This window comes from Bufo gargarizans, chromosome 1 (assembly GCF_014858855.1).
Source record: "Bufo gargarizans isolate SCDJY-AF-19 chromosome 1, ASM1485885v1, whole genome shotgun sequence".
Taxonomy (NCBI): domain Eukaryota; kingdom Metazoa; phylum Chordata; class Amphibia; order Anura; family Bufonidae; genus Bufo; species Bufo gargarizans.
This window is the reverse complement of record NC_058080.1, coordinates 317388717-317531490: the sequence shown is the minus strand read 5'-3', so window position 1 is coordinate 317531490 and position 142774 is coordinate 317388717. Positions and strand designations below refer to the sequence as shown.

At 44.0% G+C, this 142774-nt stretch overlaps 2 protein-coding genes across 6 annotated transcripts; one reads left to right on the top strand and one right to left on the bottom strand.

Moving 5' to 3' along the window:
* The first annotated feature begins 24766 nt into the window (after window positions 1-24766).
* Window positions 24767-55444, top strand: LOC122928289 (mpv17-like protein 2). Of its 4 annotated transcripts, XM_044280994.1 has the most exons (7): window positions 24767-25520; window positions 26484-26540; window positions 28913-29154; window positions 31656-31817; window positions 48737-48813; window positions 48898-49026; window positions 55049-55444. In XM_044280994.1, exons 3-7 carry the CDS (start codon window positions 28968-28970, stop codon window positions 55082-55084), a joined length of 591 nt encoding a protein of 196 aa, XP_044136929.1. In that variant the 5' UTR covers window positions 24767-25520; window positions 26484-26540; window positions 28913-28967; the 3' UTR covers window positions 55085-55444. The 4 variants fall into 4 exon arrangements, with proteins under 4 accessions (XP_044136929.1, XP_044136937.1, XP_044136957.1 ...); XM_044281002.1 differs by lacking the exon at window positions 26484-26540 and having other exon boundaries at window positions 24767-25524; window positions 28909-29154; XM_044281022.1 differs by lacking the exons at window positions 24767-25520; window positions 26484-26540 and adding an exon at window positions 26346-26403.
* Window positions 55445-59155: 3711 nt separating this feature from the next.
* Window positions 59156-118223, bottom strand: RAB3A (RAB3A, member RAS oncogene family). 2 transcript variants are annotated; one of them, XM_044280941.1, is made up of 5 exons: window positions 118103-118223; window positions 109356-109583; window positions 65120-65238; window positions 61970-62094; window positions 59156-61096 (listed from the first exon to the last, which is right to left on the bottom strand). In XM_044280941.1, exons 2-5 carry the CDS (start codon window positions 109581-109583, stop codon window positions 60906-60908), a joined length of 663 nt encoding a protein of 220 aa, XP_044136876.1. In that variant the 5' UTR covers window positions 118103-118223; the 3' UTR covers window positions 59156-60905. The 2 variants fall into 2 exon arrangements, with proteins under 2 accessions (XP_044136876.1, XP_044136867.1); XM_044280932.1 differs by lacking the exon at window positions 118103-118223 and having other exon boundaries at window positions 109356-109589.
* Between the last annotated feature and the right edge of the window lie 24551 nt (window positions 118224-142774).

Genomic DNA, 142774 nt, shown 5'->3' with positions numbered 1-142774 from the left:
TGTCTCCAAAAAACACCCCTGTGGGATTATACTCAAGCGAAGCTTGACTGCCATGTCCGGGATAATCCTGCTGACACCTAGAAAGAGGATGAAAGATGATGACCCAACTGGTAACTAGAAGTCTGGGTAACTAAAACTGACAAGCCTTTATCCAGAAGGTGGAAGATAGCACCGTGCTCCAAGACTCATATCAGGACTCTGCAAGATATTCTGGTGGGAATAGAATTTTTTTAGCTGCTGGAGCTCATAAATCTTTGTCAAGCCTAAAACCCAGGGGAGACCTACGTAAGTAGACTCATGTCGATACACAGATTGTACTCAAACCGATACTGAGGAAAGGAAAAAGGGGAGTAGGCAGGTGCCCAAAAGGCACCCTGGAAATGATCAAGTATACTGCCCATCAAAGGAATATACTCTGTCAACCCCTGAGTAGCACATAGGAGAACGAGATAAACATCTGCAGTGGAGTGCAGGCAGGTGACCCATATCAGGTGAGAACCTAGCTCAAACCTGTGTGGCTTTCCTAATTAGACCAGGAGAACACTGTACCCTGAAAACCACAGACATGTCAGATCCCGAGAATGGCATGGGATAGCTGACATGCCATATAGTAGGCTAAAACGGTGGTCTGAGCTACCATACCATTACCTCACCTATGGAAGGGAAAAGGTGGCTGAGAGGTGCATGCAATAAAGATGTTGTAAGCCAAATTGTGCTAGACTCTGTCAGTATAATGGAGTAATGCGGCTGCCTGTAATAGAGATGTGGGTATCATTCTTGATCAACTAAGATTGCCCCCATGTCCTCCAGCTCTCAGCTAACACCTTATTTACTCAAGTTCCAAGAGGACCCTCCTCCCTGATGTGTCATATATGAGGTATGCTGTACTGCTATTAGTGTGAAGCCATTACAATATGGCGCTGGCACCTAGATGTTTACATAGTTTTTATACCAAAGTTAGTAAAACAATGCACAATGCGCAGATGCCAAGTGTTCTCTCTTTTTTTATTTTTGTATTCTAGCCAATGGAACAATGCCATGAGCCTCAAGGGGGATGCCCCTCTGATGTACTTATAATCTGCTCAACTTCCTTAAATAAATGAGAACTGCTTTGACCCTTGCCTGGTGTCAGTGGTGTTTCTTCCATGCATGTAAAATCCTAGGATTAAAATAATTTGGAGCAGTAGAGCAAACGTATTTGGCTCTGATTGAGAGCATCTTTAACACCTGAACCATGACAGACAGTGCCTAGTGCTAGACGTATTGCCCCATGTATGTAGAGAAGAATGTGTGCAGACATATCCAATTAGCTAATAATGAGTCATACAACTGTCTTGTGGCGAAACCAACCTCGCCACGGTGTTTTGGAGGGGGCTGTTTGCCAGCCTCCTGCCCTGGGATTATGGTCCCTTAAGTTATTGGGTCTTAAGGCACTTGGGACGGAGCCCTCTGTCCCTGGATTGCATCCTCTGCCTTACTTGCTTGGATGAAGCACATGGTGAGAACAATAGATAGCGGCCATTTTAGCTCACAGACACTGTTCTGACTTTTCCACACGGTGCTATCTTGCCTGTATTTGGTGCACAGAGACATCATTCAGTAGTTTGAAACTACCAAACAGGGGACACATTTATTAGTGACTATTTTCTGTATAACTTGTATATTTTCAGTGTAACTGTATCTTCCAAACTACTGAACGGATGTGGGTGAATTTTGGACATGTGGTTCACCCAGATCCCCCGGTTCCGAGGATATATTGGTTATGGGGTTATTGCATGTTTTGGGGTTCCTGTGATATGTTTTATAAAACTGTATTTCTCTGCCTTTGATAATTATATTCGTCATTGTGTTCAATGGTCATCATCGGCAGAGGGGAGGATTTTGTGTGGGTGTGTTTCTATTGCCCCATTGTGTGTTTAAATGGTGATGTCTGTCTTGTTGTCTCCACATGTGTATTGGCGATCTCCCTTTTGTCCTGAGAGATAATTGGATTGTCTTCGGTCGTCTCCGGGACAGAGGGGAGGAAACCATGATGCATTGTGGGGATGTGTTGTATCTGCAACAAACTGTAATAAAAACCAGGCTGGGTGTGCCAGCACTTGAGACCACTGTTTGACCCTCAAGACGGAGCCTTGTCTCGTTATTGGGGGGATTCCCTGTATGCTGTTGGAGACTGATTGCCAGGAGTGTAAGCTGATGTATGCTTTTCCTGCTCGTCTGCTGACAGCTATTCGCGAGGTTCCAGTTTGGAGTGCTATTTTGTATCCAGTTCGGGAGGTTGGTGTTCTGCAGTAGCTGTGCCTGTCTCTCAGAAAGGGGCATATCGCCTAAACGGATTTTAACCCCTTGTCTGCTGAAACGGTCCGTTACATGTCTAGTGCACCTCAGATCGAGGATAGAATGTCCGTGGCATCTAGAGGGCACATTGAGAAAAGAAAGAAAACAGCGTTTGCCCAACAGATACAGCATCCATGAAATTTTATACAGTGCATGTTAGAGCTGCGTAGGCTCATCACTGACCAGTTACTGAAGGAGGTAATACAGTTATCGGGTACATGTAAAGACTCCATAGGTCTTTCAGAACTAGGATACAGAGATAGTACAAGAATTCTGCCTAAAGAAGGAAATTAAACTGATAAGTACACTGCAGGACTGTGAAGGTTTGTTAGGAAAATCATTTAACAAAGGCCAAGTGAAGGGAGAAATGCATGTGCCTAGTCTAAGGCCTGTATTACACCAACAGATTATCTGACAAGATTTTCTGACCAATTACACACACAGATCTTTTGTTATATAGACCAACTATTGGTCACAACCAGACATCTGAGAAGCTCTGACAGATGCCTTTCAGAACCTCCTCCTTGAGCTTTCTTTGTTTTGGTTTTCAGTTCCTCATCTCGTTAGCCTCTCTCAGCTGTCTTGTAATTGGACTGATTGCATCCCTTTAAATTCCTCCCCATAATGCATTAGTGTACGGTTTATACAACTTCCTGGAGTGTGTGTGCATGCTGATCCTATTTCCCAGTCTTCTACAAGATAAGTGTTGTACATTCATTTGTGATTTTATGTTTGCTGGATCCCAGGTGACCCTGACTCCCTCCGTGTCTAGAGTAGGGAGCCGGTGGTCGTGTCCCCTCACTATTGTAGGGTGTTCAGGTGTTATATAGTCGAGGTACGAGGATATGCGATCATCCACCATTGGGGTGTTCGCATAGGCTGAGCAGTCAGGGAGAGTGCCAGGTCTTATGCAGGGGTCTCCCTTTTGTTCCTTAGTTTTGTATCCAGTGAGTCATATATTCATTTTGCATTGTCTTGTTTCCTGTACACCTTCCGTGACACTATTGTTCTGATTGGAAAGAAATCAGATAATCTGTGTAATACTAGCCTGACACGGTGTAAGGAGATAATGCCAAGACTCAACTGTGAAAGTGGGTATTGAGACCACCTGGTGCATGACAGGAACTGTACTGTGTAGGGTTGTCAGAAACAGAATCTGGCAACAGCGCCATGACTCCACTAACTGAAGGTAGCAATACATAGGCCTGTCAGAAAAAGAATCTGCCTCTAGGGCGAATACTTCACTTTTGAAGGGGATAATGGTGTGCCTGGTGCACTACTGAAGCAACACCTATACCTGTAAAATTCAGCATTCAGTAAGTGTAATGTCCATCTTGTGAGAGGAATAAGGCAGCTGCCTGGTGTGTATCAGAACTGTGTAGGCTAACCAGTACCGCAGCAGGTGATAGCCCATTTACTCAATCTCTTGAAGAGAGTAATGAATAGGCTTGCCAAATCCAGCAGCAAGTGAAAGCAGAAGTACTCCGCCTGTTGAGAAGAGAGGATGGCTGACTGATGGACCAGTACTCCACCTGTTGAGAAGGGGAGATGACTGACTGATACGCAAGTACTCCGCCTGTTGAGAAGAGGGGATGGCTCACTGATGCACCAGTACTCCGCCTGTTGAAACGGAGTGATGGCTGACTGATGCACAAGTACTCTGCCTGTTAAGAAGGGGAGATGGCTGACTATGCACAAGTACTCCGCCAGTTGAGAAGGGAAGATGGCTGACTGATGTACCAGTACTCCGCCTGTTGAGAAGGGAAGATGGCTGACTGATGCACTAGTACTCTGCCTGTTGAAAAGGAGTGATGGCTGACTGATGCACAAGTACTTTGCCTGTTGAGAAGGGGTTAGGCTGACTCATGCACAAGTACTCCACCTGTTGAGGAAGGGGAGATGACTGACTGATGCACAAGTACTCCACCTGTTGAGAAGAGGGATGACTGACTGATGCACCAGTACTCTGCCTGTTTAGAAGAGAAGATGGCTGACTGATACACAAGTACTCTGCCAGTTGAGAAGGAGAGATGGATGACTGATGCACAAGTACTCCGCCTATTGAGAAGGGGAGATGGCTGACTGATGCACAAGTACTCCACCTGTTGAGAAGAGGGGATGGCTGACTGATGCACCAGTACTCTGTCTATTGGGAAGGGGAGATGGCTGACTGATGCACAAGTACTCTGCCTGTTGAGAAGGGGGGTGGCTGACTCATGCACAAGTACTCCACCTGTTGCGAAGAGGGGATGGTTGACTCATGTGCAAGTAATCCACCTGTTGAGAAGAGGGGATGGCTGACTGATGCATCAGTACTCCGTGTGTTGAGAATGGAAGATGGCTGACTGATACACAAGTACTCTACCTGTTAAGAAGAGGGGGTGGCTGACTGATGCACCAGTACTCCACGTGTTGAGAAGGGAAGATGGCTGACTCATACACAAGTACTCTGCCTATTGAGAAGGAGAGATGGCTGACTATGCACAAGTACTACGCCTGTTGAGAAGGGGAGATGGCTGATTCATGCACAAGTGCTCCGCCTATTGGGAAGGGGAGATGGCTGACTGACGCACAAGTACTTTGCCTGTTGAGAAGGGGGGTGGCTGACTCATGCACAAGTACTCCACCTGTTGCAAAGAGGGGATGGTTGACTCATGCACAAGTATTCCACCTGTTGAGAAGAGGGGATGGGTGACTGATGCACCAGTACTCCGCCTGTTGAGAAGGGAAGATGGCTCACTGATACACAAGTACTCTGCCTGTTGAGAAGGAGAGATGGCTGACTCATGCACAAGTACTCTGCCTGTTGAGAAAGGGGAGATGACTGACTGATGCACAAGTATTCCTCCTGTTGAGAAGAGGGGATGGCTGACTGATGCAGAAGTACTCTACCTGTTAAGAAGAGGGGGTGGCTGACTGATGCACCAGTACTCCGCCTGTTGAGAAGAGGGGATGGCTGACTGATACAGAAGTACTCTGCCTGTTGAGAAGGAGAGATGGCTGACTGATGCTCAAGTACTACATCTATTGAGAAGGGGAGATGGCTGACTCATGCACAAGTACGCCACCTGTTGAAAAGGAGTGATGGCTGACTGATGCACAAGTACTTTGCCTGTTGAGAAGGGGTTAGGCTGACTCATGCACAAGTACTCCACCTGTTGAGGAAGGGGAGATGACTGACTGATGCACAAGTACTCCACCTGTTGAGAAGAGGGATGACTGACTGATGCACCAGTACTCCGCCTGTTGAGAAGGGAAGATGGCTCACTGATACACAAGTACTCTGCCTGTTGAGAAGGAGAGATGGCTGACTCATGCACAAGTACTCTGCCTGTTGAGAAAGGGGAGATGACTGACTGATGCACAAGTATTCCTCCTGTTGAGAAGAGGGGATGGATGACTGATGCAGAAGTACTCTACCTGTTAAGAAGAGGGGGTGGCTGACTGATGCACCAGTACTCCGCCTGTTGAGAAGAGGGGATGGCTGACTGATACACAAGTACTCTGCCTGTTGAGAAGGAGAGATGGCTGACTGATGCTCAAGTACTACATCTATTGAGAAGGGGAGATGGCTGACTCATGCACAAGTACTCCACCTGTTGAGAAGAGGGGATGGCTGACTGATGCACAGGTACGCCGCCTGTTGAGAAGAGGGGATGGCTGGCTGATGGATAAGTACGGTTCAACTGGATCGACACAGCCTGTAATCAACAGGAATGTACCACCTATATATGTATCAACTAAAGAGAAATCGGTATGGCGTGCGCTCCTCGACGCGCGTTTCGCTTTATTGCTTCATCAGGAGGGGCTGATAAAGCAATAAAGCGAAACGCGCGTCGAGGAGCGCACGCCATACCGAGCCAGCCCACACTATACAGCGCTGAACATAGGGTAAGAAATAGAGATTTTGATCGGCTTGATCTGATACACCGCAGCACTAGATGATATAACTTAGAAGCTATATGGTGTCGGTCGCCACATCAGAAATACCATCTGGTCAACAATTAAGCCTAATATATTGCAAGTTGGGTTAGCTGTAAGCATAGCCAGAGCCAGCTAATTGATATTGTATGCTGACCTGGGCGCCTCTGCACAGCTCCCCAACAGCAATATAGCTGTATATATAGCAAAACCAATTGCAAACAAGTGATATTAATGTGGACTGTCTTGCATGGCACTCTGTATGATCTCTGCATTCATATGTTTTTTTGTATATGTCTTTTATGTCATTTAATAATAATAAAAAAACTATTTTAAGGGATATTACATGGTACCGATTTCTCTTTAGTTGATACACATGGATAAGTACTCCACCTGTTGAGAAGGAGATGGTGTCACAGCCAGTTCTGTGAGAAGGTCTGACAGATGTTTTTCTCTACCTCTTGTATGACGTTCTTTGTTTTGGTTTCACTTTGTCATCTCCTTTCCTTCTGCCAGGTGTCACTTATTTAGACTAATCGTCTTCCTTTATATTCCCTCCCATACTGCCTCACTTTGCGGTTTATACTACTTCCTGGATGAAGTGTTCACTGCTGGAGGCTACTGCTGCTGTTCGCTCAGATAAGTCTTTTCCTTTATTGTGTTTCCTTGCTGGCTTTATTCTAGGTGACCCTGACTCCTCCCGTATTAAGTGCAGGGAGCCGGTGGTCGTGTCCCCTCACTATTATAGGGTTTTCAAGTGTAACACAGTCTTAGGTACGTGGGCATGCAATTGTCTACCATTGAGACCCTTGCATGTGCATAGCAGTCAAGGAGAGCTCTTAGGGCTGTTTCACATGATCGGATGCCGTGCATGGCATCCGCTCCGTGAAAGAGTGCCAATACCCAATGCAGACTGCAGAGGCACGGAGCATTAACATGACTGATAATTCTCCGTGCCTCTCTGTGATCTCTTTACTGCGAAATCACAGTTGTCACTGTGATTTCATAGTAAAGAGATCACAGAGAGGCACGGAGCATTATCTGTGATTTCGTAGTAAAGAGATCACAGAGAGGCACGGAGCATTATCAGTCATGTTAATGCTCCGTGCCTCTGCAGTCTGCATCGGGTCTTGGCACTCTTTCACGGAGCGGATGCCACACACGGCATCCGCTCGTGTGAAACAGCCCTTAGGGTTTTAAAGGGCTCACCCATATGCTCCTTAGGCCTCATGCACACAACAGTTTATTTTCACGGTCCGCAAAAACGGGGTCCGTAGGTCCGTGATCCGTGACTGTTTTTTCGTCCGTGGGTCTTCCTTGATTTTTGGAGGATCCACGGACATGAAAAAAAGTCGTTTTGGTGTCCGCCTGGCCGTGCGGAGCCAAACGGATCCGTCCTGAATTACAATGCAAGTCAATGGGGACAGATCCATCTGACGTTGACACAATATGGTGCCATTTCAAACGGATCCGTCCCCATTGACTTTCAATGTAAAGTCTGGAGTTCTTTTATACCATCGGATTGGAGTTTTCTCCAATCCGATGGTATATTTTAACTTGAAGCGTCCCCATCACCATGGGAACGCCTCTATGTTAGAATATACTGTCGGATATGAGCTACATCGTGAAACTCAGATCCGACAGTATATTCTAACACAGAGGCGTTCCCATGGTGATGGGGACGCTTCAGGTTAGAATACACTACAAACTGTGTACATGACTGCCCCCTGCTGCCTGGCAGCACCCGATCTCTTACAGGGGGCCGTGATCAGCACAATTAACTCCTCAGGTGCCGCACCTGAAGGGGTTAATTGTACTATCATATCCCCCTGTAAGAGATCAGGGCTGCCAGGCAGCAGGGGGCAGACCCCCCCCCTCCCCAGTTTGAATATCATTGGTGGCCAGTGCGGCCCCCCCCCTCCCTCCCTCTATTGTAATAAATTGTTGGTGGCACAGTGTGCGCCCCCCCCTCCCTCCCTCTATTGTAATAAATCGTTGGTGGCACAGTGTGCGCCCCCATCGCCCCCCCTTCCCTTGTAATAAATTGTTGGTGGCACAGTGTGCGCCCCCCATCGGCCCCCCCTCCCTCTATAGCAGTAACAACATTGGTGGCAGTGTGCGGCCTCCCATCCCCCCCCCCCCGATCATTGGTGGCAGCGTAGTTCCGATCGGAGTCCCAGTTTAATCGCTGGGGCTCCGATCGGTAACCATGGCAACCAGGAAGCTACTGCAGCCCTGGTTGCCATGGTTACTTAGCAATAGTACAATAGTAGAAGATTCATACTTACCTGCTTGCTGCTGCGATGTCTGTGACCGGCCGGGAGCTCCTCCTACTGGTAAGTGACAGTTCTTTAGCAATGCGCTGCACAGACCTGTCACTTACCAGTAGGTGGAGCTTCCGGCCACCAACGATTTATTACAATAGAGGGAGGAAGGGGGGGCCCGATGGGGGGCGCACACTGTGCCACCAACGATTTATTACAATAGAGGGAGGAAGGGGGGGGGCCCGATGGGGGGCGCACACTGGCCACCAAGCTATTATTACAATAGAGGGAGGGGGGGGGGGCGTACTGGCCACCAATGATATTCAAACTGGGGAGGGGGGGGGGGTCTGCCCCTTGCTGCCTGGCAGCCCTGATCTCTTACAGGGGGATATGATAGTACAATTAACCCCTTCAGGTGCGGCACCTGAGGAGTTAATTGTGCTGATCACGGCCCCCTGTAAGAGATCGGGTGCTGCCAGGCAGCAGGGGGCAGTCTTGTACACAGTTTGTAGTGTATTCTAACTAGAAGCGTCCCCATCACCATGGGAACGCCTCTGTGTTAGAATATACTGTCGGATATGAGTTTTCACGAAGTGAAAACTTAGATCTGAAAAAGCTTTTATGCAGACGGGTCTTCGGATCCGTCTGTATGAAAGCAACCTACGGCCACGGATCACGGACACGGATGCCAATCTTGTGTGCATCCGTGTTCTTTCACGGACCCATTGACTTGAATGGGTCCGTGAACCGTTGTCCGTCAAAAAAATAGGACAGGTCATATTTTTTTGACGGACAGGATACACGGATCACGGCCTCGACTGCAAAACGGTGCATTTTCAGATTTTTCCACGGACCCATTGAAAGTCAATGGGTCCGCGAAAAAAAACGGAAAACGGCACAACGGCCACGGATGCACACAACGGTCGTGTGCATGAGGCCTTAGTTTGGGATCAAGCCAGTCGTTCGTTTATTTATATGTTCCAGCTATCTGCAACTTCACCCGTAACATTATAAACTTCCTAAACCGTCTTAAGCATGGATGCGGTTTCAGCCTTGATTGACCGCATGCAAGGGATTTCATTAGAGGTAGCAGATCTCTGTAAAACTGTGTCTCAGTTTCAGGTGACCAGTTCTGCTGGCGTTCATGGAGTTTGTTCCGAGCCTAAGTTCTCACTTCCAGATACATTCTCCAGGGGTAGTGAGAATTTTGTTCGCTTTAGAGAGGCCTGCAAACTCCATTTTCGCCTACTTCCCCATTCCTCTGGTGATGAGGAGCAGAGGGTGGGGATCATCATCTCGCTCAGTCTTGGGCCTTTTCGCTGCCGGTGGGGGCACGGCCCCTCCGATCGGTCGATGAATTTTTTGTGGCCCTGGGGCAGATATATGATGACCCGGATCGTATTGCTCTGGCTGAATCTAAACTGCGTCTTTTATGCCAAGGTAAACAACGGTCTTTCGGAAAAGATTGAAAGATGCATTTGCTTTTCATGAGAGATCAGCGTCGTTAGAGTCTGCCATGTCTCTAGGTTTTCGTATTGACAGGCGTCTTAGACAGAGAGAGGAGACTACTCTTTCCTGTCATATTCCGCCCAAGGACAGTGTGGCTGTCTTATTCAGTGCGCAGGGGTCTCAGCCTGTCTCAATCCCCTCTGAGGAGGAGGCCATGCAGCTGGGTTTGCTTACCTCTGATAGGAGAGGATTCAGCTCTCAGAAGAGGGTTTGTTTCTGTTGTGGGGGTATAAATCATTTGGTTAATGTTTGCCTCTGTAGGAGATTCATGGAGTTTTCTGAGGTTAATAAAAAAAAAAATAATAATAATAAAGAAACCCTCTAAAAACTTTCCATTTGCTACTATTGGTAAGGTTGATGTGGAAATTGAAGGTTTGGCGTTTGCTTGTAGTTCCCATTTTCTCCTACCTGTCAGGGTGGCGCTAGACAGCAAGAACATTGTTTGTGAGATTTTTGTAGATAGTGGAGCAGCTGTCAATCTAATTGATAATCAATTTGCAACAACGCATGGTTTCCAGGTGTACACTTTGGAAAAGGATATATCTGTTTTTGCTATCGATTCCGCTCCACTTTCTCAAAGATCGTTAAAGGGCATAGTTTACAATATCCATTTGACTCTGGGTGACGCTCATGTTGAGGATATGTCATGTTTCGTCTTAAGCGGATTATCTACTCCTGTAGTGTTGGGGCTACCCATGCTCACTAAACATAACCCCACCATTGATTGGCAAGCAAGGCAAATAAATTGTTGGAGTGAGTTTTGCAGAGAGAATTGCCTCACAGCGTCTCTTTCAGAGGTTTCTACCAAGACTGTGCCATCTTTTCTCTCTGAATTTTTTGATGTGTTTTCCGAGAGTGGTGTCCAGGAGTTGCCCCCTCACCGGGAGTATGACTGCCCTATTAATCTCATCCCAGGCGCCAAGCTGCCAAAATCACGATTATACAATCTCTCCCAACCTGAAAGAGTCGCTATGCGTACCTATATCTCTGAGATCCTGAGAAAGGGACACATCCGACCCTCGAAGTCACCTGTTGCCGCTGTTTTTTTTTTTGTTAAGAAAAAAGATGCTTCTTCAAGACCTTGTCTGGATTTCAGGGAGCTTAACCGTATCACGATTCGTGACCCATATCCGCTTCCTCTGATCCCGGACCTATTTAACCAGATTGTTGGGGCTAAAGTTTTTTCTAACTTGGATTTAAGAGGGGCATACAACCTAGTCAGGGTCAGGGAAGGGGACGAATGGAGACGGCCTTCAATACCCCTGAGGGTCATTTCGAGAAATTGGTAATGCCCTTTGGTTTGATGAATGCTCCGGCCATCTTCCAACATTTTGTGAACAGCATTTTTTATCATTTAATGGGGAAATTTGTACTGGTGTATCTAGATGACATTTTGATTTTTTCTCCCGATTTCAAGGTGGTCAGGTTTTGCTGATTCTGCGGGAGAATAAATTGTACGCTAAACTGGAAGAATGTGTGTTTGCGTTTCCAGAGATTCAATTTCTTGGTTTCCTTCTCTCTGCTTCTGGTTTTTGGATGGACCCTGAGAAGGTCCGCTCTGTGCTTGATTGGGAGCTTCCTGAGAATCAGAAGGCGCTGATGCGGTTTTTGGGTTTTGCCAATTATTACAGAAAGTTCATTTTGAATTGTTCCTCTGTTGTTAAGCCACTCACTGATATGACTAAAAAGGGGGTGGATTTTTCCTCGTAGTCGGTAGATGCGCTTAAAGCCTTTTCTAGTATTAAAGAGTGTTTTGCTTCCGCTGCCATTTTGGTACAACCTGATGTCTCTCTACCTTTTATTGTAGAGGTGGATGCTTCTGAGGTGGGTGTGGGTGCGGTCTTATCTCAGGGTCCCTCTCCTGCCAAATGGCAACCGTGTGCCTTTTTCTCAAGAAAACTCTCCTCTGCAGAGAGAAATTGTGATGTGGGAGATAGGGAGTTGTTGGCCATGAAATTAGCTTTTGAGGAATGGCGCCATTGATTAGAGGGAGCCAGACACCCTATTACCGTGTTTACGGCCAAGCGTCTGAACCCGAGACAGGCCAGATGGCCTTTGTTCTTATCTAGGTTTAATTTTGTTGTTACGTTCCGCCCTGGGGTTAAAAATGTGAAGGAGGATGCCCTGTCACGTTGTTCTCCGGGAGGGGGGAACTTTAAAGACCCGGGTCCCATTTTGGCTGATGGGGTGGTCGTCTCTGCTCTTTATCCTGATTTGGAGGCAGAGGTTCAGGCAGCCCAGGCAGAGGCTCCTGATCTTTGTCTTGCCCGGAGGTTGTTTGTGCCTTACAACACAAGGTTTTTAAGGAGCACCACGATACTGTCCTTGCTGGGCACTCGGGGAGTAGAGCCACAGTGGATCTCATTGCTCGGAGATTCTGGTGGCCGGCTCTTCATCTTCATAAGACGGTTGAGGGTTTTGTGGCAGCCTGCGTAACCTGCGCTCGTGCCAAGGTCCCTCATTCACGGCCATCGGGTTCTCTCCTCTCGTTACCCATTCCTTCCCATCCTTGGACGCATCTGTCCATGGACTTCATTACTGACCTGCCTCGTTCCTCGGGGAAGACTGTGATTCTGGTGGTAGTGGACCGTTTTAGCAAAATGCCGCATTTCCTTCCCTTTCCTGGGTTACCCAATGCTAAGACGCTGGCGCAAGCGTTTGTTGATCACATTGTTAAATTGCATGGCATTCCTTCAGACATAGTTTCTGATAGGGGCACGCAATTTGTTTCCAGATTCTGGAAAGCCTTCTGTTCTCACTTGGGGGTTCGGTTGTTGTTCTCTTCTGCTTTTCACCCGCAGTCAAATGCTCAGACCGAACGCGGCAATCAGAATCTGGAGACATATCTGTGCTGTTTTGTGGCGGAGAATCAGGAGGATTGGTATTCTTTTTTGTCCCTTGCCGAGTTTGCTTTAAATAACAGTCGCCAGGAGTCCTCTGATAAGTCACCATTTTTTGGTGCATATGGGTTTCATCCACAGTTTGGGACATTCTCTGGAGAGGGGTCTTCTGGTTTACCTGATGAGGAGATATTTTCCTCGTCTTTGTCATTTATTTGGCAAAAGATTCAGGGTAATCTGAAGAGGATGAGTGAGAGATACAAGCGTGTGGCGGATAAGAGACAAGTGCCTGGTCCGGACCTGAATGTGGGGGATCTGGTGTGGTTGTCTACAAAGAATATCAAACTGAAGGTTCCCTCCTGGAAGTTGGGTCCTAAGTTTATTGGGCCTTGCAAGATCTTGTCCGTCATCAATCCCGTTGCCTTCCGTCTTGATCTTCCTCAGACTTGGAAGATCCATAAGGTTTTAATAGGGACCTATGAAAAACATTATGTCCAACCCACGGTACCCTCCTCTTTGCCTCCTCCTCCGATTTTTGTGGATGGTAATCGTGAATTTCAGGTCTCTAGGATTGTAGATTCTCGCATTATCCGCGGTTCTCTTCAGTATCTCGTTCATTGGGAGGGTGTTAGGATCTGGACTTGAACCTGGGACCTCTGCTGTGTCTGGCGGTGCCTCTACTTGCTGAGCCACCTGAAGTGCTGGACAGTTCCTTAGACTATTCCCTGAATGATCTTGTCTTGAATCTTGTTTGCCTTGAACTTTGAACCCCTTGCTCCTCCCATGAACTTCCTGATTTAAGCCATGTCTCTGCACTTCCTGGTTGCCAGATTATTGTGCCTTTACCAGCCAATATCTTGCTCTTGTCTATACTGCTGCCGACCGTATCTCTGCTACCATCCGTTACTGACATTTGGCTTGTTCCTCGACTACGCTCCTGCTTAATCCCAACCTGCACTATTTGTTACCGACTTTGGCTTGTTATTCAACCACGCTTCTGCTTGATCCCTGTGTGCTATATCTGCTACTGGACCTCGGCTTGCTCACCTCCTGCTGGGGCTATCCTGAGGACCGCGACCTGGTACTAACACGCAGCAAAGTCCATCTCCACCATCAGGAGCTCTGGCGAATACCGGTTAGTACTTAGACCCCGCACCTCAGGTGAACCCGTGTCATCAGCCAGGGTGACCAGTGTGAATATCTGCTCCGCTGCTATAGCTACTGGCCTCCGAGCCTGACTCCAGACCGTGACAGAGGGTTATGGTCCTGAGCAGAGTATGTGGGTCCCAGTGGTGGACATTAAGGCCACTCGTCTCATCAGGGCTTTCCATAGGTCTCATCCTGAGAAGGTGGGCTCTGAGTGTCCAGAGTCCACCCGTAGAGGGAGTGGTACTGTCACCGCCAGTTCTGTGAGAAGGTCTGACAGACGTTTTTCTCTACCTCTTGTATGACGTTCTTTGTTTTGCTTTCAATTTGTCATCTCCTTTTCTTCTGCCAGGTGTCACATATTTAGACTAATCGTCTTCCTTTATATTCCCTCCCATACTGCCTCACTTTGCGGTTTATACTACTTCTGGATGAAGTGTTCACTGCTGGAGGCTGCTGCTGCTGTTTGCTCAGATAAGTCTTTTCGTTCATTGTGTTTGCTTGCTGGCTTGATTCTAGGTGACCCTGACTCCGTTCGTATTAAGTGCAGGGAGCCGGTGGTCGTGTCCCCTCACAGTCTTAGGTACGTGGGCATGCAATCGTCTACCATTGAGACCCTTGCATGTGCATAGCAGTCAGGGAGAGCTCTTAGGGTTTTAAAGGGCTCACCCATATGCTACTTAGTTTGGGATCAAGCAAGTCGGTTGTTTATTTATGTTTCAGCTATCTGCAACTTCACCTGTGACAGATCGCTGACTGATGCACAAGTATTCCGCCTGTTAAGAAGAGGGGGTGGCTGACTGATGCACAAGTACTTTGCCTGTTGAAAAGGAGGGATGGCTGACTGATGCACAAGTACTCTGTCTGTTGAGAATAGGGGATGGCTGGCTGATGCACAAGTATGCTGGCTGATGCACAAGTACACTGCCTGTTGAGAACAAGGGGTGGCTGACTGATGCACAAGTACTCAGCCTGTTGAGAAAGGAAGATGGCTGACTGATACACAAGTACTCTGCCTGTTGAGAAGGAGAGATGGCTGACTGATGCAAAAGTACTCAGCCTGTTAAGAAGAGGGGGTGGCTGACTGATTCACCAGTACTCTGCCTGTTGAGAAGAGGGGATGGCTGACTGATGCATTAGTACTCCGCCTGTTGAGAAGGGAAGATGGCTGACTCATGCACAAGTACTCTGCCTGTTGAGGAGAGATGGCTGACTGATGCACAAGTACTCTGCCTGTTGAGGAAGGGGAGATGACTGACTGATGCACAAGTACTCCGTCTGTTGAGAAGGGAAGATGGCTGACTCATGCACAAGTACTCTGCCTGTTGAGGAGAGATGGCTGACTGATACACAAGTACTCCACCTGTTGAGAAGGGGAGATGGTTGACTGACGCACATGTACTTTGCCTGGTGAGAAAGGGGGGTGGCTGACTCATGCACAAGTAATCCACCTGTTGCGAAGAGGGGATGGCTGACTCATGCACAAGTACTCCACCTGTTGAGGAAGGGGAGATGACTGACTGATGCACAAGTACTCGGTCTGTTGTGAAGAGGGGATGGCTGACTGATGCACAAGTACTCCGCCTGTTGAGAAGAGGGGATGGCTGACTGATACACAAGTACTCTGCCTGTTGAGAAGGATAGATGACTGACTGATGCTCAAGTACTCCGCCTATTAAGAAGGGGAGATGGTTGACTGATACACAAGTACTCCACCTGTTGAGAAGGGGAGATGGTTGACTGACGCACATGTACTTCGCTTGTTGAGAAAGGGGGGTGGCTGACTCATGCACAAGTAATCCACCTGTTGCGAAGAGGGGATGGCTGACTCATGCACAAGTACTGCACCTGTTGAGGAAGGGGAGATGACTGACTGATGCACAAGTACTCCACCTGTTGAGAAAAGGGGATAGCTAACTGATGCGCAAGTACGCCACTATTGAGAAGAGGGGATGGCTTGCTGATGCATAAGTACTCCACCTGTTGAGAATGAGAGATGGCTGACTGATGCACAAGTATTCCGCCTGTTGAGAAGGGGAGATGGCTGACTATGCACAAGTACTCCGCCTGTTGAGAAGGGGAGATGGTTGACTGATACACAAGTACTCCACCTGTTGAGAAGGGGAGATGGTTGACTGACGCACATGTACTTCGCTTGTTGAGAAAGGGGGGTGGCTGACTCATGCACAAGTACTCCACTTATTGGGAAGGGGAGATGGTTGACTGATGCACAAGTACTTTGCCTGTTGAGAAGGGGGGTGGCTGACTCATGCACAAGTACTCCACCTGTTGCGAATAGGGGATAGCTGACTGATGCACCAGTACTCCGCCTGTTGAGAAGGGAAGATGGCTGACTGATACACAAGTACTCCACCTGTTGAGAAGGAGATGGCTGACTGAGGCACACGTATTCAGCCTGTTAAGAAGAGGGGGTGGCTGACTGATACACAAGTACTCAGCCTGTTGAGAAGGGAAGATGGCTGACTGATGCATAAGTACTTCGCCTGTTGAAAAGGGGGAATGGCTGACTTACACACAAGTACTCTGCCTATTGAGAAGGAGAGATGGCTGATTGATGCACAAGTACTCTGCCTGTTGAGAAGGAGAGATGGCTGACTGATGCACAAGTACTTTGCCTGTTGAGAAGGGGGGTGGCTGACTCATGCACAAGTACTCCATCTGTTGTGAAGATGGGATGGTTGACTCATGCACAAGTATTCCACCTGTTGAGAAGAGGGGATGGCTGACTAATGCACCAGTACTCTGCCTGTTGAGGAAGGGGAGTGTTGTGCATTTTCATACGTATGCAATATTATCTAATGACATTATAATCAAAATGAATGCTCGTCTCATTGCCTTTAAGAATAAAATCAGCCTGAACAAAAGTTCTATTATGTGGCTGAGGAAGCCAAGATGAGTTCATGGCAAGTTCAGTTTATATAAAAATAATTATGAACATAAACGGACATTGTATTTACAAGTTATTGCTAAAAATATGGGACCATCTGTAAGGAGTAAACCAACTTCCTAAGACATGTCTGTCTGGGGAGAACAAGGTTATTTCGTAGATAGGCAATGACTTGATAAGGATTCTTATCCTTGAGGCACACCTGCTGTATGAGGTTCAATTTATATATTCATAATTATATTATATGTATCTCTGTATGCTATATTTAGTTTACAACATATATTAATCAATAATTCATATAATGTGTTATCTATGTGTAACAATGTATCGATTTATATATGTTATACCATGTATTTATCATTTAGAAGGTATTGTAGAAGGTACAGAAATATTGAAGTAAGTTTATGTTAATTTGTTTTCTGAGAAGAGAAAATGTTATTTCAAAACAATAGTTATTCATGGATGTAGATAAGTGAAATGTACAAGTTCCGATGCCAAGCATCAAAGCAGTTATATAAAATTTTCATCAAGTCAACCTATATTTCAAAAAGATAGAAGACAGACAACAAGTCCAGGATATAGGTAATTAAAAGTGTCAGGAAAAGACCTTCCTCAATGATTTATATTTAAATAGGTCAAGCAGGTCATGTGAACATATTATTAGATATTTAATTTTAATGCTTAAAAGTTGTGCTGTTTATCTGCAGTGCCATCTGGAGGCAGATGGACAATATTATATTATTCCATTATTTGTTCTATACCATATTAGGAGTTGATATGACATCATGGTGCTATTAGCATGCGAATACACCCACCTTACCTGATTGGGAATCCCTAATCTAAAGGGGATGATTCTCAGATAAGGGGGGGGGGGGGTAATTACTCGTGTGCGGAGTAGCAAGGAACAGCCAGAGAGCCATATAGAGAGCCATATATCCATAGATTCATCCATCCATTCATTCAATCAAAAAGAATAACTTTACCAGAAGAAACTGGGATTTTTTTTTTTGATTACTAGGAAAGTTCTTCAGAACTGGTCCCATCTGAACTCTGTCTACCTTTGACCCGGTAACGTATATTTTGTTTACTACTCATAATATTAATAAGATATTTCTCTCGGTATATAGCCCAGAGTTCCCATACAGTGGGAATATATAGTGTTAGGTGCCTCCATAATGCTGATTATTCTCTTAGCAAAGATGCATATTGTTAATGGAAGATCCGACATTATGTGAAAAGAGGACTAAACCCTTGGAAAGTTATTTTCCTTAGTCTGATTGCCGAGCTGAATATTTTATCATATTAATATCAAATATTTTTGATTGGTCATAGGAAAACAGAGTCAAGGGATAACAGTTATTTTCCTGTATATTTGTGTTTTATTGTTCATTTTAGGCATTATTTTGCAACTTCATCATTTGTTTTGCAATTGTATTGTTTTTATATTCTTTGTTTTTATAATAAACGATTATATACTTTTGCATATACAATTGTCTCTTGGTTTCACTGCTTGCACAAATCAAAATAAGATACTTGATAAAAAGAACTTAGAGGCGTGTTTATGTCCGCGTGAAGGATAATATAATTTTTATATTTTTTTTATTATCCTCTCTTTTATATGAAGATTCTTTCATATAGAAGATATGACAGGAGATGACTGACTGATGCACAAGTACTCCGCTTGTTGAGAAGAGGGGATGGCTGACTGATGCACCAGTACTCTGCCTGTTGAGAAGGAGAGATGGCTGACTGATACACAAGTACTCCACCTGTTGAGAAAGGGAGATGGCTGACTGACGCACATGTACTTTGCCTGTTGACAAAGGGGGGTGGCTGACTCATGCACAAGTTCTCCACCTGTTGCGAAGAGGGGATGCACAAGTACTTTACCTGTTGAGGAAGGGGAGATGACTGACTGATGCACAAGTACTCCACTTGTTGAGAAGAGGGGATGGCTGACTGATGCACAAGTACGCCGTCTGTTGAGAAGAGGGGATAGCTGGCTGATGCATAAGTACTCCACCTGTTGAGAAGGAAAGATGGCTGACTGATGCACTATTACTCCACCTGTTGAGAAGGAGATGGCTGACTGATGCACAAGTATTCCGCCTGTTAAGAAGAGGGGGTGGCTGACTGATGCACAAGTACTCCGCCTGTTGAGAAGGGGAGATGGCTGATTGATGCACAAGTACTCCACCTATTGGGAAGGGGAGATGGTTGACTGACACACAAGTACTTTGCCTGTTGAGAAGGAGGGTGGCTGACTCATGCACAAGTTCTCCACCTGTTGCGAAGAGGGGATGGCTGACTCATGCACAAGTACTTTACCTGTTGAGGAAGGGGAGATGACTGACTGATGCACAAGTACTCCACTTGTTGAGAAGAGGGGATGGCTGACCGATGCACAAGTACTCCACTTGTTGAGAAGAGGGGATGGCTGACTGATGCACAAGTACTTTACCTGTTGAGGAAGGGGAGATGACTGACTGATGCACAAGTACTCCACTTGTTGAGAAGAGGGGATGGCTGACTGATGCACAAGTACTCCACTTGTTGAGAAGAGGGCATGGCTGACTGATGCACAAGTACTTTACCTGTTGAGGAAGGGGAGATGGCTGACTGATGCACAAGTACGCCGTCTGTTGAGAAGAGGGGATAGCTGGCTGATGCATAAGTACTCCACCTGTTGAGAAAGAAAGATGGCTGACTGATGTACAATTACTCCACCTGTTGAGAAGGATATGGCTGACTGATGCACAAGTATTCCGCCTGTTAAGAAGAGGGGATGGCTGACTGATGCACAAGTACTCAGCCCGTTGAGAAGGGGAGATGGCTGACTATGCACAAGTACTCCGCCTGTTGAGAAGGGGAGATGGCTGATTGATGCACAAGTACTCCACCTATTGGGAAGGGGAGATGGTTGACTGACACACAAGTACTTTGCCTGTTGAGAAGGTGGGTGGCTGACTCATGCACAAGTACTCCACCTGTTGTGAGGAAGGGATGGTTGACTCATGCACAAGTATTTCACTTGTTGAGAAGAGGGGATGGCGGACTGATGCACCAGTACTCCGCCTGTTGAGACGGAGAGATGGCTGACTGATGCACAAGTATTCCGCCTGTTGAGGAAGGGGAGATGACTGACTGATGCAAAAATACTCAGCCTGCTGAAAAGGGGAGATGGCTGACTGATGCATAAGTACTTCGCCTGTTGAGAAGAGGGGATGGCTGGCTGATGCACAAGTACTCCACCTGTTGAGAAAGGGAGATGGCTGACTGATGCACGTGTACTTTGCCTGTTGAGAAAGGGGGGTGGCTGACTCATGCACAAGTTCTCCACCTGTTGCGAAGAGGGGATGGCTGACTCATGCACAAGTACTTTACCTGTTGAGGAAGGGGAGATGACTGACTGATGCACAAGTACTCCACTTGTTGAGAAGAGGGGATGGCTGACTGATGCACAAGTACTCCACTTGTTGAGAAGAGGGCATGGCTGACTAATGCACAAGTACTTTACCTGTTGAGGAAGGGGAGATGGCTGACTGATGCACAAGTACGCCGTCTGTTGAGAAGAGGGGATAGCTGGCTGATGCATAAGTACTCCACCTGTTGAGAAGGAAAGATGGCTGACTGATGCACAATTACTGCACCTGTTGAGAAGGAGATGGCTGACTGATGCACAAGTATTCCGCCTGTTAAGAAGAGGGGATGGCTGACTGATGCACAAGTACTCAGCCCGTTGAGAAGGGGAGATGGCTGATTGATGCACAAGTACTCCACCTATTGGGAAGGGGAGATGGTTGACTGACACAAAAGTACTTTGCCTGTTGAGAAGGTGGGTGGCTGACTCATGCACAAGTACTCCACCTGTTGTGAGGAAGGGATGGTTGACTCATGCACAAGTATTCCACCTGTTGAGAAGAGGGGATGGCTGACTCATGCACCAGTACTCCACTTGTTGAGAAGAGGGGATGGCTGACTGATGCACAAGTACACCGTCTGTTGAGAAGAGGGGATGGCTGGCTGATGCATAAGTACTCCACCTGTTGAGAAGGAAAGATGGCTGACTGATGCACAATTACTGCACCTGTTGAGAAGGAGATGGCTGACTGATGCACAAGTATTCCGCCTGTTAAGAAGAGGGGGTTGCTGACTGATGCACAAGTACTCAGCCTGTTGAGAAGGGGAGATGGCTGACTATGCACAAGTACTCCGCCTGTTGAGAAGGGGAGATGGCTGATTGATGCACAAGTACTCCACCTATTGGGAAGGGGAGATGGTTGACTGACACACAAGTACTTTGCCTGTTGAGAAGGGGGGTGGCTGACTCATGCACGAGTACTCCACCTTTTGTGAGGAAGGGATGGTTGACTCATGCACAAGTATTCCACTTGTTGAGAAGAGGGGATGGCTGACCGATGCACAAGTACTCCACTTGTTGAGAAGAGGGGATGGCTGACTGATGCACAAGTACTTTACCTGTTGAGGAAGAGGAGATGACTGACTGATGCAAAAGTACTCAGCCTGTTGAAAAGGGGAGATGGCTGATGCACAAGTACTCTACCTGTTGAGAAGAGGGGATGGCTGACTGATGCACAAGTACTCTGCCTGGGACAGCGTAGTGCCCGTCAGAACATAGCAGGCAAGCTATTTAGAACATTTTTCAACAGTACAGTTACTCCTCCGAGGAAGAGAGCAATGTGGTTGCTAACAGACATCAGAACTAAATTAGACCTAACAAACAATAGCGCTGTTAAACGGACTACTGAGGTGGGTAATGCGGCTGTCTGATGCATGTCAGAGATGCATAGGTTAGTCATATACAGCGTCTAGCCACAGCAGAAACACTCCACTATTGAAGGGGTTCATGCTGAAGTTGAATGCATGTCTATAGCAAGCAGCATTGTTTGGTTTGACACCAAGTGAGAGCGCAATTACTCCACCTTATTGAAGGGGCAGTGCAGTTGACTGGCACACCTCATACTTATGCTTGGCAGTCTAATGACGGTACAATTACTCCACCTATTGAAGGGGCAGTGCAGGTGACTGGCACACCTCATACCTATGCTTGGCAGTCTAATGACGGTACAATGACTCCACCTATTGAAGGGGCAGTGCAGGTGACTGGCACACCTCATACCTATGCTTGGCAGTCTAATGACGGTACAATGACTCCACCTATTGAAGGGGCAGTGCAGGTGACTGGCACACCTCATACCTATGCTTGGCAGTCTAATGACGGTACAATGACTCCACCTATTGAAGGGGCAGTGCAGGTGACTGGCACACCTCATACCTATGCTTGGCAGTCTAATGACGGTACAATGACTCCACCTATTGAAGGGGCAGTGCAGGTGACTGGCACACCTCATACCTATGCTTGGCAGTCTAATGACGGTACAATGACTCCACCTATTGAAGGGGCAGTGCAGGTGACTGGCACGCCTCATACCTATGCTTGGCAGTCTAATGACGGTACAATTACTCCACCTTTGAAGGCTGATGCCTGGTGCAGTACTGGGGAGGATTGTATGTAGTGTAAATGACGAGGCTGAAGTTGGTTTCTTATTCGTCCAGTTTCTTATTCACTGAAGTTGGTTTCTTATTCGGCAGTTTCTTATACATTACTATGACAAATAAACCTTTTTTTCTCTTATTCCTCTGCAGTAAATCTGTTTTTTTCTACATAAATGTTAAATATTATTTGTGAACAATCCGATTAATAAAAAAAATCTATATTATTTGTGTTTTTACAAAAAAAAAAACGATAGTGAAAAATGGATGAAAAAATATGCATTTTGAATAAGTAACTGAGGAATTTAAGGGGTTAAATGCTGTTGGGCCACTGATCTAAGGGTGGAAATAGAAAGAGTAAGGACCCCTCCATAACACCCAACTGTACCCAGCCTGGCCCAAACTGTGAATTGGCAAGAAAACAGGTGCCAACCTTGCCAACTATATACATTTTCAGCATTTTGAATAAGTAACTGAGGAATTTAAGGGGTTAAACGCCGTTGGGCCACTGATCTAAGGGTAGAAATATAAAGAGTAAGGACCCCTCCATAACACCCAACTGTACCCAGCCTGGCCCAAACTGTGGATTGGCAAGAAAACAGTTGCCAACCTTGCCAACTATATACATTTTCAGCATTTTGAATAAGTAACTGAGGAATTTAAGGGGTTAAATGCCGTTGGGCCACTGATCTAAGGGCGGAAATTTAAAGAGTAAGGACCCCTCCATAATACCCAACTGTACCCAGCCTGGCCCAAACTGTGGATTGGCAAGAAAACAGGTGCCAACCTTGCCAACTATATACATTTTCAGCATTTTGAATAAGTAACTGAGGAATTTAAGGGGTTAAACGCCGTTGGGCCACTGATCTAAGGGTGGAAATATAAAGAGTAAGGACCCCTCTATAATACCCAACTGTATCCAGCCTGGCCCAAACTGTGGATTGGCATTAAAATAGGTGCCAACCTTGCCAACTATATACATTTTCAGCATTTTGAATAAGTAACTGGTAATTTTAAGGGGTTAAACGCTGTTGGGCCACTGATCTAAGGGTGGAAATACAAAGAGTAAGGACCCCTCCATAATACCCAACTGTATCCAGCCTGGCCCAAACTGTGGATTGGCAAGAAAACAGTTGCCAACTATATACATTTTCAACATTTTGAATAAGTAACTGAGGAATATAAGGGGTTAAACGCTGTTGGGCCACTAACAAGACCTATATTATTCTTCTAATTTGTTTCCTAACGTGAGTTACCAAATGGGCTTTAACCCCTTAAAATCACCAAAATGCTGAAAATGTATATAGTTGTCAAGGTTGGCACCTGTTTTCCTGCCAATCCACAGTTTGGGCCAGGCTGGGTACAGTTGGGTATTATGGAGGGGTCCTTACTCTTTATATTTCCACCCTTAGATTAGTGGCCCAACGGCGTTTAACCCCTTAAATTCCTCAGTTACTTATTCAAAATGCTGAAAATGTATATAGTTGGCAAGGTTGGCACCTGTTTTCCTGCCAATCCACAGTTTGGGCCAGGCTGGGTACAGTTGGGTGTTATGGAGGGGTCCTTACTCTGTATATTTCCACCCTTAGATTAGTGGCCCAACAGCGTTTAACCCCTTAAAATCACCAGTTACTTATTCAAAATGCTGAAAATGTATATAGTTGGCAAGGTTGGCACCTGTTTTCCTGCCAATCCACAGTTTGGGCCAGGCTGGGTACAGTTGGGTGTTATGGAGGGGTCCTTACTCTGTATATTTCCACCCTTAGATTAGTGGCCCAACAGCGTTTAACCCCTTAAAATCACCAGTTACTTATTCAAAATGCTGAAAATGTATATAGTTGGCAAGGTTGGCACCTGTTTTCCTGCCAATCCACAGTTTGGGCCAGGCTGGGTACAGTTGGGTGTTATGGAGGGGTCCTTACTCTGTATATTTCCACCCTTAGATTAGTGGCCCAACAGCGTTTAACCCCTTAAAATCACCAGTTACTTATTCAAAATGCTGAAAATGTATATAGTTGGCAAGGTTGGCACCTGTTTTCCTGCCAATCCACAGTTTGGGCCAGGCTGGATACAGTTGGGTGTTATGGAGGGGCCCTTACTCTTTATATTTTAACCCTTTGATTAGTGGCCCAACGGCGTTTAACCCCTAATATTCCTCAGTTACTTATTCAAAAAGCATATTTTTTCATCCATTTTTCACTATCGTTTTTTTCAGTAAAAACACCAATAATGTAGATTTTTTTTTATTAATCTGATTGTTCACAAATAATATTTAACATTTATGTAGAAAAAAACAGATTTACTGCAGAGGAATAAGAGGAAAAAATGTTTATTTGTCGTAGTAATGTATAAGAAACTGCCGAATAAGAAACCAACTTCAGTGAATAAGAAACTGGACGAATAAGAAACCAACTTCAGCCTCGTGTGTAAATGGTGGTGTTAGGGTACAACTAGACGTCTCACGACATTTCATGTAATGATTGTCCATGGAGTCACATAGTGATACGCTGTTCCTGTACTGCGACATGCTGGATTTTATAGCAGGTCACATCATGAGTGACTTCTCATCCATTGACTTTGTTGTTCTCACAGCCAAAACGCAGTTCTAAAATAGATCTGTGGCAGACAAGTCACACACATTCTTTTGTCACACCACTTTTCTGCAGTGAGGTTCATGGTCACATGACTCGGTGACGTCACAAAGTCCTTTCCGATTTAGACACTATCTTTATAAAACGGCTTCTATAACACTAGTGTCCTTTACGGTAGTGACCAGCAAGGGGCAGAAACATGGGAAACAATACAACCTTTTCCATTAAACCGAAGACCGTGTCATCAGACACTGAAGAGGTTAAAACCACCCCAGTTCTCCACACAATGTTCCTGGTGACGTCACTTCAGACAGAAAAACTGGCAATGCCTGACTGTGTGGGTACGGGACCGAAGTAAAAATGGCCGCCGGCAGCTTCCTAGCCTTTCAAGCGTCATTTCCGGAGAAGGCGGAGCTTTGGGGAACATCCGTATGGCTGTAGCATAACCAAGTGCCTTCCAGTAACCGTCCATTTCGCTGCGCCCTCGGAGCCGGTGTTCCGGAATTTTCTGCTACCCGGAAAATTTTGCTACCCACGTCACTTCCGGTAGTGACGTGGGAGGTGTGTCACCTACCTCGGCTCCTCATTGGCTCTGCCGGGGGTTGGTGGCGCAGGCGCAGAGGATTCCCAAGTAGCGTGAACGCGCCGAGCGCATGCGCAGTGGGCCGGAATTTTCTGCTACCTTCGGCTCCTACTGCGCCTGCGCCGAACCATCTTGTTTAGCAAGCGGAAGGTAGCAGAAGATTCCGGTCTACTGCGCATGCACGAAGCCGGAATTTTCTGCTACCTTCGGCCCCTACTGCGCCTGCGCCCAGGACCAATAAGATTTGAGCTACTTTAGGCGTGCATGCGCCGTGGCCTGTCATTTTAACCTCAGTACAGAAAGCGAGCCTGTTATACTCGCGCTTGCGCATGGACATGTACAAATTTGCAAACCATTTAAATGACTCGGCGCTACTGCGCCTGCGCCAAAAAGACGACTTGGCGCAGGCGCAGTAGCGCCGAGTCAATTAAATGGTTTGCAAATTTGTACATGTCCATGCGCAAGTATAACAGGCTCGCTTTCTGTACTGAGGTTAAAATGACAGGCCACGGCGCATGCACGCCTAAAGTAGCTCAAATCTTATTGGTCCTGGGCGCAGGCGCAGTAGGGGCCGAAGGTAGCAGAAAATTCCGGCTTCGTGCATGCGCAGTAGACCGGAATCTTCTGCTACCTTCCGCTTGCTAAACAAGATGGTTCGGCGCAGGCGCAGTAGGAGCCGAAGGTAGCAGAAAATTCCGGCCCACTGCGCATGCGCTCGGCGCGTTCACGCTACTTGGGAATCCTCTGCGCCTGCGCCACCAACCCCCGGCAGAGCCAATGAGGAGCCGAGGTAGGTGACACACCTCCCACGTCACTACCGGAAGTGACGTGGGTAGCAAAATTTTCCGGGTAGCAGAAAATTCCGGAACACCGGACTGGTGCGGGATTCTGCCACGTGACTGCTTTCCATAGTCTGTAGTATACGAGGTGTCAGCCCTCATCATTCACTATTGCCTAGTGTTTGCACAGTCTACAGTAGAAATTCGATTTCAGCCATTGAAGCTCCTAATGCTTTTTAGCCTGGAATATGCATGGTCATCAATTCATGCTTTTTCAGAGCTTATTAAAAGGCTTTACCAAGATTCAGGATAGGTCAATCAGTATCTGACGAGTGGGGGTCCAACACCCGGGACCCCCGCCGATCAGCAGTTTGAGAAGGCACTGTCCTGTGTGCGCCACTGCCTTCTCACAGTGCGGTACATTGTATAGCGGCTGTGCTGAGGCCATGGAACCGATGAACATGTCATCACTGGCCTAGGAAAAGCTGTGAGAGCAGCTGAAAGGCGGGGGTCCCAATTATCAGAACCCCACCGATCAGATACTGATGACCTATCCAGTGGACAGGTCATCAGTAGTGTCGAGCTTCATCCGAAGTCGCTTTGTTCAAAGCTTCGGAATAATACTGTACGAAGGTTCGTCTCCATACAGCATTAGAATGTATGGGCTCCAATGAGCCGAAGTAGGTTAGTCACTAAGTCGCGTGTGACTCGTTGAATAACTTCAGTAGTTGATTTTTAAAGTGGAAAACCGCTTTAAAACTTGAAACCAAACTCGGCTTTGGTTCTGAGATACTCGGTAAATAACTAACCAGCTTATTGGAGCCCATACATTCTAATACTGTATGGAGACTAATCTTTGCACAGTATAATTCCGAAGTTTTGAACGAATCGACTTCGGATGAAGCATCTGCAGCTCACTACGCTCAACACTAGTTAGTCATCAGTATTAAAATCCTTGAAAACTAACCTAAAATACCTCATACTCATGCCTTGCTGGAGATTATGTATATTCTGGCCAGCATTTGGGGATGAAATCCACTTGTGAACAAGGCCTTAAAGGGGTTATCCGAGACTAAAGTGTCCCCCATATGCCCGAGCCCCTGACACTGAATCTACTTACCTGGTTCCCCATGCCGCTCCTGGTCCCAGCACCGCCTCTGCAGCTTCTCCCTGTGCGCGGATGAAAACATCCGTTGTCTGGTGGAGCAACCAATGGCAGACAGGGACGAGCCTCCCTGGTGTCACCAGTGACACTAGGGAAGGCTTGTCCCCGTCACCGCCTGCCATTGGCTGCTCCCCTGACACTGGATGTTTTCATCCGCGCACAGGGAGAAGCTGGAGCGGCATGGGGAACCAGGTAAGTAGATTCAGTGTGAGGGGCTCGGGCATATGGGAGACATTTTTTAGTCTCGGATAACCCCTTTAAAAAGTTGTTCAGCTTTGATTAATTTGCATTGTGGTTAGGTGTACTTCCATATTCGCATGCACTTTTTGGGCTTCCAGGATTTCTGGTCCCCTGTTGGCTAGCGACTGGCTCCTGCAGGGCTGGGTGTACTAGTGTAATTCACCACCCAATACAATAAGGCTAATTTCAGGTGAACATGCTCAGTGTGACTTCCTGTTACGGATTCTACTCCTTTCACAGGACCATACGGCATTATAAAGATTTATAATGCAGTGTAACTCTGCCTGACCTGTATCTACTGAATTATAGGGATAGGACTATGTCAGTACAGTTCAGTAGATGCAAGATCTGGCAGAGACACACAGCATTATAAATCTTTATAATGCCATATGGTGCTGTGAAAAGAGCAGAAGGAAGTCACACTGTCGCACGAATATTTTTTTCCACAGTAAACACGCTTGTCTGAAATGAGCCTAAAGAGCCAGTTTTACTGTCATTTGTGTCCCAATATTAGACTGCCCGTTGCAACCGGCAGGTATATTCTCTTCCTAATCTGAAATTGGGGGTAGAGACCCGCTCCTGCATCATGATGGTACAGTTGCTGAGGCAACCATATAACAGACTATTGTACGGTTGACCCTTCTGGCGACTTGACTGCCAGCCATGCAGTAGAAAAAGTCTCTATGCCTCAGATGTCAGATTTGGGAGCTTTGCTCTTGAGATCTGAAAGACGTCCGACCTCTGGTCTATCTGTAACTAGAGAGGTTGTCCTGTAGAATTAATTTTTATTTATTGCTCAGAGGAGGTTAAAAGTTAAAAATGAAGCCACACTCCTCCTCACCGATACACTAGAAATGTAAGATCAGCCAATCGCTGGCTGTAGCTGTGACCTGTCCTAGCCAGTGATTGGCTGACATTTCCTGTGTCGAGACAGGACCAGAAGTGGAGAGCAGTAGGGATAGGAGCAGTGTCGGAGTGACAGTGGACCAGGGAGTGCGAGTTTTTTTTAACCCATTGTGAGCCATATATAAAAAATGTCACTGGACAGCCCCTTTAAGTTGGGTGGTGGTAGAGTTCGCTGTGTACTGACATTACGTTTCTCTCTCTTCCTCCAGATATATAGATATATTGTGTGGCCTCCCTTCTGTCGGCTGCAGCCTGGTGAAAGCCATGTCTCGCCAGGGTCGGCTTATACTGAACAGATTTGCAGGCTGCTGGCGAAAGATGTTCAAGGGGCAGAATTTGCTGGTTACTAACACAGTGAGCGCTGGGGTACTTCTTAGCCTCGGAGACATAATTCAACAGACTCGAGAGGTCAGGAAAGACCCAGATAGAAGACGAGACTGGCTGCGGACAGGTAGACACGTTCTCTTTACGTAGGAATCAACATGGGGTGAACGCAGTGTAAGGCCCCGTGCACATGACCGTATCTGTTTTGCGGTCCGCTAATCACAGATATGCAAAATACGGATGCTGTCCATTTTGCATCCGTATGGGGCCTAACAATGATAGAAGTGTGGCACAGACAAAAGTACAGGCAGGAAAAGGAGTAAGTGCTTGTCGAAAGAGGTACATGAATAGAGGGGAGGCACAAGAGAAGGCTTGTATCCAAGACTGTTAAGGGGTCATTCGAGAGGGGGTTGTATCTGAAACTCAATAAATGTGGAAACAGATAGGTCTCTGTAGATTAGGGTGAAGATGTTGGATTCAGTGGGCAGCGTATGTTTGTACAGTGTACGTAAAAAACTTGCAGAAGTACATGTCGGGAAATACTCCAACTGAGGCAGAAAGCAAGATGCAAACAGTTCGTGACCGGGCCATTTTCTTTCAATTACGTAAATCATTTTTGTGCCCTTTTTTCGGTGATTTCAGTCATTTTTATACTTGTGAGAATTTTAAAAAATTGTAAATGTTTTTCTTTTTTTTTTTTTTTTTACTAGCTCAAAACACAACTAAAATCCTCCTCCTAGCCCCAGAGGCTTAACAATGTTGTACTGACCTAGCAGCTTGTGCAAATTATAGTCAATGGGGACGGAGCGGCGACACGGCGAAATAGCCGCAGGACGGATCCGACATGGTGAACAGCCTGTCGGACCGTCCTGCCGCAAGTGTGAAAGTAGCCTTAGTTAGGACACAATAAAACTGGTGACAGGTTCCCTTTAAAGGGCTTCTGTCACCCCATTAAACCGTTTTTTTTTCTTCCTTTACTAATAATCCCTACACTGCGATCTCATCATACATAAGCTAATTAATGATTTTCGTTCAGTAGAATTTGTTAAAAATCGATTTTTGAAATATGTAAATTACCTTGCTACCAGCAAGTAGGGCGGCTACTTGCTGGTAGCAGCCGCATCCTCCGATGGTAATGACGCCCCCTCTGCTTGTTGATTGACAGGGCCAGTGGACGGGATCTTTCTCTGCTGGCCCTGCCTGTTTTGATTCAATATCTGGCGCCTGCGCCGCAGCCGTACCTCTCTTCAATCTGCGCAGGCGCACTGAGAGGCGGCCACTCACTCGGCCGCTCGCTCCTCAATGCGCCTGCGCCGGGTGTAGATGTGACGTCATCGGCGCAGGCGCATTGAGGATGGAGCGGCCGAGCGAGTGGCCGCCTCTCAGTGCGCCTGCGCAGATTGAAGAGAGGTACGGCTTAATGGGGTGACAGAAGCCCTTTAAACTCCTCCACTGTATTTGCAGCTACCACTTCTGCAGGAAGGCTATTCCATGCATCCACTACTCTCTCAGTAAAGTAATACTTCCTGATATTATTTTTAAACCTTTGCCCCTCTAATTTAAAACTATGTCCTCTTGTAGCAGTTTTTCTTCTTTTAAATATTCTCTCCTCTTGCCTTGTTGATTCCCTTTATGTATTTAAAAGTTTCTATCATATCCCCTCTGTCTCTTCTTTCTTCCAAGCTATACATGTTAAGGTCCTTTAACCTTTCCTGGTAAGTTTTATCCTGCAATCCATGTACCAGTTTAGTAGCTCTTCTCTGAACTCTCTCCAAAGTATCAATATCCTTCTGGAGATATGGTCTCCAGTACTGAGCACAATACTCCAAATGAAGTCTCACTAGTGCTCTGGAACAGATGCTGAGGAACATAAGGTTCAGCCTGTTGGATTTCAACAAGCCTGATCCCTTTGTTCTTGGAGAGATAAACCAGAACCAGAGATGTCTGGCAGCGGCTTAGGCTACTTTCACACTAGCGTTCGGGTGTCCGCTTGTGAGCTCCGTTTAAAGGGGCTCACAAGCGGCCCTGAACGCATCCGTCCAGCCCTAATGCATTCTGAGTGGACGCGGATCCGCTCAGAATGCATCAGTCTGGCAGCGTTCAGCCTCCGCTCCGCTCAGCAGGCGGACACCTGAACGCTGCTTGCAGCGTTCGGGTGTCCGCCTGGCTGTGCGGAGGCAAGCGGATCCGTCCAGACTTACAATGTAAGTCAATAGGGACGGATCCGTTTGAAGATGACACACTATGTCTAAATTTTCAAACGGATCCGTCCCCCATTGACTTTCAATGTAAAGTCTGGACGGATCCGTGTGAGGCTACTTTCACACTTAGAAATTTTTTAACAATATAATGCAGACGGATCTGTTCTGAACGGAGCCACCGTCTGCATTATATGAGCGGATCCGCTCTGAACGCAAGTGTGAAAGTAGCCTAACTTGCTCTTAATAGTTTTATGGGAAACATTGATTCTTAATAGTTTTATGGGAAAATATTAGCGTGTGATTAGTCTTACGCCCTAGACTGTGTAGATTTGAATATACTTATATGCTTTTTGCAGTATTGTATTTATTGTTAGCATTTTGTAAACCTTTTCTGTGGGGTATTCTTTATATTCCTGTGTTTACACAGGTAGGATGTTTATCGTTGGCGTTTGTCTTGGGCCATTGGATCACTACTGGTATATTTGGCTGGATCGCCTATTACCTGGAGCAACAACACAAGTGGTAGTGAAGAAAGTTCTCCTTGAACAAATCCTCGTATCCCCTATTCTGGGAGTTCTGTTTTTTGTTGGTGAGAATACATTATGTTATAAAAGGAAATGCAGCTGGTCTTCAAAACTGCAGAGGACAATAAACCAATGGGGGGGGGAGGGTAGCTTTGCACCAATTTTTTTTTTTGCTCAGATTTTTGCCCTTTTACACGTTGCGTGGGTCATTTACTCTAGGGAACTTGAGATTAAGTCCATCGTATGCAGCACCCATCTTGATAACTTCTTCCATAAGTGTGCATGGAGATTCATAAATTCCTATTCAGGTTACACTCGGCCAATATTTTATTTTATTTTTTTACATGTTGAAAATGCAAAGGGGGAATAGGAACAGAGGGAAGGACTCCAATATTGTGGGCCTTACCAGGACTCCATGTTAGGGGGAAAACAGTATTAATACCTGGCTGTGATCATCCCTATCACCTGAACGCATTTGCGAACTGATGCGGAATATACCTTGGACCTCTAAAGGAGTCTGATGCAGGTACGATTATCAAAACGTACATATAATTGGCCTAATATAATGCTATCTAGCATACCCATTGGCCTAATCATATCCCCCTGTATCTATTAAATGTAGAGCAATTATCCTATTCTGTCTATGCGACCTGGCTGTATGCCGGTATTTATCCCTTAGCACCTTTATGTGTGATCTGGCCGTACGCTAGTATCTATATAGTTGCATTTTTTTCTTTATAGTCCTATAGTTTTTTATTTTACCTCCTGATGATCCCATAGCACTGTCATGGGGGAAACGCGTCAAGGTAGCTAAGGTGTGTGATTATCTAATCAACCCTTACCAATCGTATGTTTTGTATATGTCTGTACTAATTGTATTTGTTCGTTTGTTATTCCATCCAGCTGATCGATATATGTGTGATTAACTATTATCCTACCTCTTACCTGGGGAAATCTAGACCCAATCCCACTACACCCTTATAGGGACCTGTGAGGGGCAGTAGAATAGGTACATGGACAGGGGGTCTCCACCTTCAGGGGCCCTCCCTGGGCTGAGGTCATAGGATAGGGGTAGATATAGGGATAATTATCCCCTCACCCCAGGCCATTAATTTATTCTGGATGTGAATATCGGTTACACTATTCTGTGTGTGTGTATATTCTTTGTGTCATATATAGTGGACCCAACCGGGATCCTTTTTAAAGTATACCAATAAAAATAGTTGTTTTAGGGGTTTCTCTCTTTATGCTGGAATTATTGAAAATGCAAAGGCAGAAGAACCCAGGCACCCAATGAGAACCTGGCCATACAGTTAAACCCCTCCCTGACATGCACCGTACATGTACAGCGATTAGCGGCAGGAGCCCAGCTGTTAATGACTGGTTTCCTGCTGTATCTGCCGGCATCACTACAAATGTCGATGGCGTGCAAATTAACCCCTTATATATCCCTGTCATTGCTGACTGGCATATAGGAGGTTTGCAGAGGGAGGGGCTCCCTCTCTCACCCCTTTGGATCCCCACGCTGCAGTGGTATTGTCCAAATGGCTGTTTTGACATTCCCAGGCCTTGCAAAGGCCTTGGGGCCCAGCATCTATAGAGGTCTATGAGGCCCAGCACTCAGGCTGGTCTCATAGGTGAACTGTCAGTTTAATACTGAGAGCTCAGTGCAGTGCAGTGCAGCATGTATTGTACTGCACTGAAACAGGAATCAAACCCTGAAAAGTTGAAATCCCATACTGGGACAAATAAAAAAAAAAAGGTGTTTTTAAAAATTAAGAGTTTCAAGTAAATAATAAAAAAAAAACTGTCCCTTTAATGTACTGTACAATAAAAAATAAAAAAAAGACCTATTGGGTATCACCATGTCGGTAACAAGCGACTCTATAAAAATATCATATGATCTATCCTGTCAAGTGAACGCCGTAGACTTCTATTATGATGGAATGAATAACTAAATGCCTCTAAAAGTATTCCGTCATGGAATTGCGTTATGGTCCGTGGTAACGGAATCCATAAAGTAATTCACCTTCTACAGTTAACGAAGCGTGAACGCATTTCAAAATATGAAATTTGCTTATCTCTACAAGCCTTCAAAAAGTACTATGTACCTCAAAATATCAATTAAAACGTCAACTCATCCTGCAAAAAACGAGCCCTCACTCAAGACTATCACTAGAAAAATGAAGCTCAGAAAATGGCGACAGAAAAACAGGAAAAACATGCTTTCTATAGAAATATCACATGATCTACCACATCATGTGAACACTGTAAAAATAAATAAAAACTGTGCCAGAAGAGCCATTTTTAGTCACCATGCTTCACAAAAATCATAATATTGAGAGATCAAAATGTATGTACCCCAAAATGATACTAATGGAAATGTCACCTCATCCGGCTTAAAAAACTACAAACCTTGGTAAATTGCTCACTACAAACCTTGGTAAATTCTGTGAGGGTATGTTTTTTTTTATTTTTTTTTATTTCACTTCAGATCCTCAGTTGTATAAATCACTAAACTAGGCCTCAAACGCCCATGGTGCTCTTTCACTTCTGAATCCTGCAGTGTATACACACAGCCGTTTAGAACTACATATGAGGTGCTGCCGTATTCTGGAAGAAATGTGTAACAAATTGTGAGGTCCCTTTTCTCATGTAACCTCTTAAAAAATGGAAACTCTGGGCCTAAAGCGACATTTTCCTATTAAAAAAAAATAAAGTTTAATATTTTATGTTCACAGCCAAGATATTTATAAATTCTATGAAGAGACTGTTGTGTCAAAATGCTCACTAGACCCCTGCAGTTCACTGCAGGTGTGTGTGGTTTCTAAAAGCCAAATGGTGCTCTTTACCTTCTGAGTCCTGTCGTGTACCCATACAGCAGTTTGCCACTATATATGGGGTGTTACCGTATTCAGGAGAGAATTCTTAACAAAATTTGGGGTGCTTTTTCTCCTGTTACCCCTTGTGAAAATGGAAATCTGAGGCTAAAGCAACATTTTATTGCAAAAAATAAAATTTTTCATTTTCACGACCAAGTGCTTCTAAATTCTATGAAACAACTGTCAGGTCAAAGCACTCGCTACACCCTTCATTAAATTCCTTGAGGGGTGTAGTTTCCTAAATGGGGTCACTTATAAGGGGTTTCTACTGTAGGAGTACCTTACGGTCTCTGACATGGCGCCCAAATACCATTCCAGCTAAATCTGCCCTCCAAAAACCATATGGTGTGCCTTCCCTTCTGAGCCCTGACATATGCCCACACAGCAGTTTATGACCACATATAGGGTGTTTTTGTAAACTGCAAAATCAGTAATAAATACTGAGGTTTGTTTTAGGGTTAGGCCTTGCATTGTTACAGGAAAAATGCATTCAAATGGAAAATCTGCAAAAAAAAAAAAAAAAAAAAAGCAAGCTGTGCCTGCTTCGCTAAGCTAAAAGCTTACATGCAGTAGGACTTTTAGTTTAGCGAAGCAGGCATAGGCTGGAACCCGCTCCGCTCAGCTAATCTTGGCATATAGCACATTGTTACGGAGTACCCATGTGCTATGCCAGGATTTAGCCAGCTTCGGGGAGCACAGACAGGAGCAGCAATTTGTGCACCCTCCCGTACTCTGTTCTCTGCGGCCCTATTATCAAGTCAGCGATGTGGAGACCAGTGAATTTAAAGCGAGCAGGAAATTAGGGCTTTAGGGGGAAATATGTCTAGTAAAAAGTCACAATCAATAAATAAAATATATATAAAAAAATACATATTTTTGGGACATTTTAAAGAAAATTAATTAAAAGTTTAGTTACTCTTCAAGGCCTCTTGCAGATGGCCGCTGTGCGGCCATTCTGTGCATTGGCCGGGAAGGATCGAGACCCATTCGACTTGAGGGGAGCACTTGCAGGGAGCACGCGTCCGGTGCCAACATAATGCGACTTAAGGGTTTAGTTGGAGTAATTTATGGGTGGTTTCTACAATGTAAGTCCTACAAAGTGACTTTATACCTGAATTGGTCATTAAAAAGGCAAGTCTTGGAAATTTTCTTAACCTATTCAGGACACGGGGCCTACCGGTACGCCCTGATGTCCTAGTACTTAAGGACACAGGGAGTACGGGTACGTCCTCTGTATTTCCGATCACCGCCGCCCGGCGGGCGGTGATCGGAACCCGGTGCCTGCTCAAATCATTGAGCAGGCACCTTGGCTAAATGCGCGGGGGGGTCCCGTGACCCCCGTGTCAGCAATCGCCGCAAACCGTAGGTCAATTCAGACCTGCGGTTTGCGGCTGCTGGTGGCGGTGCCATCGGGTCCCCATGCGGCTGTAGGGGGGACCCGATGGCATGGAAGCAGCGTGATGCCTAAGGAAGGCATGGAAGCAGCGCGATGCCTAAGGAAGGCATCGCGCTGCCTTCCGGTGACGAGCCTGTGAGATCCAGCCCCCTGTCTATAAAAATATCACATGATCTAACCTGTCAGATGAATGTTGTAAATAATAAAAAATTAAAACTGTGCCAAAACAGCTATTTCTTGTTACCTTGCCTCACAAAAAGTGTAATATAGAGCAACCAAAACTCATATGTACCCTAAACTAGTACCAACAATACTGCCACCCTATCCCGTAGTTTCTAAAATGGAGTCACTTTTTGGGAGTTTCATCTCCATTTGCCAATAACTCTTGTGGAACACCGAAAGGGTTAACGACGTTTGTAAAATCAGTTTTTAATACCTTGAGGGGTGTAGTTTCTTAGATGGGGTCACTTTTATTGAGTTTCTACTCTAGGGGTGCATCAGGGGGGCTCCAAATGGGACATGGTGTCAAAAAAACAGTCCAGCAAAATCTGCCTTCCAAAAACCGTATGGACCGCGGTATGGAAAAGGTTAACAGCTCAGGGAGCTCCCTCCCTCTCCCATCGGAGGGCTGCTGTACCTTTGCAGCCCCCCGATGGAGAGGGAGAGAGCCCCCAGACAGCCCCCCGAGAGCCCCGTCCTTACCCTTCCCTGTCTGCGCAGTTCTGATCACTACTGAGCAGACGGGGAAGGTTCCCATGGCAACAGGACGCCTTCTCATGTGTCCTGCTGTCCATGGTGCTAAAAGCATAGATCTGTTCAGTGTAAGTAAAATATAGTACAGTACAATATATATTGTACTGTATTATACAGACATCAGACCCACTGGATCTTCAAGAACCAAGTGGGTCTGGGTCAAAAAAAAAAAGTGAAAAAAAGTAAAAAATAAAAATAAAAATACACATCACTGATTAAACATGAGAAAAATAAAATTCCCTACACATGTTTGGTATCGCCGCGTCCGTAACGACCTGATCTATAAAACGGTCATTTTACTTTTCCCGAACGGTGAACGCCATACAAATAAAAAATAAAAAACTATGATGAAATAGAAATTTTGCCCACCTTACTTCCCCAAAAAAAGGTAATAAAAGTGATCAAAAAAGTCGCATGTACGCCAAATTTGTAACAATTAAACCGTCATCTCATCCCGCAAAAAATTAGACCCTACTTAAGATAATCGCCCAAAAACTGAAAAAACTATGGCTCTTAGACTATGGAGACACTAAAACATCATTTTTTTTGTTTCAAAAATGAAATCATTGTGTAAAACTTATATAAATTTAAAAAAGTATACATATTAGGTATTGCCGCGTCCGTATCGACCGGCTCTATAAAAATATCACATGACCTAACCCCTCAGATGACCACCGTAAAAAAATAAAAACGGTGTAAAAAAAGCAATTTTTTGTCATCTTACGTCACAAAAAGTGTAATAGCAAGCGATCAAAAAGTCATATGCACCCCAACATAGTGCTAATCAAACCGTCATCTCATCTCGCAAAAAATGAGACCCTACTTAAGATAATCGCCCCAAAACTGTAAAAACTATGGCTCTTAGACTATGGAGAAACTAAAACTTTTTGTTTTGTTTTAAAAATGAAATCATTGTGTAAAACGTAAATAAAAAAAATTGTATACATATTAGGTATCTCCACGTCCGTGACAACCTGCTCTATAAAATTACCACATGATCTGACCTGTCAGATGAATGTTGTAAATAACAATAAAAAAAAAAGATGCCAAAAAAGCTATTTCTTGTTACCTTGCCGCACAAAAAGTGTAATATAGAGCAACCAAAAATCATATGTACCCTAAACTAGTACCAACAAAACTGCCACCCTATCCCGTAGTTTCTAAAATGGGGTCACTTTTTGGGAGTTTCTACTCTAGGGGTGCATCAGGGGGGCTTCAAATGGGACATGGTGTAAAAAAAAAAAACAGTCCAGCAAAATCTGCCTTCCAAAAACCGTATGGCATTCCTTTCCTTCTGCGCCCTGCCGTGTGCCCGTACAGCAGTTTACCACCACATATGGGGTGTTTCTGTAAACTACAGAATCAGGGCCATAAATAATGAGTTTTGTTTGGCTGTTAACCCTTGCATTGTAACTGGAAAAAAAAATATTAAAATGGAAAATCTGCCAAAAAAGTGAAATTTTGAAATTGTATCTCTATTTTCCATTAAATCTTGTGCAACACCTAAAGGGTTAAGTTTGTAAAATCAGTTTTGAATACCTTGAGGGGTATACTTTCTTAGATGGGGTCACTTTTAGGGAGTTTCTGCTCTAGGGGTGCATCAGGGGGCTTCAAATGGGACATGGTGTCAAAAAAACAGTCCAGCAAAATCTGCCTTACAAAAACCAAACGGCGCACCTTTCACTCTACGCACCGCTGTGTGGCCGTACAGTAGTTTACGGCCACATATGGTGTGTTTCTGTAAACGGCAGAGTCAGGGCAATAAAGATAGTCTTGTTTGGCTGTTAACCCTTGCTTTGTTAGTGGTTAAAATGGAAAATTAGGCAAAAAAAATGAAATTCTCAAATTTCATCCCCATTTGCCAATAACTCTTGTGCAACACCTAAAGGGTTAACAAAGTTTGTAAAATCAGTTTTGAATACCTTGAGGGGTGTAGTTTATAGAATGGGGTCATTTTTGGGTGGTTTCTATTATGTAAGCCTCGCAAAGTGACTTCAGAGCTGTAGTGGTCCCTAAAAATTGGATTTCTGAAAAATTTCAAGATTTGCTTCTAAACTTCTAAGTAGGGATCGACCGATTATCGGATTTACCGATATTATCGGCCGATATTCAGGATTTTGAACGCTATCGGTATCTGCATTTATTTTGCCGATATTCCGATAGCGTATGGGGAACACAGATCGCGCTGCTGTCAGCGCTCTCCGTGTTCCCTCAGCAGCAGCACAGGGGAGAAGGAAGCAGTGTCTCCTCCCCCTGTGCTGCTGCCGCCAATGAAAGGACAGGGGACAAGAGGGGAGGAGCTATGGCCACTGCGCCACCAATGAAGCTTAATCTCTCATTTATTCATATACAGGAGGCGTGAGCTGGCTGCAGGATCACATAGCCGGCTCCCGACCTCTATGATATGTAGCTGCGATCTGCGGTAGTTAACCCTTCAGGTGCCGCGGATCGCAGCTACTGCTCATAGAGGTCGGGAGCCGGCTATGTGATCCTGCAGCCAGCTTCCGCCTCCTGTATATGAATAAATTAGAGATTAAGCTTCATTGGTGGAGCAGTGCGCCCCCCAGTATTAGACATTGGTGGCGCAGTGCGCCCCCCCTCCCCCCCCAGTATTAAGCATTGGTGGCGCAGTGCGCCTCCCCCCCAAGCCCTCCCAGTATTAAGCATTGGTGGCGCATAGGGCCCCCCCACCCCAGTCGCAGTGCGCCCCCCCCCACAGGATTCCCTCTCCCCTGCTCCTCTGATCGGTTACCATGGCAGCCAGGATGCTATTGAAGCCCTGGCTGCCATGATAAGCTCCATGCTGCTGTGTGCACAAAGCACACAGCAGCAGGAACAGTGTGAGCTCCTATTCACCCTGATAGAGATCTATCAGGGTGAATAGGACAAGGGTTCTAGTCCCTAAGGGGGCTAAAAGTTAGTTAAAAATAAAAACACCAAAATATTAAATATAAATGAAAAAGAAAGATTTACAAAAAAAAATACACATTAACAATAAACATTAATTTTCAGCAGATTTGTGGGAATTTTTTTTTTTTTTTTCAAAAATGAAAATTCCCAGAATATCGGTATAAATTATCGGCTATCGGCCTGAAAGTTCACAAATTATCGGTATCGGCCCTAAAAAATCAATATTGGTCGATCCCTACTTCTAAGCCTTGTAACATCCCCAAAAAATAAAATATGATTCCCAAAATAATTCAAACGTGAAGTACACATATGGGGAATGTAAAGTCATCACAATTTTTGGGGGTATTACTATGTATTACAGAAGTAGAGAAACTGAAACTTTGAAATTTGCTAATTTTTCAAAATTTTGGGTAAATTAGGTATTTTTTTTATGCAAAAAAAAATAATTGGGGGACTTAGTTTTTCCAGTGTCATGAAGTACAATATGTGACGAAAGAACAATCTCAGAACGGCCTGGATAAGTCAAAGCGTTTTAAAGTTATCAGCACTTAAAGTGACACTGGTCAGATTTGCAAAAAATGACCTGGTCCTTAAGGTGAAATAAGGCTGTGTCTTGAAGGGGTTAAGTAGTTATTACTATGTATTGTAGAAGTAGAGAAATTGAAAGTTAGAAATTTGCTAATTTTTCCCAAATTTTGGTACATTTGTTATTTTTTTTATAAATAAAAATGAATTTTTTTTTGTCAATTTTACCAGTGTCATGAAGTACAATATGTGACGAAAAAACAATCTCAGAATGGCCTGGATAAGTAAAAGCGTTTTAAAGTTATCCGCACTTAAAGTGACACTAGTCAGATTTGCAAAAAATGGCCTGGTCCTTAACCACTTCCCATCTGAGCCATTTGCCCCCTTCCTGACCAGGCCTTTTGCAAAACTGACATATGTCACTTTATGTGGTAATAATTTTGGAACGCCTTTACTTATCCAAGTCATTCAGAGATTGTTTTCTCGTGACACATTGTACTTCATGATAGTCATAAATTTGAGTCAATATATTTCACTTTTTTTTTTTTTTTTTTTTTATCCTAAATTTTGAAAAATTAGCAATTTTTCTAAATTTCTATTTCTCTGCTTTTAAAACAGAAACTGATACCTCCATAAAATATTTATTAACATCCCCCATATGTCTACTTTATGTTGGCATCATTTTGGAAATGTCATTTTATTTTTTTAGGACATTAGAAGGCTTAGAAGTTTAGAAGCAATTCTTCAAATTTTTAAGAAAATTGCCAAAACCCACTTTTTAAGGACCAGTTCAGGTCTGAAGTCACTTTGTGGGGTCTACATAGTGGATACCCCCATAAATTACCCCATTGTAGAAACTACACCCCTCAAGTTACTTAAACGATTTTACAAACTTTTTTTTAACTCTTCCACAAGAATTAAAGGAAAATAAAGATCAAATTTTTAAATTTCACTTTTTTGGCAGATTTTCCATTTTAATTCAATTTTTCTTTAACACATCGATGTTTAATAGCCAAACAAAACTCAATATTTATTACCCAGATTCTGCAGTTTACAGAAACACCATACATGTGGTCATAAACTGCTGTATGGGCACACGGCAGGGTGCAGAAGAAAAGAAACTCCACATGGTTTTTAGATGCCATGTTCCATTTCAAGCCCCCCTGATGCACCCTTACAGTAGAAACTCCCAAGAAGTGATCCCATTTTGGAAACTAGGGGATAAGGTGCCAGTTTTATTGGTACTATTTTTTGATGCATATGATTTTTTGATCATTGATTATAACACTTTATGGGGCAAGGTGACCCAAAAATTGGTTGTTTTAGCACAGTTTTTATTTATTTATTTTTACAGCGTTCACCTGAGGGGTTCAGTCAAGTGACATTTTTATAGAGCAGATTGTTACGGATGTGGCGATACCTAATATGAGTACTTTTTCTTATTTGTTAAAGTTTTACACAATAATAGCATTTTTGAAGCAAAAAAATTATGTTTTAATGTGTCCATGTTCTGAGAGCGATATTTTATTTTATTTTTTGAGAGATTTTCTTATGCAGGGGCTCATTTTTTGTGGGATTAGGTGACTGTTTTATTGGTACTATTTTGTGGGACATACTTTTATTTTATTTTTTTAACACTTTATTTTTTATTCTACACTTTTCGTCCCTCACAAGACCTCTGGGGGACATTTACTTCACTTTTTTTCATTTTTTTCACTGTTCATTTCTCCTTTAACTGGGGCTGACATAGTAGCCCCAGTTACAGGAGAAATGCACCCTCCAGAGAGGCTGTACAGCACTATACTGCTCACATCACAGCTCCTGCACTCTCTGGTCCTGGTGGTCACATGACCGCCGGGCCGGAACAGGAAGCGCATAGCGCTTCCTGCTCTGCATACACTGTGTATGCAGAGATCCAGAAGGCAGGTACACCTGGGCACTGTCCCTGCCTTCTGTAAGGGTTGCCCTGCTGTCACTGACAGCGAGCAACCCGATCAGCAGCTGCACTACAGGGAGTGCAGAATTATTAGGCAAGTTGTATTTTTGAGGATTAATTTTATTATTGAACAACAACCATGTTCTCAATGAACCCAAAAAACTCATTAATATCAAAGCTGAATATTTTTGGAAGTAGTTTTTAGTTTGTTTTTAGTTTTAGCTATTTTAGGGGGATATCTGTGTGTGCAGGTGACTATTACTGTGCATAATTATTAGGCAACTTAACAAAAAACAAATATATACCCATTTCAATTATTTATTTTTACCAGTGAAACCAATATAACATCTCAACATTCACAAATATACATTTCTGACATTCAAAAACAAAACAAAAACAAATCATGACCAATATAGCCACCTTTCTTTGCAAGGACACTCAAAAGCCTGCCATCCATGGATTCTGTCAGTGTTTTGATCTGTTCACCATCAACATTGCGTGCAGCAGCAACCACAGCCTCCCAGACACTGTTCAGAGAGGTGTACTGTTTTCCCTCCTTGTAAATCTCACATTTGATGATGGACCACAGGTTCTCAATGGGGTTCAGATCAGGTGAACAAGGAGGCCATGTCATTAGATTTTCTTCTTTTATACCCTTTCTTGCCAGCCACGCTGTGGAGTACTTGGACGCGTGTGATGGAGCATTGTCCTGCATGAAAAATCATGTTTTTCTTGAAGGATGGAGACTTCTTCCTGTACCACTGCTTGAAGAAGGTGTCTTCCAGAAACTGGCAGTAGGACTGGGAGTTGAGCTTGACTCCATACTCAACCCGAAAAGGCCCCACAAGCTCATCTTTGATGATACCAGCCCAAACCAGTACTCCACCTCCACCTTGCTGGCGTCTGAGTCGGACTGGAGCTCACTGCCCTTTACCAATCCAGCCACGGGCCCATCCATCTGGCCCATCAAGACTCACTCTCATTTCATCAGTCCATAAAACCTTAGAAAAATCAGTCTTGAGATATTTCTTGGCCCAGTCTTGACGTTTCAGCTTGTGTGTCTTGTTCAGTGGTGGTCGTCTTTCAGCCTTTCTTACCTTGGCCATGTCTCTGAGTATTGCACACCTTGTGCTTTTGGGCACTCCAGTGATGTTGCAGCTCTGAAATATGGCCAAACTGGTGGCAAGTGGCATCTTGGCAGCTGCACGCTTGACTTTTCATGGGCAGTTATTTTGCACCTTGGTTTTTCCACACGCTTCTTGCGACCCTGTTGACTATTTTGAATGAAACGCTTGATTGTTCGATGATCACGCTTCAGAAGCTTTGCAATTTTAAGAGTGCTGCATCCCTCTGCAAGATATCTCGCTATTTTTGACTTTTCTGAGCCTGTCAAGTCCTTCTTTTGACCCATTTTGCCAAAGGAAAGGAAGTTGCCTAATAATTATGCACACCTGATATAGGGTGTTGATGTCATTAGACCACACCCCTTCTCATTACAGAGATGCACATCACCTAATATGCTTAATTGGTAGTAGGCTTTCGAGCCTTTACAGCTTGGAGTAAGACAACATGCATAAAGAGGATGATGTGGTCAAAATACTCATTTGCCTAATAATTCTGCACTCCCTGTATTAGCGTGCAGCTGCAGTTTCTGGAACGTCCATTCAGAAATATAGAACCACCTCCCGGACATTTATAGTCTATGGGCGGACTGGAGGTGGTTAAGGTGAAATAAGGCTGTGTCCTGAAGGGGTTAAAAATGTTAAAAATTGCTTTTAAAATTCTGAACCTTCTAACGTCCTAAAAAAAAAAAAAAAATTACATTTAAAAATGATGCCAACATAACTTAGACATGTGGTGAATGTTGATAAAGCATGTCTTAAAAGCTGTCTTAAAAGCATAGAAATTCAAAATGAGAAAATAGCCATTTTTACCAAATTTTCTGTAAATTTGGGATTTCTTTTTACAAAGGTAAAACATATTGACTCAAATTTACCTGGGACTTGCTGCTGTAATGTGGGAGCCAAAATGCACCCATATTATATTTATATTAAATCAAACCAGCCTCAGAGTTCTTTCACTTTAGAGCTCGTTCACACAAAGCAGTCCACAATACGGCAACGGGCAGCACACGTTCGTGTGAGCGATCCCTTATGTATAAATGTTACATGTTGGCAATAGGAAATTATCAAACGTCCTGATTTCAGTAGTGGCATTTTAAGACAATTTTCCAACTTTTTTTTTGTACCTTGGCATTATTTTCAAATTGCAACATACTTGGATGTGCATTTTTTTCAGGTGTTTCCTATTGAGTTCTCTAGAGGAAAAAAGTCTGAAAAAAACAAGTAGAATGTGAATTAAAAAAACACCTGAAAAATGTTACAAATGCTTGAATTTCATGTTTTTTGTTTTATAAGCCCATAAATGCCCAGAAAAATGTAGTGTGACAGGACCGTTAGGGCACATTTTTTGCTCATGCAGTTTTACTTAAAAATACTAACTCCAAATGTTTTCTGAAAGTCTTTGGGAATTATGAAATACAAAACAAACCAGCCTTTTTTGAGTTTGGCATTTTTTGTCTGGTATTTAAAAGAAAAAAAAAAAAACGCAGTATGTTAAACCCTGAGGTTTTTTGTTTTTGCATGCCAAACTTTTTTATATTTCCGCTCGCATAGCTGCATGAGGGCTTATTTTTTCGGTCCAAGTTGTACTTTCTAATGGGACCATTAATTATGGCATACAATGTAGTGGAAGCGGTAAACAAATTCCAAATGGGGTGGAATTTGAAAAATAAATGCAATTTCTCCACCGTTTTACGGGTTTTGTTTGCACGGCGTTCCGTTTGCGGCAAAACTACCCATGCCCTCCATTCTCTGGGTCAGTACGATTAAGATACCCTATATATATATATAATATATATATATATATATATAGTTTTTATGTCTAAATATTGTAAAAATAAATGTAAACTTAAAAAAAAGAAACACATTTTCCATCACCATATTCTGACCCCCAAAAATGTTTTATAGTTATATCTGCTGAGCTGAGTGGGGGCTCATTTTTTGCGGGACAATCTGGAGTTTTTATTTATATAATTTTGGAGTGTGTGTTTTTTTGGGTAAGAGAAGCAATGAAAAAATTGCAAATTGGCCATTTTGACCACTTTTTCCGTTACGCCATTCACTATATTGGAAAAATATTTTTATATTCGAATAGTATGGGTGTTTTTAGTCACGTGATACCCATGATTATATTTTTTATTATTTAGGTATTTATTTTTTATTATACAGAAAGGGGGGGTAATTTAAACTTTTTTTTTTTGTAATGATTTTGAAGCTCCTATTTGAGCCTATAAAATCAGTTTTTTTTTTTTTTTTGAACAATCATGTATTTTTATAATGACTTTATTACTGTCTATTGCTCATTTCCTATGTTGGCCTGCTACGTGGTGGTCAAAGTAGGAATTGCAATTTGAATGCTCTCAGCCTCTTCAGCGAGAACACCCCGGAAAGCGTGAGCATCTGGGTTTTTGTGAATTTAGATGCCGTGATCTCACTCAATAGTTTTTTTTAATTTTTTTATTTTTTTTTTCCTGGCTTTTTTCATCCTCTTCTCTATAGGGGAAAAAACTGCATTCAATCAAAACTGCCAACACAAAACCCCATTAAAAAAAAATAGTCCAAGTACTGTATTTTTCGCCCTATAAGACTCACCGGCCCATAAGACGCGTCTAGGTTTTAGTGGAGGACAATAAGAATTTTTTTTTCCATTAGACCTTTAGGTCAGACCAACAATCAGACCCCAGTTGACAGCCCCAATCAGACCCCCAATGCTCATAAGACCCTAATAGGACCTCAGCTCAGACCCAAATGTAAATGACCCCTAATCAGACCCCATATGCCTCTCATCAGTCCCCAGCAGACTTCCATTAGCCCACATTGCTTCAGATCAGACCCCATGCCTGGTGCTTGATAAAATAAACACTTACCTTTCATGCTTTGCACTCTGCCGCTACTCGCCGCCAGCGCGATCTTCTTCCTCCTGCTGTCGGCTCCAGCCGAGGACCAGGAAGCGGTGAGTACAGAGCCTTAACTGCTTCCCATAAGATGCTGGGGCTTTGGTGCGGCACCTGAGGGGTTAACTACCGCAGATCACAGCTACTTGTCATAGAGGTCGGGAGCCGGCTATGTGATTCAGCCGCCTCCTGTATATGAATTAATGAGAGAGTTATCTTCATTGGTGGCGCAGTGGCCACAGCCCCTCCCCTCATCTCATTGGTGGCAGCGGCACGGGGGGAGGGAGACACTGCTTTCTTCTGCCTTGTGCTGCTGAGGGAGCACGGATCGTGCTGACAGCAGCGCGATCCGCGTTCCCAATTAGTTATCAAAATTTGCGTGAAGGAACCCCTAACCCCTTCTCGACATCCACTGTACATGTACAACAGATGTTGAGTCTTTAAAAATTTTGCCTGCTCCAGAGCAGAGCAAGCACCACAGCTGCCTGGTGCCTGTTGTTTCACTAAGCAGGCACCTGGGGCTAATGTCTGCGATGGACGATAACGCTATTGTCGGAATTTAACCCCTCAGATACTGTGGTCAAGTATGTCCATGGCATCTGAAAGACAAAAAAACACAGAAGCGACCGCTTGCCAGACAGGAGCACCTTCCACTGGCTGAGATCGGGGAAGGCATTCCATAGAAATACCTATTTCTGGTATATTCTAATTCAGGCCTGCAGATGGCAGCACTGCATTGAAATATACTGATCTTTGTGTTCTGCAATGTATAAAATTCCTTTACTTTTTATGCGAAAGGTAGTCTAGAGACTCCATTTAGACAGCTGCACTTTGGGTGTGGAACGGGAGCGGACCCATTCGTTTTCAATGGGGACGGGAAAGATGCGGACAGCACACGGTCTGCTATCCGCATCTCCGGTCTGCGGCTCCGCAAAAAAATAGAACATGTCCTATTCTTGTCTACAGCTGCGGACAAGAATAGGCATTTCTAATGGGGTGCCAGTCTGGGGTTTTGCGGATCCGCAAAACACTCTGGATGTGTGAATGGACCTTAAGGCTTATTTCACTCTCGTGTTAGCTAACGTTTGCACACGTGTGCTGCCAGAAGTCTGCCCGGCCCCATTCACTATATTGGGGACGGGCTGGAGAGGCGGTTGGACAAAAACCCCAGTATGCTGCTTAACTGGAAAAAAAATCTATATGGCCGATTCAGTTTTTTTTTTTCATCTCTTCAACTCTGCAAAAATTTTAATAAGAACGAAAAGTCATACACCCCAAAATGGTATCAATAAAAACTACTGATCATCCTGCAAAAAAATGAGCCGTCACACATTTTTTTCAGTATTGAAACATAAGTAATACTATATAAATAAGGTATTTTTACAGAGAGTGAAGGAAACTGGTCAATTTTACCGCATAGTGAATGCAAAACGCATAAAACTGGTGGAATAGCATTTTTATTTTATTTTTTACAATTTAATTTGGAATTTCTTTCCAGCAATCGAAAGTACAACTTGTCCTGCAAAAAAAACAAGCCTACATTTGAGAAGGGAAAAAATAAAAAAGTTATTGCTCTTGGAAGGCGGAGTGTAAAAAAACTAAAACACAAAAATGGAAAATTGTCAAATCAGGAAGGGGTTCATCACTTTTTTTACTTGTAATCAACACCATGATTTTTGTGTGTTTTTATTACAAGCATTTTGGGTGGCATTTAATATAGACTTTTATTGTCATACATTATCTGGTTGTACCTGTGCTGATTAGGTGTACTGCAGTAGCTTTGGCGCTGAAATTACAAAGCTCTGTCCACTATGCAGGTCATGGAGGTGGTTTACTGTAATGCTTCTCCCACTGAAGTGAATAGAAAAGTCAGACCCTTGCCAATTTGATATTGATGACCTATCGTAAGGATAAACGATCAGTATAAGGCCACATGGTCGTTGTGCGGCCGTTCCATGTGGCGGCCAGGACGGATTGAGACCCATTCAACTTGAATGGGTCCGCGATCTGTCCGCACCGCCTAAAAAATATAACATGTTTTTTTTTTTTTTTTGCAGTGTGGAGGCACGGACAGAAACACCACAGAAGCACCTCGTAGTGCTTCCATGTGGTTCCGTCCCTCCGTTCCGCAGTGCAGATCCGGATTGTGGACCCATTCAAGTAAATGGGTCTGCATCCGTAATGCGGGAAGCACATGGCCGGTCCCGCATATTGCGGACCCGCTGTTATGCGCGCCGCAGTACGGCCACGGCCAGGCAAAAGCCGTGTGCGTGAGGCCTAAAAGTCCAGGAAAAATTCTTGCAAACATTTTGTGACATCGCCCTACAGGAAATGAAGATAGAAAAACATTGGGGAGATTTATCAAACTAGTGTAAAGTAGAACCAGCTTAGTTGCTCATAGCAACCAATTAGATTCCACCTTTCATTTTCCAAAGGATCTGTGAAAAATGAAAGGTGTTATCTGGTTGCTATGGGCAACTAAGCCAGCTGTACTTTACACCAATGTTGTTGGTAAGTGTTATGATAGTAACATAAGTCTACATAAACTCTTTCACTTCCCATGACAGGGGTTGGCTCCATGGAAGGACATGGTATTAGGAACAGCTGGGCTGAATTTCAAAGCAAATTTTGGGAAATGTATAAGGTGAGTTAGGATTTGTATATTAAAAGACTGACGCTGAATTTTCAGGGGTTGAGTGGCCAATAACTTTTTTTAAATAATTTTCAGACAGAATGGTGTGTATGGCCACCTGCACAAATGATTAATTTCTACTACTTACCAACCAAGTACCGTGTGATGTATGTGAATGTCATAACACTGGGCTGGGACGTCTACCTCTCCTACCTTAAACACAGGGTAAGATAGTTTAAACTAAGTGTTTTTTATGTAAAACATATCACAAAACATAAACCCACCTAAGGATTTCATCCATTTTTACATAGTTACATAGGGAGGTCATTTATCAAACTGGTGAAAAGTAGAACTGCCTTAGTTGCCCATAGCAACCAATTAGATTCCTCATTTCATTTTCCAAAAGAGCTGTCCAGAATGAAAGGTGGGATTTGATTGGTTGCAATGGGCAACTAAGCCAGCTCTACTTTACACCAGTTTGATAAATGACCCCCATAGTTTGTAAGGCTGAAAAAATACATTTGTCAATCCAATTGCGGACAAGAATAGGACATGTTTTTTCGGGAACGGAAGTGCGGATCCGCAACTCCGGATCCAGACAGCACATTGTGCTGCCCCATAGAACTGAATGGTTCTGCAATTCCGTTCCGCAAAATGTGGAACGAAATTGCGGACGTGTGAATGGACCCTTATTTTGATCACCTTTCAGGGTACTGTAGTCCACCCATTCCAGTTATTACTTTAGTTGCCCTCCTCTGGACCCTCTCCAGCTCTGCTATGTCTGCCTTGTTCACAGGAGCCCAGAACTGTACACAGTACTCCGTTTGGTCTGACTAGTGATTTGTAAAGTGGTAGGATTATGTTCTCATCACGGGCATCTATGCCCCTTTTGATGCAACCCATTATCTTAGCCTTGGCAGCAGCTGCCTGACACCGGTTTCTATAAAACTCTGCAAAACCAGCTGTTCGCCGGAGCATGTGCAGTAGTTAAAGCGATGCCGTGCGAACAATGGGCATCGCAGTGCGCATGCTCTGGCCCGGCGAGGCAGTGCACAGTCGCAGGATCTCTGTCGGACCTTAGGATGATGCAAGGGAATAGGAGGGCGGGCATATGCAGAGGCTGGGGCGGGGGAACAATGAAAAAAGGCAGGGCAGCCTGGGCAACAACACAGTGAACGCCGCCCCTGGGCACTTGCGTGTGCTCATTTGCATATCAATCAAAAGTTTGTTTTTCCAGCTTCTGCAAGTCTAAAGACAATGACAAATGTACCATAACATTCATGTATAGGTGTGCTATAGGACAATGTAAGCACTGTATATGGCCATATGGAGGTGACAGACTCCCTTTAAAGAGGACCTTTCATTGGTTTGAATATTATAAACTGGTATGCCTACCAGATAGGTGAACGCCTCCACATGTAAATGCTTTTTTTTTAATTTAAAAAATGTCACTCCATGGGGACGCTATGCCCCCTGCTATTTTTGGAACCTCCATATATTAATTTCCACCATTGGTACAGGTAGAAGGAGACGCTAGGGTTTCTCAATGGGCTTCTCCCTGCCTGTGACACCGTCCAGTCACAGCAGAGTGCGTCCCAGACAGGCAGAAGCAACAGCTCAGGGTGGGTTCACATCTGCATTCTGGATTCCGTTATGGCTTTCCGTTCTAAAATGGTTATAACAGAAAATAACGGAATCCATAAGACGGAAAGATGGATCCGTTTTCCTGCCCATAGACTTGTATTATGACGAAATGCAAAACGGAAGCCTTTAAAAGGCTTTCCGTCTTAAAAGAAGTCTATAGGGAAGCATAACGGATCCGTCTGGTTTCTGTTATACAGAACGGAGAAAAAAGTCCTGTCGACAGGACTTTGTTTTCCGTTTTATATAATAGGACCCGGACTGATCTGTTATGATTCACATAGACATCTATGTAGACCGACCAAAACGGAACGTCTCTAAAGCCTTCCGTTTTGACTTTTGACCGTCTTATGGATTCTGTTCTTTTCCGTTATAACGGAAATCCAGAACGCAGATGTGAACCCACCCTCACCTTCTTCCTGGCTGTGACGCGCTGTGATGCTTCCTTTACATTTCTATTTATCCACATTGGTTATTTCTTGTTCCTCACCCTTTTATTCCATTAAAGGGATTCTGTCACCTGGATTTTAGTGACAGAGCTTTTAACATAATCACATCTGTCTGCTCGTTTTGTATTAAAATATACTAGTATTACTACCCTAAGTGTTGTCCTTTGTCTAGAAAATCACTTTTATTAATATGGTAATTACCTGAGTAAGGTGCCCAAGGGGCTGTTAGAGCCCAGCCGCGCCCCTTCTCCTGGAGCCCAGCACTGCCCCACTGCTAATTTATTCACTCCTCATTGCTGGCTGGTGCATGAGCAGTGCGTCCTGTGAGGCCGATTCCAGGCGCTGATGTGTATCCACGGCACATGTGGCTCAGCGAACGCATTCCGTGGATACACATCAGCATCTGGAATCGGCCTCACAGGACGCACTGCACATGCGCCAGCCGGCAATGAGGAGTGAATAAATTAGCAGTGGGGCGGTGCTGGGCTCCAGGAAAGGGGGCGCGTCTGGGCTCCAAGTACATTTTCTACGGACTTTTATTGTTTTTGCCTCCATTTTCTACCCACAGTGACTCCACATCTATATCTTCCCGGAGTGTGGGCTTTAGACCGGACTTTGCATAAAGGCAGGCCCCTCTCTATCTCCGGTTTTGATGATCCTTTCTAAACAGACTGTAATCTTGTACATTAACCGCCCAGTCATAGCTATCATCCAGCCATGTCTCAGTTATTCCGATATGTCAGTGATGGTGAACCTTTTACAGACCGAGTGCCCAAACTGCAACCCAAAACCCACAAATTTATTGCAAAGTGCCAACACGGCAATTTACCCTGAATACTACAGTCCAATATAGTATATCTTCTATGTACTTTATCATTTAGCTATAAATGCCTGCCTACATTCAATGTGCTGTCTTTGCCGTTCATAGTGCGCCCTGCGCTGATGAATGGCAGGAAAAGTCTAAGGCATCATGGTTAGGGATCAGTTTTACCGATATTATCGGACGATATTCAGGATTTTGAACGTTATCGGTATCGGCATCTATTTTTCCGATATACCGATAACGTATCGGGAACAAGGATCGCGCTGCTGACAGCACTCTCCGTGTTCCCTCAGCAGCACAAGGCAGAAGGAAGCAGTGTCTCCCTCCCCCCTGTGCTGCCGCCGCCACCAATGAGAGGAGGAGGAGGAGGGAGTAATAGAGGAGGGGCGGGGCTGTGGCCACTGCGCCACCAATGAAGATAACGCTTTAATTAATTCATATACAGGAGGGCGGGTACTGGCTGCAGAATCACATAGCCGGCTCCCGACTTCTATGCCAAGTAGCTGCGATCTGCGGTAGTTAAAGGGTTTCTACCACTTTGATTTCACATAATTAGGTGTCAGACACTAGCGATCCGCTAGTGTCTGCTCTGCCAAACAATTCTAATATAATAGCTTTTGGGGCAGCCTAAAAAAAGAACTTATATTGATATGTTAATGACCCTCTAGGTGCTATGGGGGCGTCATTAGCACCTAGAGGATCGGTCTACCTTCTCTACATGCCGCCGCCCAGCGCCTCCCTCAAGCCCGCCGATCTGCTTCGGAATGCGATCAAACGGACGACTTCACGCGCATGCGCCGTGCGTGGCTGTATTCGGCGCATGCGCAGTGAATGTCCGACCGCTTCCCTGCTCAGACATCTCCACTGCGCCTGCGCCGATGACGTCATAGTGCTCCATCGGCGCAGGCGCAGTGGAGATGTCTGAGCAGGGAAGCGGTCGGACATTCACTGCGCATGCGCCGAATACAGCCGCACACGGCGCATGCGCGTGTAGTCGTCCGTTTGATCGCATTCCGAAGCAGATGGGCGGGCTGGAGGGAGGCGCTGGGCGGCGGCATCTTGAGAAGGTAGACCGATCCTCTAGGTGCTAATGACGCCCCCATAGCACGTAGAGGGTCATTAACATATCAATATAAGTTCTTTTATAGCCCCAAAAGCTATTATAGCAGGATAGTTTGGCAGAGCAGACACTAGCGGATCGCTAGTGTCTGACACCTAATTATGTGAAATCAAAGTGGTAGAAACCCTTTAACCCCTCAGGTGCCGCACCTAAGGGGTTAACTGCCATGGATCGCAGCTACCGCTCATAGAGGTCAGGAGCCGCCTATGTGATTCTGCAGCCAGCTCCCGCCTCCTGTATATGAATTAATGAGAGACTTATCTTCATTGGTGGCGCAGTGCGCCTTCCCCTCCAACCCCAGTATTAAAGACATTGGTGGCGCAGTGCGCCGCCCCACCCAAGCCCCCCAGTATTAATCATTGGTGGCAGTGGCCACAGGGTACCCTCCCCTCCTCCTCATTGGTGGCAGTTCCAATCGGAGCCCCAGCAATGTAATCCTGGGGCTCCTATCAGTTACCATGGCAGCCAGGACGCTATTGAAACCCTGGCTGCCATAGTCGGCTCCCTGCTGCTGTGTGCACTATGCAAAGGGCAGCAGGGAGAGTGTGAGGTCCTAAGGCCTAGTTCACACGAACGTATGGCTTTTATAGTTTTTTGCGGTCCGTTTTTCACGGATCTGTTCCGTTGTGTTTCCGTTCTGTTTTTCAGTATGGCATATACAGTATACAGTAATTACATAGAAAAAATTGGGCTGGGCATAACATTTTCAATAGATGGTTCTGCAAAAACAGAACGGATACGGAAGACATACGGATGCATTTCCGTATGTGTTAAGTTTTTTTTGCGGACCCATTGACTTGAATGGAGCCACGGAATGTGATTTGCGGGCAATAATAGGATATGTTCTATCTTTCAACGGAACGGATATATGGAAACGGAATGCTTACGGAACACATTCAGTTTTTAATGCGGAATCATTGAAATGAATGGTTCGATATACGTACCGTATACGGAACCCAAAAAAATGGCCTGTACACTCGCAAAAAAAACGATCGTGTGAACTGGGCCTAAGGGGGCGAATAGTAAAAACAAAACAAAAAAAAATGCCAAAATATAAATGAAATGTATAAATGAAAAAGAAAGATTTACAAAAAAAACTACACGTTAACAATAAACATATTCATTTTCAGCAGATTTGTGTAGAAATCTTTTATTTATAAAAAAAAAGAAAATTCACAGAATATCGGTATAAATTATCGGCTATCGTCCTGAAAGTTCACAGATTATCGGTATCTGCTCTAAAAAAAATCAATATCGGTCGGGATGCGGGCGCCCACAGAGAGGGCTCTGAGTGCTGCCTCTGGCATCCGTGCCATAGGTTCGCCACCACTGCCATATGTAATAGTCGTCCTCACACATCACTAATTCCAGTTCCCCAGTTATTATTCAGGCTTCTCGCATTAGTATACAATACATACAATAAGAGGTTTTTGTATATCTAGTACCCTACACACCTTTCCTTATGAAATGTTCTGGTCCCTCCCTCCATTTCACCCTCAGTTCCATTTACAGTACTTGCCCCAGGTCTCTATCTTCACTATGTTACCCTCCTAAAATGTAATTGCCCCCACAGTCCCTAGGTTAAACACTTCTTCAACCTTCTAGCCATCTTCTTCCCCATTGAGGTGCAGCCCATCGCTATGATAGAGCCTGAAGCTGACAGAAGTCGGCCCAGCTCGCAAACTTGTGTTTTCAGTCTGTTTTTTCCTGTGGATTTTAATAACCCCCAGCAGCAGATCAGAAGAACCCTACACAAATCTCCCAGTATTAGGGCTCATGCACACAAAGGTATTTTCTTTCCGTGTCCATTCCGTTTTTTTTTTTTTTGCAGACCGTATGCGGAACCATTTACTACAATGGGTCCGCAAAAAAAACCTCAAGTTACTCTGTGTGCATTCCGTTTCTGTATGTCTGTATTTCCGTTCCTCAAAAAAAAAATAGAACATGTCCTATTATTGTCTGCATTATGGACAAAGATAGTACTGTTCTATGAAGGGCCAGCTGTTCCGTTCCGCAAAATACGGAATGCACACGGATGTCACCTGTATGTTGTCGCAGCAGAATGCGTACAGTGTGCATGAGCCCTTACAGCTATTAGAGCAGGATCCCCACTGGACCTATGTACAGTAGTTTGCAAAGAGTTTGCTCCATTTATATTTGAAAAAAAAAAGCAAAATTGGAAAATTATTGACTCATATATTTTTATTAAATTAGGAATCTGCTGAGCAGATCTGTAACTCGGGACCATAGCTGCTCATGCTCAGACATATGTCATTGAATGGAAAAAGATGGCATCAACCTGTATCTGGGAAAAGAAGCTTGGCGAAAGTTGGAAATTTGATTGCACTGCATTACCTTATAGTTTATTATGGTACAGCACCTTTATACATCAGTATGCCATGTCCCATTTTCCTGGTCCTAAAGATGGTCCAACCTTATATAGGCTGTCTAGGCATGCACTACATTTATCAAAGTGGTTCAGGCCTCTGGTGCAGAGAGAGGCACTTTTTATTGGTTGGCATACTTTGAGACAGATTTTTATGTCCTGCCTCTTTCCCATGAAGCAGCACCACCTTATTGAAGATGTCGGAATAAAGTGTAGAAACCCTAGATGCACTAATTTGCACTTTTTGGAGCTGACACATTAGTAAGTCTTCAGACCCTTTTTTGGGTATTTTATTATTTTGCAGGCTTGTGCTAAAATAAAAATAAAAAAATTGAATTTTCCCGATCATTCTGTACGCCATACCCCATAATGAGTGAGAAAATGGTAGAAACCTTTGCTAATTTATGTAAAAGGAAAAACTAAAATCTTCCATTGACGTAAGTATTCAGACCCTTTACTCAGTACTTAATTGAAGCCCCTTTTTCAGTGATTACAGCTTTCAGTCTGCTTGGATATGATGCCACAATTTTCTGCCATTCTTCTCTGCAGACCCTCTCAAGGTTGCATGGGGACCGTTGACTTGCAGCCATTTTCAGGTCTCTCCAGAAATGTTCGATTGGGTTCAAGTCATGGGTCTTGCCACTCAAAGTTGTACCTAAGCCACTCCTTTGTTGTCTTGGCTGTGTGGTTAGAGTCATTGGGGGAGATTTATCAAGCTGGTGTAAAGGAAAACTGGCAGATTCCAGAGCTCCTATGGAAAATGAAAGGTAACACCTGATTGGTTGCTATGGGCAACTAAGGGTACTTTCACACTAGCGTTTTTCTTTTCCGGCATAGAGTTCCGTCACAGGGGCTCTATACCGGAAAAGAACTGATCAGGCATATCCCCATGCATTCTGAATGGAGAGTAATCCGTTCAGGAGGCATCAGGATGTCTTCAGTTCAGTCATTTTGACTGATCAGGCAAAAGATTAAAACCGGAGCATGCCACGGTTTTATCTCCGGCGAAAGAAAACTGGAGACTTGCCTGAATGCCGGATCCGTCATTTTTACCCATAGGAATGTATTAGTGCCGGATCCGGCATTCAAAATACAGGAATGCCGAATCAGTCTTCCCGGCCTGTGCATGCGCAGACCGGTAAAAAGGAGATAAAAAATACAAGACAGAGCCGTCTGGGATCCGTTCTTGCAATGCATTTGTGAGATGGATCCGTCTCACAAATGCTTTCAGTCACATCCAAATCGGCGGATCCGGCGGGCAGTTCAGACAACGGAACTGCCCACCGGATCACACTGCCACAAGTGTGAAAGTAACCTAAGCCAGTTTTGATAAATCACCATTGTGTTTTTGGAAGGTGAACCTTTGTCGCAGTCTAAGGTCCAGACACCCTGGATTAGGGTCCATTCACACGTCAGGCACCCCCATAGAAATGCCTATTCTTGTCCGCAATTGCGGACAAGAATAGTACATGCTCTATCTTTTCCCGGAGAAGTGGACCGGAAGATCGGCAGCGCGCTCTGGAAATGCGGACAGCACATTGTGTGCTGTCCGCATCTATTCTGTCCCCCAAGAGAATGAATGGGTCCACACCCGTTCTGCACAATTGCGGAACGGATGCGGACGCATTGATGGAGCCTAAGATTGTAATGTTAAATGCCCCTTATGGTTGCACAAAGTGTTTAAAAAAAAAAAAAAAAAAAAAAAAAAAAAAAGGCAGCTTCTAGCCCTACTCCCAGCAAGCAAAACTAATACATTGTTTCTATCAAAACAACCATGATGCAAAGGGAACATCATTTTAAGAAGTGTTTGGAAAAAAAAGTGAAGCCTTTTTGTTTACATTTTCCTGGCTATAAAAAAAATAAAAGCCTAAACTAAAAAAGGGCTCAGATCACAGGAAAAACATGCAAAATTATTTACATGACCAAACAAGTTATTGCTTCAAAGACGTTTGGAACAAGCTCCGGGTCAGGAAGGGAGGCCCGGTCTTGAACTGGTTAATCATGTGGCTGAGTAGCTGCAGACCGCACAAAGTACCTATGCTGGCCTCTCCACCGTGGAAAGTGCTTATAATGGGCATATGGGTGTGAGAACTGGACCATGGAGAAATGGAGGTTGGTTTGACAAATCTTTTATTTTACATAAAGATGCACAAGGGAAGAAAAGCTGGCAGAGCCAGTGTGTGATTCTCTGCTGGTAAACCTGGCATTGTGTGGATTTTACGTTGACACCTACCCAATTGTTGTTTCAGCACAAATGCACTCATTCATGACAGTGGTATTCCATAACAATTAAGGAGAACAAAAAAAAAAAAGTATATTGTGCACACAGGACAAAAAGTTAAGGCTACTTTCACACTAGCGTTATTGAGATCTGTCATAGAAAAAAAATGCTTCAGTTTTGTCTCCATTCATTGTCACTGGGGCAAAACGTAACTGAACGGAATGCTTCAATGTGCATTCTGTTCCGTTCTCATACCGGAGAGCATGGGATGCGGAGCAAAACAGATCAGTCATTACCCACAATGCAAGTTAATGGGGACAGATCAGTTTTCTCTGACACAATAGAAAAAACGGATCCGTCCCGATTGTCTTTCATTGCTATATTAAAGATAATACAACCGGATCCGTTCATAACGGGTGCAGACTGTTGTATTATCAATAATGGAAGCATTTTTTGCTGAACCCTGCCAGATCCAGCTAAAACGCCAGTGTGAAAGTAGCCTAATACAAGGCTGTATTGTGATTGTCTATTTTGCTTTCTTTGCCGGCTGGATTCATTTTTCTATCACATTATACACTGCTAGTTTCCATGGTTAAAACCACCCTGCAATCCATCAGTCGTGCTTGCACATTATAGAAAAAAGCTCTGGCCTATTTGGTGGCCGGGTTGCGGGAGCGCACATAGGCTAGTGCTTTTTCCTACAGTGTGCAAGCATGACCACCACTGATGGATTGCAGCGTGGTCATAACCATGGAAACGGGCAGTGTATAATGTGATGGAAAAAAGGAGGCAATATGAACAATCACAATACGTTTGTAGGAGTACTCTCACTAGCGTTATACTTTTTCGGCATTGACTTCCGTCCTAGGGGCTCAATACCGGAGAAGAGCTGATCAGTTTTATCCTAATGCATTCTGAATGGAGAGCAATCAGTTCAGGATGTCTTCAGTTCAGTCTTTTTTTACTTTTCAGGACGGAGATAATACTGCAGCATGCTGCGGTTTTATCTCTGTCAAATTCCAGAACACTTGCCGGAATAGTGGATCTGTCATTTTTTCCCATTGACATGCATTAATGCCAGATCTGGCCCTGAGTGTTTCGGCATTGCGGTCTGCATATGCTTAGACTGCAAAAAATGTGAAAAAGATAACGCCGGATCCATTTTTCCAGATGACACTGGCGAGACTGATCCAGCATTTCAATGCATTTGTCATACGGATCAGGATCCTGATCAGTTTTGACGGATCCGGCAGGCAGTTTCGGCGACTGAACTGCCTGCCGGAATCGTGAAAGTGCCCTAAGGCCTCTTGCACACACTTTTTTTCCCCATTTATGCTCTGTTTTTTGCATTCTGTATACGGACCCATTCATTTCAATGGATCAGCCAAAAAAACTGAAGGTACGCTGTGTGCCTTCCGTTCAAAGATAGAACAGTACTATCCTTGTCCGTTATGCGAACAATAATAGGACATGTTCTATCACGGGCCAGCTGTTCTGCAAAAAAAAAAAAACGGGATGCATACAGACGTCCTCTGTAATTTTTGTGGACTGAAAAATCCATATGGTTGTGTGCAATAGGCCTAAGTGTCTTGTATTAAGTTTCTCTCCCTGATAAATGCCATTCCCTTTAACCTTTATTTCCAGAAAGCTTCTTGAACATTCCAACGTTACTGCAGATGTTAAGTATTTGTAAGCCAAAACAAAGAATGGAAGCTACAGAGGGAAAGCTTTGTGCTTCCACTGTCTTATGTGTGAAAGTGGCCCTAATGAGGTTTTCATCAATGGACCCCTCCATGTCTGTGCATTACACATCATCAACCCCAGTTACTGCACGTCTCTTCAGCATCCACTCATGTAGGGTGGGGGACACATGACCACCATTCTTGTGACGGTGGGCATTCCCGTGGATACGTTTTTATCTTTGCACAGTCCCTTCAAGTGTTATATACCAAGGTAAGTAACAATGTGGAGAAAAAAAAAAGAAGAAATAGCCAAGTGAACAGCAGACTGAAGACTTTATTCTTAACTTGGAAAAATCAAGTAAACCATTTCTGTTAAAGGTGCAACTAACAACGCTTTCCTTATTCCCCCGCACATAGAAATGATACTTATGCATGCACAATGCTCAGTTTACCACTCTGGAGCCATTCCACGAAGATCTGCTTGTGGCTGCTCATCACATTTACTTGATTTAGCTCAGTTTTCCCAACCATTCATTTCTTGAATTTAAAAAAAGGAATACCTGTTAAAAGATGAACCCCACTGAATGGCAGAAATGTGTGTCAATGTGGAGGACTAGAGCAGGGGCTTGTGGCAATGAAATACTTGGAGTATTATCACCAGAGAACAAAATGCATTAATAAAAGTTCCTTTTTGGCCTCCACTTGTTATTATGTAGCCAGCTTACTTTCTGAAGGGATACTGGCAGTCATAATCTAAAATTCCAATAGCGGGGACAGAACAATGGAGATGTTGCACCTTTAAAGAGGTTTCTTTTTGTTAAGATCCAACTCTTTTTAGAAATACATTTAAAACAAAAATGATCCTCTTTTCACTTACTCTATTGTAACTACGTCAACAAAATTGCAGAGGAGATTCACACCACTCAAATGCAGTTTTAAAAAGCCTGTAATAGTTAACATACAATTTGCTATATATTTGTGACTATACTCTAGGAGATCAAAAATTAAATAGAACTAGAATATTTATTTAAAGGATAATATTCTATCACCGCCTAAAGCGAGGACATTAAAAGGACTATTACTGGCCACAGTACTCCTCTATAAGCAGCTGCCTCCTTGTGGCGGGAACCTGGAACGGCACTCCATTAAAATAGAAAGATTCTCACATACATATTGCAATTTCAGACACAGGAAAACAAAAGTATAATAAAATATATACTGTATATATAAATAATCTTAACACAAAAGAGTGGCAAGAGGTACGATATTATGGAAGTGTTTCAATGCACACACAAAAAGCAATTCGGGGTGAACTGATAGAACATTCATGTTTCATGCGAACACATTTATAGGAGGTCTTATTTCTGTTGGATATTGCCATTGAAACGCTTGAAAAATCCATGCCGTACAGAGTCAGAGCCATGTCCTTCCATAGATCTTAGTGTTTAACCACCACTACTTTGCGTAGTAGAAAGACACGGTACAAACATGGCATTTTCCTAGTCATTTCCATCTCATTACTATTATTGAGTCACTCTCTCTATACATATAGATATATATTTATATATAATTTATTTTTAGCTTTTTTATTTTTATTCAACCACTCAGTTTTAACGCTCTCTTTGCTACATAGATTCTAACTAAAAAGGTTGTAACAGACAAAGTCATCTTCTGATGATATGCAGGTTTTTAAAAGGTCAGTGAGGGAGAGGTCACCATTTTACAGCTGATAGGGGCAGGGGTGCGAAATGCTGTGTGTGTGGACAAGAAAAGGTATGTTCTTTAGCAGGCACAGTCCTGGTGTGGTGGAGCCTGCTGGTCGGTGAGCTGAGGTCCCTGTTTTGCTCCAGTAACAGCTGGATCAGCCGTATCCAAGCTTTCGGACATCTTTTCACAGATTATGTCCACCAAACGTTCAAATGTCTGCTTCACATTAATGTTGTCTTTAGCGCTGGCTTCAAAGAATTCAAAACCTGGAAGATAAGACTAGAAAATTAAGGCATATCCTTTAACCATCCTTCTCACTTGCCTGTTTTCCAGTAGATCACAAATAGACTTTTGTGAACAAGGGTGTCTGCTGAAGGGAACCCTCAGAATCCTGGTTCTTTGAGACTGGATGAACAGAATTTACATATTTGCCATTACAACTAGGGATAAGCGAATAGACTTTGGATGAAACATCTGTAGCTACTGTACAATATTAGAATGTATTGGCTCAGATGAGCCGAAGTTATTACTTCCCGAAGTCTCACGAGACTTCAGGTAATAACTTCAAAAATTAATTTCTACTCTTAAACAGCTTGCCGAACTGGTTCCGATACATTCTAATATTGTACAGAGCGCTTGTACATCAGCATACTGAAAAAAAAAAAAAACACACCTTAAAAAGGGGTCATCCAATCCCTATAATGACTAGAATGCCCGGGCACCCCCTCCAGATTCCTGCGTGGCTGCCGCTGCATCTCCTGCGCAGGTGACACTAGGGAGACTGGTTGCGGCCTGCTATTGGCTGCTCCCTCCATCACCAGGATAGAGGAGGGGCCCAGGGATTCTGGGGGCATTAGAGGGAATGGATAACCCCTTTAATAATATCCAGTAAAAAAAAAAAAATATATATATATAATATATTTATACTGCCACTGTATGGCTTTAGTCTGAGGCACCTAATGTATACAGTATGTGACTAAGTATACCTCAAAAGGAGGCCATGAATGTGATGCACGTGTCTTACTATTAAAAGACAATAGTTATTCATAAAATGAAAAAACATAATGAGGAATGCCAACAGAAGCTCTGGTATCAGGGATCAGCAAAGCTCATGAAATGGTGGAAAGGTGGTGTCTTACCAAGGTGATCTGCCAGCTGTCTTCCCCGTTCCGATGATACAACTCTTTCATCCTCCATGTCACATTTGTTACCAACCAATAGAACTTGAGCATTGTCCCAGGAATAGGTCTTGATCTGAGTTGACCTAGTAAGTTAAGTGTAATCCACAAGTTACATTATACGTATTATAAATGCAAAAACAAACACATGGTTCTCGAATTGTATTGATAGTGTGTATGTATGCATTCCAGACCAAATGTACCATTACATGCGGTGTAATTCTTGGACTGCCCCAGTCTGCCAGAGCAGGAGAGTGGCTCGGTCATAAAGAGAGCTTTGGGATAGACTAAACAGCATTTGTACGTGGATGTTGTTTACTGCAAAGCTAGTCAGCGAATTATTACAGCAGTCATTAAGGGGCCCTAGGCTAGACCCGTCGCCTTTTTGTCATGGTCTAATCTAAGCACTGCATGGGTTTCCTTTCCAGTGTACCAAAGAGCAGGAGGTTAAGCTGTTTTATGACAGCCAGACTCCTGCCCTAATGGTCTATATTGGCAGAACTGGTTGTTTGACCTTTTTAGGCCTTTTTCAGACAAGCAGGTGTCACTCTGCAGACTCACGGCACAGCACCCGGCCTGACCTTCCAGAACTGCCAGGGTCGCATAGCATTATATTGATTTATGATGCTATATAATAACCCTTAGAGGTCTGGGTCATAATACTGTCAGTGTTATACAATACATTCTAGACCTCTAAGGGTAACATAGTATCATAAAATCAATATAATGCTATCATTAGGTCCTTAAGCTGTACTTGGAGTTTTAAATTTCCTTTCAGTACAGCTGTAGGACCTTCCTTCCCTTGTGCTCTTGCTGCTACTGATCACACAGATCGGTGTCAGCAGGGAGAGCGAGGCGAGTGCAGATGCATTCTCCCTGATCGGGCAAAGCAATGCATGTGCGCCGTGTCAGATCATTAAAGGAAGCAGTCAGGGAGGTCTGGCCATGCTGGATCTCCCCGACTGCTGTTTATAAGACGCAGAAACTTTTTAGCAAGAGTTTTTCTTGCTAAAAAGTGTGTTTTATAAAGCAAAAAATACTGTATTTGGTATTGCTATCAAATCGTACTGACCCAGAGAGTAAAGTTATCGTGTAAGGCTACTTTCACACTTGCGTTGTTAATGCTGGTATTGAGATCTGGCAGAGGATCTCAATGCCGGAATTAAACGGATCCTTTTATTTTGCACATCAGGATGCATTCGTTCCATTAGGATGTGGTTGTATGAAATTAAAAAAAAAAAAACACGACAGGACACTAAATACATTGACTTTAATTATTTTCAGTGACATCCGTTTTTTTTCCCTGTTTTTATGACCGAACACAAAACTGCTGAAGTTTTGTGTCCAGTCATGCTGACGGAACGGAAGACATCCTGAACGAATCTCTTTCCATTCAGAATGCATGGGAACTAAACTGAAACCTTTATTTCCGGACCTCAATACCAGAAAAACAACAACAATGCAAGTGTGAAAGTAGCCTAACTTAAACATGAAAAGACGCACCATTTACAATGTAAAAAGACAATGGGCATATTATATATTTTTCATTATTCCACCCCACAAAAGATTTAATAAAAGTTAAAGGAGTTTTCTGGGATTTTCATATTGATGGCCTATCCTCAGTCTCGACTCCCAGGAGCCCCGCCGATCAGCTGTATGAAGAGGTTGTGGTGCTCAGTGAGCGCCTAGGCCTTGTAATGTCAAGTGCAACAGTCAAATGGCCTAGGTGCAGTTCAGTCCCATTGAAGTGAATAGAATTGGGCTGAAATATCAAGCACAGCCGCTCTACAATGTACAGCACTGTGCTTGGTAAGCTCTAAAGAGACTACAGTCTACAGTGAGCACTGAGGGTTTCTCAAAGAACTGATTTGCAGGCGTCCCAGGAAACAGGTCATGAATATGAGATCAGCAAAGATCTCTCTTGAGATTGGGCCATCAATATGAAAATCCAAGAGAATCCCCTTTAATCAATGATTACGTATACCACAAAATGGTACTATTAAAAACTGCAAGTTTTCCCACAAAATATGATTCATATGGCTACATCTATGGAAAATAAAAGGTTATAGCTTTTGGAATGCAATGATCAAATAAATAAAAAAATGCTTGGTCACTAAGGCCCAAAATGCACCCAGGGAGAAGGTCTTAACAAGACCAGAGCTGCTAAAGTTGGAGTCAATGCACAGGTGAAGACCAAAATCGACTTGTACATTGAATGGCAAACACTACTCGGTCCCCGTGTTGACTTGCAACAGTTTTCACTTTCACCCATCAGTGTTTGATACATGATTTCCATCAGTGATTGATACATGATTTCCATCAGTGATTGTAAGCCAAAACCAAGTGCAGGTCAAAAAGAGAACAGTAATAACTCTTTCATTATACATTATCTCTGTGTAGCAACCAATCCTGGTTTTGGCTCACAAACACTGATGTGTGAAAACGGCCTTACCTGATGGTTTTTAGTTCTTATTTTAGTGTTTGATCAGTGATAGTCAGACAAAACTAGAAATGGAAGCTACAGAGAGAAAAGCTTTGTATGTGTTCTGTGTTTAGACCCGCACCTGGTTTTGGCTCACAATCACTGATGGAAATCACTGATCAAATCAGTGAAGTGTGAACTAGGCCTTAGAAAAGCTGACATGCATAGGCCATTTCAACATGTATGCCAACCCTTTCTTATTGCCAACAATATGCCAAAACAATGTTAGACCCACAGAAAACAGAATTGCATATAATTTACACCCTGTAATGTAATAGTAGTGGGAACTGAAAGAGTGCTAAAAAGAACGTCTTCCAGTCAGAACCTGGATGTTTTTATATAATATATACAGAATAAAGGAGTGACCAGGATTCTCTGAAATCTACATACTAACCAAGTGTAAAGGGGTGTTTAGTGGCAGGGTAACACATTCTCCTATCGGCTGCGTGTCATAAAAATTCACCTATACCCTGAATGTGTAAATGGTCTTCACACTTGCCATTCTTAAAAATCCTGTATAAAACCAGTGTCAGGCAGATTTTTTTATACCGTTTTGGGCATTTTAAAGGCAGCAAAAAAAAAAAATATATTGTTTTTTTACCATCACTTAATGACATTTCTGTACTCACCAGTCCTGTACAGCATTGAATGATTCTTCATTGGTTATGTCATACATCAGGATAAAGCCCATAGCCCCCCGGTAGTATGCAGTGGTAATTGTCCTGTACCTTTCCTGTCCAGCGGTGTCCTGCAGAACAGGGTTATTAAGGCCATGTAAGTGTACATACACAAATTACTTTGTGGCACTCCGCTTACTATTGCTAGGAGTCGGGTTCCCACTCCGTTCACAGTAAAAAGAATACTCCAGCAGTGTGACTGCAAGGTCGTGAGTATTTATTGAAATGTCGGCTGTACAAGATGTGACGTTTCGGCCTTTATAAAACTGGTTCAGCTGAGGTGCGTGGCGCATTCCCTATAGTGCAAATACACAGCCACATAGCGCACACTTCACTTAAAGGGAACCTGTCACCAGTTTTATGGTGTCCTAACTAAGGGCAACATAAATAAGTGACTGATACTCTTAGCAAAATGCTGGGTCACTTTCTTTAATTGACCCAGTCAATCTGCCAACATCTTGTATTGAAAAGCTCCAGCTGATAATGATGAGTCCTGAATATTTATGAGCTCCTGACTCTCCCCGCCCACCTGATGCTGAATGACAGTTATTTTCCATATGAATCAGCAGCAGGTGGACAGGGGAGTGGCTATAGCTCTGAATTAAATATACGCTGGACTCATTGACATCACGCCGGACTGGAATCAGCTCATTAGCATGCGGCATCTTTGTGTGTATATTATGAGATAACTATCTGTCACACCAGTAAGTGAATACATCTAAGGTACTTTTTAGTAGTTAATGATTGTAAATAATTCGTTAGATTATAATCAAAAATCCACATGACAGGTTCCCTTTAACCTGCACCTCAGCGGAACCAGTTTGATAAAAGGCCAAACAAGGCCTTAACGTCACATCTTGTACAGCCGACATTTCAATATATACTCAAGACCTTGCAATCACGCTGCTGGAGTATTCTTTTCACAGTGTACATACAAAATAATACGATCAGACAGTACGCCAGCTGAAATAATATTCGCCTACACTACTTTGCGGTATAAATGGTTTGCTCACTTGTGGCGCAACACATTGCAAGAAGCTGAGTGCACTGATAGGAGTCACAAACCCCCAAAAACCTCAACTGCATATATAATACAGATCTCAAGGCTTCCTTATATGATAAACATTCTATTTATGAATATAGGTACCACCTATCTACAGCCAAAAGAAATTAATGATTATGCAAATATACATTATTTGTACCATTGGAATGAGCATATTACCACCCTCCCCACCTAGTATAGAAACTCGACAGTATGTATACCATTATCCCAACATTGGTGTATTTCACAGACCTATATGCTGCGTATAGCACATAGGAATAAAGCCTGATGTGTGAAAAAATACAATGACTGTCCCCCGGATGAAAAACAGCCTGTTTCAGTTTAATTGTTATTTTCAATTAATTGAATGCTCAAAAAATGTTTTGTCTCACTCATTTCTTCTTGTTGCATGTTGAAGCTCTTCTTGGAACCTTGTTGTTAAGATCCAACAATGTAAAATATGATTTTTTGCCATTTTTCAAGTGGTCTTAAACTTTTGATCAGGACTGTATAAATTTTTAATGGCCTTATAATTTTTTTTTGCCCCCACACACTCGTTACTATTGAAACCCTCCTGTCGTGACTCACTTTCTAAATAAAGGAGCTCAAGTGAATGCACTCTTTCTGCGGCATGAGTATCCACTACTCAATACCCTTCTACTGGAGAAGTGTAACCTACCCTACACCTAGGATGGTAAAGTCCACCACTCAATACACCTTTTTCTGTAGCAGAAGAGTACTGAGTAGTCGACTCCTGTCCATTAAAAAAAAAAATAAAAAAAAATTTATAACAAAAATAAATGCCCACAGCAACCAATCAGAGCTTGGCATTCGTTTCTTAAATTGTTCTAGTAAAATGAAAACTGTAGCCATTGGTTGTTATGGGTAACAATTTTTCTTTTAGACAGTTTTAATAAACCTGCTCCACTAAATACAGTTCACATGTAAAAGAGCACATTTGATATGCAGGCCGAGAAGCCATGCCTCAGCAGTTACAGTTATCATTATGTATGTCTGCTTTTAACTGCTGCCGATTGGCTAAAGGTGACCACTGCAGCCAGAGTAGTCAGCAATAGTATCGTAACTCGAGATGAGCAAATTTTTTCAAAAATTCGATTAGCCGTTTCACCAAATTTTTCGGGAAAAATTTGGTTCGATCTGAATAGCGTTGCTGCAAATTACATAAAAAAATATATTTCCTGACTGCTGAGAGCCTTTTTTAGTGCTGCAGAACACTGTGCCTTGTAGTAACACGCATAGGGAGTCTGTTATGGTAGTGAAATAATACTGTGAGTCCATATGACATGCGGATGACAGGCGTCGCTCTTAGAATGACTGTACACTTCACTTATTAGGGCAGTCACTGGGCCAAAACTGACTAAATAACTCAAGAATGAACTCAGCCTTACAGGTCGATGTTAGCGCCAAGAAGAAGCGCACTCCTTTTACACCGTCGTCAGCGGATTCCACATAGATGCCTACAGAACCTGTTCTATTAAACTCGTATACAAGTAGAGCCCCCCCCCCCCCCCCCCGTCAGAGTGGAGAGGCTGTCAGCAGTGAGTTTGTGTTGACATCACTGATCAATTTGCCCTTCCTCTGATGGATTACTGACCAAATGCTGACCAAGTGAAGGCGTATGCTCCACAGACAGGATCCTCCCACAAAAAACGGATCCTGACTGTGGAGCATACGCCTTCACTTGGTCAGCATTTGGTCAGTAATCCATTAGTATTGCTAAAGCCAAAAAATAAAAAAATAGGACTGCATCCAAAACAGATGAATGGAATATTTGCATGTCTTCTGTGTTTTGTACCCACTCTTGCTTTTGGCTACCAAATCATAAGCCAATTCTGATGGGACCATACAGGCCTTACAGCTGCTACACAGACCGGATCCGTTGTGTGTCATTTTTCCTTCCTTCTGACAGATCACAAGAAAGGTCAAATAAATCAATGTCAGCCAGGCCAAAAGGCAAAATAGTGGCCCAGTCATGCAGTGGGGAGGGTGGGAACAGCATGAGAAGTCCACATGGACCTATGACATACTGAAGAGGTGGAAGCAGCATCAGGAAACCACAGAGTGGCAAGGGGACAGTGTGGAGATGGCAGTAGCAGCATCAGGAGACCACAAAGTGGCAAGGTGACAGTGTGGAGATGGCAGCAGGAGGATACCACAGAGTGGCAAGGTGATAGTGTGGAGATAGCAGCTGCATCAGGAGACCACAAAGTGGGGCGGTGGGTGGCAATGCCAGTACCAGCTGACGAAGATGGGTGAAAGAAGGAGCACTTGGCATCAGATGTGTGGCATCAGGCGGGTTGCAGCATCAGAGTAGTAGCTGAGGCAGCTAGTCAGAAGAAACCAGTCTCTGCTTCCGGTTCCGGCGCCAACATGGTGAGAAGCGCGCACTAAGAGCTCCGCTCCAGCAGACACTGCTTACCACATAAATCCCTTGCAAACGACCAGGGCAGTGGCACAGATCGGGCGATCGAGTGACTGCTTATATACAGAGCCGGTTGATGGACCGTTATGTGGTGCAAATGGGGAGTAAATCGAAGAAAACTACAGCGAAGCCTGGAAAGGCGCCAACTGATGCCAATATGGCGCAGCCACCAGAGGAAGAAGCTCCAGATCTGTCACAGTCAGAGCAGAGAAATGGTGCAGGCGTACTAACTACTACCAGCGAGGAGAAGCTAATCATTGACTATAAATTCCTGGCGGTGGAGGTGGCAACGCGAATCTTACCTGACCTGCAGGAAGCCTTGTCATCCACAGTGGTGGTCTCTTTCAACGAGCTGAAGGCGGAGGTCGCACAGCATGACACGCGGCTGGAGACAAGAATGGCAGAGATGGAAGGTAAATATGAGGAGGTACGCAAGCAACTTAAGAGGGCTCTAATGGAGAATGCCAGACTATGGGATAAAGTGGACGATCTTGAAAATCGCTCTCGTAGGAGCAACTTGCGAATAGTCAGCCTCCCAGAAGCAGTAATGGCAAAGGAAGCCATATGTGCCCGAGAAATACCGGAGGCATTGGGGTCTAGAAACCAAGTTGAGAGGGCTCATAGAGTTGGCCCATATAACACACAGCAGGGGCAGGAAAGAAGCGCCAAAGATGCAAACACGCCAAAAACCAAAGTCAGGGCACGCCAAGTAATCGTCAAGTACCTGAATTACGCGGATAAGGCGGCCATACTAAGGGCGTTTAAGCAAACCGGCAAAGCCGTTGAAATAAGAGGCCACCGGGTACTAATTTTTGGAGATTTTTCGGTGGAGGAACCCAACGAAGAAGGGCCTTTGCTCCAATATGCTCTGCGTTATAAAAAAAAATAAAAATCAGACAAGATTCTCCCTGCTGTACCCCGCGATACTAAGGGTTTTCTTCCCCAACAACAAAATGGAGTCGCACACGGATCCGGAGGAGGCGGAAAACGCACTGCAAGGTGTGCTTACAAGACGACGAGGAATACCAGCGATTACCTATAAGGTTGCAGAGCACACGTCCTCACAAGAGAACAGGGAAAATTCCTGGTACTGATCCGGATCGGTGAGAAGATCGCCTCGGGAAGAAACAGTCACGGACTGATCAAATGTTTCCCCACATGTCGAAGGGACTGATAAGTATTCCAAAGTTTTCAGTTGTAATTTAATTCCTAACGTAACAGTGGTTTATGCTTATATATGTTAATGCAGCTACTGCAGGGGTTCTCATCTTGGAAGCCTGCCAATGTCATTAGTCAGGAAAGACAGTAGCTGGAGGGAAGAGCGGCATTTTACTAGCAATGGTGGTTTGTGTTATCATTGTTCTTTTTTTTTTCTTTTTGCTGATATCTACTCAATATGCAAAGGTGTCTAGGTCGGAGGAGGTCGGGAAACGAAGTAGTTTCTCTCTAGTGTTGGAAAAAAGTGAAGCCTAAACTTAAACTTAAATGTTTTTCAGAGGTGTAGAGCAATGGATAGTTAGAGGGTACAGTTTACCCCGGGTTGTTCCATTGTCAAGCCATCCTATGGTTGTAGTTTTGCATAAGGGAGGGCACCAGTTCTTCACTAAGGGTCTGCAGGGACATTTAAATCGGTAGGAGAAAATCTAATGGATAGCCGTATTAAAATAGTCTCCTGGAATGTCAAGGGGTTGAGGTCTCCGAAAAAACGCAGGCTGGTCCTGAAATATCTTAAAAAAATGGGAGCTGATATTGCCCTTTTGCAAGAAACTCATCTCCCAGTCGAGGAATTAGGAAGAATAAAAACGCTATGGGTAGGGGAGGTCTATGGCTCAGGAGCTATAGGTAAAAAAGCAGGAGTGCTGACGCTGCTAAAAAAAGGGCTGCCATACAAAGTGATAGGTCACACGCATGACCAGCAGGGTAGAGTCTCCAGGTTGCATCTCACAGATGGAGGGAAAGCTATCAGTATTTTTTATGTTTATGGGCCTTTTGTGACCGACCTTTTTTCAATGCGCTCACCAGAGACATATCTGCAGAGCCAACGAGACTGAAAATAGTAGCCGGGTATATGAATGCGGTGTTAGATGAGAAGGAAGACAGAAGACGGGGCCCAGGGAAAGGGGGGAAAAAAAGGGTCTGCTGATATTAGACTAGCACAACTTATAGCTGATGCAGATATGGTGGACTTGTGGAGGACCCGAAACCCAAAAGGATGGGAATTTACACACTATTCGCATGCCCACCAGTCGTGGTCGCGACTGGATTATATACTTTGCGGTAAATCAGACTCGAGACATTTCTCGGATCCACACATAGAAGACATGATAATATCGGACCACTCTCCGATATCTGTCATCTTGAGAAGGGAGACTCCCCGAGGAACTGACTTCCTATGGCGGTTCCTAACCGCATTATACAAAAATTAGGAATTTACTAACTTCCTGAGAGGTTGGTGGTTAGAGAATGAGCAAGAGAACAAGGGCATAGACAACCACCAATTACTCTGGGATGCGGGGAAGTCAGTAATTCGGGGGCGGATCATGGCATACATGTTTAGTAAGCGCAGAATGATAAAGGAGAAGTTAAGTCAGCTGAGTAGTGAGCTTAGAAAAGCCTATACCCTTTTTCACACCATTCCCCCAAATGATTCCCGTGTAATATGGCAAAACACCAAAATGGAATACGAGGCCTGGCTTAAAAAATGGGATCGCTTTGCTACAACAAGGTGGGAGGCACACCTATACCGTTATGGCAACAAGGCAGGCAGATTATTGGCGAGGTTAGCGAAGGGGCAAAGAGTGGTCTCTACAATTCATTCCCTTAAAGGGAAAAACGGGATAGTGACTTCGCACCCGGGTGAAATCAACAAAATATTGGTAGATTTCTACGCGGATTTATATGCAGCAAACTCATCTCAGAGTAAAGAAGGCAGTAAATGGCTGACGGGAATTCAGATGCCTAAACTATCGGCGGAGGACAGGGAGATACTGAATGCCCCAGTTTCCAAGGAAATAGTAGCCACGTATATAAAAAAAACTTGCCCCTAGAGAAAGCGCCTGGGCCAGATGGGTACAGTGGAGAATTTTATAAACTTGTAGCTCAGGACATAGCGCCGACCCTTTCTCAGATATATTCAGGGTATAAGAAGGGTAACGCAATACCGCCATTGACTAATACAGCCTACCTTAAAAGTTCTTCCGAAGCCCGGGAGAGACCCCACGAACCCAGCCTCATACCGTCCAATTTCCCTCATCAATGTTGATCTCAAAATCATTTCTAAAATTCTAGCTGATAGACTCTCAAACCTGCTACCTAAATTGATTTCATCTGCCCAGGTAGGATTTGTGCAGGGTAGGTCAGCAGTGATGAATATTAGAAAAGTACTGTTGGCATTGGATGAGGTAAAACTCAGACCCTCCTCCCATTCATTCCCAGCCATTATATCTAGTGATGCGGAAAAAGCGTTTGATAATGTAGACTGGGGGTGGATGGGAGAGGTATTGGACAGAATGGGCCTCAAGGGAAAGTTCAGAAGATTTTTGAATGGAATATATTCAAACCCTCAGGCTAGAGTAGCCACACCGGGATTGTGTCAGCTTTTAAAAATGATGTGTGGCCCAACTCCTATATCCTATTCAAACAATCCCCATCCTACTTAAGCGCAAGGACATAGAAGCCCTGGAGAAGGCATTTAGGTCATTTCTTTGGAGAGGGAAAAAAAAATGTCGAATTTCGCTGGCAAAATTACAATTTAGGGGGGCTAAACTTTCCAGACATAAGAGCATATAATCTGGCTAGTCTCCTAAGGCATAGCCTAGATTGGATATTTGGAACACACTTTTACACTAATACCAAGCTGGAGGAGCAATTGGTGGCACCTTGGTCACTGACAGCTCTGTTGCACACTAAATATGGGGCCATGCCTCCTGAGGTTAAAGGTAGTCTCTTAATAAAAGGATACTGTGGCAAGCTGGGAAGCAATCCATAAGCTGTTTTCACTGCCTTTCAATTTATCTAAACACATGAGCATTTGGGGTCACCCAGAATTTCCAGCAGGGAGCGAAGCTAAACAAACACTTTCATAAATAGAAGGAGCTGGGGATTGGTAAGGCAAGGGATCTGTGGGATACACAGACAGGGAGATACCTGTAGTATGAAGAACTCATTGTGAGATTCCCTGCACTACGTAACCAACACCCGTTAGCATTTTCACAAATCAAAGATTTCTTAACTAAGAGGGTAATGAACCTAACCAGGGAAATGGGGTTGAAAGACTTGATTCACTTACGGGTCAGGGACTTAAGAAGAAGTCACTCTCAGAGCTATATGGGTGTTTGAGAGATATGAAGCAGAGGCAAATAGCTGAGAGCCTCTTCTCAAAATGGAGAAAAGAATTCCCATCAATAGACATACAGCAAATTATTCTGAGGGGATGGGAGACAATTAGGAAGGTGACACCAAACGAGGGATGGAGAGAGACATACTTTAGGATGATGCACAGAGCTATTTATGGCTTTCGTTTTGCCCCTCGGGCGCCTCAAATGGACATAATCATAAAGTGTCCAAAATGCCACGAAATCGGTACAGATCTATATCATGGTGTGTGGTCCTGTCCGGAAACGGAAAAGTTTTGGAAGAAGGTCATCCTCCAACTTAAAAACCACCTTAAAGTTGAAATCTCGCTTGTTCCGGAACTTTTGATATTCCAGGCGGCTCCCGAGGGACAAAAGATAACCCCGTTGGTGCACTTATTGTTACTAGCAGCCAAGCGGTGTCTCTTCAGGGAATGGCTTCAGCCTAAAACGCCCTCAATGGATGAAGTTTTTCTGCATACTAAATTGTGCTTTCTGCTTGAAAGAGCAGAGGCAGAACAATTCAAAGGGAAGTGGGTCAATGCTTTCTTTAGCAGATGGGAACCATTCATAAGAGTAGCCCTAAGTAATGCTGAGGTGTTGGAAACTATGCAACTATTCACAGGCTCAGAGTGGTATCTGAAAAGGAGATTAATGAACACCCTAGGGACGTTACAGGTAGATTGAAGAGGGTAACTTAGTATTTAGCACATTAGAGACAGTGTTGGAATATACAGAAGACCTGTAAGTGAAGGGGGGGGGGGGGGGGGGTCAGTTGGGGTCTGTTAAACTGAAGTTGTGGGTTAAGTCTATATGGAAAATAAAAATGGATAGTCATGAGATCAAAAAGAGGTTATAGCGCAATTGTGTGTAACATGAGGATATCCGACAATTGTATTGTGAAGGATATAAAATATATGTACTATTACATGAACGCGTACAACTTCAAGCTGTGCAACAATTGTAATGTGAAAATGGTATAATATATGTAATATTGCATCAATGTCACTGTAACCACCTGTATGATATGATATTATAATGATTCGATTGGATACGACTTATCTATTTTAATAAAAAATGATATTTGAAACCAGTCTCTTTTATCAAAGTGTTGCTGTGGCACCATGGATGATCTAGTCTGATGCATCAGGAACTGGTGGTTGAAAATCCTGGCTGATCCATGCCTGATTCATTTTGACAAGGGTCAGACTCTCCACATTTTGGGTGGACAGGCGAGTTCTCCTTGGGGTAACTATGGCCCCCGCCGCACTAAACACCCGCTCTGATGCCACACTACTGGCCGGGCAGGACAGCAGGGAAAACTCTGCTAGTTGCGACCACAAATCCACAAATCCAGCGGATCTTCAATGTGGGGTGGCAGGGTGCTGTCAAAGTATGACAACACCTGCTGGTTCTGGTCCTGCTCCAGGTCATGGCAGTGGAACGTGAGCACAGAGGGCTGTCAGACCTGCGAGAGGATGGACGATGGCACAGATTGGCAGTGTCCAACTGACTACATAGGATGTCTCTGTAGTAGTTCCGTTTTTCCTCCCTCAGTGGGTGAGGAGCTACAGAGTGATGAGGAAGATGAGACAGAGGACCCAGACACACCGTGGATGCAGTGGAGATGGAGGCAGGGAGTCCCTGCGAGTCACTTGCACAAATGGGCCGATGCATGCTCGCTTGCGTAGTGACAGCCAAATTGTCACCATTTGGCAGAGGGATACTTCTGGCTCTCCACCTTGTTGGACCGGCTCTCCACTGCATACTGCCACGGTGTGTCTGGGTCTCATCTTCCTCATCTCCTTGTAGCTCCTCTGGCTGCTCCTGCTCCTCCTCTCCTGTCACTCGAGTAGAAAAACCACCCATTTCACTACACATTGCCAGTCCTTCAAGGTCCTCCTCCACTTCCAGTTAAGCCTTCACAGGGCTCATGAGACCATGAGATCTAGGCCCCACGTCTGCAGTCCCCTGCCCAGCCATTGTTACCACCATCTGTTCTAGGACAAGTAGTAATTAAATGCTTTGCGGTGTACGAGTGGCTGAAGTGCATGCAAAAGTTTCCTGCCCATTTTTAGGATGTCTTGCAGATGGGTGGAAGACTTCAGGAACCCCTTGACCCAGATTGAACACGTGTGCCATGCAGGGCGCATGGCTCAGCCTTCCTTGATGCAGCACCGACACAATGTTCTTCCCGTTGTCTGTCACCATGGTTCCGATTTTGAGTTGTCAGGGAGAAATACAGGAGCAGTTCCCCCAGGGAAATGAGGTGCAGAACGGCGTGGCACCGCCGTGCCCTGCAGATGTGGTATGCTGGAGGGGCACTGTGACTTGTCCCTGCAGTGGAGGCTGAGGACCTGGTGGAGGATGAGGAGGCAAACACAGTCGCAGGACCAACGGCGTGACAACATGGAGGCAAAAGCGGCTTGACCTGGCCAAATTGCTGGTGTGGCTGTGCAGGAAACGCATTCACCCAGTGGGCCGTAAAGGACATGTACTGTCCCGGACCATAGTTACAGCTCCACATGTCGGCACTGCCATGCACTTTGGCAGACACCAACAGGCTCAAGGACTGGCCCACCATCTGTTCTACATATTTATGCAGGGCTGGTACTGCCTTTTTCGCAAAGAAATGACGGCTTGGGACTCTCCACCTTGGCTCAGCAAAAACCATCCTTTCTCTGAAAGGTGCAGAGTCCACCACTTGGAAAGGGAGGGACTGCAGCACCAGCAACTTGGACAGGAGCACATTCCGCTTCTGCACAGTTGGATGAGTGCACGCATACTGCTGTCTCTTGGCAAATTGCTTCGGTGATCGATTGCTGATGGAATGACTGACTAGGAGGAGGAGGAGCAGGAGCATCTGGACCAGCAGAAGATGGGAATGACAGATAGCTCTCTTCAGCTGAGGAGCCTTGACTGCCTGGAACTGGGTGCGTGCCACTGGGTGATGTAGCGAATGCTGCAGCAGGCTGGACCCCCACATCAGAGCCACGGTTCTCCCAGGCCACTTTATGGTGACGCTGCATATGTTAACGCAGGCCTGATAAAAGAAGGCAGGACACACGGAGAGGCCGGGAGATCAGTGCACGAAAACAACAACAGGGAAAAAAGAATGCTAGCTAAAAAAGCATACCTCAAAACCTCATGACAGCAACGCCCCAAACAAAGTGCAAAGGAGGCAATTGTAGAGATTGAGGATAAAGTACAAGGACAAGATTAAACATACCCTGAGTGGTGCAAAGATTTTTTCGGCCGACTCCTGACCCAACGCCGTTTCGCCAGTAAACCTGGCTTCTTCCGGGGATATGGAAACATGTAAAAACCTCTCCCCTATATAGGTGCTGCCCCTACTAGGTGCTTTTGATTGGCTCTTCTGGTGGAGTCTGGGCGTGCACTCTGACACATTTCTGACACTGTGGTCATGCGTTTGCTCACATGATTGCTCTGTCAGTCTAGTCCTGCCCCTACTAGGTGCTTTTGCCTCCACTGATTGGTCCTCAATTACTGGAGCTTCAACTCCATTGGTGGCGTCATTCAAGTCCTGCAATCTTAATTTTCTTCCACACACCTGTGTGGGCACTATATAGGGGAGAGGTTTTTACATGTTTCCATATCCCCGGAAGAAGTCAGGTCTACTGGCGAAACGGCGTTGGGTCAGGAGTCGGCCGAGAGATCTTTGCACCACTCAGGGTATGTTTAATCTTGTCCTTGTACTTTAACCTCAATCTCTACAATTGCCTCCTTTGCACTTTGGGGTGTTGCTGTCATGAGGTATGCTTTTTTTTAGCTAGCATTCTTTTTTCCCTGTTGTTATTTTCGTGCACTGATCTCCCGGCCTCTCCTTGGGTCCTGCTCCTCATCTGTGTGTCCTGCCTTGTGCTGCCTTCTTTTATCATGCATGTATGTATTGTTTATATATATTTATAATAAAGTCTTTTGGATTTTCATATATACGAAAAAGTCAGTTTCATTTTTGGGTGATTATTACGACTCCTTGGGGGTCAGTTTTTTTTGATTTATTCGATATTTATTCTGTCCGGTTAATATTGGTTGACCATATGTTAACGCAGGGCCATGGTGCCATCATTGGCACCCTGGCCACACTTCACCTTCTGCCCACATATTCTACATATGGCCATGTTAATCTCTGGAGGCTTAACAAAAAACTGCCACACCGCAGAGTAGGTGATTTTCCCCCCACAGTCCGCACTGACTGACTGCTACCGCCTCTGCCTCCGTGAAGCCCTGCACCACTACTTCCCGGGCAGATAGGCTGCTTTGAAGCAGGTGGTCTACCCCAGGCATGTTTGGCTCCTGACTTCCAACTGCTGCCACCTTGCTGACTCCCAGCCATGCTATCACCTTGCTGGCTCAGTCGCTGCCTCACAGGCAAGCTGCCACCCTCTTCTCCTGCTGATGATTAAGCCCCTTCTGCACCCGGCTCCCAAGTGCGATCAGCTTCATCATCATCATCATCATCGATTAGTGTCTGCATGTCACTTATGTCCTCCTCAACGGTCTCTGGGTCAGGAGCCTGACTGCTCGCAACACCACCTCCCACACCACTCTCCTCATCACTACTTGCCCGCCTAGCGGAGGATGTCTCCTCCAGATCATGGGTGGGCAGCAGCTGCTGACTGTCCTCTAGTAGCTCTTCCTCGCTGAAAAGTGGAGCTGAGCCTACAGCATATAATACTTCTCACGGTGAGGGAACAGAAAAGGACAGAGGCAGGCTGAGGACAGGGCAATGGCAACTAAGGTTTGTGTCTGACCAACCCACCGACTGTTTGCTGGGTGTGTGTGATGTCACTTGGGATGAAGTGGATGACAGAGTTAACCAATCATGAACCGCTGGTTTGCTGGTCAAGACATGACCACTAGATGACACTGGGAGCTCAGGCCTCTCACTGTGACTCCTGCTGCCACGCCCCCTTATTCTGCTGTGACCTCTGCCTGTGCCAAAAACATTTATGCCTCTGCCACTCCTCTGTCTAACATACTTTTACCTGAACTAAATAAAAATTAAAAGCAAATCAAAAAACCCCTAAAAACTACAAAAATATTTTTCTTTTTGTACTGAAATAGGCCACTAAACGCTTTCACCCCAAATAAGTGCACCAGTGAAGTGCGTATATTTTTTTCTTCTTTCTGTACACTTTCAACACATAACTGCAGAAGTGAACGGAGAATATATTTTTCTTTTTGTACTGAAATAGACCAGCAAATGCTTTTAGCAGAAATAAAAAGCACCAGTGAAGTGCGTATATTTTATTTCTTTCTGTACTGAAATAGGCCACTAAACGCTTTTGCCACAAATAAATGCAGAACTGTACGCTTTTAACACTTCGAACTGCAGAAGTGAACTGAAAATACACTGCTTGTCCAAAAAAAAAAAAAAAAGTCGCCACCTGGATTTAACAAAGCAAATTGTTATGAGCCTCCTATTGGATAATTACTGTATGGGCTTTTATCTTTCAGCTGGCAATAAGTTATTTAACCCCAACTGGTGCAATGATTTGCTTCTCATTTCTTAAACAACCGTGTTGAAAGACACGTCTCGTGGTCGTGGAAAAGATGTTAGTTTGAGAAGGGTCAAATCATTGGCCTGCATCAAGCAGAGAAAACATCTAAGGAGATTACAGAAACTACTAAAATTGGGTAAAGAACTGTCCAACGCATTATTAAAAACTAGAAGGATAGTGGGGACCCATCGTATTCGAGAAAGAAATGTGGCGGGAAAAAAAAATCCTGAATGATCATGATCAGGAATCACTTAAATGTTTGGTGAAATCAAAGCGAAGAAAAACAGTAGAACTCAGGGCTATGTTTATTAGTGAAAGTAAGAGTATTTCCACACGCACAATGCAAAGTGAACTCAAGGGATTGGGACTGAACAGATGTGCAGCCGTAAGAAAACCACTAATCAGTGAGGTACACCAGAAATTGTGATTCGTTACCACAAAGCGCAAAGAAATTGCATTAGTTACGAATAAAATTTTTCCTGAAATTTGAATCGAATTCCACTTTATCTGATTCTATTTGCTCATCTCTAATTGTAATACATTTGAATCATAGTCCAGCTGTAAAATTAAATTAATCAAGTAGTTAGAATGCGTCAACAGTTAAAGGGTTTATCTCACTTCGTTAAATGACATTTATCATGTAGACAAAGTCAATACAAGCACAGGCACTTACCAATGAATAAAAAAAAAAAAATCCGCCTAGATTCATTTTTCCATCACATTATACACTGCTCGTTTCCATGGTTACAGCCATCCTGCAATCCAGCAGTGGTGGTCGTACTCGCACAATAATGGTGGACGGGACCATACGCAGTAGCTCCCTTCCTGGCCACCACATAGCTGCATTGTAGCAGTGGCTGTGTGAGGGATGAGAATCCATTTTGTATAAACATGTCCTCCATCTTGTGCATATGTGGAAAATTACTAAGCCAGCTGTGAAGGAGGAGGGGAGGGGGGCTTCTATGAATAAACCAAATGTTCTAGCTACAAGGCCAAGGTAAGCAGCTCCCTCGCTACCTTCAGAGTTTGATGTCCAAGAAAGTTAGGTTTTGTTTTCTCAATTTCGGCAAGTACTGCTGAAGAATGTCAACTTTGAGATAAGATGCTGAAGAAACTTTTTAATTATTAGAATTCTGTTAGTATAGTGCGGCAGTATTGCCTTTTATGAATAACGAATCAAATTATTAGTTTCGGTTTCCACCCCCTTGGTGGTGTGCCAGATTTGTCTCTGATCATCTGTAGTGTTATAAAAGATGTATGCTTGTGTGGCATAAAGGAGAGAATCTGATTCAGCAGCGTGTCTGCTCTCTGAGCACTCATAAGGACACTTCAACTGGGACCCTGACAATTATAGACATGGGTTTTGCACCAACAAAACTTGGCGCCCAACGTGGGGCTCGACTAAAAGACACTTCATTGATCTCCCAACAACTTAGCTAATCCAGACCGGGACGGACAGATATAAAAGACAGCGCTGTAAGTTAAGAGACTTTTTCGTACATTATATCTGTGTCTCCCTGACCGGTTGTCTGGCTCAAGGGATAGTTGAAGGAAGGAACATACTTATATTGTCCTTTTACAGTCAAGTCCATATTGATAAAGAACCTTTAAAGTTGAAAATACCTGTGATTGTTGGGTTTAGTTTCTGATCATGAGTAACTTTGACTGGGATGTTTTTGGTCTGGCTTTAGGAGTCATGGTATACATTTTGTTTGTTCCTTAGGCTGGGTTCACACGGGCGAGATTTCCGCGCGGGTGCAATGTGTGAGGTGAACGCATTGCACCTGCACTAAATCCGGACCCATTCACTTCTATGGGGCTGTGCACATGAGCAGTGATTTTCAATCATCACTTGTGCATTTCGTGAAAATCACAGCATGCTCGAATGTGCGTTTATCACGCAACGCAGGCCCCATAGAAGTGAATGGGGCTGCGTGAAAATCCCAAGCAAATGCGGATGCGGTGCGATTTTCACGCATGGTTGCTAAGATTCTATTCACTGTATTATCACAGTCTATTCACTGTATTATTTTGCCTTATAACATGGTTATAAGGGAAAATGATAGCATTCTTTAATACAGAATGCTTAGTAGAAGGTCACTTGAGGGTTAAAAAAATAAGCGCAATAATAACTGAACGGAACGCAATCGCAGTCAAAACTGACTGCAAGTGGGTACCTACTCGCACGGGTTTGCTGCAATGCACCCGGGAAGCATCCTGAGCCAAAACGTAATGCCCGTGTGAACCCAGCCTTACTGTGTTTGAAAAATTGCAGAACATTATAGAAAGGGAAATCCAAGTCCTTGGACTCCAATGTCTGGTTTGTAGACATTTGATTTGTATAATAAATATCAGTAACGAAGTACACTAGGTGAATATAGTGAGTAAGCTCTGAGGGAAAACAGAAGTCTGAATTTTTGTTACTTTCTATAGTTGTTCTGGTACAGTTGAAGAGCAATGGGGAATAATTTTAGTACACCTGAAGGTTTATAAGACAACCAAAACATTGGTGAAGGAAAGAGGAGATAAGGAGGGTCTGAAAAATGTGGACAGAGTGTTAGAGAAGGCACGGATGAAGTATGGGAATCTTAACCCTAGGAGTACTAGTACGGTGGCACCCCGATTTAGGGAGGAAACTCAGAGGAAGCTAGGCTGGGAAAGATTCAGAAGAACACATTGTGGTTGCATAAAGGATCATGGATGTGATCAAGTGGTTGATTATATGGATAAAAGTAGCTCAGTTATGTCAAACTCGTGGCCCTCCAGCTGTTGCAAAACTACAACTCCCATCATGCCTGGGCATACTACAGCTATCAGGGAATTATGGGAATTGTAGTTTTGCAACATCTGGAGGGCCATGAGTTTGACATCCATGAAGTAGCTCGTGAGGTTGAAACTGAGGGATGGAGAGGAGAAGTTGTGCGAGGTGGATTGTTGTATACTCAGAAAAGCAGTACCATTCCTGGTTGACAATGGGGCAGCCAAAACAGTAGTAGACCAGAGTTTCTTTTGGCCACATCAGTTAACCTCTTGTTATGTACCGGCTGTGGGATTTACAGAAGAAGCAGTTTTTGTTTGTGAATCTGAGCCAGTTAAACTAATGATAAGACAGTACGGTTGTTACCCAATTTTTTGTTAAAGATAACCTGCCAGAACCTCTTTTAGGGACCGATGTTTCGCAAGCACTAGGAGCCCAGATACACTTTTACCCTGACGGCACTACCTGTGCTATTAAGGAAGTATTATGTCCCTTAATAGAGACACTGGCCCTGCCCGAGACTGAACAATCAGAATTAACCCTTGTAGACCAGGCCGTTCTTGAGGTGGTAGAAGGATTTATGGGCAACATGAAAAACAGACATAGGGAAACTCCCCATGTCTCCGGTCACTGTGCATCTTAAGCCAGGATGTCAGCCCCTTCAAGTGAAGCAGTAACCCCTCAGTCATGCCCAGGGGATAGCAGTTGCCAGTCAAATTGATGCTTTTCTCCAGGCCGGTGTATTGATAAAAAAAAAAAAAAACTGTATCTCCCGCTAGTACCCCGCTGTTCCTAATAAAGAAGAAACCAGTTAAGGGACGTTCTGTCAGTCAGTTACAGGATGGTTCATGATCTTGGAGAAGTTAACAGGTGACAGTCTTAGGGTACTTTCACACTAGCGTTTTTCTTTTGAGGCATAGGAGTTCCGTCCTAGGGGTTCTATACCGGAAAAGAACTGATCAGTTTTATCCCCATGCATTCTGAATGGAGAGAAATCCATTCAGGATGTCTTTAATTCAGGCTTTGACTTTTCAAGCGCAGACTTTAAAAATGTGGAAAAAAATAATTGAAACTTGTCCGTATGACAAACGGACAGACGGATCTGTTCTTACAATGCATTTGTGAGACGGATCTGGATCAGTCTACAGATGCTTTCCGTTTGCATGCAGACTGTCGGATCTAGTAGGCAGTTCCAGCGACGGAACTGCTTGCCGGATCACTGTGCCGCAAGTGTGAAAGTACCCTTACAAACTCCAATGGTGCCAAACCCACATACCTTACTGTCACAAGTTCCATCCACTGCTACGTATTTCATAGCAATAGACCTGGCAAATGCTTTTAGTGTCCCGCTGCATCCTGACTTTCAATATCTGTTTGCCTTTACATTTAAGGGTAACTAGTATACTTGGACTGTTCTGCCTCAGGGAGCTCAGAACTCCCCAACCATGTATACACAGGCTCTGCAATCTGTCCTTACAAACTGGGCACCGCCCGGCTCAGTGGTCCTGTTACAATACGTTGACGATTTGCTTTTGGGTGCTAAAACTAGGGTTCTTGTGATACCAAAATTTTGATTCGATAACATTAAAAAAAAAAAAAATAATTCAATACCACTCGAAAAAAAATTTTTATAAAAAAAACACCCCCAAAAAAAAGCCACGTGCATTATGCATAAAAAATAAAAAAGGCTAATCACGCATTTATTTATTATTATTTTTTTTCCTTCTTCTGTTCCGGGATTCATATTTTAATAGTTTGGCCTTTTCAGACGTGGCAATGTGATATGTTTATTTATTGTTTATATATATTTTATATGTAAAATTAGGAAAAGGGGGCGATTTATACTTAATATTTTGGAGTTGTTTTTTTTTATTTTTATTTAATAACTAACTATTAGCCCCCTTAGGGGCTAGAACCTGGGATCTTTTCATCCCTTGTCCTATTCACCCTAATAGAGCTATATTAGGGTGAATAGGACTTCACACTCTCCCTGCTGCCCTGTGTATAGTACACACAGCAGGGAGCTTACCATGGCAGCCAGGGCTTCAGTAGCGTCCTGGCTGCCATGGTAACTGATCGGAGCCCCAGGATTACACTGTTGGGGCTCCGATCAGAAGCTGCCACTGCCATCAATGAGAAGGGGAGGGGACCCTGTGGCCACTGCCCCCAATTATTTTAATACTTTGTTACCAATCACAGATTCAGAAATGGGAAGAGGGGGCATAGAAGGTACAGGCAGCCTCCTAAATGACATGATGGAACATGACCCCCATGACCGTGTACAATTAACCCCTTCACGCAACATCACGTACATGTACGTGGGGGAATGTGGTGCCTCACCGCATCCCCATGTGCATGTACGTGATCGGCTTTCACTGTCAGCGCAGGGACCGAAGCGCTGAAGATTTAGTGAAGCCGGCGTGCTGGGGTTGCTAGGCAACCAGAGAAGCTGGAAGGAGTTGTATTAGACCCCTGACCCGCCCACGATCGCTGTGATTGGTCCAATACTGCAGAGGGACCAATCGCAGCGCATCGGGGCAGGTAAGGGGGGGTTAGGGAGGGACTGTGCTTCTTCTCTGATCGTCCCCAGTCCTGTCAGGGAAGCGATCAGAGAAGGAGAGTGTGACAAATATACTGTACCTATCACATGTATACTAGTCATGGAGCACTGCTACTTAGCGCTCCATGACTAGTATACTCCTCATCGCATTTAACTGTCACCATGTCTGCAGACATGGTGACAGCGCTGAGTGCCGGCTGTTACACACAGCCAGGCACTCAGGCTCAATGCCGAGGGGGGTCATGTGACCCCCCCGTATCGGCGATCGGGTAGTTTCGGCACCCCCCCTATCGGCGATCGCTTAATGTAGTTTCTGATCCCTGCGGTCCCTGACCACAGGGATCAGAAACCTAAAAATTGCCCAAATTTTTTTAACCCCCCTGAATTCATTTATGTGGCGGGGTGCAGGGGGGCGGTGCGGCAGTTGCGGGAGGCGGACGGTGCGGCAGGCGGGATCGCGATCCCCCGCCCGCCTCCCATTATAATAATCGTTGGCGTCTAGTGGGTTATACCAGGGTGCCAGCACATTGCTGGCACCCTGGTATAAACGGCTGACATCGGTGATGCGATGTCAGCAGTTTAACCCTTTCCATACCGCGGTCCGTACGGACCGCGGTATGGAAAAGGTTAACAGCTCAGGGAGCTCCCTCCCTCTCCCATCGGAGGGCTGCTGTACCTTTGCAGCCCCCCGATGGAGAGGGAGAGAGCCCCCAGACAGCCCCCCCAGAGCCCCGTCCTTACCCTTCCCCGTCTGCGCAGTTCTGACCATAACTGAGCAGACGGGGAAGGTTCCCATGGCAACAGGACGCCTCTCAGGCGTCCTGCTGTCCATGGTGCTGAACAGATCTGTGCTGAAAGCATAGATCTGTTCAGTGTAAGTAAAATATAGTACAGTGCAATATATTGTACTGTACTGTATTATACAGACATCAGACCCACTGGATCTTCAAGAACCAAGTGGGTCTGGGTCAAAAAAAAAGTGAAAAAAAGTAAAAAAAAAAAATATAAAAATAAAAAAACACATCACTGATTAAACATGAGAAAAATAAAATTCCCTACACATGTTTGGTATCGCCGCGTCCGTAACGACCTGATCTATAAAACGGTCATGTTACTTTTCCCGAACGGTGAACGCCATAAAAATAAAAAATAAAAAACTATGATGAAATTGAAATTTTGCCCACCTTACTTCCCCAAAAAAGATAATAAAAGTGATTAAAAAAGTTGCATGTACTCCAAATTTGTAACAATTAAACCGTCATCTCATCCCGCAAAAAATGAGATCCTACTTAAGATAATCGCCCAAAATCTGAAAAAACTATGGCTCTTAGACTATGGAAACACTAAAACATCATTTTTTTTGTTTCAAAAATGAAATCATTGTGTAAAACTTATATAAATAAAAAAAAAGTATACATATTAGGTATTGCCGCGTCCGTATCGACCGGCTCTATAAAAATATCACATGACCTAACCCCTCAGGTGACCACCGTAAAAAAATAAAAACGGTGTAGAAAAAGCAATTTTTTGTCATCTTACGTCACAAAAAGTTTAATAGCAAGCGATCAAAAAGTCATATGCACCCCACCATAGTGCCAATCAAACAGTCATCTCATCTCGCAAAAAATGAGACCCTACTTAAGATAATCGCCCCAAAACTGTAAAAACTATGGCTCTTAGACTATAGAGAAACTAAAAAAAATTTTTGTTTTAAAAATGGAATCATTGTGTAAAACTTACATAAATAAAAAAAAAAGTATACATATTAGGTATCGCCGAGTCCGTGACAACCTGCTCTATAAAATTACCACATGATCTAACCTGTCAGATGAATGCTGTAAATAACAATATTAAAAAAACGATGCCAAAAAAGCTATTTCTTGTTACCTTGCCGCACAAAAAGTGTAATATAGAGCAACCAAAAATCATATGTACCCTACACTAGTACCAACAAAACTGCCACCCTATCCCGTAGTTTCTAAAATGGGGTCACTTTTTGGGAGTTTCTACTCTAGGAGTGCATCAGGGGGGCTTCAAATGGGACATGGTGTCAAAAAAAACTGTCCAGCAAAATCTGGCTTCCAAAAACCATACGGCGCACCTTTCACTCTACGCCCCGCTGTGTGGCCGTACAGTAGTTTACGGCCACATATGGGGCGTTTCTGTAAACAGCAGAGTCAGGGCAATAAAGATACACAGTCTTGTTTGGCTGTTAACCCTTGCTTTGTTAGTGGAAAAAATGGGTTAAAATGGAAAATTAGGCAAAAAAATGAAATTCTCAAATTTCATCCCCATTTGCCAATAACTCTTGTACAACACCTAAAGGGTTAACGAAGTTTGTAAAATCAGTTTTGAATACCTTGAGGGGTGTACTTTCTTAGATGGGGTCACTTTTAGGGAGTTTCTACTCTAGGGGTGCATCAGGGGGCTTAAAATGGCACATGGTGTAAATAAACCAGTCCAGCAAAACCTGCCTTCCAAAAACCATACGGCGCACCTTTCACTCTACGCCCCGCTGTGAGGCCGTACAGTAGTTTACGGCCACATATGGGGCGTTTCTGTAAACGGCAGAGTCAGGGCAATAAAGATACAGTCTTGTTTGGATGTTAACCCTTGCTTTGTTAGTGGAAAAAATTGGTTAAAATGGAAAATTTGGCAAAAAAATTTAAAGTCATCACAATTTTTGGGGGTATCACTAGGTATTACAGAAGTAGAGAAACTGAAACTTTGAAATTTAAAATTTTTTCCAAATTTGGGGTAAATTTGGTATTTTTTTTATGCCAAAAAAATATTAATTTTGGGACTTAATTTTTCCAGTGTCATGAAGTACAATATGTGACGAAAAAAAAAAACAATCTCAGAACGGCCTGGATAAGTCAAAGTGTTTTAAAGTTATCAGCACTTAAAGTGACACTGGTCAGATTTGCAAAAAATGACCTGGTCCTTAAGGTGAAATAAGGCTGTGTCTTGAAGGGGTTAATGAAACAAAAAATATCAGGAATTAATCATGTACATGAAAACCCCCTTGATAACCCTGATTTTGAGTATTTTGTAGATGGAAGCAGGTTCATGGGAGAGGACGGCCAGTTCCACACTGGATATGCAATGGTCACACAGCATGAGGTAGGGATAGCTGAACCACTGCCACCTCATATGTCAGCGCAAGAAGCGGAGCTGAAGGCACTCACTGAGGCGTGTAAATTGGCCAAGGGGGAAAAGGGTGAACATCTACACGGACTCAAGGTATTCTTTTGGTATTGCACATGACTATGGACCCATATGGCAGGCTAGAGATTTTAACATCAGCCAGCCAGTTAATTAAAAATAAAAGACTCTGTACTTGATCTTATGAACTCTTATTACCAGAGGAGGTTGCCTTCATTAAGGTAAGGGCTTACACAAGATGTACCACGGTGGAAGCAAAAGGCAATGATCGAGCAGACAAGGCAGCCAAACAAGCTGCAATTGAGACCTTGAAACCTGAGGTCATTTTAGTACCTATATTTCAAAAAGAGTGCTCGAACAAGCCCCTCCTGAGGAGAAAAAAAAAAAAGAGAAACACGTACAAAATGTACCTACCAGGCCCTCTATACCAAGCTATGGCTCAGGAGGCCCACTCACCTATCAAAAAGTGCCATGGTAAAGTGTGGTTAATACAGGATGGATTGTTCCAGGATTTTCTACAGTGGCAGCTCAGTTTGTACAAGGATGTATGGTCTGTTCACTGAACAATCCCGGTCAAGTGGTGAAGACTCCAAGCAAGCACACCCCCAGGCCACTTCACCCGTTCCAGAGACTGCAGATAGACTATATACAACTGCCTAAAAAGGTAGGAGTATATGAATTTGTCCTTGTGTGTGTTGATCTCTTTTCAGGGTGGCCCGAAGCCTTCCCAGTAGCAAATGCAAAGAACACAGCAAACGAGCTGGTCAGTGAACTGATGTGCATGTATGGTGTCCCTGAAGTTATTGAATCAGACAGGATTATCCCCATTTGAGCTTCTGTTTGGAAGCGCCCCCAGATTAGGACTGTATTTTCCACAACAGTTGTAAATGAACAATGATAGCCTAACAAGCTACATGCAGGCCCTCACAAAGAGGCTTGAGCACACCCATAAACAAGTGTTTGCTTCCCTTCTAGATCCAGATCCAGATTCAGTAGAAGGACCACGCAGTCTGCAGTCTGGTGATTAAAAAAAGACATGTGAGGAAAGGCATGGATCCCAGATTTGATGGTCCTTTTTCAAGTCCTGTTGACTACTCATACAGCAGTAAAGGTTGAAGGAAAGCCTAACTGGATACACACTTCTCACTGCAAGAAAGTTTCGACGTCAGAGGATACAGTAAAATTAAAAAGACTGTTGGATCTAAACTCAGTCTGGGAGTTCAAGAACTATGCCTTAGATGGCAATCCCTTTGATTTAAAAATAAAAAAAATTATTCTTCTTATGTCTTGTTGGCAGTTTGTCTCACAAAGAAGACCATGGCCTGATGATCAAAAGTATAATTCCACTGCAGTTCTTCTCTCCATAGCAGGGTGGATGGAGGCTCCCTGGTGGCAAGACAAACAAAGTAGTATATGCTGTGATTAAGCTTATGTTTATGTGCGCCAACAGGTTATGTACCAAAAGGAGAAACTACCAGGATTATTGAGAGGTCCTGGGAACTGCATCGATACCTGGCCTATCCCAACTGAAGTACCTCTGGGTTAAGATGTCAGTTCCAAGACATCTCAAAATGGGGGAATTGTGAAGGATGAGAATCCATTTCGTATAAACATGTCCTTCATCTTGTGCATATGTGGAAAATTACTGAGTCAGCTGTGGAGGGAGGGGGGGGGGGGTGTTCTGTGAATAAACCAAATGTTCTAGCTACAAGGCCAAGGTAAGCAGCTCCCAAATTCTCCTTATCAAAGTTCGATGTCCAAGAAAGTCATGTTTTGTTTTTTTCAGATTCGGGATGTACTGCTGAAGAATGTCAACTTTGATATAAGATGCTGCAGAAACTTTTAAATTATTAAAATTCTGTTAGTATAGTGCAGAAGTATTGCCTTTTATAAAATAATTAATTAAATTATTAGGTTCGATTTCCACCCCCTTGGTGGTGTGCCAGATTTGTCTTATTATCTGTAGTGTTAAAGATGTATGCTTGTGTGGAATAAAAGAGAGAATCTGATTCAGCAGTGTGTCTGTCAGTTCTGTGAGCGCTCATAAGGACACTTCAATTGGGACTCCGACAATTATAGGAGGTGGGGTTTTTGCCCCAACAGCTGTAACCCCTGGATATGAGCAGTGTATAATGTGATGAAAAATTTGAAAAAAAAAGCCAGCAAAGGAGACAATATGGAGAATCACAATACATTAATAAGTGCTTTGTGTTAAAGGGGTTGTCCCAGATTTTTCTATTGATGACCTATCCTCAGGAAAAAAACGCGTATAGCAGCACAGCGAAAAAAAAATAAAGCCTTATCTTGTGGTGGTGCCAGCCGTGTTGGGAGCCAGTCTGAAGTTCCCCCTTGGATACGTCATATATGAAGAAACCGCAGCACTCACTTATCTTGAATTCTGTGTAATTTATTTCACCAGCAAAAATGTGACGTTTCGACCGTAATGGTTTTTCCCAAGCAACACTTGAGAAAGACAATTACAGTCGAAACGTCGCATTTTTGCTGGTGAAATAATTCCACAGAATTGAAGACAAGTGAGTGCTGCGGTTTCTTCATATATGACCTATCCTCAGGAAAGGTCATAAATATCAGATCAGAGGGGATCCGACACCCAGCACTCCCTGTATGAGGAGATGGCGTGCGCAATGAGCATAGGTCATCAATAGAAAAAGCCCAGACAACCCCTTTAACTTTCTGTACATGAGAAATGGCATTTGCTGAAGTGAGACAACCCTAACCTTTAAAAAACTGGTATTATAGTGTAGACTTGGATACACAACATGTGCTCACAACTGAATAGCAGTGTCCCACTCAACTTGTTCCACTTAATATAAACATGCAAGTCAAAGTGTGTTGTATTTTACTGCTGGAATCCGATTCAAAATGTATAGTATGTAGCCACAGGGCTGATGGCAATTAGTATATACCACTGTCCCCACGCTGCCATTTTTTCACATATGAAAGCCATGTTGCTTGATTATACATAGCCAAATGTATTTTCCTATTGTGAAATGCCTTAAATGATTTTTACATGCTCTTCCCTCAGATTAGGCCATCGATATCCTAGACCTCTTCACTTCAATAGGGGCAGCTCTGCGGTAACAGAGAGGGCTGTGTACAGTGGCTCCAGTGCTGTTACAAGGTAACAGGTGATTAGCATTGATCAATGGTGTCAGAACCCCGCCAACCAGATAATGATGGCCCGAGGACCGGCCATCAAAATCCTCGATAATCCCTTTAAAACAGATTAACTATAAAGATATTTGGGGGAATTTATCATAAACCACAGTTTTATGCCTGTCTTTTATATTCCCTGTGCTGCCGGATGATGCGTCTAATTTATGCAGAGGAGTTGCCGAAGACAAAACAAGCACAAGGGAAATGTAAAGCAGCTGCATATACTAACCGGGCTCTGGTGCGAGTACAATATGATAGACCCATGATCAGACAGGAACCGACTGAATCATAAAGCACTATGATGCAGTCATGTCAGGGAGCCACGGCCGTCCGGGAGACGCGGTCCTCACATGGACCTTTCTTCCAGGACCAAGCATGGTTTTGTGGATCAGCCATTACTACACTTGCTTTCACAATTTGCAGGCACTGAAATGGTTACCATATCCTGTATAAAAGCTGTTAATAAACCACTGATTTCTAGAAGTAACTTACTGTCTGCTGCGAGATGGTGACTAATGCACGATAATTGAACCCTAATGGAAAGTGTCACAACAGCTCCAACTGCTGATTGACTGTGCTCCCTCATACACACACTAGCAATGTCTGCAAATTCAGAGATTATGTATGTTTGTTCTACCTAGACGTCAAGATGTATTACATTTCCTAGAACTAGAGACATATAGTAAACCCTACAAATCATCTTAATTTAGTTCCCATCTACCAGATGAAAGCTCAAAACCATTCAAACCCAGTTTGGAAATCCATCTCCTTCGGAAGAAGGCAAATCTAAATTTATTCAAAATGCAAGTCACCCCCATGGATATATCATCCTGTACAAGTGTTGAGCTACTCGAGTTGAGCTTTGATTTGGTCACAAGTCAGCTTTGAAGGTCATTCAGGAGAAAGAAGCAGGAGCTGTCAGATTAACTGATTTAACAGTGAACAGCATTCTGCAGCTTGCTATGTACCGTGATATATACACTTAAACATTAAAATTGCAAGGCCAAGAAGCAAAAATTGTGGAATGTCTTCAGTTCAGTCGTTTTGACTGATCAGGCAAAAGAGAAAACCGCAGCATGCTACGGTTTTCTCTCCGGTGGAAAAAAAAACTGAAGACTTGCCTGAACGCCGGATCCGGCATTTTTTTCCCATAGGAATGTATTAGCGCCGGATCCGGCATTCAGAATACCGGATCAGTCGTTCCGGCATGCGCATGTCGGAAAAATTGTGAAAAAATGTACAAGACGGATCCGTCGGTCCGCATGACAAGCGGAGAGACGGATCCGTCCTTGCAATGCATTTGTGAGACGGATCTGCATCCGGATCCGTCTCACAAGTGCTTTCAGTCAGCGGCAGATCGGCACTGATCAGAGATGCCCGCCGGATCACACTGCCGCAAGTGTGAAAGTAGCCTTACATGTTTTGCCATGCTATCAAAGAGGTTAACAATGGTTTTCTGAGGAATGTTTTGGCAGACAAATCACCACCATCCACTGCCGGCATCTCCCTTTGCAATTATCCAACCAATAATATCCCAGATATGCTTAACTGGAGACAAAGTTCAGAAACGCTGCAGGCCAAGGTAGCACATTTTGACCACATAAGCTGCTCACAGTATCAGTGAAAAACAGCTGAAGGGACATTTTAGAGCAGGGTTTCTCAACTACAGTTCTCAGGACCCACCTAGTGGTCAGGATTTGAAAATATCCCACAGAATGAATACCTGTGGTAAGTCCTGATGTATAGACAGTAATTATATCACCTGCTCAATACTAAGGAAATCCTGAATACATGACTGGTAGGTGGGTCCAGAGGACCGGAGTTGAGAAACCCTGCTCTAAAGGAATGCATGCACCAATGGTTCTACGACCAAAACAATGTAAAGCCAAGCTGCTAGTGTACTACAAATGAAGACTATAGGGGTTCAGATACCATACAATATGCCATCCCACACCATAATTCCAGAAGTAGGACCGGTGTGATGTTCCCTTGTGAAGGCCTATTCATGGCATTGCCCACGTGGTCTCAAAAAAATCTAGGGCTATCACTATGTCAGAGACAAAAGCAGGACTCATCACTGAAGAGAATAAACCTCCATTCCCTTCTTACTGTACACCATGATAGCCTTTGAGAGCGGTGGCATGAGGTCAATGGAACACCTGTAGATGGAAATCATGACTCGCAGTCCAGTGTTGTACAAATGCTTTCTGATGGTTTGAGCACTGTTTGCTGCCCTAGGTTTGAGATGGAACATCCAATTTCACTTGCAGTCAGAATGGATCACTACATGCCAATTTTTATTTTATTTTTATCAGACGATCCGTCCGTGCTGAGGTTCTCCCCTGCACACTTCCTGCTGTCATTCCAGTCCGCCGTTATTCTCCCAACCACCGGGACACAGACTGTTGAACAGTACTGACATCTTGGCCTAGGTGTGTAGCAACAAACCAAGGTCTCTCAGTTCAAAGATTCTGTCCCACTTTGCAAATAGTGGTGATAAATAGCAAGTTAACGAACAGGAGGCATTGCGATATCATCTCATGTGGCTTGATCTTATTTTTGATGTGACAAAAAAAAAAAAAAAAAAAAAAAAAAAAAAAAAAAAAAAAACACACCACAACTTTGCTTTTGTGCCCCACTCATAGGCCACAGATTGGTGCTGGGTGCTTAAAAATCTGATCATTTGCAGACATTCGCGACACCTGCTACTACCTCAATTTGCATAACCTTTACGGCTTGTCCTTCTTGGTGTTGCAATTTCATTGTCGAGGAGCATAGAACACAGAATTGGGTCCAATTTATGTGCAAATTTTTAATTAAAAAAAAATATTACATTTGTTTTAGCCCAAAATACAACTAAATCAATAATTTAAAAAGGCAAATTACTACAATTTCACTGTTAGGTAAGAGATTACATTAGGATTATCTAAATTGGTCAAATTTGATAACATTTAAAAAGAAAATACTGGTACTTTTTTAGTCCAATAAATTTTTGTTCATTACTATAAAATTTTGTCCATTATTGTAAATTACTGCAGTGACCAAAAGCAGCTTGTTTTAAAATGAATATTGCAGTGCCCTGCAGTACCTATTGATGAAGTGGCCTTTAGAGGTTTGGCAGACAGCAGAAAGTCCATTTCACTGTCTACCAGACACAGCTCCATATACTTAATAGCTTTGCCTGGCACTGCAGCTCATTGCCGGTTTGTCCCAGTCACATCAATGAGACAGAGTGGCAATAGCAGACACCTTGCAACAAAATGTAAGACACTGCGTCTTGTAAACAACTTCCTGGCATGGGGTGATCAGCAGGGGTGCCAGGAGTCAAACCCTCTCAATCTCATTTTGATAACCTATCCTAAGGCTAGGTTTTCAATAAGCAAGTACTAGAAAACCCCTTTAAGGGTATAGTCACATGGAATTTGGTCCAAGATTTGTCACAGATTCTGTTGCAAGTTTGGTACCCAATTTACCCTATGAATTAAAATTTGTACCACAGCTCAGTTTATGCAGATTTTCTCCACAGTGTGTGGATGAGATTTGCTGAATTCTTATCCACTTTGCAGGTACTGAAATATGATCACAAGTCAGATGAAGAAAATCCGGAACATATGCGACAAGTGTGAACATGTGTGAGCTGCTGTTAACCTGCGATTTCTGAGGCTGGTGACTCGGATGAACTTATCCTCCGCAGCAGAAGTGACTCTTGGTCTTCCTTTCCTGGGGCGGACCACATGTGAGCCAGTTTCTTTGTAGCGCTTGATGGTTTTTGTGACTGCACTTGGGGACACTTTAGAAGTTTTCCCAATTTTTGAATGAGAAGGTGTGTCCAAACTTTTGGTCTGTACTGTAGAATATATATATATATATATATATATATATATATATATATATATATATATACACACACACACACACACACACACACACACACACACACACTCCTGATAAAAGGTTTAAGACCACTTGAAAAAATGGCAACAAAAAATAAATAAAAACAATCATATTTAGCATGGCTGGATCTTAACAAGGTTCCAAGTAGAGCTTCAACATGCAACAAGAAATGGGAGCGAGACAAAACATTTTTTGAGCATTCATTTTAATGAAAACAAATAAACTGAAACAGGCTGTTTTTCAGCTGATTAAAAGTTTAGGACCACACCTCCCAAAAAATAAAATAAAAATACTAACCCCCCCAAAAAACAGAAATTCAACTTCCAAACATGAACTCAGTAATGAGTAGCTCCGCAGTTATTGTTTATCACTTCTTAAATTCGGTTCGGCATGCTTGATGCAAGCGTTTCCATGAGGTGAGTGGGAACATTTCTCCAAGTGGTGAAGACGGCCGTACGAAGGCCATCTACTGTCTGGAACTGTTGTCCATTTTTGTAAACTTCCCTTGCCATCCATCCCCAAAGGTTCTCAATTGGATTTAGATCAGAGGAACACGCAGGATGGGCCAAAAGTGATTTTATTCTCCTAGAAGTCGTCCCTTGTCCTACGGACATTGTGTACTGTAGCGTTGTCCTGTTGAAAAACCCAGTCGTTACCACACAGACGAGGGCCCTCAGTCATGAGGAATGCTCTCTGCAACATCTGGGACATAGCCAGCGGCCGTTTGACGCCCCTGCACTTCCTGAAGCTCCATTGTTCCACTGAAGGAAAAAGCACCCCAGACCATTATGGCGCCCCTCCACTGTGGCACGTAGAAAACATCTTAGGCGGGATCTGCTTGTCATGCCAGTAACGTTGGAAACCATCAGGACCATCAAGGTTAATTTTTTTTCTCAGAGAATAAAACTCTTCTACCTTTGAATGTCCCGTGTTTGGTGCTCTCTTGCAAAGTCCAAACGAGCAGTTCTGTGGCGTTCAAGGAGAGGAGGAGTTCTTTAAAGATGTTTTTTGTTTTTGAAGCCCTTCAGACTCAGATGCTGTCTGGTGGCTATGGGGCTGCAGTCAGCACCAGTAAAAGCCTCAATTTGGGTGTAGGATCGTCCAGTGTCTTGTACGGACAGCCAATTGGATCCTTTGGCTCAGGGCTGATGAAATTTTCTTGGGTCTTCCACTTGACTTTTGTTCCATAACCCTCAGGATCATTTAAGAAAATCCAAATTACTGTCTTACTGCGTCCCACCTCAGCAGCGATGCCGCACTGTGAAAGACCCTGCTTATGCAGTTCAACAACCCAACCACGTTAAAAAAGGGAGAGTTTTTTGCCTTTGCCATCACAACGTGTGACTACCTGACAGAAAATGACCACAAATCCACATCTTTGCACAGATTTGGCTTTTTAAAAGGCATGTGGTCCTAAAATTTTGATCAGCTGAAAAAAAACAGCCTGTTTCAGTTTTTATCGTTATTTTCAATTAATTGAATGCTCGGCTCAAAAAAAAATGTTTTGTCTTACTCTTTCTTCATGTTGAAGCTCTACTTGGAGCCTTGTGAAGATCGAAAAATGTAAAATATGATTTTTTGCCAATTTTTAAGTGGTCTTAAAATATATTAGACAACCCCTTTAAAAAGGGCATTTGTCAGCAGATTTGTATGAAACTGACTGACCTGTTACACAGATGCCTTCAGCTGCCAAGCGCACATGTATCCGTGTTGGTGCCATGTACATATGAGCCTGCATTGCTGGGAAAAAATGATGTTCTAACATATGCAAATTAGCCTTCAGGAGCAACACACCTGGAGACTACACTCTCTCTCTACCTGCCACATCCTCTCCAATCAAGGTAGAGAGGGTATCGCAGTTGTAGAAAGCAGAGCCTCTAGGTGTAATGACAACACCCCCGTTGCTCCTAGAGGCTCATTTGCATATATATTTAAACATAATTTCTCAGCAACGTGGGCACATATAAACATGGGACCAACACAGATGCCTTCAGCTGCCAAGCGCACATGTAACAGGTCAGTTTCATAGCTACAAATCTGCTGGCAGATGCCCTTTAAACATGAGAAAGCCCATAGAAACCAATGTTTAAAAAATAAATAAATAAATACTGTCAATTTAAACAGCCTGCTAAAGTGTGATGAGATCCTAGCCTTACAGCCAAATCTTTTAAGATTTAATCAATGGTCCTTTTCTACTAAAAGTTGCTAAGAAACATTGCTGCCGATACTCCAATTTCTAGCTCTGTTCTGCCAATTAAGCCCCTGCACCTCCCACAAACAACATGCTGCTTCTTAATTGAGTTTTCACAGGACATGTTTTTAGTCAAGGATGCGTGTCTTTTTCCAGATGGAACATAACACTGTCCAGGCTTGTTATCTGCATAAGCACAGTATCTTCAGCCTTCAAATTCAGGAAAATGTGTTAACCACAGAGATCTGCTTACCAGGAAAAACAGTCAGTTCATTTAGCTGTGGTTCTGCAGAAATTCCTCATCTCACAGGGATGCAACTCATAAGGGCAAATGGGCAATGCACATGGCGCTTTGTATTTTATTTCTTGCTGTGTAGAAGCACTATTCAGTATGGTTTAGCATCCATGTAAATGTGAAGATCTGCAAACCTCCCATTCATATTTTCACTAGTTTTAAGGATTGCTGTTTTATGTTCTTTTTAAAAACTATACCCAGTCCTTTGGGTTGTGTCAATTTTTGACCTCATTTATTTTCCTTTACTTCCATGTGGTACCACAATCATAGTTTTCCCCTAACTGAACAATACATTTCAGCCCCGAGTTGCAACAAGTCAATAAAAAAAACCCCAAAAAAACCCAACCACACAAAAAACAATAGCAACACCAACATAATGAACCAATGGCAAAATACCTCAAGCTGGTGTCCTGTGAAGTGCCAGTCCAGGTTCTGGCAGCACCTGGCTGTCCTTAAATATGCAGTTGGGCTCAGCAGCCGAGTCTCTGTGTTGGGATCTGGGAGCCTTGTGTCTGGATGAAGGCTTTCTATCAGCAAGAACTCGAGGCAAAATTGCCACATGGTTGCCACCAACACCGCAAGGTGACTTTTTGTTTGAATATGACTGCTTGTTTTGTCCCTTGCCTAAAGTGTGAATAAAACACTGAACTGTTTGAGCCAAAGAACTTGTTGTTGCCTCTATGCTGCATCAGAGTCCTCACAAATTATATAAAATCATGTTACAGATCAAATATATCTAAAAAAATAACACTCCTGGCCAAACTGTCCACTCCAACATGAGTAGTCTTAAGTGGAAGTTACACCACAGTTAGGGTGCATTCACACGACCGTAAGTGTTTTGCGGTCCACAAATTGCGTATCCGCAAAACACAGATACTGGCTGTAAAGGGGGAATATTAATCACAGATATTGTGCGAATATCTGTAATTAATATTCATAAATAGGAGGAGCCGTCTAGTGATGACTCCGCCTATTTATACCTTTATATAATAATTACAACACAATACTTCCGCTATACTTTACACTGATCGCTACTCTATCTGCATGCGCCTTACTCACTACCGCTAACAAGTATACACTACACAAAGGGTACAAATATTACGGTATTTATTACAATACACTACGCACGCAATACTGACAATACAGCACTAAATATACAATCCTAAACTACACTACAAGTTCCCAATTCCACCCATAAACTAACTAGACACTTCACACATACAAGTTATATTAACAACCCACCCCACCTGACTATATTGTCCCTATGGGGTACGATGAGGGTTAACGGTGGTCTTACAGGGGTGTAAACAGACCACAAACAGTATCAGGGACACTAACAAGGCAGGGACCGGGGTAAAATCAGGTAGGCACAGTAGGGGTATCAGGGCACGGACTAGACAGGGTTAATCAGGAGTGGCAGGGACTAGGGTAAATACGAGACAGGGTTAATCAGGAGTGGCAGGGACTAGGGTAAATCAGGTAGGACTAGACAGGGTTAATCAGGGGAGGACTAGGGTAAATAGCAATATGGGATCAGGGAATTAAAGGGTTAAACGTTGGTGGTATAGTGGTCAGGGAATCAGGGGTTAATCGTTGGTGGTATAGGGAGGGAAAAAGGGGTTAATGATACTTAATGTCCCGCTCGTTGTCCAGGGGGGCTCGTCAGTCCAGGGGATGATCCTTCAGGGAGGGTGGGCGGCCGGCTCGCTTCATGCTTAGTGTCGGGCCCGCCGGACTTATATGTCCAGCCGGCCGCACTCCGTGCCGCCCACACAGCGGCGCGCGAGCACGCACCACTGTGAAGGACACGTGGGCCGGCGCGGTGAGATGACGTCACCGCGCCTGCCCGCGCATCCCTGCACGCGCGCCGCAGGGCCGCGTGTACTTGCTGACAGGCGGGAGATCCTTTGATCTCCTGTCTGTAGCTCTCGGCATTCCGGACATCGCAATGGTAATTGCGATGCCGGAATGCACATAGAGGGAGCGGAGGTGTCTCCTCTCTCTCTCTATTATGCTTAATTATCTCCAGCCGGGCTGCAGATAATTAGAACAAAAGGATTCAAAATTCATTAGAATTTGAATCCTTTTGAGGTCACCAGAATGACCGGACCTTATCCGGTCATCCTGGCGCCTTCACTCAGAATACATCAATGTGAATGCTTGGGGCACATTCACATTGCTGCATCTGGGTCCATGTAGGGGGGGGGGGGGGGGGTTATATGATAAGGGGCCATTCTATGGGACATAATTCAGGGGGCATCATATGATAAGGGGGCACATTAATTCAGGGGGCATATATATTAAGGGACAGATATATACATATATGTATTCACGGGGCACACTATATGAATTCCCCCAGGGGCATGGATGAGCCCCTGGGGAAAATCAGAGGCGGATGGGCGCAGGTGCTGGGCACATCGCCCTCTGAGGGGAACATTATGCACCGCCAATACATATACATACACATATGCATACGTGCCACCCTTCCTCAACACTGGCCGCGTGCATTCCGCATTTTGCGGACAGCACGTGGCCGGCGCTATATAGAGAATACCTATTCTTATCCGCAACCACGGACAAGAAAAGGACACGCTCTATCTTTTTTGCTGGGCCGCGGAACGGAACAACTGATGCGGACAGCACACTGTGTTGCGGGAGGTGCGGCAGGCGGGATCGCGATCCCCCGTCTCCCCTTGAAAATTAGTTGGTGTACAATGGTTATACCAGTGTCAGCACATTGCTGACACTCTGGTATAAACGGCTGACATCTGTGCAGATGTCAGCCGTTTAACCCTTTCCATGTGGTATGGAAAAGGTTAACTATCAGGGTCAAGGGGCTCCCTCCCTCTCCCATCGGGGGGCTGCTGTGCCTTTGCAGCCCCCAGACAGGATGGGGTCACAGAGGTAGGGAGCCCCCGTCCTTACCCTTCCCAGTCTGCGCAGTTCTGGCCACTACTGAAAAAAATAAATTAATAAACCACACACACACACATTAGGTATCTCCGCGTCCGTAACGACCTGATCTATAAAACGGTCAAGTTACTTTCCCCACACGGTGAACGCCATAAAAATTTAAAAAAAAACTATGAGAATTTTAAATTTTGCCCACCTTACTTCCCAAAAAAAAAAAGGTAATAAAAAAAGTCGCATGTACGCCAAAATAGTACCAATCAAACCGTCATCTCATCCCGCAAAAGAAAAAAATCATACCCTACCCAAGATAATTGCCCCAAAACTGAAAAACTATGGCTCTTAGACTATGGAGACACAAGCATTTTCTTGGTTTTCAAAAAATGAAGTCATTGTATAAAAACTTACATACATTTAAAAAAAAAATTGTATACATATTAGGTATCGCCACATCCGTGACAACCTGCTCTATAAAATTACCACATGATCTAACCAGATGAATGTTGTAAAATAAAAAAAATAAAAAAGTGCCAAAAAAGCTAATTTCTTGTTACCTTGCCGCACAAAAAGTGTAATATAGAGCAACCAAAAATAATATGTACCCGGAACTAGTGCCAACAATACTGCCACCCTATTCCGTAGTTTCTAAAATGGGGTCACTTTTTTGGAGTTTCTACTCTAGGGGTGCATCAGGGGGGCTTCAAATGGGACATGGTGTAAAAAAAACAGTCCAGCAAAATCTGCCTTCAAAAAACCGTATGGCATTCCTTTCCTTCTGCTCCCTGACATGTGCCCGTACAGCAGTTTACGACCACATATGGGGAGTTTCTGTAAACTACAGAATCAGGGCCATAAATAATGATTTTTGTTTGGCTGTTAACCCTCGCTTTGTAACTGGAAAAAAAAAAAAAAAAACATTTATAATGGAAAATTTGCCAAAAAAGTGAAATTTTGAAATTGTATCTCTATTTTCCATTAAATCTTGTGCAACACCTAAACGGTTAACAAAGTTTGTAAAAATCAGTTTTGAATACCTTGAGGGGTGTAGTTTCTTAGATGGGGGTCACTTTTATGGAGTTTCTACTCTAGGGGTGCATCAGGGGGGCTTCAAATGGGACATGGTGTCAAAAAAACTGTCCAACAAAATCTGGCTTCCAAAAACGATACGGCGCACCTTTCCCTCTACGCCCTACTGTGTGCCCGTACAGTAGTTTACGGCCACATATAGGGTGTTTCTGTAAACGGCAGATTCAGGGCAATAAAGATACAGTCTTGTTTGGCTGTTAACCCTTGCTTTGTTAGTGGAAAAAATGGGTTAAAATGGAAAATTAGGCAAAAGAAATGAAATTCTCAAATTTCATCCCCATTTGCCAATAACTCTTGTGCAACACCTAAAGGGTTAGCGAAGTTTGTAAAATCAGTTTTAAATACCTTGAGGGGTGTAGTTTATAGAATGGGGTCATTTTTGGGCGGTTTCTATTATGTAAGCCTCGCAAAGCGACTTCAGACCTGTAGTGGTCTCTTTCTGAAAAATTTCAAGATTTGCTTCTAAACTTCTAAGCCTTGTAACATCCCCAAAAAATAAAATATAATTCCCAAAAGAATTCAAACATGAAGTAGACATATGGGGAATGTTAAGTCATCACACATTTTTGGGGGTATTACTATGTATTACAGAAGTAGAGAAACTGAAACTTTGAAATTTTCAAAATTTTTCCAAATTTTTGGTAAATTAGGTATTTTATTATGCAAAAAAATTTGACTTCATTTTACCAGTGTCATGAAGTACAATATGTGACGAAAAAACAATCTCAGAATGGCCTGGATAAGTCAAAGCGTTTTAAAGTTATCACAACTTAAAGTGACACTGGTCAGATTTGCAAAAAATGGCCAAGTCCTTAAGGTGAAATAGGGCTGAGTCCTTAAGGGGTTAAAGTGTAAATGTGAATAGAGCCACTCCATGCGGCTGCATATCTATATGGTTATATAGATGTTCTACACACCTGGCCAAAATTGTTGGTACCCTTCCATTAAAGAATGGTCACTGAAATAACTTGAAACTGACAAAAGTAATAAAGTGAAAAATGCACTTAAATGATGAAACTAATGGAAAAAATCAGACATTGCTTTTGAATTGTGGTTCAACAGAATAATGTCTAAAACAAACTGATTAAACTGGCCTGGAAAAAATTGATGGTACCCACAATATTTTGAGGCAATCAATCAATGAGATTTTTGCACCTGTCCTCCTTGTGAGCCAACTTCTCCAGCTGTCTCAGGTTTGAAGGGTGCCTTCTCCAGACTGCATGTTTCAGCTCCTTCCACAAATGTTCAATAGGATTTAGATCAGGGCTCATAGAAGGCCACTTCAGAATATTCCAGTGCTTTTCTCTTAGCCATTCTTGGATGGTTTTAGCCGTGTGTTGGGTCATTATCCTGTTAGAGGACCCATGACCTGCAACTGAGTCCAAGCTTTGTGTGCGACACTGAGCAACACGTTTTGCTCCAGAATGCCTTGAGATTTCGTTGTACCCTGCACTGATTTAAGACACTGTGCCAGATGCAGGAAAGCAGCCCCAAAACATAACAGAGCCTTCTCCAGGTTTCACATTAGATACAATGTTCTTTTCTTTCTATGCTTCATTTTTGCATCTGAACATAGAGTTGATGTGATTAGCCAAAAAGCTCTAGTTTTTTTCTCATGTGTCCAAAAGACATTCTACCAGAAGCTTTGTGGCTTGTCAATATGCATTTGGCAAATTCCAGTCTCACCTTTTCACGATTTTCTTTCAACAGTGGTTTCCTCCTCGGTTGTCTTCTATTAAGTCCACTTTGGCTGAGACACTGATGGATGGTGCGATCTGACACTGATGTCTCTTGACCTTGGCGTTCACTTCTAATCTCTTTGGAAGTTGTTCTGGGCTCTTTGGTTACCATTTGTAATATCCATATCTTTAATTTGTCATAGATTTTCCTCTTGGGGCCCCATGTCCAGGGAGGTTTATAGTCCTGTAGACCTTAAACGTCTAAATAATACGTGCAACTGTAGTAACAGGAACATCAAGCTATATGGAGATGGTCTTGTAGGCTTTACCCTTAACGGGTTTGTCTATAATTTATTTTCTAATCTCCTGATACAATTCTCTCCCTAGCTTTCTTTGGTCCATGTTTAGTGTGGTACCCACCCTGATACCAACAACACAGTGACTACGCTTTACCCTTTAAATAGGCAGACTGACTGATTACAAAAGTTTGAAGACATGGTCCCATGGTCAAATTTTTTTCAATCTTTTCTATGGGGTACCATCATTTTTGTCCAGGCAAGTTTCATTAGTTTGCTTTTAAAAAATATTCTGTTGAACCACAATTCAAAAGCAATGGCTGATTTTCAGTCATTTTTATTTTATTTACCATTACTGTCAGTTTCAAGTCATTTCAGTGACTAGTGGGCGTTCTTTCCTTTCTTCAACAGATGGATACCAACAATTTTGTCTATGTGTGTACAGTCGTGGCTAAAAGTTTTGAGAATTACATAAATATTGGAAAAGTTGCTGCTTAAGTTTTTATAATAGCAATTTGCATATACTCCAGAATGTTATGAAGAGTGATCAGATTAATTACATAGTCCTTCTTTGCCATGAAAATTAACTTAATCCCCAAAAAACCTTTCCACTGCATTTCATTGCTGTCATTAAAGGACCTTCTGAGATCATTTCAGTAATAGTCTTGTTAACTCAGGTGAGAATGTTAACGAGCACAAGGCTGGAGGAGATCATTATGTCAGGCTGATTGGGTTAAAATGGCAGACTTGACCTGTTAAAAAGGAGGGTGATGCTTGAAATCATTGTTAACCATGGTGACCTACAAAGAAACTTGTGCAGCCATCATTGCGTTGCATAAAAATGGCTTCACAGGCAAGGATATTGTGGCTACTAAGATTGCACCTCAATCAACTATTTATAGGATCATCAAGAAAAGAGGTTCAATTCTTGTTAAGAAGGCTTCAGGGCGTCCAAGAAAGTCCAGCAAGCGCCAGGATCGTCTCCTAAAGAGGATTCAGCTGCGGGATCGGAGTGCCACCAGTGCAGAGCTTGCTCAGGAATGGCAGCAGGCAGGTATTAGCGCATCTGCACGCACAGTGAGGCGAAGACTTTTGCAAAATGGCCTGGTGTCAAGAAGGGCAGCAAAGAAGCCACTTCTCTCCAAAAAAAACATCAGGGACAGATTGATCTTCTGCAGAAAATATGGTGAATGAACTGCTGAGGACTGGGGCAAAGTCATATTCTCCGATGAAGCCTCTTTCCGATTGTTTTGGGCATCAGGAAAAAGGCTTGTCTGGAGAAGAAAAGGTGAGCGCTACCATCAGTCCTGTGTCATGCCAACAGTAAAGCAGCCTGAGACCATTCATGTGTGGGGTTGCTTCTCATCCAAGGGAGTGGGCTCACTCACAATTTTGCCCAAAAACACAGCCATGAATAAAGAATGGTACCAAAACACCCTCCAACAGCAACTTCTTCCAACAACAGTTTGGTGAAGAACAATGCATTTTCCAGCACGATGGAGCACTGTGCCATAAGGCAAAAGTGATAACTAACTCGGGGACCAAAACGTTGACATTTTGGGTCCATGGCCTGGAAACTCCCCAGATCTTAATCCCATTGAGAACTTGTGGTCAATCCTCAAGAGAAGGCTGGACAAACAAAAACCCACTAATTCTGACAAACTCCAAGAAGTGATTTTGAAAGAATGGGTTGCTATCAGTCAGGAATTGGCCCAGAAGTTGATTGAGAGCATGCCCAGTTGAATTGCAGAGGTCCTGAAAAAGAAGGGCCAACACTGCAAATACTGACTCTTTGCATAAATGTCATGTAATTGTCGATAAAAGCCTTTGAAACGTATGAAGTGCGTGTAATTATATTTCACTACATCACAGAAACAAAGCAGTTTAGCAGCAAACTTTGTGAAAACTAATATTTTTGTCATTCTCAAAACTTTTGGCCACGACTGTACACAAAAAGGATGCTATTTTTATTAGTATTTTGACGTCGAGTAGTCTTGATATAACTAGTGTGCTTTTTACCAATGAATTTCAGCAAGAATTAACGAGCGAAACACAAGGTGACTTTTTGATTTCATCCATTTTGTTATGCAGCAATGAATCTTCATTGCACAGTTTAAGACACAATTTAGCTTTCTGGAAGGAAAGAAAATACAGATTTTCTTACAGCCAAATAAACGTTTGGCATTTGTACTACATAGTATTTTACTATTAAATTGATTTTCACAGCATTTGCCCATATTAGGAGGGGTCTTATGGTGTATATTTTCCAGTATTGACATTTCTTTTTACTTTTTTAATGTCTATAAATCTTGTATATTTTCAATTTTGTGCGCTAAAGATTTTTTATACTTAGACAGTGATACGTTTATCTTCCAGCTGTGACTACCAAGATATTTGTCCACCATACCCGACTTCTTGAACCCAGGGTCAAGCGGTCCATACACATTAGACCGCTGTCTCACAATTCCCACTTACAAAAACATGTTGGGTTTCCCCTGCACACAGTAGAGCAAATGGCTCAGCCAACGTTTATTTAATATGTATGGCTAATTTTATTATTGAATCCATAGGCAAGGCCCTTATATTTTTCACTGCAACCAGCCTGCTAGCATGACTGACATATCAGGGGTTAAAAATTAAAGTGTCTTTAGTGAATCTCATTTTTAGAGGGAAAAAAAAAAAAAAAAAAAAAAAAAAAAAAAAAAAAAAAAGAGTTAGCAATTTTTATTCTTCACAGTCTGTATCGCTTTAGAGATGGAGATCACATGTATTGCTCTTCAGATCCTTATTAATTGGTATATTCTCCATGGAGATAGCAGGAGCGGAACCTGGATGTAGAAACAGCAGCTGCTTCTATAGTCTTTATCAGAGCTGTTTGATATCTGTAATTAAGACTATTACTTTTGCAGAAAAAAGGATATTTTAATCCTTTAAAAAGAGATGGGCCAGACACCTTTGTAAAAGAGACAGCCAAAATAGAAGTACTTAAACATTTTGACTCTGTAGCAGCATTAGTCTTCCTTTTTCATCTCATATATATTAGCAGTATGCATACTGGCGTCAGCCTTTTTGTGGAAAATTGAAATTATATATTAACGTGTACCCCATTTGTATGCCTGTAAATACATTGCCATTCATATCTACCTCAGCCAGTGGTTGGCAGAGCTAGCGTTTTCTGGCATGCTGAGCCAGGAAGTAGAGAGCAATGATGGGATTGGTGAGGGTTGGTACCCAATTATGTTTAAGCCCCTCTGAGCCTTATGATAGCCCCCAGGACAGCCTTCTTATTACTACTATTAGGGAGCTTAATAGGATACTACTGACAACTTAAAGACAAAATGTAATTACTTACTGCTAAAAAAATAAAAATGTGTGAATTATGATGATCACCTCCCACCAGGTAGGGGCAAGAAGAATAAATTAGATCCTTCTCCAGCTCCATCTCAGTGTCTTTTTGAAACCGGACAGTCTAGGAGTGTCTGCAGCACCAATACTCAAAACACACACCATTAAAAAAAATAAAAATAATATACCTTGCTCTGGGAAGCTTTGGCCAACTACTATCTGGTAGAGGATTCATGAAAAGGAAATTACAGTAAATGTACCTCAATTTTTCCACTTTCACCCTCCACAGCCGCAGAGATTTACCAGATTAGTTAAACTAGGGAGGACCACAGCATGTAGGACCTTTCTACCGAATAAGTCCTGTGCCACATTTCACATCAATTCTGCAATGCTTAACAAAAGATTTGCTCTATGGAAGCATCCCCATGTTCAGCCCATGAAACGGATACTGCTGTAGTGGAATGCACTTTGAAGCTTGCTGTAGGTTCCTTATCCATAGCTCTGTAAGCTTCACAAATTCCTAGTTTTATCCAACAGGCCAGCAAACCTTTGGAGCCCCAAAACCTTTCCAAACTCGTGGAAGGTATTTTCCCTTTCTGATTTTTGCAAAAGGAAAGTAGAAAAATTTCTTCCTGCCTATGAAAATCTGACAACTTGGGTTGGGGAGGAATGATCAAACTTCAGAACTACCCTATCAACAGAAATTCTGAGAAAGGGCTCATTAATTCTCGAAAGCCTGAACTTCTACTTTATGAGCAGACCTAATGGCTACTAAAAACACCTCTTTAAGGGCTCATGCACACAAACGTATTTTCTTTCCGTGTCCGTTCCGTTTTTTTTTTTTGGCAGACTGTATGAGGATTCATTTCAATGGGTCCACAAAAAAAAAAACTAAAGTTACTCTGTGTGCATTTTGTTTCCGTATGTCCATTCTGCTAAAAAAAAAAAAAAAAAAAAAAAAAAAAATGAATATGTACTATTATTGTTCGGACAAGGATAGGACTGCTCTATTAGAGGCCAGCTGTTCCGTTCCGCAAAATACAGAATGCACATGGACATCATCCGTATTTTTTGCGGATCCGTGTTTTGCGGACCACAAAATACATACGACCCTGTGCATTAGCGCTAAGGGTGAGAAATTTTAAGGAAATTCCCAGTCAGGGCTCTAATGAAACACAAGTTAACCCTGATAGCACCAAATTTAAATTCCAAGGGGAAACAGGAAATATAACCCTAGGTCTCAATCTTTGAGCACCTTTTTAAAATCCAATAACCCATGGGTGATCAATTCTTTCCTCAAAAAACTAACTCAGGGCAGAAATATGAACTCTAAGGGTGCTAGGATGTAAAACATTATGAAACATCTTATAAAAAAATAAAAAGTTTATAAAATTAAATAAAATTAGGATTAGTTGAACAAAAAAAGTTATTGGGGAAACTTCCAACTGTCTACACAAGGCACCTTCAAGCAACATCTTTTTTTAGCAGAGGAAACCAAGACCTTTTGGTCAAAAAATGCCACCCGGGATGGGCAAGAGCATCTACTCCCATCACCCGGGGTTTGGGGAAAAAATAATAAATTGTATTCTTTGTTGATTCAGACAGATCCACTTGCAGCTTTCCCCTCCTCTCTACTAGTTGTTGAAAAACTATGGTAGCTAGTCTTATTCTGCTCCGGAAATCTGCTTTTATGTTGCCTCTCTGCCCACCAAAAATACCGATTTGAAACTTCCTGAAGAGACACTTTTCATGATCCCTTGACAATTCAGATAGGACACTACCATCATTGTCTGAGCTTATATGGAAATCTCTGCCTACAAGATTTGGAGATAAAGCTGTTAATGCTTCCCAGACTGCAGAGAGCTCTCCGAGATTTGAAGACCTCCTGAACTCAGCTGGAGACCATTCCCCTTGGAGAGATGCGAGCCAAATGGGCACCCCAGCCCCAAACATTCGCTTCTGTTGTAACCATCTGAAAATGCCCAACACTCCAAGGAACCTCTTTCTGTAAGTTTTTTTGAGGACTCCCACCAAGCTAGGGATGGTTTTATTGCAGAAGATAAACATTTGATTTTCCAAAGATTCGTGACTCTTGTCCCCAGAGGATAGGATCACCCTCTGAAGAGTCCTGTAATAAAATTGTACCCATTTGACTGCTGTTAGACAAGCCATCATTGATCCTAAAACAGCCATTGCCTGGACAGGTCACCAGGCACCTGAAGCTCGTAACCTGGTTATGTATTCTTACTATCTTTTCTAGAGACAGAAAACTCTTCTGATGAACAGAATCTAGAAGAATCCCTAAAAAACATTTTTTCTGAAAAGGATAGGGATTGGATTTTTTCAATTTATCTTCCGTCTCAGCTAGTACGGCATTTGTCTAGAAAACCATGTTTTCCAATGAAGATATCGTATTTCCTAGGATTAGAAGGGAGTTTAGGTAAGTGACAATGACAATATTTACCCTTCTCTGTAAGCAACCAAGGGAAAAAAAAAAAAAAAAAAAAGGTAATCCCAAAAGGGAAGGACCTGGAACATGATAATATGGATCCTGAAGATCTGAAGATGCCACATAGGTCCCTTCAAAGGGAATTTTTATATCTTCCTTTGTTCCAACCCTTTAAACATCTCATTCTGAATCAATCTATGAACCTAAAGCTGGCCATACATTTGAGATAATGATTGGCATTGCGACCCACTAAACAGTCCGACCAGGGAGTCTGTTTTTTTAATTTAAAAAAATATATATAAAAACTGACTCCCGGTGATTGAGCACAATAGCAATTCAGCCGATCATGCCCTCAACATTCAGTTTTGGCTGATGAACGGACAACGTTTTCCAGCACGGCAGACGAGAGTCTTCCATCGGCGATCGCAAACACTTGTGGAGGCCGTTTATAGCTCAACATTGGGCACTGGAAGACATTACTAGTTTAGTGAAACTGTTTCTAGTCACTCAGTGGTATGCAATGGAAGACCTAAAGAACTAAGCCCACTAGCACTTGGAAGGATTAAGGGGAGATGTACAGAAAGGGAAACCTAGGTGGGGTCAGGGAGATGCAAGATTGACAAGATTCTTGATTGGGAAGTCTTGACAATGCTACACGATTTAAATTCGACTTCTGGTGGGACGCCCAAATATCTGTTAATTGTGGATGACTACTGTTAGTTTTGGTTTTGTAATTTGATATAATTTAAATGCTTAAAAAAAATAATTTTAATAAAAACTTTTCGCTGTCATTTCAGTTTTCTTAAATTAAAACAAGTTTACAAGTGGTTCAGTATTTCAATATGCATGTCTCTGTATAAATATATTTATGTGCCACACTCTCGGTTAATGACACCTATTAAGAAACTAGAAAATGCACAGTCCCATCTCTGCAAAGTTGGCAGCCGTACAGAGAGACCCAGCAGTGACACCTTTAATAATAATGACAATCAGCAGATACCATTACTAATTACAATCTTACCCAGATCTGCAGCTTGATTCTTTTGTCATTCCTGTAAATAGTTTTCACTTTGAAGTCTATTCCGACCGTGCTGACAAAAGCTGGGGTGAAAGAGTCGTCTGCATATCGGAAAAGAAAGGAGGTTTTGCCCACGCTGCTGTTCCCAATAATTAAGATCTTGAACATGTAATCAAAGTTCTGGTCGGAGGATTCTTTCTGCCCATAGCGAGAATCTGTAGCTGATGCCATCTGCATGGGAAAAAAAAGATATATACTGTACTTGAAGAGGGCAGGAAAAAAAAAAAAAAAAAAAAAAAAAAAAACCACATACAAACTCTACTTCTAGAATCTTACTGTCATAGGCTTCTTTTTTGTTTTAAACATAATGTCACTATCAGATATGGCTGCATTAGGGAGTGTAATGTATGGGGGGGGGGGGGGGGGGGGGGAGTGATTGGCCATGTATGTACCCGAGAGCCACAACAATATCTACATGGTGTTCAAGTGAGAAGGCACAGGAGAGAAGGTGGTTTTGTACTGCCATACATAACACAAATGCTATGGATCTTCCTCAGTGGAATTGTGCATGCAAAATGCACAGCATTTAGAGTAGCAAACCAGCCCATTTTGGGTGGATTTTGCAGAGGAGGAATTAGATCAGATGATCAAGAGGGGACTTGCTCCATGTGACCATACCCTAAAATGTATTGGTAAAGCGCTCTTATTCTTGATAAAGAAGTAGTAAGGATGAAAAAAAAAAAAAAAAAAAAAATAACACCACACACACACACAACAAGGAATACCCCTTTAAAAGGGTTGTCTCATTACTTAACTACAGGGTAGGGGATAAGTGTCGTCCCCCCCCCCCCCCCCCCATGTGCACTAATGCTCAAATCTATTGACTGCCAGAGATAGGCGAGCGCTTGTACTCACTTATCTTCAACAGTCCCATAAAGTTGAATGGAGCAGCAACAGACCCACATGACTGCTGTTCCAGTTATATTGGTAGAGGTCCCAGTGGCCGGACCCCTGCTGAATAGACACTTTTCCCCTATTCTGTGCATAGAGATAAGTCTCTGTAATGGGCCAACACATTTGGAGGGATGCCCTATTGTTAGATCATCCACAAAAGGAACCAAGCCCATTAATAAACACACTAGTCTGAAATACTAGAACACAAGATTTCTAAAAACCTGTGTTTTATATACCAGTCTTGAAGGGAGTCTGTCACCACAATTTGCCCTTATAGACCACTTGCATAGCACTGGCCGATATCCCGCATGCGCACTGCATGGAATGATGCTGCTGCCCACAATGGTCATCACAGTGTGCATGCGCCGGCAGGATATTGGCCAGTACACTGGATAACATAAGAGGCATACAGGGCGGGCCAAGCAACAGGCTGGGGAGGGGTTATGTGAGAAGAAGGCAGAGCGGCCTGGGCACTTGCGAGCCCTCATTTACATATGAATAACACTTAGTTTTTGCCCCTGGTGAACATCCAAGCAAAAAGGTACCGTTTGACTGATCTATAGTTATGCTACAGTGCTATACAAGTGGTCTATAAGGGCAAATTGTGGTGACAGGCTCCCTTTAAACAGAAGATGGAAAATACGCCAAACCTAAGAGATGCACACCTCTTTAATTTAAGCCAGAAAACAAATCTACGGCGGCTGATCAGGTGTAAATTTGTTCTGCTTTTAAAATGCTTCACCCTTGAAAAGTGGATGGGGTGTGAGCAAGTCGCTAATTAAAATGCAAATATGATGTGCCATAATTTGTACCTTTAACACCACAAAACTGCAGCAAATCAAATCATACACCCCCCTATATCTAAATGAAGAGAAATTAGAACACAGCTTAAATTTAAACACCCAGGCCACATGGACCTCAACACAATAGTATACAACCCACAAATAATGACATAGAACACAGCCTAACAGACAGGATAACTAACATGACAAACATACTAGGTCACAACATAAAAAGTACAACCAAATCTATAGCAAGTGCTTCGGGCCCATTGGGCAGATAATTATTGGGACAAATATCAGTAACAAACATTCCTACGAATGCTCATTCTGTATAACTGCCCCATGTAAATGCGCGTACAGAGGGGATGATTGGTGCATGCAAATACAACCATACCAAGCAGGCAATCAAGAACAAACGGTGCATTTCCAATTTACATAGACCTATGTAAATGGGAACTTACAGAGCATTACACCCACCACCAGAAAATGGGGACTGTGTTTAGGATTCTCCTGTGGTTATACCAGAAAAACTGCCAAACTACTGAGGACCAAAAGAAAGGAGCTCTGAGATGTTCATCTCACAGCAATCAGATCAGTTGCTGGATTACAAGTAGCTGATACACGGTTCCTGCAAAGGGGGCCTCTTCTGCCTATGTCCGCCACTAACTGAACCCCTCATTACCAGCAGAGCCACTATGTGTTGTGGAAGAAGCCAAGGAGCTGTCCTCAGCACCTTTTATGGTTTCTAAGAGTCATAAAAAATAAAAACACAACAACAATCATATTTCTTGTCAAATGGTGCACAACCTGCCATACATAGGGAATACATACAGACTCCATGCAGATGATGTCCTTTGGACTCCAGAGTTGCAAGGCAACTGAGCCATCATACTGTCTACTGCATGAATGTTGACCCCCAACTGTACAATCACACGAAAGTAAAAAAAGAAAAAACACACTGTCATACACCAGATTTATCACATTGGCACATGCACTTTTGTCCGACTCTGTATCACTTATTGTTTGGCTTACCTTGCAACAGAATTGCGTTCCACACCCCTTTGGCGGACAAGGCGTAGTAGATCATTCTGTTTTGCTTACTTATTTTATATACTGTATGTGTATAAAATTAGATACGCTAAGCTTCAAAAATTGCACCAGAATTCAGATACAGTAACTGTGGGCTGTCACATTCCCGGCCTCACACAGCTACTTTCTACAGTATATGGATGTATTGTCTTTTTTCGGGACACCATTTTGTGGTACATATAACTAACTTATTACCCTTTGGGGAGAAATAAGGAAAAATGCATCTCTGCCATTGGTTTTTGCACTTAAATTTACGACACATGTCACTATTAGGGCTCATTCACACGACCGTGGTTTGGTTCCGCATCAGAGCTGCATTTTTTGCGGCTCGGGTGCGGACCCATTCACTTCAATGGTGCCGCAAAAGATGTGGACAGCACTCCATTGCTCAGTTCCATGTCCGTTTTGCGGACAGGAATATGCATTTCTATAAAGGGCCGTCTGTTCCGCAAATAGGAGAAGGCACACAGGTAGATTCCATGTTTTGCGAATCTGCAATTTGCGGACCGCAAAATACAGCATGGTCGAGTGAACAAGCCCTTAATCTGTGGGTCAGTATGGTTGCAGTGATACCAAATATGTATTGCTTTTTTTATTACATTTGCGCAATAATAGTTATGTCGCTGCATTCAAAGAGCTAGAATGCATTTTTACGCTGTATTTTTTATGTCGCTCACAGGGCAGTTTAAATAATGTTATCTTTATTATACAGGTTGCAGCAAGCAAATCAATTCACTTTTAGTGGAAATTTTTTTATTTTATTTTTTAAATCAACTTTATTAAGGCTATGTTCACATCTGCGCTAAAGGTAATCCAGTAGTCTGTTTTAACTTTTTAGTTGCATTAGGAGACATCACTTTTATAATGAACTGGCATACTTTGTATACCAATGCATTATTGCCCATCACTGTACTAGTGTCAGGCTATTAGGCTGTGTGGCACAGTCCAATAGACATGCAGCCATTTCAGGCCTGGTACCCAGTGATTGCATTTTCAGGGGCCAATGCCTAAACACCACACACACACACACACACACACACACACACGAGCCATTGGTTCCCAAATTAAATTTCTAGTCGCCAATTTCAAATACATATAATTATAATAAAAACTGACTTTGAGGAGAAGGAGGCGAGATGCAGGACACAGTTCTATTTACAGCATACTGCCTAACAGCACTAGGAAACATAGGAGAATATAGCACCACATACCTCTTACCTCCAGTGACATCTGTCATGTAGACAGACATTCTCTTTCCTCTTCTCCTCTGTTTGATCCAGACCACCATGACAAATTCTTTCAGCTGCATATTGCTACAGACAAGTTAGATTTCTCAATTTTCCCAGCTCAACCTTTCTATCCTGGTGTCCCAACAATGTCATCCTGCTGCCCATCCCAATCCTGTGCCCACTTTTCTCCTCAATGCCTCCAAATAGTACACTACAGTAGAAAGTGTCCCTATGGTGCCTCCAGAAATTATAATGCCCCCTAGTAATAATATCCACTAAATTGCCCCAGTATTAATAAATCCCCAAAAATAATGTCCCCCTAATATGCCCCTACAGTGCCTTCAGCATTAATATTCCCTATTTTACCCGCAGTACAAATGCCATTATAGTGCCCCCAGTATTAATAATGTCCACTATAGTGTCCCTAGTAGTAATGCCCCAGTACAAAAAAATCCTGTGATAGTGCCCCAGGAATAAAGTGCCTCCAGTAATGCCACCTATAGTGCCTCAGTATTAAGAGTCCCCAGTATTAAGAATTCCTGTAGAGTGCCCTAATAATGCTGCCAGTTAGGTCCCCCAAGTGACCCCCAGTATTAATGTCCCCCACAGTGCCCCTTCAATAATAAAATTACCCCCTACATTGCTCCCAGTAATGTCCCTTTTTGTGCTCACCCCCCTCTTGAGTAATGTCCCCTTTTCTGTCAGTAATGAACTCCAAGTCAGCATAAAAATAAAAAAAGCCCAAAAACTAATACTCACCTGTGTCCCTGCGCCAGCTTTCACGATACATGCCCCAACCTCTTTTGGTCTACGGCCTGGGATAGATTGATTCTGGCAGGCAAAGGCAAGCACATTGCTTCGCTGTGTTTCGATGCAGTCGGGTGCGGTGAGGTCATCACGCATGTATGAGTCGACTGTGATGACATCATCACACACACACACACACACACACACACACGAGCGGATATCTACTACCTCATAGGCTTCAGGCCTACTAAGCCTGAGACCTATTAGGGTGATCCATGGCGGGGAAAACTAAGCTGCATTGGCGACCATTTTGGTCGCCATCTGGAGCACAGTCACTTACAGCCTGTGAGGCCTGTTCAGTTCCTGCCTGTATGCTATGATCATAATATAGAGGACTTGCCTCTTATGAAACCACCCCTTTGTTCACCACAAAATAGGCTGGTAGAGCACAACCGAATGTTCTCCTATATGGCTAAGCACACCATGAAGGCATTCACTAGGTTGCCCGTGTTCTCTTCCAGGTCGATATGCCCTTCTCATCATAAATTTCGATTCGCTCAAAACTTAGTTTTAATTCTGTACGGACAGCACTAAAATGTAGGGACTTCAGCGAGACGAAATGAGGTATACAACTGGACCTGCCGAGTGAAGGCTGCCATTGTATAGAATCCTTCAGAAGCATAGGGGTTCTCCACGCCTGTATCTAAAACGTCTCTTTCAGCTAACTTGTGGCCAGAAGACACTGAGCTATACTTACCTATCCATTGGTCATCAGATCCAGCAAGCTTGGCTGCCCGACTGTCTGTGGGCTCTTCCTGTGGGGTGGGGTGGGGGGGGGGGGGGGGTGAACTGTGGTGTCCCCCTATAAAACAAATCAGGTAACAAAATGGCCATTCTGAAAATCCCAAATTTATAATAAAATATTCCAAGCAAATTGAAGAAAAAAAAAAAAAAAAAAAAAAAATGATAGCAATTATATACTACTACAATGGGGAAATAAATCTCAGGCCATGTACACTTGCTTTACTGTACTCAAACCTCACATAGAATTGAAAGATGCATGCTGGGAGTTGTAGTTTCCCAACAGCTGGAGCACTGGAGGTTGCTGAACCCTGATGTTGGTGAACAATAACGTAGTATACCATTTACCCTGGGTTCACACCTGAGCGTTCTGAAAGGCGAGCTCTGTATGCGCGATTGCACGGGTGTTTACAATCGCGCAGAGACAAGCGAACGCCCATTGTCGCACGTTCCCGAAAGTCTATGCCCCAAAGGTTCTTCGTTCAAACGCGCTGTAAAACGCTCAGGTGAAACCAGCGTAACTGAATGTACAAATGCAATGTCATAGAAAAATTTGCTGGGTATCAGAGAACCTTCCAGAAATGGCCCTGCCGTCACAGCTAGGCAAGCACTCAGGTACTTCAAGGGTCACTAATGTCTGGAAACTCTTTCCATGAGTCGCTCTCGATAACCATAGGCCCAAAAAATAATCACATTCATTAAATCAATGTAGTCACATGAAATCTTTAGGGAGCTGAGCAAAGAGGAAAAAGGTCAAGAGGTTAGTTGGGCCAGTTATTAGTGCATAAGACAGAACTTACTCAAGAAATCAGAGACTCCGCCAATAATTCAATATGAGATATGAAGTCCGATTCATCTTTAATGCAAAGGTGTTTGCTCACTTCTTATTTAAACACCATACAGTAGTTACGCTTTTAGAGCCCATTTCTGAGACTGGTTATTAGCACATATGCAGACAGGTTTTGGACCTGCAGCCATCAGACTTATGGCATATCCCGTGGACCACAACATAGGGTGGAACCAATTTGGGTGTGAGATGGAGGATTCCAGCAAATTCTACTTAAGGCCTCACGCACACAATCGTATGTATTTAGCAGTCCGCAAAAAATACGGATGACGTCTGTGTGCATTCCGTATTTTGCGGAACGGAACAGCTGGCCCCTAAAAGAACAGTCCTATTCTTGTCCGTAAGCCGGACAATAATAGGACATGTTCTATTTTTCTGTGGAACGGAAATAGAATGCACACGGAGTACCTTTTTTTTTTTCCTGGACCCATTGAAATGAATGGTTCCGCATACAGTCCAGAAAAAAAAACGGAATGGACACAGAAAGAAAATACGTTTGTATGCATGAGGCATAAGGCCGATTCACACAGTCCCTGTGCTGGCCGCGTCTCCTGCACCAACCATGGCTCCCCTGACCAGAACTGACTGCATCGTAGTATTTCCTATCGCATTGTGGGTTTGTTGTACTGTACTCACATCATCATGTCAGTGCACAGTACAATAGCCCTGCAATCAGATAGGAATTGACTGCATCATAAATCAGTTCGGGTCACGGGGATCCGTGGTCGGTTTAGGAGATATGGCCAACACACAGACCGTGTTTCACAGACTGACGAGCAAGCGGATGCAAGCATAAAATGCCAGCTGGTTAGCAGCTCATTCCCTCCCCCATGTAAACAGGGATGTGCTGCTGTCAATGTAAAGCGAATGAGTGACAAGTGATCATATGACAGTCAGTCATCCCTCATGCACTGTCCATCGGTCTGTGGAAAGAATCTAAACGAGCACCAATTGACTTTGTCTTATTGTCGATCAGAGATAGTTATGGCCCGAGACGCAAAGAAGGACCCCAAGGGTACAGCCACCCACCGTGACCAAGCCACGCCCGAGCAATAAAAGCCTGCACAAATTTTACAATATTGTCCTGGAGTTGTCGTATGCAGTCTGGTGTGGTATTCCTCGTACATTACTATGTCAGCATCACACAACCAAATAATGTTCTAGAGGGTATATGGAAGGGAACCCATGGGACTATCTATACACATCCAAAATACAAGAAACGAAGAAGATGGTGGAAACGCAAGTCCAGGACCTCTCCAGAAACATTACTGCAGAGGAGGAGGGACAACGGGCACTGGCAAATTAAAATTCTGTGCGATTTCCTGAGGAGAAATGTGCAGATTCAGGAGAACACATAGCAAAAGCCGCAGGAGCCGGAGAAAACGAGCCCTGCAATAATCCAGAATAAAGGGGTGGCCTGTCTTCTGATGGAGCTGGCCAGGGCACCTTTATACCAGGTGGGCGCTCGGTGTGTGCTATCAAATAGATGCAGAAACCGCTATATATACACACACATATAAAAGGAGTAATCCACATATCTACATTCTAGCAAACATTCAGAATGCACCTATTGTACAGATATATATTATATGTTATTTGTGTGTCCACAGAAGAAATACACTGACACATCGGCCAGAGGTGCAATCACTGGGTACACTACATGGTGTGTGCCAGTGTCTGATACTGAAGGTCAAGGCTATTTAAAGGAACAATCCACAAATGCAGAAGAGCAGAGAACCCTGATGGCATCATTCATTAGGTGACCTGCCACTTATAGAGCAGATGCCATATAGCAAATCCGGCCAGAGACAGAAAATCTGCAATTGATTCCACTTCTTCCCCCCTCCCCCATGCTGGGTAAAATAGGCTAGAAAAATACACAGCGCTCAATGAAGAGCATCAATTATTCAGTGCCTTTACTTTAACACCTATGTGTAAAAATAGCAGGGAGGATATCACATATCGTACAGGTCCCTGCTAGAACATGGGCTTTATGGCAGGCACCATTAGCACAGCTCCATGCAGATGGCAGGGGCAGCTCCCCGCACTGGCTCTGTGGATGCTGATTAGGGAAGCAGCAATGTCTCCTCACAGTAAGCACAGGGGGCTTTCTGGAGCTGCCATATGCCGAGGTGATGGCACTGGCAGCGCTAAGGATGCCGCAGCATCCTCCTATGACAAACGAAGGTGACATGCTCCACAGGCACAAAGCAAGCATCACCGCAGCGCCCTCACTTCTCTCCCGGGCTACGCCGCCCCAGGGCTCCCGTCTGCCGCCGACAATAGGCGCAGTCCTCTTACCTCTCTTTATGTAGCTCGGGTCTTATTGCACCAATGCAGCAGCTCTCTCCCTGCACCTGCAGAGCACACGCTGACGTCAGAAGATTGACAGCCGCAAAATGGCGCTGGGCGTGGCTTCAGCGCAGCTCCTCCGTCCCCTCTGTGAAAAATGAATGATTTCATTGGCAATCAAGGGTAACCAATCAGAAAGCGCCGTCTGTGTTGATAATTAGAAGGGGGGAGGGACGGTTGCCTAGGTGAAGGGGATGGAGAGCCCGCCCCTTGTGCGTCCATGCCGGGAGATGGTGAATTATTGAAGAAGGAGGCTGACATGGCTGTCACATCGGTGTCCTTACTGAGCCGCGGCCATTGATGGGACTGCTCAGCGCCAAATGTCATGTGTCGCAGGCTGGTAAAGCCATTCTAGCTGCGGACCTGAATTTATTGCAAGACCTCTGTCCTCACAAGCAACCCCGCCCTTCATTCTAATGGTACAATGCAGTGAGGACAGGGGCCCTCTGCAGTCTTCTCAGCAGTGGTGCTTCTGGAGATATGTCCCCATAGCTTCTGTATGTGTCAGCATTCCTGGGTGAACAATCAAGGACGCCCCTCTCGTACTGGGCACTTCACTGGTGGCCGCATGAGGTTTGAATACAGTTCTCTGGATGAGGGATATGCAGAAAATATGTCTCAAAATGGAAGAATCGCCGTAGCGTCAGCTCCCAATTTGTATTTTGTTTGGTCACTGTGCTTTTAGAAACATGTTTTGCTTCAATGCATCTACAATACAGACGTCTATGTGGTGGTATAGATGGCACAATCATTTGGTACAATGACAGAGTGTGGAGGCAAGGTGACATAGTGTTGAGGTAGCAGCATTATCAGGAGACCACAGAGTGGCAAGGTGACATAGTGTGGAGGTGGCAGTAGCATCAGGAAACCACAGAGTGGAAAGGTGACAATCTGTGGAGGTGGCAGCAACTTCAAAAGACCAAAGAGTGACCCGGTAACAGAGTAGGGAGGTGGGTGGTAATAACAGTACCAGCTGAAGATGGTGGGTGAAAGAAAGCACTTGGCAGCAGAAGGTGGGCATCAGGTGGGTGGCAGCATCAGAATAGTAGCTGTGGCAGGTAGCCAAAAGAAACCGGTCTCTTTTGTCAAAGTGTTGATGTGGCACCATGGATGATCTAGTCTGATGTATCAGGCATTGGTGGGTGGAAATCCTGGCTGATCCACGCCTGATTCATCTTGACAAAGGTCAGTCTCTCCACATTTTGGATGGACAGGCGAATTCTTTTTGGGGTAACTATGGCCCCTGCCGCACTAAACAACCACTTTGATGCCACACTACTGGCCGGGCAGGACAGCTTTTCCAGGGAAAACTTTGCCAGTTGCGGCCACAAATCCAGTTTGGCTGCCCAGTAGTCCAGGGGATCTTCAATGTGGGGTGGCAGGGTGCTGTCCAAGTATGTCACCACCTGCTGGTTCAGGTCCTGCTCAAGGTCTAGCTCAGGGCTGGCCAACCTGTGGCTCTCCAGCTGTTGTAAAACTACAACTCCCACCATGTTTTGCTGTAGGCTGATACCTGTAGGCAGTCTGGGCATGCTGGGAGTTGTAGTTTTGCAACAGCTGGAGAGCCTCAGGTTGGCCATCCCTGGTCTAGCTGCTGCTGGGGAGTAGTTTCTTCATAAGGTGAGTGAAGAAAGCTGCTCATCAGCTATTCTAGACTCAAGTTGCTGCTGATGGAGCTGGAACAGCTCCTACCCCCCACCTTGCCACAGCAGCCATAGCAGAGGAACGTAAGCGCAGAGGGCCCCCCGGTCAGACCTGCGAGAGGATGGACAATAGGCAGCAGCCAACTGACAACATAGGATGTCTATATAGTAGTTCAGTTTTTCCTCCCTCTAAAAACAGGCCCCTATTTTGGACCGGTAGCGAGGGTCCAACAAGGTGGAGAGCCAGAAGTCATCCCTCTGCCGAATGGTGACAATTCATCTGTCACTACGCAAGCAAGTAAGCATGCATCCGGCCATTTGTGCAAGTGACTCGGAGAGACTCCCTGCCTCCATCTCAACTGTATACTGCCACGGTGTTTCTGGGCCCCCTGCCTTGTCTTCCTTATCACCCTGTAGCTCCTCTGGCTACTCTTGCTCCTCCTCTCCTGTCACCTATGTAGAAAAAAACACTAATTTCTCTACACATTGCTTGTGTTCCAATGTCCTCCTCCTCCTCTAGTTCAGCCCCCAGAGGGCTCATGTGGCCATGAGATCTAGGCGCCACATCTCCAGTCCCCTGACCAGCCAGATTTACCAGCATCTGTTCCAAGATATGAAGCAGTGGAATTACGTTGTTCATCCCATAGTCCTGGCGACTGACAAATAACGTGGCCTCCTCAAAAGGCGTGAGCAAACAGCAGGTGTCACGCATGAGCTGCCACTGGCTGACATCGAGTACTCCTGTCTGCTTGGATCATCAAGAAATTGTTTATGGCCTTTCTCTGTTCGTATAGTCGGTCCAACATATGGAGGGTGGAATTCTAAAGGGTGGAAACCTTGCATATCAGCCTATGTTGGGGGAGGCCGTTCTGCCATTGCAGCTAAAGAAGGGGGTTCTTTGCGGTGTACCAGTGGCTGAAGTGCATGCAAAGTTTCCTGGCCATTTTTAGGATGTCTTGCAGATGGGTGGAACCGCTTGACAACTAGATTGAACACATGTGCCATGCAGGACGCATGGCTCAGCCCTCCTTGAGGCAGCGCCGACACCATGTTCTTCCCGTTGTCGGTGACCATGGTTCCGATTTTGAGTTTTCGCGGAGAAAGCCAGGATTCAATTTCTCAACACGAAGCAGTTCCTCCTGTCACGAGGGTGTCAAGAGCCACGCCTGACTCCGTTGTACCCGGGGTCAGGAGGTCGCAGCGGTTGGCTGCACGCTCTATGTAAGATAGGGATGTTTCCTTATTGTAGCTTTCTGGGTTTGCTTTACAAACCCTTTTGGCTCACTCAGGGATCCGTAGCTCCTTCTCTCAGCTGTTCCTTGTCCAGCACTCCCAATCCTCCTTATATTCCCCTCTCACACTTCTCTGGTTGCCAGATATAGAGCTTCCTGCCTGGACATCTATTCTGACCCACTGGAGCTGTGTTGCTGCGTTCTCTGAGTGTTGCCTTAGAACGCTACCCTCCGGATCCCTGTTGGACCTTTGTGGACAATTGTTGCCGTCCACCTGGGTGTTTGTGTTTGTCTGTCCTCTCCCTGGTGTTTCCCTCTTAGTGCAGTGGTGAGGACTAGCGATCCCACCGGCCCGTTCATTATCTAGGGCTCATTTCAGGGAAAGCCAGGGTTTAGGCACGTGATCGCCGCACGGGTGAGGAACCCGTCTAGGGACGTCAGGGCAGGCAGGTGCCAGCTGCAAGGTGAGTTAGGGGTCATCACCTTTCCCTCTCCCTTGGGCAGGGCTTTCCCTGTTTTCCTCCCTGTGCGTGTTGCCGGTCATTACATTATATCTGGCCCTTATTTTTGTGTAGGTAAAAAAAAAAAAAAATTTTTTTTTTTACCTACTTAGAATCCAGTATGGATCCAATTGCTGCTCTGTCCGAACAATTTCATGGCCTGTCTTTGGAGGTGGTAGGATTGAAGGCGTCGGTCCTCCAGCAACAGCAGCAATTACAACAGACCGCAAGCCCAGCGGTTGCTACTGGTAACCAGGTTGTTGCGGAACCCAAGGTCCCTCTCCCTGACAGATTTTCTGGGGGAAGGGACAAGTTTTTGACGTTCCGTGAGGCCTGTAAACTATACTTTAAACTGCGTCCTTACTCCTCTGGTAATGAAGAACAGCGGGTGGGTGTTGTTATTTCCCTGCTGCAGGGGGACCCGCAGTCCTGGGCGTTCTCTTTACCTACTGATTCCCAGGCTCTTCGGTCAGTGGATGAGTTTTTCGGGGCCTTGGGTCTCATATATGACGACCCTGACCGAGTCGCACTGGCTGAATCAAAATTACGGAGACTCCTACAAGGAGAGCGGCCGGTAGAGGAGTATTGCTCTGACTTCCGTAGGTGGGCTACGGATACCCAATGGAACGACCCGGCTCTCAGGAGTCAGTTCTGCTCTGGGTTATCCGAAAGGGTTAAGGATGCGCTTGCATTGTATGAGACCCCCTTTTTCCTTGATGCAGTTATGTCCCTTTCTATCCGTATAGATAGACGCCTTAGGGACAGGTTGAAAAAACCGGAGCCATTGGTAACCCCTCCCAAGCAGCAGTTAGTCTGTACGGACTTAGACGAGCCTATGCAGCTAGGAGGAACTACTCGTCAGGTCCGTCCTCCTGAGGTTCGCCGTAGGCGTGGGGGTTGTTTTTTTTGTGGGGAGAGGGGTCATTTCATTAACGTCTGTCCTTCTTTCCTCAGAAACAAAAAAACCGTCGGAAAACTACTAACCCCAGGCTGTGTGGAGGATGTCAGCCGGGGGGTATACGTTTCCTCCATACGTACATCGCAATTTGTGTTGCCAGCGGTTATTGTTTTTGGTGATAAGACAGAGACTGTTTCTTTCTTTCTAGACAGTGGAGCAGGGGTAAATTTGATAGATGCCCATTTTGCCCGCACTATGGGTTTGTCTCTCTGTACGTTACAGAGACCTATTCCCATATTTGCTATAGATTCTGCTCCTCTGTCTCAGAGAAACCTCACCCACATCGTTCATAATTTACACCTTCGGGTAGGGGACCACCATAACGAGATGCTCTCATGTTATGTTCTGGAGGGGCTTCCCACTCCGGTGGTGCTGGGCCTTCCCTGGTTGGTAGCGCACAATCCAGTGGTGGATTGGCAGGCCAGGGAGATATTGGAGTGGAGTGAGCCGTGCAGAGAAAATTGCTTAAATAGCAATTGCTTAGTCGCCTCCATAACTACCCTACCTACATTTGTTTCGGACTTTGAGGACGTTTTTTCTGAAAAGGGTTGTCAGAAGTTACCACCTCATCGTCCTTATGATTGCCCGGTTAACCTTATTCCCGGCGCAAAATTACCCAAGACCAGGTTATATAATCTTTCAGGTCCAGAGAGACAAGCCATGAAGGATTATATCTCCGAGAGTTTGGCTAAGGGACACATCAGACCCTCTTCTTCACCCGTGGCTGCAGGGTTTTTCTTTGTTAAAAAGAAAGATGGGGGCCTGCGTCCTTGCCTAGATTTTCGTGAATTAAATCGGATAACCATCCGAGACCCATACCCTCTTCCTCTCATTCCTGACCTGTTTAACCAGATTGCGGGTGCTAGGTGGTTCTCCAAACTCGATCTTAGGGGGGCCTACAATCTGATTCGTATTAAAGAGGGGGATGAGTGGAAAACAGCTTTTAACACCCCTGAGGAGCATTATGAAAATCTAGTTATGCCTTTCGGCCTGACCAATGCTCCTGCCATCTTTCAACATTTCGTTAATTACATTTTTAGTCATCTAATCGGCAGGTTTGTGGTAATATACCTAGATGATATCTTAATTTATTCGTCTGATCTGAAAACACATGAGGAGCATGTCAGACAAGTACTACAGGTCCTACGGACGAATGAATTATATGCTAAAATTGAAAAATGTGTTTTTGCCGTTCAGGAGATACAATTCCTAGGTTATTATTTATCTGCGTCAGGTTTCCGTATGGATCCTAGGAAGGTCCAGGCAATTTTGGATTGGGATCTTCCTGAGAACCTCAAAGCACTACAACGGTTCTTGGGCTTCGCGAATTTCTATAGGAAATTCATTAAAAATTATTCGGTGATCGTAAAACCCCTTACTGACATGACTAGGAAGGGGACTGATTTTTCTAAATGGTCTGACGCCGCTAAAGTTGCTTTTTCCTCTCTAAAAGAGAGGTTTACCTCAGCACCTGTACTAGTCCAACCTGATGTCTCTCAGCCTTTTATTGTTGAAGTCGATGCATCAGAGGTGGGAGTGGGGGCTGTGCTGTCTCAGGGTCCGTCTCCTGGCAAATGGCGTCCTTCTGCTTTCTTTTCTAAAAAACTATCTGCAGCAGAACAGAACTACGATATTGGCAATAGGGAACTGTTAGCTATTAAACTTGCGTTTGAGGAGTGGCGTCACTTTTTAGAGGGGGCAGTCCACCCCGTCACTGTGTTTACGGACCACAAAAATCTGCTGTACCTCGAATCAGCTAAGCGTCTCACCCCTAGACAGGCTAGGTGGTCGCTATTTTTTACCAGGTTTAACTTTGTGATTACCTATCGTCCTGGGGTAAAGAATACCAAGGCTGATGCACTATCTCGTTGTTTCCCTGGAGGGGGTAATGTGAGTGATCCGGTACCCATTCTACAAAGAGGAGTAGTTGTCTCTGCGGTACACTCTGCCTTGGAGGGGAAGGTGTTAGAGGCCCAGGGGGACGCCCCGGTCTCTTGCCCTTCAGAGAAGTTGTTTGTACCGTTGAACCTACGTCTCGAATTATTAAAGGAACATCATAATTCGGCACTTGCTGGGCACCCGGGTAGTAAAGCAACCTTAGAGCTATTGTCTCGTCGTTTTTGGTGGCCAAGGTTGCGTCAGGATGTATTGGATTTTGTGTCTTCTTGTTCTACCTGTGCGCGCGCAAAAGTTTCACATACACGTCCTGCAGGGTCTCTATTTCCACTCGTCATTCCCAATAGACCATGGACACATCTGTCTATGGATTTTATCACTGACTTACCTTTGTCTGCGGGTAAAACAGTGATTTTGGTAGTAGTGGACAGGTTTAGCAAAATGGCACACTTTATTGCGTTACCCGCACTACCTAATGCTAAAACTCTTGCTCAGGTATTCGTCAGTGAGATCGTGAAGCTTCACGGGGTCCCCTCCGATGTTGTTTCGGATCGGGGAACCCAGTTTATTTCTAAATTTTGGAAAGCTTTTTGTTCCCGTTTGGGGGTTCACTTGTCCTTTTCCTCAGCTTTCCATCCTCAGTCGAATGGACAGACTGAGCGTACCAACCAAAACCTGGAGACATATCTAAGATGTTTTGTGTCTGAAAACCAAGAGTTGTGGTCGTCATATTTACCGTTAGCTGAGTTTGCCATAAATAATCGTCGTCAGGAATCCACTGGCAAGTCACCTTTTCTTGGTGCATATGGTTTTCATCCCCAATTCTGTACTTTCAAAGAGGGGGGGTCTTCTGGGGTTCCCGAAGAGGAACGGTTTTCGTCATCTCTTTCATCAGTATGGCAGAAGGTGCAAGCTAACTTGAAAAATATGGGAGGTAAATACAAATGCATGGCTGATAAGAGACGGTCGCCAGGTCCGGACCTAGGAGTGAATGACTATGTGTGGTTGTCTACTAGGAATATCAAGTTGAAGGTTCCCTCTTGGAAACTGGGTCCTAGGTTTATTGGTCCTTACAAGATTGTAGCCATCATCAACCCCGTGGCTTTTCGCCTGGAGTTACCTCAGACTTTTAAAATCCATAATGTCTTTCATAAGTCGTTACTCAAAAAATATGTTCCACCTCTAGAACCGTCACCGCTGCCACCCCCTCCTGTTGTCGTGGATGGTAGTTTGGAATTTCAGATATCCAAAATTGTTAATTCTCGTCGGGTCCGCCGCTCTCTTCAATATCTGGTGCATTGGAGAGGTTACGGTCCCGAGGAAAGAATGTGGGTTCCTGCGTCTGAGGTAAACGCCGACAGGCTAGTCCGGATTTTTCATGCCTCTCATCCTGAGAGACCTGGTCCTGAGTGTCCTGAGGCCCCTCGTAGAGAGGGGGGTACTGTCACGAGGGTGTCAAGAGCCACGCCTGACTCCGTTGTACCCGGGGTCAGGAGGTCGCAGCGGTTGGCTGCACGCTCTATGTCAGATAGGGAAGTTTCCTTATTGTAGCTCTCTGGGTTTGCTTTACAAACCCTTTTGGCTCACTCAGGGATCCGTAGCTCCTTCTCTCAGCTGTTCCTTGTCCAGCACTCCCAATCCTCCTTATATTCCCCTCTCACACTTCTCTGGTTGCCAGATATAGAGCTTCCTGCCTGGACATCTATTCTGACCCACTGGAGCTGTGTTGCTGCGTTCTCTGAGTGTTGCCTTAGAACGCTACCCTCCGGATCCCTGTTGGACCTTTGTGGACAATTGTTGCCGTCCACCTGGGTGTTTGTGTTTGTCTGTCCTCTCCCTGGTGTTTCCCTCTTAGTGCAGTGGTGAGGACTAGCGATCCCACCGGCCCGTTCATTATCTAGGGCTCATTTCAGGGAAAGCCAGGGTTTAGGCACGTGATCGCCGCACGGGTGAGGAACCCGTCTAGGGACGTCAGGGCAGGCAGGTGCCAGCTGCAAGGTGAGTTAGGGGTCACCACCTTTCCCTCTCCCTTGGGCAGGGCTTTCCCTGTTTTCCTCCCTGTGCGTGTTGCCGGTCATTACACCTCCCCTGTGTGACTCCGTTCGCCCAGGCAATTGAGGTGCAGAACAGCATGACACCGTCATGCCCTGCACATGTGGTATTCTGGAGGGGCACTGTGAATTGTCCCTGCAGTGGCGGCTGAGGACATGGTGGAAGATTAGAAGGCAGAGGCGGACATTGTCGCAGGACCAACGACGTGAGAATGTGGAGGCAGAAGCGGCTTCACCTGGCCAAGTTACTCGTGTGGCTGTGCAGGAACCACATTCACCCAGTGGGCTGTAAAGGACATGTATTGTCCCTGACCGTAGTTATAGTGTCGGAACTGCCATGCACTTTAGCAGACACCGACAGGCTCAAGGACTGGCCCACCTTCTGTTCTACATATGTGTGCAGGGCAGTAGCCTTTGTGGCAAATAAATGACGGCTTGGGACTCTTAATCTCGGTTTGGCACAAGCCTATGAAATGTGCAGAGTCCACCACTTGGAAAGGGAGGGACTGTAGCACCAGAAACTTGGCCAGCAGCACATTTATCTTGTGCGCCGTTGGATGAGTGTATGCATACTGTTGTCTCTTGGCAATCGCTTCGGTGATCGATTGCTGACGGAATGACTGACGAGGAGGAGGAACAGGAGCATCAGGACCAGCAGATGAGGGAAAGAACAGACAGCTCCCTTCGACTGTGGTGTGGTGGCCTTGACTGCCTGAAATTGGGTGTGTGCCACTGGGTGATGCAATGGTTGCTGCAGCAGGCTGGACCACCACACCACGGTTCTTCTAGGCCATTTTATGGTGATGCTGCATATGACACATTGGCATCCTGGCCAAGCTTCACCTTCTATCCACCGATTCTACAAATGGCCATGTTCATGTTCACCTCCTCCATTGGCTTAACAAAAAACTGCCACACTGCCAAGTAGGTGATTTTACCCCCAACACTCCGCATGACTGACTGCTACCACTGCTGCTTCCTTTATCCCCTGCACCACTACTTTCTGGGCAGGTATGCTCCCAACTTTCAACTGCTGCCACCCTGCTGACTGCCGGCCACGCTAGCGACTTGCTGGCACAGCCACTGCCTCATAGGCAAGCTGCCACCCTCTTCTCCCGATGATGATGATGATGAAGCCCCTAATTCATCCAACTCCCAAGTACGATCAGCTTCATCATCAAGTACTGTCTGTACGTCACTGATGTGCTCCTCAACGGTCTCTGGGTCCAGACCGCTCGCAACACCGGTTCCCACTCCACTCTCGACATCACTACTTGTCCGCCTACTGGAGGAAGCGGCTGATCCACATAATTCTCTGTTCATTGTGTAATTGCACCATCTAGTGTCCGTTTACATACACTGCAGCTCTTCACACTAGAAGTTTGACCCACTTCAGTTTCCATAACTTGTAGCCTATGAACTCTAGTGACATCATCAGCCCTGCAAATAGCAGCCATTTCCTCGTTCACAGCCACCATTACAGAGGTATCCACACGGTCTGGTAGTGTCCATCCTCTACATCTAAGCTTACAGTAGCATCGCTGGTATGTTTCACATAGCTACATAGCAACATGGTTTGCATCTGTATGCATATTGTGTTTTACATGCCTTTTCCTGCTCTTTTATAGCAGCTTACAGTTAGCAGCTAGGAACCATGCCTGTTATTCAGATAGGATAGTGTGCTCATGGTTTATATCTGTTTACCTTCATGGATATTTATCTACTTCACATATGTCTGTGTTTGTATGTACATTGCCATGCACAGTAATGTATTATATGTATTGTCATATGTCAGACTGCATTAGTAAGTGCATTATTTTTCTGTTCCTCAGTTTTACCTTACTGATATATATCCTTGCAATAAAGACGCAGTTGAACGTTACTCCATTGTTAATTCATTGCCGGGAAAGGTTTAACTGTCTGTTAAGGTATGTACCTTCACATATAAGGAGGACAGAACAGTAAAACAGCGACTTCTTACAAGCTGGATACGAGGAGCTGCGATTCCTTAAATCCTGGCCACATTGCAACCTCTAACAGGCTGAACCGCATGATACTGAGCCCTGCAAGGTGCTACGGGGCAGCATAGTCACCCACGACAGTTGCAAGTGTGCAAACTTGTTCACAGTGTCATTATGTCGATAAGAGAATCCGAACTGTTCGAGACAAGGTCTTGCATCTCAGTTAGCTTCAAAAGCTCAAAGAGATCAGTGTACAGCTCCACGGTCGCCATTGCCTGCGCAAAAGCTGAGGCAGCCAAAATCCGCGCAACATTTGCAGAACAAGAAAGACAATTAAAAGTAGAGAAAGCTGGTATGGAAGCAGCCCTAGCTGAACAACAGGCAATACTTGAAAAGCTAACTGTTGAAAAGGAATCTGCAGCTTCTGTAGCAGAGGCTTTAGAAAAAGCAGCAAACTCCATACGTGATAGACTCAGCCACATAGTTGGGCCTGAACCTAATCATCACAATAACTCGCAACGCACTTAATATTATGTCATACAGCATGCTGAGTCAGACGACAGCCGAAATTCAGGTCCAAGAACAGTGTCAACCCCTGATAAAGATCCATAGCAGACTCCTGACACACAAGTGACCTCAGCTAACCATAAACCCTGCATTGAATGATACAACGGTTTCATAGAGCATCAGCTTTCAATGCAATCTGCATTCAAACCTACAAATGATCGCAGTATAGTCAAATCCTTTAAGAAAGAACAAGTAGATGGTGGCTATTACAGCAACAATCCACCAGAGATCCAGATATGTCAGATTTTCTAAAATTCTTTGCCCGACATGAGTTAATAACCAAGGGGCTCTCCAAGTTTCATAACAGACCTGAAGGCTATAGGTCATGGCAATCATCATTCAGAAATACAATCAGAGACCTAGACCTGTCTGCATGTAAAGAAGTTGATCTTCTTGTCAAATGGCTAGGAAATTAGTCGGCAGAGCATGCAAAGCAGATTAGAGCCATTAATATTAACTACCCAAACACAGGGTTAAACGTGAGATGGGAGAGACTTGAGGAATGTTACGGCTCATCAGAAGTGATAGAGAAAATACTCGTCAAAAGAATTGAAGATTTCCCCAAGATCCAAAACAAAGGTTTCCAGAAGCTAAGAGAACTAAGTGATTTGCTGACAGAGCTCCAAGTTGCCAAAGCTGAAGGAGACTTACAAGGTCTGGCATTCTTAGAGACTGCACGCAGTGTAAATCCCATAGTACAAAGACTACCTTATAACCTGCAAGAGAAGTGGATTGCTCAAGTCTCCAGGTACAAGCAACAGCACAATGTCCAATTTCCAACATTCTCATTCTTTGTGGACTTTGTGCACCAGCAAGCAAAGACTAGGAATGATCCCAGCTTTGACGATGTTTGACACCACTTACCCAAAATCAACATGAAAGGTACACCTGTGCAGTACACAAAACCAGTATATTTTTTAAAGACTCCTCAAACAAAACCTACCCTACAGTACTGCAGAGACTGAGAAGATCTTAACAAAGGACCCGTGCAGAGAATGTCCTCTGCATAAGAAACCACACTCATTGCTAAAATGCAGATGATTTAGAGAAAAACTTCTCAGGGACCGCAAATCTTTCCTCAAGGAAAACCACATTTGTTACAGGTGTTGTGCATTAACCTCTCATCTTGCAAAAGATTATACAGCAGCGAACATCAAATGCACGAAATGCGACAGTGAAAAGCACAATACAGCTTTACACCCTGGGTCTGCTCCATGGACTCACACCCTTAGACCAGGCTATAGAGCACGGCGGGGAGGAGAGAGACACCGTACCTCCTGAAGTGACACCCCAGTGCACCCAAGTCTGTGGAGAAGGTCTTAGTAACAAATCCTGCTCCAAGAATTGTCTTGTTACAGTTTACCCCATTGGTCGTAAAGAGAAAGCGGTAAGGTTGTATGCCATCCTTGATAATCAAAGTAATAGATCTATTGCTAACTCGGCTTTCTTTGATATCTTCAATAATAAAGGACACTGCTCTTTATATTCACTTAAAGGGAGTCTGTCACCAGCATTTCACTTTTTAACCTTTCCCACTGCTTTCTAGCATGCTTACAGTTAATCAAAACGTTACCTCTGGCATCTTTCCTGCTCTTATAAATCCATCAAAAACGATCTTTATAAGATATGCAAATGAGGGCTCGCAAGTGCCCAGGGGCGGCGTTACTCTCTTAGGTGCCCTGCTTGCTCAGCCTTTTCATTGCGTCCCCCCGCCCCTTCCTACCCTCCGCCCGCCCATCCTTTTCCGTTGAGATCCTGCGCACTCCATCCATTCCTTGTACGGCATCACAGAAATTTATGCGCATGCGCCGATGGACTGCTTCCTTTGTTGTGTTTTCGTGTCGTTAGCCGGCGCATGTGCAATAGTTACTGTGATGCCATACAAGGAATGGGCATCGCAGTGCGCATGCGCCGGCCGACAGACGGAGTGCGCAGGCGCGGGATCTCGACGGAATTACAAGCTATGAGAAAGGCGGTCAGAGGGAAAGAGTCCACAAGGTGAGAAAATAAATAAACGGTCCTCACAGTTCTCCATATGCTCAGAAGCTTGACCTGGGGTGGGTCATTTTAGGTGATGTCTGCCTAGGAAATGTTCACAAGCCAACCACGGTAAATTCTCTTTACACGAATACCTTGGAAAATACACGTCCATCCCTCTTTCAGCCTCGTCCTAACAGATTCCTTGTAAGAGAGAAGCCGACAAGTGTGTTATATCCTGACTTTACATAAATTGAGAATCATTGTTGGGGTGCACGGTGTTCCAGAGGACAAATGAAGACCACAAGATAGCTCCCTCTATTGAAGATGAGGCCTTCTTAAACATAATGGAGCATGGATTCCTCAAGGATAAAACAAACACTTAGGTGGCACCACTGCCTTTCAAAACACAGAGATGCCATCTTCCCAACAACAGGGATCAGTCCTTTAAACGCTTCTGTTCACTCAAACGCAACTTTCAGAAAAGACCAGAGATGATGGAACATTTTTCTTATTCATGAACACGATATTGGTGAACAGTCATGCAGAAGTAGGTCCACCCATAAAGTAAAAGGAAGAATGCTGGTACCTACCAATCTTTGGCGTTTAGCACCCTAAGAAGCCAGGACAAATCTGAGTAGTATTTGACTCCAGTTCACAATATGAGGGAGTTTTTCTCTCAATGATGTTCTTTGGACAGGACCAGACTTTAACAACACCCTTCTCGGTGTCCTCATCAGATTCCGTAAATAATCCATTGCTGTACTTGCCGACATACAATAAATGTTCTATTGTTTTAGGTAAAGAAGAGCACAGGAAGTTCTTAAGATTCTTTTGGTTCAAGGACAATGACCAAGAAGGTGAAAAAGACTATGGGGAGGACGTTAAGAAGTTTGTTGAAAGAGACTTCTATGTAGACAATGGCTTAAAGTCGCTTCCCTCTTCAGAGGCTGCAATCAGTCTACTCAAAAGGACTCAAAGTATGCTTTCCTGTTCAAACCTCAGACTACATAAGATAGCTGCAAACAGCAAAGTTGTTATGGAGGCCTTTCCTACTCAAGATCATGCCAGTCATTTGAAAGCTCTAGACTTGGCGACAGACCCGATTCCCATGCAGCGCAGCCTAGGGCTCAGCTGGGACCTTAAGTCTGACACCTTTACCTTTCAGGTCGACCAAGAACAAAAACCCATCACACAACGTGGCGTCTTTTTATCCACCATTAACAGTCTGTATGATCCACTTGGATTTGCAGCCCCCGTAACCATCCAAGGTAAGACCCTGCTCAGAGAGTTAACCACAGATTCATGTTATTGGGATTCACCACTTCACTCAGAGAAAGAGGCACTATGGATAACATGGAGAGACTCTCTAACGGCATTATCTAATTTATGTATATATATATATATGCCATATGCCCACTTCTCTCTTGCAGAGGTTCAGTCCAGACAGCTATGCATATTTTTTGATGCTTCAGTAAAAGCAATCACTGCAGTCGCTTACCTTAAAACTATAGACATTAAAGGTCAAGTCCAAATTGGCTTTGCAATGGGCAAGGCAAAGCTGTCACCAAGTCCTGAGTTTACCATACCAAGACTAGAACTTTGTGCTGCTGTTCTGACAGTAGAACTAGCAGACCTTATTGTGTCAAAAATAGATATAAAACTTGATAGTACAATATTTCATACAGATAGCAAAGTAGTGTTGGGCTATATTTACAATGAGACTAGGAGATTTTATGTCTATGTTCATAACAGAGTTCAAAGAATTAGGAGGTCAACACAGCCTACCCGGTGGCCCTTTTTACCAACTGACCAAAAACCCAGCAGACCATGCTACAAGAGCTGTTCCACCAGCCCACCTTAAAGATACTACGTGGCTCACAGGGCCACCATTCCTCTACACACCTGTACTTGACACTCTTGAGAAAGACACATTTGATCTGCTAGAACCAAATGTTGATGCAGAGATTCGTCCTCACGTTTTTGTACTTACCACAGGAGTTTCTAACAGAGAGCTTAGCTCCAAACAATTTGGCAAGTTTTCTATGTGGAAATCATTGAACAGAGCTATAGCTGGTTTGATTCACATAGTCAGATCCTTTAGAGCTACAGCTACAGGATAAGAACATTGCAAAGGTTGGCATTACTGTCATAAGGCCCATACAGTGGACGAGCTCACACAGGCCAGAGACGTTATCATCCGTTGTATCCAACAAGATGTTTATGCTCAAGAATTTGAACTCCTCCGAAATCAAAAGAGTGTTCCTAAAGACAGTTCCCTCAAGAGACTTGACCCCTTTGTAGATGCTAATGGACTGTTGATAGTTGGGGGATATATTTCAAATGCGAAATTCAAGAGTAATGAATGTAATCCCATAATACTCCCCAACAATCATATTGCATCTCTACTTTTGTAACACTACCATGAGAAGACTAAACACCAGGGACGTTTGTTTACTGAAGGAGCTTTACGTACAGCTGGATTCTGAATAGTGGGAGCGAAAAGGCTTGTGAGTCGTCTCGTTTTCAAATGTGTCACTTGCCAAAAACTATGTGGTATATTTCAGTCACAGAAGATGGCTAACATCCCTGCTGACACAGTACAGAACCCCCTTTTACTAATGTTTGTCTTGACCTGTTTGGCCCCGGGTCTATCACCACATGACACACTAGAGTAGGCCATGCAAACGGTAAACGCTGGGCAGTCATATTTACATGTATGAGTATCAGGGCTGTGCATATAGAAGTTGAATATTGAGTCTTTAGATACATCCAGCTTTATAAATGCTCTCAGACGTTTACAAACCGGATTCCAAAGTTGGGACACTATACAAATCGTGAATAAAAACTGAATGCAATGATGTGGAGATGGCAAATGTCAATATTTTATTTGTAATAGAACGTAGATGACAGATCAAACGTTTAATCCGAGTAAATGTATCATTTTAAAGGAAAAATACATTGATTCAAATTTTCACGGTGTCAACAAATCCCGAAAAAGTTGGGACAAGTAGCAATAAGAGGATGGAAAAAGTAAATTTGAGCATAACGAAGAGCTGGAAGACCAATTAACACTAATTAGGTCAATTGGCAACATGATTGGGTATAAAAATAGCTTCTCAAAGTGGCAGTGTCTCTCAGAAGCCAAGATGGGGAGAGGATCACCAATTCCCACAATGTTGCGCAGAAAGATAGTGGAGCAATATCAGAAAGGTGTTACCCAGCGAAAAATTGCAAAGACTTTGCATCTATCATCATCAACTGTGCATAACATCATCCGAAGATTCAGAGAATCTGGAACAATCTCTGTGCCTAACGGTCAAGGCCGTAAAACCATACTGGATTCCTGTGATCTCCGGGCCCTTAAACGACACTGCACCACAAACAGGAATGCTACTGTAAAGGAAATCACAGAAGGGGCTCAGGAATACCTCCAGAAACCATTGTCAGTGAACACAATCCACCGTGCCATCCGCCGTTGCCAGCTGAAACTCTACAGTGCAAAGAAGCCATTTCTAAGCAAGATCCACAAGCTCAGGCGTTTTCACTGGGCCAGGGATCATTTAAAATGGAGTGTGGCAAAACGGAAGACTGTTCTGTGGTCAGACGAGTCACGATTCGAAGTTCTTTTTGGAAATCTGGGACGCCATGTCATCCGGACCAAAGAGGACAAGGACAACCCAAGTTGTTATGAACGCTCAGTTCAGAAGCTTGCATCTCTGATGGTATGGGGTTCCATGAGTGCGTGTGGCATGGGCAGCTTGCATGTCTGGAAAGGCACCATCAATGCAGAAAAATATATTCAGGTTCTAGAACAACATATGCTCCCATCCAGACGTCATCTCTTTCAGGGAAGACCCTGCATTTTTCAACAAGATAATGCCAGACCACATTCTGCATCAATCACAACCTCATGGCTGCGTAGAAGGATCCGGGTACTGAAATGGCCAGTCTGCAGTCCAGATCTTTCACCTATAGAGAACATTTGGCGCATCATAAAGAGGAAGGTGCAACAAAGAAGGCCCAAGACGATTGAACAGTTAGAGGCCTGTATTAGACAAGAATGGGAGAGCATTCCTGTCACGACCCTTGGTCATGGTCGTGACTCCTTGGGAGCCGCATGCAGTTATCCGCGGTCTGGTGTTGTCGCAACCGCAGCTGGGGGCACTTAGTGGTTTGCCTCAGGTGCGGTTGCCGCGAATAACAGGCATGCGTGCGGTTGCCCTTGGCAACGTGTTTTGGTGTGCACGTCCTTCGTCTGTGTTTGTGTGCACTTCCTGGTCTGTTTGTTGTGCACGAGATTGTGTTGGTTGTATGCACTTGGACACCTCCCTTCACCTGCGGTGGTCCGCGGCAACGTCTGGTGTTGTGTGCATGTGGTGGCAGGGTCTCGGCCTGCTGGTTGTTCTTCAGGACACGGCTGCCACGCATGCCGTTGCCAGCGGTAACAGGTGAGTGAGTGTGTGTGCTATTTCCCTTTAAGTTGGTGTTTTCCCTTCTCTTCTGTGGTGTAGGAAGGGTTAACTCCTTTCCCAGTGTGTGTGAGTCACTGGGTGTGTCTGGCCGTTTGGGTGTGGCCACTTGGCCTATAAAGCCTTAGTCCCTGGCTGGGTTCAGTAGGTTGCTCTCAGCCATGCTGGCTGGAGCAGCCTCCTGTCTCCTCCATCTGCCTGGTGGGGACCATCCTTCTGGTCATAAATCTTCGTTAGTTATATTCTTGTTTGGTGTTCAGAAGATGTTTGTGTGGTCTCTTTGTTGGTGCAGCATATGGTTTCCTGGGTTCCCGTGTTATGTCTGGTGTGTGCTGTGTCCTTTATGTTGCTGTGGACATCAGCACTTGTTCATGGGTTCCAGGTTTGTGTGTCTGTGGCAGGTAAGTGCAGGACTAGTCTCACTTACCTGTCATTTCCATATGTCTGTTGATGTTCCCCCTGTGTTGCTTGGCCGTTGAGACTCCTGCTCCTCCGTGCCTAGGAGGAGTAGGGCGTCTGACTCTGTCCCCTAGTTCAGGGCCGACTTGAGGGCTCGTAGGGACTTTTAGGTTCCGGCGTATGAGCCCTCCTACCACCAAGGTCGGCTCATACTGACAGGAGACAGGGTCAGCGTTAGGGACGCAATAGGAGGTGACCTGCTCCCTAACTCTGTGGTCCCGGCCAAGGGGTAACCCTATCATCTCCTGGCACCGCACGGCTGGGGGTTTTCCCCACCGCCAGCCGTGACAATTCCTATTTCTAAACTTGAGAAACTGGTCTCCTCGGTCCCCAGACGTCTGTTGAGTGTTGTAAGAAGAAGGGGATATGCCACACAGTGGTGAAAATGGCCTTGTCCTAACTTTTTGGGATTTGTTGACACCATGAAATACTGATTCAACATATTTTTCCCTTAAAATGGTACATTTTCTCAGTTTAAACTTTTGTTCCGTGATTTATGTTCTATTCTGAATAAAATATTAGAAGTTGGCACCTCCACATCATTGCATTCAGTATTTATTCACGATTTGTATAGTGTCCCAACTTTTTTGGAATCCGGTTTGTAATTTCCATTAGAGACGCAGTTAAACGTATCCACTCTGATAGGGGTATCAACTTCGTTGGAGCCTGCAAAGAACTGCATATCCCCTCAAACATTGACAGCGACCATGTAGGGAGATATCTTGCTGACCAAGGCTGTTATTCAACCCCCCCACATTCTTCTCATATGGGAGGCTCTTGGGATCGTATGATTGGCAAAGCCCCCCGGATCCTTGATTCTGTCTTGTACAGGTATCAGTGGAGATGAGTGCAGTCCTTAGCAGATGCCTTCTGGAGTAAGTGGAGGAAACAATACATCTCTACACTACATGTCCAGAATAAATGGCAAACCCAATATGGAGGTTGGTAATATTGTTCTTGTCAAAGACTCTCAGTCAAGAAGAAATGACTGGCCTTTGGGACTGATAACTAAGTGTTCCCAAGTGAAGATGGGAAGGTCAGAAAGGTGGAAGTTCTAGTCTGCAGGCAACAAACTGGTTTTGTTGCTCTCTGCAGAGGTGACTTAAAGTCCTTTAGATACCAGGTGGGGAGTGTCATGCCTTTAGCAGTTTGGTATTTTAAATGTATGCATAGTTAGTATGCTTTATAATAAATACTTCTCTGTTCATTGTGTAACTACACCATCTAGTGGCCATTTACATACACTGCAGCTCTTCACACTAGAAGTTTGACCCACTTCAGCTTCCATAACTTGTAGCCTATAAACTCTAGTGACATCATCAGCCCTGCACATAGCAGCCATTTCCTCGTTCACAGCCACCATTACAGAGGTATCCACACTGTCTGGTAGTGTCCTGAGCCATCCTCTACCTCTAAGCTTACAGTAGCATCGCTGCTATGTTTCACATAGCTACATAACAACATGGTATGCATATTGTGTTTTACATGTCTTTTTCTGCTCTTTTATAGCAGCTTACAGTTAGCAGCTAGGAACCATGCCGGGTTATTCAGATAGGATAGCGTACTCATGGTTTATATCTGTATACCTTCATGGATGTTTATCTACTTCACATATGTCTCTGTTTGTATGTGCATTGTCATGCACAGTAGTGTATTATATGTATTGTCATATGTTAGACTGCATTAGTAAGTGCATTATTTTTCTGTTCCTCAGTTTTACCTTCCTGATTTATATATTCTTGCAATAAAGACGAAATTGGACGTTACTCCATTGCCAATAAATTGCCGGCAAAGGTTTAGCTGTCTGTCAAGCTATGTACCTTCACACATAAGGAGGACAGAACAATACTGATGATATAGTAGTGATGATAAGACATATACACTACTTGACGTAAAAAAAAACATAACACACCCAGATATAAATGTTAGATTGCTGCAATACTCGGCATGCTGTTATGTCTCAGGCAGATATGTAAATGATTAGAGGTGTGGTCTTATTGGACACTGGGTCCTGCCACAAGAGGACATAAAAGTGCTGCCCTATAAAAAGGCTCTCGGAGGCTACTTTTAGGTAGTGTACGTCTTGGTGAGAGATAATTGAGTATAAGACATGCCTATATGACACGTTTGAAGACATCTTACCCAGTTAACAGACTTTGAGAGTAGGCGTATCATTGGACTGAGAGAAGCAGGATGGTCTTTTCAACAAAATGCCCACCATCTAGACCAGTGATGGCAAACCTTTTAAAGACCAAGTGCCCAAGCTGCAACCCAAAACCCACTTATTTATCTCAAAGTGGCAAAATGGCAATTTAACCTAAATAGTACAGTCCAATATAGTATATCTTCCATGTACTTTATCATTTAGCTATAATAGCCTGCCTACATTCAGTGCACTGCTTGTGCTGTTCATAGTGCGCCCTGTTCTGATGAATGGCAGGTAAAAGTCTAAGGTATATTGGTACACCATAGACTTCTTCCAGGGTGCAGATGCCCACAGAGAGGGCCCTGAGTGCCACCTCTGGCACCCGTGCCATAGGTTCGCCATAACTGATCTAGGCCATTCTTACCTAGCTATTATGAGGTGTTGAGAGTAGTTACGTGAGAGCACATATATGTGGAGAATAGGCTCCTGATGGCCCAGACAGACCACCAGTAGAGAGGATCTGCTGGCCCACTCCGCTGTTTCCCAGCCACCTGATGGTTGGGGCTTAGTCTCATCATGCGATATGAGACAATACCTTTAGTGCTAACTGTGATAGAAAGGACATTTGAACTATAGAACTGGACCATGGAACAATGAAGGCAGTCAAGTCTGATAAATCACATTTGAATCACTTACTGAGAAAGAGCTGGCACCAGGATGTATTGTGGAAAGACAATGGATGAAGAATGATGCTCTGGGCAATGTTCTAATGGGAAGCCATTGTAAAGGCAGTCATGTTGATGTTATGTTGATATGTCCCACCTACCTGAACATTATTGTAGGACAAGTACTACACTTTATGGCAGTGCTATTCTATAATAGTAGTAGCCTAGTTAATGTGCCCTGCCACACTGCAAAAATTGTTCAGGAATGGTTTAAGGAACATGACAAGGAGTTCACGATGTTGACTTGGTCTCTAAATTCTCCAGCTCTCAATCCCATCCAGCATCTATAGAATGTGGTGGGGAAAAAAAAACAATTCACGGAGAACCCACCAGACTATTTACTGCTAACATCTTAACGCCATAAACCACTGGGCTCCTTCACAGGTTTTGTATAGTCCATAGCTTAACAAGTCAAAGCTGTTTTGGCATTGCAAAGGGGACCTAAGCATTGTTGGGCAGGTGGTTTCAATGAATTTTCTGGTGTGAATATGCACATGGAACCAAATACACAGTGCAGCACAAAATACTGCCGCAGCATTAAACTCTATTAACGTCATGAGGACAGCAAGGAATGCAGGAGGGTACTTTTTTCTGCTAGCCAGGTGCATAAGTACAAGATGCTCCTAGCATTAAAGGGAACCTGTCACCTCCAAAACACATATAAAACCGACATCAGTACCTTACTGTAGCCCCCAGTGTGTTCACAAAGATGTTTTTCATTCTTCCATTGGTTGCTGCATACTGTAAAAAAACGCATTTTTAATCACCCTTCTCGCTATCTTCAGAGTTAGCTTAAAGTCAAGGAGGCAACAGCCTCCTTGCTTCAAGTAAAAATAAGCCCGTTCCTTACCCACCCTCTTCACTTTGATTGACATCCTGCATAGTCAGCCGGCAGCTTTGTTCTCACTGCGCATGCGCCGGCCATTTCAAGTGTGTGCGCTCATTTCTTTTGAGGTAATACAATATTTGAGCCCCTGGATAATGTGCCTAAATAATGTAATACCTGATGCTGGTGAGGTCGGGGGCGAAGCGTGACCACTGGCTTGCGTTCTCCTGTGCCTGAAGCCAGTGATCACGCTGACGCTGCGGACATGAAATGGCGGGCGGGCGCGCGCACACTTGAAATGGCCGGCGCATGCGCAGTGAGAACAAAGTTGCTGGCTGACTGTGGAAGCCGGAGATGGGATCGTACAGTAACACGGAGCGCATTGGGCATGCGCAAAACTTGCACAATCTCAGCCTCTAGGCAGGATGTCAATCAAAGTGAAGAGGACGGGTAAGGGGCGGGCTTATTTTTACTTGAAGAAAGGAGGCCGTTGCCTCCTTGACTTCAAGCTGACTCTGAAGATGGCGAGAAGGGTGATTAAAAATGCGTTTTTTTTACAGTATGCAGCAACTGATGGAAGAATGAAAAATATAATTGTGAACACACTGGGGGCTACTGTAAGGTAATGATGTCTGTTTTATATGTGTTTTGGAGGTGACAGGTTCCCTTTAATTAGTGTTGAGAGCATCAGATCGCTATGTATCTTACCAGCTGCTGAGAGCAGGCCTTTGGCGGCCCACTAGGCATGAACCCACACCCAACTAGGGGGAAGGTGTTTGAGGTTTAGGTTATCTAGTTGAAGTGTGGTTTCTTTCTGTCTGTACGTGTACCAACGACTCTCCACTGCCAGTCCTAATCTTAGCCTGTTCACGACCATTACTTGAGATTGGACATGTTTTATGGATTAGCACGAACACTGATGACCCTGACCTTTGTCTGTTCGCTGAATACAAGCATCACCTGACCCTTTGGTGTCTCTGACCCTAGTGGACTATATTAAGAGGTAGCAGCTTGGTCACTCCCCTGCAGAGAAGACCAGATTCCTATATATGGGTTAAAGGGTGAATACTAGGGGACTTCCAGGATAACGCCCTTAGGATTAGCCCAAAGTCAAACTGGTTACTTGGCATAGTGGTTCCACAGCCATTGTTTGTAACACTCATACCAAATGTAAGAGATTAGATAGTGGGATAGTTGTCACTTGGGGGAGGCAGCACACCGTAGCAGGCACACAATAATGTGGCAGTTCACACGGCAGTTAGTTGTAACTGATTTGTAGCCAGTTTTATTATCAGGTTAAAACAACAGAAAGAAAACAAGCAAAAGAAAACTTATGCCTCTGGCACTAACTAAACATGAATTGCTCCTAGCTGACATAGTGCAGGTCTAGTACCTGGCACCAGATACAAAACATCAACAATGCAGTCTGTACAACCTGATATAGGTCTGTGTTCTCACAGGCTCACTGCTCCTGCTCCTGCTCCCTTCCCCAGGCTGGCCTTGTCTGAGATGCTCATACTTCCCTTTTCAATTCTCTTTTTATAGATTTTTTCTTTTAAATAAAACATAAAATTGAACAAATGTTACATTGTTGATTAGAAAATACATTTGTCATGAATAATAACAGAGCGATCTACTACAGAGCGATCTGGATAGATTGGAGGCTTGCGTAGATAAGTGGCAGATGAGGTTTAACACTGACAAATGTAAAGTTATGCACATGGGAAGGAATAATGCAAGTCACCCGTACTTATTAAATGGTAAAACACTCGGTAACACTGACATGGAAAAAGATCTAGGAATTTTAATAAACAGCAAACTAAGCTGCAAAAAACAGTGTCAGGCAGCTGCTGCCAAGGCCAATAAGATAATGGGTTGCATCAAAAGGGGCATAGATGCCCGAGATGAGAACATAGTCCTACCACTTTACAAATCATTAGTCAGACCACACATGGAGTACTGTGTACAGTTCTGGGCTCCAGTGAACAAAGCAGACATAGCAGAGCTGGAGAGGGTCCAGAGGAGGGCAACTAAAGTAATAACTGGAATGGGGCAACTACAGTACCCTGAAAGATTATCAAAATTAGGGTTATTCACTTTAGAAAAAAGACGACTGAGAGGAGATCTAATTAATATGTATAAATATATCAGGGGTCAGTACAGAGATCTATCCCATCAGCTATTTAACCCTAAGGACTGTGACTGTGACGAGGGGACATCCTCTGCGTCTGGAGGAAAGAAGGTTTGTACACAAACATAGAAGAGGATTCTTTACGGTAAGAGCAGTGAGACTATGGAACTCTCTGCCTGAGGAGGTGGTGATGGTGAGTACAATACAGGGAGTGCAGAATTATTAGGCAAATGAGTATTTTGACCACATCATCCTCTTTATGCATGTTGTCTTACTCCAAGCTGTATAGGCTCGAAAGCCTACTACCAATTAAGCATATTAGGTGATGTGCATCTCTGTAATGAGAAGGGGTGTGGTGTAATGACATCAACACCCTATATCAGGTGTGCATAATTATTAGGCAACTTCCTTTCCTTTGGCAAAATGGGTCAAAAGAAGGACTTGACAGGCTCAGAAAAGTCAAAAATAGTGAGATATCTTGCAGAGGGATGCAGCACTCTTAAAATTGCAAAGCTTCTGAAGCGTGATCATCGAACAATCAAGCGTTTCATTCAAAATAGTCAACAGGGTCGCAAGAAGCGTGTGGAAAAACCAAGGCGCAAAATAACTGCCCATGAACTGAGAAAAGTCAAGCGTGCAGCTGCCAAGATGCCACTTGCCACCAGTTTGGCCATATTTCAGAGCTGCAACATCACTGGAGTGCCCAAAAGCACAAGGTGTGCAATACTCAGAGACATGGCCAAGGTAAGAAAGGCTGAAAGACGACCACCACTGAACAAGACACACAAGCTGAAACGTCAAGACTGGGCCAAGAAATATCTCAAGACTGATTTTTCTAAGGTTTTATGGACTGATGAAATGAGAGTGAGTCTTGATGGGCCAGATGGATGGGCCCGTGGCTGGATTGGTAAAGGGCAGAGAGCTCCAGTCCGACTCAGACGCCAGCAAGGTGGAGGTGGAGTACTGGTTTGGGCTGGTATCATCAAAGATGAGCTTGTGGGGCCTTTTCGGGTTGAGGATGGAGTCAAGCTCAGTGGTACAGGAAGAAGTCTGCATCCTTCAAGAAAAACATGATTT

Excerpts from the sequence above, each read along its gene's own strand:
- LOC122928289 (XM_044280994.1), top strand. The coding sequence starts at position 28,968 with ATGTCTCGCCAGGGTCGGCTTATACTGAACAGATTTGCAGGCTGCTGG. Across the intron at positions 48,814-48,897 it reads AATTTTGGGAAATGTATAAG|ACAGAATGGTGTGTATGGCC; the intron begins GTGAGTTAGGAT and ends AATAATTTTCAG. Across the intron at positions 49,027-55,048 it reads TCTCCTACCTTAAACACAGG|GAATCTGCTGAGCAGATCTG; the intron begins GTAAGATAGTTT and ends TTATTAAATTAG.
- RAB3A (XM_044280932.1), bottom strand. The coding sequence starts at position 109,589 with ATGCAGATGGCATCAGCTACAGATTCTCGCTATGGGCAGAAAGAATCC. Across the intron at positions 65,239-109,355 it reads GAATCAAGCTGCAGATCTGG|GACACCGCTGGACAGGAAAG; the intron begins GTAAGATTGTAA and ends CCTGTTCTGCAG. Across the intron at positions 61,097-61,969 it reads ACAGCTGGCAGATCACCTTG|GTTTTGAATTCTTTGAAGCC; the intron begins GTAAGACACCAC and ends CTTATCTTCCAG.